The sequence below is a fragment of the Eutrigla gurnardus genome (assembly GCF_963514095.1).
Source record: "Eutrigla gurnardus genome assembly, chromosome: 19".
In the NCBI taxonomy this organism is placed as follows: domain Eukaryota; kingdom Metazoa; phylum Chordata; class Actinopteri; order Perciformes; family Triglidae; genus Eutrigla; species Eutrigla gurnardus.
The window spans coordinates 18,699,198-18,843,376 of record NC_139930.1 but is presented as its reverse complement, the minus strand read 5'-3'; the positions used below and the strand labels follow the sequence as shown (position 1 = coordinate 18,843,376).

Genomic DNA, 144,179 nt, shown 5'->3' with positions numbered 1-144,179 from the left:
TTTGCTTCTTTTTCATACATAAAAAAACCTTTATATAACCCTAAAACTAATAAACTCACTCAGAGCAAACCAATGAATTAATATGCAAACCTTAAAGATTAGTGCAACACTCTACTCCCACAGAGGGTGAGATTCAGCTCAGCAAACTCCCAGGACATCTGATGGTCAGCCAAAAAGGTGGGCGTAAAAGACCAACCACGCTCACTCCGACATTACAACCGGAAAACAGGTTCGACCCAATGAATGAATCTCCCTGAGCAGAAGTGGAGAAAAGTCTCGTGTGTCAGAAAGGTGGAGAAACTCATTTAAAGAGACGCTGCTCTCAGAAAGAAGCTGTAAAACATCCTGGGGCCTCAATCCTCAAACGATGAATAGACGAATCAAAATGAGTTGTATCATTTTACAGGTGGAGGCAAAGGTAAAACCTTTTTGAGATGAAACTGTCTGGACTGTATTTAAAAAGTGGACCACTGCCAACATTCATCAGAGGGATCAATAGGTTCAGCGGACCTTTATCACTGCCCACATGGCCTTGACAAAACCTGAGATCAGAGAAGGATCAACTTCATTGATACTTCCAATCTGTTCTGGGGTCGTAGCCATCTTTTCAGGGCAGGTGGCCTCCACCCAAGCAGATCTGGAATCAAAGTACTGATACACTGTTTCTGGTTCAGCCTCCAAGACAAAAAAAACATCACAGCCTCAATATCAGGGTTTCGACAATCAGCTCACGGATCAGTCTCTCGATTCCTCCACGCTTCACTTTCATCCTCCTCGCCCCCTTTCGGGATTCACTGATGCTGAATCCGTTTGTGTAATGATTTAAACATTAAGTGCAATCCTGATTTGATAGATTTTTATTTAATAATTTCCCCCCAGTGCGAGCAGATGTTTTCGGGGGGAAATTGGCTTCTTTTGAATGTGTTGCTTTTCAGCTGAATTCCTCATGTCCAGGTTTATTCTTAAAAAATCTACAGGACACCTTAATTTTGTGGAAACTTTTCGGATGACTTTGCTGAACTGTTGTCCATCACCGGAGACACCAGTGAATTATTCATTGCTCCCATTAAGGTCAAGGTATTCTGGTGAGAAAAAGGTTACCAAAAAAAAAAGCGAGTGTGTCAAAACGTATATATATATATGTTGAAGACTTCGACATTGCCTTTATAATTTAGAAGTGAGAAATGAAAGGCAGCCCTTCTTCTCCTACATACATGCCAAAAGCAATAAGAGTGCACATGCAACACTATCGTTGACTGGCTGACAAACCGTCTTGTATCGGGAGCCCGTGGACTTTTAAATAATGCAACGAATGCTTCCTTTACTAACAAAATTTCTGAAAATCTGTCAGATCCACCAGATCAGGTGACGGGTAGGTATCATCCTCCCATGCACTTAAAACAAATTCAATTAGAGTGACACAATTTGATCTTACCAACAATATACAGTTGGAGGGCATCGTGCCTTCAGCTTTATTCAATACAGTTTTTAATGTTTGGCATCAGATCTGCACATAATCAACACTTTTCTGCTCCCGGGCTATTTCCCACAGGCCCTGAAAATTGCAGTGATTTGGTCACTGTTGAAAAAACAGTCCATTCAAGTCACTAATGAACAATTATAGGCCCATATTAAACTCTTCCATTTGAAGTAAAATCATTACAAATGCTGTTATTCAACAGTGTAACACATTTGCTGGTACTAAGCAAGCGTTTTTGATGTTTTCCAGGCTGCATTCTGACACCACAGCACAGCACCAAGTCTGCTCTTGTTAACGTCTTGAATGACATCGATTTAACGACGCACAGTGGAAAAGTTAATTAATAGATCTCAGTGCTGCGTTCAACGAGGTTGACGACAACATATTACCAGGCACGGTGCTTAACTTAAACATGGATTAGTATACAGACAGTGATATGGCGTTCCCCAAGGCTCCATTCTTGGGCCTCTTATGTTCAACATCTGCATGTTCCCACTGGCAAAGATAATGGAAAACAACACAATGTCTTACCGTATGCAAAGACACACGTAATTACGATTTGAGCAGGTGATTAATTAAGCTTGTCCTGTTATATTGTCCCCCCCGCAGGTCTGTGCACCCCTATGCAAACCCAGAAGTCCTCAGCTTCCCGATAGAGGACGGCAGCCTGGCTTACATGAAGTGGATGGATGAAGCCGTACCGGACGACTGATACATAATTTAAATCCAAGCCAGTTCCCGCATGAGACTCCAGCCGAAAAAGGATACGGAGGCTGTTGTTTGAAAACTTTGGAATCGAAGGGGTCAGAAAGAACTGTTGAGTCAACATTCAATACGTGACATTGACATTGTGTTGAACTTTTTTATTGTCGATTTCAATTTGCGCTGTTGAGATTTGTCTTTTTGTTTTTTATATATATTGTTAAAGATGCACAATCTGATCTATCATTTCAGCTTTACTATAAACTGACCTCAAACAAACTTTGAAATATGAACAACATAAACAGCCCGTGGAGAGTAGTTTTGTGATATTACAGTCCAAAGTGTCCAGATTTGGACATTAATGAACAAGTATGTCAGAAAAGTGTATTAAAATAGCACCTTTAAAAAGCACTACCCAAGCTTTACAACAGAAGAAAATAGTGCAATGCAGGAAAAAAAATAGCAACTCAAAGTCGAGTGCACGACTCCAGCACAAAGGCAGTGAGAAAAAGAAAGGTCATCGGCTGTACTTTGTAAAACTCCAGTGCAGTAGAGGAATCATGACTCGTTATCATGCAGTCTTTGTCTGCTCCTCGTTTATTCATTCCTGCGTATCTCTGCACCTCTTTACCGATAACATCCTCTAATAACAGTAATCTTTCAGTATTTGCATTTGATGAAATGAACCCTTTTTATTCATGTATTCATTTAAGATGACATCGCTCTTGTAGGCGGGTTTAACATAATAGTTTGTGCTTGGCTCAGATTGATGGCTGTGCTGATAACTATAGTAATAGGGTACATTATTTATTGTCGTGCATTCCAAAGTCAGAAGATTATTTATTCTGTTCTAAAAAAAAAACACTCACAAGGAGTTTCCAAAAAGAGAAAGCTGATCGGCAGCACAGAAGGACGGGATGCCAGATGAATCGATTATGGATCTGTCAGGCTGGAGAAGACGACACACATGCCCTTATTTTTAAGTAAAAAGCAGTGCTTGTACTAATAATACATTTATTTCCACCTCGTATGAACTCAAATTAAGCTACAAAGCACCGCTGAGGATAAATTAACAAGCGGATACAACTGACAGCACTTGACGTTACTTTATATCTTGACCCCCCTTGCCTCTCCTTTGTTTTTCTGAGGACTAATTATAAAAAATCATCTTCATTATTTTGTTTGTGCCTTGACGAGCTGATGCTGATCTGAGCAGGTCTCCCTTGGATACCACATCCTTGATCTCCACAGGAGTACTCTCGCCAAAGTAAAACTTCAATTAAATCCGAAAAACAAACCAATTTGTTAATCAGCTCTCGGCTCCATTTGCACTTCTTGAGACCATCGGAGGTCATGTTATGTGGATTTTTGCTTTTTTATTATTTTGAAATATGCATTGGAGTTATGGCACCTGACCCCAGGAGGTCAAACTAACATTTTTAAAAAGTAACTAAATTAGAACAAATCTGCCAGTTATACAATGCCTTGTTTGTGGTTGTACAGGTCAGACGTGCACGCTTACCTAGTTAAACAAAAATGCGCACTCGGTCTGCAGAAAGTGTTTCCGGCGTGAGGCCCGACAACAAAGAGCTGCAGGCGCGGTTTAGTCGGCCGTTGTGTCTCTGGAGCCCAAATAATCCTCTCCATCAGACCAAGAGATCAGCAGGCCATGTGGTGCCAGTGTGTGTGTGTGTGTGTGTGTGTGTGTGTGTGTGTGTGTGTGTGTGTGTGTGTGTGTGTGTGTGTGTGTGTGTGTGTGTGTGAGTGTTTGTTACTTCAATATAATGTACCCATTCTCATGTGTGTGCAAGACATGTGTGAACCATACGTTTGCACTGATGCTTCTGTTATGGCCGACTAGTAAACAACAACACTGTGTGAAATCAATATTGCAAAAAAATAAAAAATGTATCCTGCAATGTGGTTAAATGAACACTAGATGGTGGTGTTTCAATACACATGACAACATTCCCAGACATTCACAGGTGGATGCTGTTGAAATGAGATTGCTCATTGTTAGATATTGTATTAAATATATAAAAAGAAAACACACAATCTGCTAATATCCCCAACCAATTGGATGCTTCCTGGTGTGGATCCAGTCAGTCATTTAAAAGAGTTACAAACGAGCACTGGTTGCTAGTTTTCACTTCTCTAAATAATAAGAAGACACTTTAGAGAATCTCACTCAGACTTAATTATTATTAACTTCTCTCTAAAGACCTTCTAACCAGCACGTTCAGTCAAACCCTTAAAAGTCTCAGAAGTCAGGGGGAGGCAATTAAAGAAATACCATACATGCCTGAACATTATCTAACACAGAGACATATGGCTGTTTTTTTTTCTTCTTCTCCCTGTGTGTCATCAAATTCTCCCTGGGATGCAGGATAATTAAGAATAAGCTGTAAGAAACAGACGCTGATAACATGCTCCCACTGAGAAATTCAATAAACTGAGAACACACACACACACACACACACATCTGATCTAGCAAGTGCAGTGATGCCAATGTGTATACCGGTACACACACTTTGAAAATAATATTAATCAAAAAACGCAGACGATCGCTCACATGAATGCAATTTCTCACACCAGCACACCGCTTGATACGTGTTGCTTTTACAGAAGTTGCCTGTAGTTTTGTGTCGTGGGCAGCTCAAACACATAAAACCAATTATATCCCTTCTTTTGACTCTTTTTTTTACTTCACATGTCTAATAAAATGAATTCAGCTTTATCAAAAAAGAAACTTCAGCTACAGACATGCTATGCTTTTATCATGTCGTATGCAGCATATTCATCAATCATGTCAATATTGATTTCTGTGAGTGATCCATTTTGCCATTTTTCTCTTGCAGAAATTCGATGATCCCTATAACCTTGTGAACAAGAACAACACAATATTGTGTGCAACCCCCGACAGTAATACGACGCTTACAAAGGTACATCAGATTATTCTAATATTGGGGAATCCGTTTATACCCTCCCAAGGCCAGATGTGGGGATGACAGAGTGGGAAACCGACGTGTAATGACACCTATACAGTCAATCTACTCTACTTGTGTTTGGTGCAGATTTCTGGGGGCTGCAGTTGCAGTTCAATGGTGCAAGTGCAACCTTTGCTAGGAGGGATATTTTAGCAGCAGACGTGGGGCTGGGAGGAGCTACTAGAGAGAGAAAACTGCTCTTTCCCAGAGAGGTGCATCATGATACGTTGCAGTCCTACTTCCACGGGCACTTTTAAAAAAAATCTGAATGCATATTTTAGAATAAAATTATATCTTCCCTGCATACTTAAGACTTTAACTTTTTATGAAAAATGAATTGTGTCTTAATATGTCCTCAGAGTAGACCAAGGTGGCAGCTAACTGCAGGGTAAATCACTACATTCATGCATTAGTCATTGAGACCAAGATGTTTCACTTTAGTTGTTTTTCAGGGTGAAGAGGGACCCTTTGTGAATGAGTTAATGTTCCTTAACACAATGCATTATGGGATGTGTAGGGGAGTGTAATGACACTGTTTTGGAAACTCAAACTGCAGATTAAATATGCAAAACGTGCCTTAAACCTGCACTATTTTAATGGCCAGCAGGGGGAGATTTCTCTGGTCTGATTGTATAGAAATCTATGAGAAAAGGACTCACTTAGTTTAAAATGTAGTAAAAATAGACGATAAAGCAGCATACGCGTGGTTACATTATATATTTATTTAAGTTTATGTTTTCATCTTTGAACTTCAACACTTTCAGTGTGTTTTCAGTTCATGAAAATAACATTTTGTTTCCCTAAATTTATATATATATAGCCTATATTCAGTGTTTGACTTTCCTTAGCTCCATCCTCACGTTTCACCAAAAAAAACAAAAACCAGATGGCAGATGGTTGAGCTGTCTGAATGGTTAGTGAGAATTATTTCACCCTATAGTGGACTCAAAGTACTCCACGCTTCATCTTGAAAAGTAGCTAACGAGCATTATATCCCACAATGCATTGCGCTGAAGAAAAAATAACAGACGGTCGAGAGTAGAGAGAAAAGCATGATCGACACAAATCCATAAAAAGAACATATTTAATTGAAGTAGAGGCTGCATCCCAACACAGATGGTCACAAAGTACTTGGAATTGATTTACTAATGTTTAATTAATATGGTGAAATCGGCTAATTGCCTCCACATTGGAAATGGCAGCGTCTTTCATTCGTACTTTTTTCCACAATAAAAGCCCCAAACATGCAGCATCACTGCTTACCAGGGGGATTAAATAGCAACAAATTATCTTAGTTTGTTTTTATTAAAAAAATAAATATATCAGCATTTGTTATGGATAATCCAACAGCAGGCGTTAATCTGGCATGCTTTAATTGTGTCGCCAGTGAAGTAATTAACGTCCCAAAGTGTTTTTTTATTATTAATTTTACAGATGATCTCACTATATCGTGTTCTACATAGAGTAGGGAGGATTGAATGAACCTCTACTTCACACAAAGTCCATAATGTCATCTTATAGTTATGTTTCATCAAGTGAAAGGAAGACTTTTATTCTTACAAGCAGTAGAGTACGGCTTTATTAAGACTCTCTGACTCGAGATTTCTCGGATTTCTGGGATTTCTGCTCTGCTCTGATGTTCGACACGATAAGAACCGATGTCGCGGTTCATGTAAGCTGTGAATTGGCCGAGCGCTCTGCGTTGCGAGGTTACGTGGAAGGGAGGGTTACGAGTGAGTAGAGCCTTTACACTCCACTGTGATTGCTTCCTCCCTCTCCTCTCCTCGGCACCTCCTCTTCTCCAACCCCTCCCTCCCTCCCTCCCCCACGCTCCTCCCACCTCCCTTCCTCCTGTGTGTGTACCTCATAAATCACCATCTGCAGTACATGTGTTTTGTGCGAGACACTCACAGAGAACGAGAGAGCATTGAGGAACGAGATTGGAGACACTTGGCGCGGTAATGAAGGAGCCAATTTCTTCAGCCCCATACCTTCCTTGCTCGCTCGCTCCACTCCCTCCCTGAGCAGCTACGTGGACTCCGTCATCAAAACACACAGTGAGGCGTGCTGACTTGCTCACACTCTGTAGCTGGTGGACACACACACACATACACACACACTCACACACACATTCTCAGACTGGAACCAACATCCAAGATGCAGCAGCAGGAGAGAATGTCTTCTGATTCCTTATCAGGTAAACGCAAAACTCGACTCTGTCATCCCTCCCTTCCCCTCCATCGTTATCCATCCCCTCCTCTCACTGTTCATTAAAATGACACATTCTTATTTTCTCCCTCTTGTTTGCCTGGCTTTCTCTCTCTCCCCCCCCATTATCTCTTTCTCTGCCTGTTTCCAATCTGTCCACGTTCCTTTCTCTCTCCTCTTATGTCCGCCCATGTAATGCATGTGTTGTCCTATAAGAGGTGATAAATGTTGATGATTGTTATTGTAGAAAAACAGCAGGTGTACTTTCTCCCATATGGCAGCGCTGGAAGGAGTGCATTAAGGTGGAGTAGCTGCTTTTACTAGGAGCTGCCTCGTAGCCAACTAGCACAGCTGTGCGAGTACACATATTTATGGACGGGAGAATATTGCATTTTTCTGACCTAGATACAATGACAAAGCTTGTGCTACTTTAGCTGGGATCCTTTAGACTTTTACGCCGTTTGTGTTGATTGTCGTCGTTGTTTTAATGCTGGAAATTCAATTTGTTTAAGAAAGTGAGAGGGGTTGAAATGGAGTTTGTTGTGGAATAGTGGAAGAGCGTGTTCTGATGTGTTTCCGAGCTTCACAGTTGTCCTCGGTCACGAGGACGGTGGTCCTGCTGGGTATTTAGCTGGCAACTCCACACATCTTTCATTAGTTATGTAATCCGATTGGATAGCAGCCTGTTAACCCAGAAGTGGAAATTAATTTTTTTTCATCAGGTTTTACATTGATTTACATCAGGTGGAGGCAAAGTGAAGCCAAGGCTGAAGTGCCTTGAACTTGCATTCTCTCTACTGGCCATCAGGGGGCGCCACCTCTGGTTGCAAAAAGAAGTCAGATTGCATGGAAGTCAATGAGAAATGACCCTACTTCTTACTTTATTACCTCAGTAAACATCGTAAACATGACTTTATAGTTTCAAGTCTTCTTCAATCCTGCATTTCGTAAATTATGTTCCATTTAGAGTCAAGTAGACCGTAACGCAGGGTATGCTTTAGGGCGGGGCTACCTTGTGATTGACAGGTCACTACCTTGTCCCCACTACCGTCACTTCCAATGCAATTAGCTAATAAGATGACTTTAACTCTTAGGTGTAAAACCCATGAATTATGAAGCTAACTTTGCTAACAGCTTTGCAAAGTGAATTTGCGACTTCAAAACCATAGTCCACAAACCTGTGTGTGGCATCACCATGACTACGTCCACTTCTTATATCCAGTCTATTGTTACACCGTTGTGTTGAGCCGTTTTAAATCAGGCTCATGAAAAGAACTTGTTTTATTCCCTCGTTGCACATCGTCCACATTCATTAAGTCTACTCAGCTTCAAAAACCTGAGAACAGCAAATAATGACACTTTAGTACGTAGAGGAGAAAAAATGGAACAAACCTGCATTTCAACTCTGAATGACTCCGAAGATTAAAAGCTAAAATGATGTTTGAGACTTCTCTTGAGCAGGCTTTTCATTATTCAGAAAGTAAACGAGCTGATTTGCCGTTGAAGTGAATATGCATTTATTCATGAAGATGTAGTGTTTTTTTTGTGGTAGGGTCAGTGAGATGATATCCCAGAATGCTTTTGGGCAGAAGGCGATGGAAATCATCATTATAACGAGTAGAATTGAGATGCACAGTATTCGTTCTTGCATGGCTTTGGTTTGTGGGAGGAAACTGACAACCACCGTATTACCGTGTTACAGCGCCAGTAACACCAGTGAAATGTTGATGGAGACTTTGGTGATATTTTCTCTGCAAAGTTCAATTGAAACTGTCATCTGATGACTCTTACACCTTTTTCAATTTGTTTTTTGAAATCTCTGCCACAACCAGTTTGTGTGAGTGCATCCTGTGTGAGTGAGTGATTGAGCACCTCTGTGTCCGTCCAAGGCTAATCTCACATTCTGCTGCAGCAAGCTGCATAATATTGGGGTGGAAAAGTTATGGCTGCACCCTCAAGGACCTCTCATGGTTCGCATTTCTTCCAAAACAGGTTTTATTGCATGGTTTATGCTGCCACCGATGGCTTGTTCACTCCATCTCTGACCCCACAGCTGCACGAAACGAGCAGTACGCAGCTTCTTGTACCTCACCGCTATTCAACCAGTACTCCACGATGAGCGGTGGAAGTGAAAATGGCCGAGCCAATCGAGGATCAATACAAAGGTGTAAGGGGCCAGCCAGTGTGATGGTGTCTGAGGCTGCCAAGGCCAGGCGGACCCATTTCTAACATCAGAAATTGAAGAAATAACTTAATGAAAAGCATTTAGTTCATCATCCTGAACTCACCAAGACCGTTCCTGCTCCCACTCCTGTGTATTATTTAGCGCTTTTCTAGTCGTATTCATACCTGAAGTGAACACGACGACATCGCCCAGAAATGGAGGATGCAAGGTGATACTTTTTCCATATTGGCAGGTGACCAAAATGAAAAAAAAAGGATCCAGTACAGAACCCTTTCTGGGTCATGTTGTTATGTTCACTCCAGGTAGGAATAAGATTGAAATAGCAGCAGTGATTATCTTCAAATGTGTTCTGAAAAAGCAGAAACCCTGTGCTCCACTTTTTCCTCGTCGGAGTTGGTTACAACGACAAAAACACTGAGTTTTCTGCTGCGACTTCGAGTTGGAGGAATTAAGAGGAAGACGAAAGCCCTAATGTTGTTGTGGCTTCCGCCGTTGTCGATGATTTACACTTGAAACAGCGCTCCGCGCTCCGCCTGTCACCCATCATCGGTTTCCATGCGAGTCCCCCAGGTGAAATCATTATCGGTGTAGCCTTCAGTTCAGGTTGATTCACGTCACCTCCGCTGCACTTAGTCTGTGCACAAGCCAGCGGTGCAACAACACGGCAGCAGCATTAACAGCAGCAGCATTAACAGCAGCAGCAGCATTAACAGCAGCAGCAGCAGCAGCAGCAGCAGCAGCAGCATTAACAGCAGCAGCATTAACAGCAGCAGCAGCAGCATTAACAGCAGCAGCATTAACAGCAGCAGCAGCAGCATTAACAGCAGCAGCAGCATTAACAGTAGCATTAACAGCAGTGCAGCATTAACAGCAGCAGCAGCAGCATTAACAGCAGCAGCATTAACAGTAGCATTAACAGCAGCAGCAGCATTAACAGCAGCAGCAGCATTAACAGCAGCAACATTAACAGCAGCAGCAGCATTAACAGTAGCATTAACAGCAGCAGCAGCATTAACAGCAGCAGCAGCAGCAGCAGCATTAACAGCAGCAGCATTAACAGCAGCAGCAGCATTAACAGCAGCATCATTAACAGCAGCAGCAGCAGCAGCTCTGAGGTGATTGTGGTACAGATGCGCTCCTTTCTTCGCGGCCTTCCTGGGACAGATGGGCGTTGTGGGGTTGTTCAGTCCCAGCGTGTGAGAGGAAGGCATAATTTCACCCTTAAGTGTGTTGTGTTGGCCTGCGGCGACAATAGCAGGTGGTGAGCAGGATTATATAAAGTGTGTGAGGGCAGGAAGAAGTGTAAAAGCTCCGATAAAAGGACTCAATGATTTAATGCATCAGAGACGTAAACAACACTCACTCTCAGACTCTTAGTTATGCATTTATGCTGCTGCTACTCCAGTTCCTTCCTGATGACATTAGCTTTTTTTTTTACGTTTGCCTTGGCAGTTTCCTACGATAGTTTGAATGTGCAAAATTCTTAATCAAAAGAACCTGCAACAAAACATTTCCCGAAATACGCTGCATGAAACAAAAAGAGAATAAAATATGACAAAAATATGAGTCGGAGAAGCAAACACAGACCATGTTTACTCCACCATACCAGCAACAACAAAACAAAACAAAAATGTATCAGCAATCCACATAAGCACATCCTTCTCACGCATTTTATGATGAAATATGAAACACAATGAAGCCAATCAGTTGTCCCTTGTGTGCATGCAAAACCTGAAACAATACACAACTAATCAGAAAGAAAACTATTCAAATACCTTATTAAAAGATGTACACCAATATTTGGTTTTGCATAAAACATGGAGGTTAAATGTCAGGGAGTGTTAGAAATACACATTTCCTGCAGGTTGCTGGTACACTTAGTGTAAATGTTTCTTTTCACTTCACATATCCCATAAAAAAATCCAGAAACCATAAGATAAAGAGAGGAAGTTAGGAGTTAGAAGGGTGCAACATTGTCCGTTAAAATAACCAAACGTTCCAGGGAGAAGCAGGAATGGACCCGAGTGAATCACGATGGGCTAAATAAAAACAAAAAGATCATGGAGGGCAAAACAGCAGCAGGAGTCCTGGGACTGCCGGATATAAATCCTCACAAAACCACAGAACCCTCGAACACAACTTCCTCGCAGTAAAACCGAAAGTCTGAACTTTATTTAAAAAAAAAAAGGCTTGAGCCCACCAAATGCTCACATCTCACCGTGTTATAAAATAAAACTATAGCAGCACACATTAGTCAGATATAGGTTTATATTGGAGATACAGGCGGCAGTAAAATAGTCCGATTGCCTGAGAAGGCAACCTGAGCCAGATTTTCAAAAAAAAGAAAGGGAGAAATGGATTATAATTATAAACACATTGGAGCCATTTGGAGAGAATAGATTGCCTATTTAAAAAACAACAACTCGTTCCTTTAGCAGTTTTCAGATAATCAGAAAAAAGGGAGATTATCCTTTATCGCCTCCCCGAGGAGACATTCGACTTCGAGCAAAGTCAACCGCTGCACTATTTGCTCGACGTGAAAGTCCATACATTCGGGGGAAAATAGGTTCTGTGACAATCACAGTGTGGAAACAATATTATTCACGTTGTCTCTCCCATGAATTTAAATTCCTCTCAAACGTATTGCTTGCTTTCCCTTCGAGACTCTATTGGATCACCCAAGAAATTGTACAATTATAACTCAAAGGAAATCAAAGCTGGATTATCTTCTTTTTTTTTTATTTTTGCAATCCCACTGCACATCATTTGTCTGCATTATGTAATATGATATTCATTTCTTCCTAAGGAGGGTCTGAGAACATTAGAGTTAGAGTTTTTATGTTTTTCAACCATATTTTCCCATGTTTTTTTTTTCGTTCCCACTGAACAAAAACGCCCACTAACACCATGAACATCTGTTTTTTTTTCCTTAAGTGGGACATTTACAATCAGCATTCATTCTGACAAACAACTCTGAGTGTTTATTGGCTCTAGCAGCTGCAATGGGCAGCGATGGAAACATGACACCCAGCTGGAGATGCAATGTGATGCATGTAAACAGGGACGGACCGGGACCAAAAATCAGCCCTGGTATTTTGGCCCAGACCGGCCCACCACATAACATCACAAATAGCCAGAAAAATGTCAGAAAAAAAAAAAAAAAAAAGTGAAATTCCAATATAGAATTAAAATCTGAATCTGTCAACAACTGCTTATCATGACAAAGTACTGTTATACATGGCACTATAGGCTGCACTACACATTAGTATTGGCTCGGTTTATTTCATACGACATGTAATAAGGGGTCTCTATAAGCCTCGGGGGTCCTGGAAAACGTTGAAGACCTCTGATCTAGATTATCAATCGGAAACAAACTTCATTCAAAAACCAAATCAAACTCATGAAAGCCATGAACATCCCCCCCGTGTGAAGTGAAGCTCTGCCTACGTGCCTACGAGCCTCCCACTCAGCAGCTGAGAGTTATGACTGAACATCTACTATGATTACTGCAAAGGAAAGAGAAGGTGAAAGGAGTTCACAGCCACAAACGGGATATTAAATCTTTCTCTTATTAAACCCAATCGATTGTTCTGTGTTGGTATTCGGGCACCGGCCTGGTATTTCGCCCTTGGCTTTTGAGTTTTTTGGTTCAGTTTAATAATTTTTTTTTAGTTTTTGTCGTTTCATGGGATTCTTTTTAATCACAGAAACACGGGGACACATTGGTTCTTGCAGACGGTCCTTTTTCACATTTAGTTTTCACAGTCCAGCTGTTATTCAGAGAACTTAACAAACTAATTGTTGGTATGTGTGTGTGTGTGTGTGTGTGTGTGTGTGTGTGTGTGTGTGTGTGTGTGTGTGTGTGTGTGTGTGTGTGTGTGTGAGTGAGAGAGAGAGAATGAGTTTCCCAGTTGACACAGTAGAAATGAATCTTTTCAGCCTCCAAACCAATTTTAACATCATATTTGTTTCATAACAACACTGAGGAAATCCACATACAATGTTTTGCTACATAGTTTCTACCTTGCTGCATTTATGATAACAAAATTGATGTTGTACCAGTAGAGACCTTGCGTTGATTATTTCCCAGAATCCCTTAGTGTACGCTCCTGGAGCTTCATAACATGTCCCTGAATGCTGCTCAGATAAAACCATAATAAGGAGGAGATGAAGGATTGTGTATGTCCTTCTATCACCGTTGTTTGCTCTGTAACCTCCTCATGTTGTCAGTCGCCTGGGGTTGTTATCTGCACCAGCGTCGCCACGACAACCTCCAAGTATACTCACTTGAGTTTGAACACATTTGGATCGTATCCTCACCTGACTGAATGCTGTAGACCCAGATTTTATTATTTTAAAGGATGGCCAGAAGCTACAATTCAGTTTCTTATTGATACTGCGGTTGTCAACGGCGACAGAGACCGTTTCTTCTATTTCCAGCTTGCTTCATTGTGCCACTTTTTCACAGAGCACATCTGGTCTTCATGCTTCTGGAGAGCATTTAATACTGGAGCCTTTTACTCCACAGCCATGGGTCACAGACAGAGTTTGAGTGAGAGGTAACATTGGCAGTATGACATCATCCAGACATTCAGATACGTGCTTGCTAAGTTGTGATGTCAGTGCCATGGCAACCTCTTGGCATTTTATTTGGCATTTCCAGAAAAAAAGAAGAAGCTCAGAGCCAGAAGTTGAGGCAGCGTCCCGGCATGTGGGCTTTTACACCGCGTGGCCTTTTTGCGGCGCTGCTTTGAGCGAGCACGACGAAGATGGAGCTTTCCATCAGCGACGCAGCGACGCAATCCCCGGGGCTCTAAATCTCTCAGAGCTGCACCGGAGCATGCTGGTGGAGCTGGCGGCATGTGGACAGGCAGGATTTATAACTTTACTGCTTTACATGGATGCATCCCATCCTAAGTGCTGCTTCAGTGGGTTATGATGGGTGCATCGCCGATCGCCGATATTGGACCACAAAAAAAATGACAGTTGCATTCAACCTTATTTGCCTTGTATCAATCGACATACCGCCCGCAAGAAAGAAAACGGAATATATGGGGAAAAGAGTGTTAATACATATTCCATATATTCCAAACCTCTAAATCCGACTGGTAGGTGAGCAGGGAGGCTGGGATCCATATTATGTGGGAGTCGTAGGTGCAGAGACTGTTACGTGATGGCAGGTCTCTTTATTTTCATAGCGTTTGTGATACCCATGAGCAAAACCTAAAATATATTCTGAGGTGGAAAAAAAGTACTTTATTGAATGTATCACCTCGCTAACATCTGTTTTCTTTAGATGAGGCTCCAAACGCAGTCGTCTTAGTCCATCAACCCGACACCTTTCACATCTTCCGTGCTTTTGCGTCATCCTCCCTGAAAATTATTTTTTGTTCCTCACTCACTATATTTTCCTCTGTTGCTGGATCTCGAAAGCGTCAACTTTAAAATATTGATCTAATACCATTATGGCCTTTAAAAAAAAAGAAAAAAAAGTGCTCTATCAATACCTGACAAAAGGACTCTGACTTTGCTATAGCAACCGTTGAAAGATGAGGTTTATTGTCATATTGCCGAGGTCAGCCATCGGGGAGGCTGAAATGCTAATATTGTGCACTTATTGATCCCACTTGGCCACTCATCTGTAAAACACAGGAGGCAGCAGCACGGCGAGTATCTACAAGTATCTACAAGTATATGCAAATACAGCGTTGTCCCGGTTAGATTAGAGCGTGTAGCTGCTATCGGATTGGAACGCGGCCTATCTTTTACACGCAGAGTGGAACGCTCTTACCCGTGACACAACAAAATCACAATCTGTTGTCTTTCTCCTCTGCTAGTCATTGGGCCTAATTAAAATGTGCTCGATTACACAACTGCCTCCTCAATCAAAGGGGAACGATACAACAAGAGCCTGACTGGATCTGAAGCCTAATCATGCTCTTATTTGGTTCAAATGAAACAAGGACCTTGTTGCTTCGAGATAAAAATTCGAGCAAACCTTTCTTCGCTGTTTCTTATGAGCAAAATATGTGAAGTGGAAAGTGAAAGGGACGTCAGGGTGTGTTGTTAATGGATTTGAGTGCAGGAGAGGGATTGTTGAATGTCCTTAAAGTGGAGCAGAAATGACTACATTTTTTTTGTTTTTTTACCATTTCCCCAGGGATGTTGCACACATATTTAAAAATATGCATAAAAAAAGAACAAAATCAAGATCTGACAGACACAGTACAGAAGCTATTCTCCTGAAATGCCGTTTGAGCTCGCCTCTAATACTGAAATGATTTGCAACGTGGCAACAATGGCTCTTCCATCTCGTATCTACCTCCTGTGTTAGTTTAATCAGTTAACAGCCGAAGGGCCAGTTGGGTGTGTTGCTTGAGTGAGGATGATTGATGTGCACAGTATATCACCACCTAGTGACTTAGAATGGCTACTGCAGGCGCTATGCACTCTCATCCAAGTATTTAATAATACAATAAAGCCTTTGGTCACATTATAGCTCATCTACCTGCTAGTTATCAGGGGTGGAAATAATAAAATCACATTTGATACTCTTCAAGGCTACTGTAACAAAGTTGCTTTTATTGAGAATTTTATCAGTAATTTTGCTTTTCTTTATTTATTTTTTTAATTATGTGTATAAGTTGCATTGCATACAGAAATATAGAAAAAATTGCATTAGTGGCATTACATTCGTGAACACTAGGCTAAAAAAATATGCGAATGAAGCATTACGTCACTTAATGTTTTTTTTGCGTGGCCAACGGTTGGAGGCGGGACCTAGCTAAAATGCTACAATGCCAGAAGACTCGCGCTGTCTCGTCTTGCGTCGTTTCTTCAGTCTCAGTTGTTACACCGCAGTCACCGGAGTAATTATCGGAGTTACCGGAGTAATTATCGGAGTAATTATCGGAGTAGTTACCTTAGTAGTTATCGGAGTTACCGGAGTAATTATCGGAGTAGTTATCGGAGTAGTTACCTTAGTAGTTATCAGAGTTACCGGAGTAGTTATCGGAGTAGTTATCGGAGTAGCTACCTACCTTAGTAGTTATCAGAGTTACCGGAGTTACCGGAGCCTCGTTATTGATCATCGACATGTTTGAAAACCCGAACGGGGACCGACGGCGTCCCGGTGCACGAGGACTCGTGACGTTTTCCGACAGGTGAGCGAATTGCGACAAAACAAACAACAACAACAACAAAAACTGCACAACCCTTGTTTATTTTGCTTTTACTTTGTTGTTGTATTGTTCATAGTGTGTTGCCTTGGTGACGTTTACGCGTCTGAAAGGAAGCGGCAGGTTGTTTAGTGTTTACAAAACAAACAACATTATTTATTGTCAAAGTGACGTCATCTTTTCCGGTTACTTACCTCGAGGCTCCGTCGAGGGGGGCGATTATGTAATTGACAGTTAATTAATGCAGAAGCTGCAGAGCCCTCCACGCAAAATGCATATTGTTTGAACGTCAGATGCTCTGGTGTGTGATGTGAAAAGGCTATAAAGATATATTATGGTCTGGACTGTCAAAGAGCACTATCATCCACTTTTTCTCCTGATGTGTGATTGAAAAAGCTACATTTTGCTCAATTAATTTGTTGTGTTGCCTCTGTGGGAAAATGTCTCCAGTGTGTTTCCAAGGAGGGAATGTATTCAAAATATGCAAAACATATCGATTCACCAGGATATGTAGGCTACCTGTCATCAACCTGATCAATAAATCAGCATGGGAAAAAAAATCTATATAATCACATCAGCTTGTCCTTCATTCTGTCTGTCAACCAGAATCAATGCGTTCTGCCACAGAACAACTTGACTTTCTATTGTTGTAGATGCAGAGCAGCTTGTTTGGTGAGGAGATTTATGAGAAAACAAGACTCATCTGTGATGCACACGAATCTCACTTCACTGCTGTCGCTTTACTGAAGGCGATGAAGTCTCACATCCCAAAGCAGAAAAAAAAACAAAAAAAGCAAACTTGAAGTCAAAGGGCTTCCTTCATCCCTTGTCGCCCTGGCCTCGCCCGTCTCTCCTCTCGTGTCTCACCCTTCTGCTTCTAAAGCGTGCAGATAATTTAATAAACGCCCGGATGAAAAAGCTGTCTCCGCTAAATGGAAAGCTCTTGACCTGCTCCCGTTCCACGGCGTGACTGTAAGCTGATCAGACGGATGCAGTATAGCAGTGTGTGTGTGTGTGCATTAATATATGTGTGACTTAGTCTAATGGCACCTGGGAGATGAAGCTAATCACAACTGACAGGGTTGTGACGAGCCCAAACTTTAGCTTGTGCATTTTTGCACACTCACGTCCCTCTAATTACATCATATGGTAAAAAATTTGATTCTTTAAAAAAAAAAAAATACACAAAATTGTCTCTGTGCAACGTATGAATGATCTGCGTCTCATTAGGTTGAATATTCACTGTGAGGTCGTCGAATCTCTCGAAGCTCGGAGATACTTTGATATTCTGTTTCTCAATTCCACATCTCCAGGAACGGAGATGAGAAGCACCGATGTTCAAAGTTAGGACCAGACGCACAAACACTTTGCAGTGAACTCGTTAAAACAAACAGGGATTTGCTTCTTTTTGTGGTGCGCCCCATCCCTTTCTATCTATCTCTATCTCTCTCTCTCTGTCAATTCAATTCAATTCAATTGGACTCTCTCTTTCTCTGTAAAGACAGAATAGCAGAGATGCCAATAAGTGTTTGCTTGTCAAAGCAGATCTGTAATGAAGCTTCCTTGCATTACGCCGTGTTGTTGATTGATGCGGTCGCGGCGTCTCTGCAACAGTAACCCATGTGTGAGAATTGATGGAATTGCATTTCCTGTGTGGAAAAAAAGAGGAAAAAGAGGGGGGAAAAAGCACTTATATTGCTGTTCTGAGATTTATGTCACCTCATCACCGGAGACGCAGGAGAATCCAATTTGTGGCTGTCTCGGCTGTGTAATATTTATCCTTTCTTCACCTGACATCCGCAGCGTGATTGAAGTTGGGGAAAAAAAGCCGAGAGCATGCGGTAGTCATTAACCTCGGTGGCATTCCTAATTCAGGACGAGAGTTTTTATGTTCGCTGAGCAACAACGGATATTTACACGAGCTGTAAAGCACAAGCTGTAAAGCACATGGAGGGCCCAGGGCTTTTTTTTTTGTTGCCTACTTCATCTACTTTTGAGGATGTTACTTAAAGGCAGATTAGGACATTTGAACCAAAAAAAACAACAACAAAAAAAACCAAAAGTCCATGAAAATGGAATCACCTGTAAAACGTGGAATTTCATGGAATTTTTTCCAAATCTGGGTACGATTTATAAAAAAAATTATATTATAAGTGCTCAAAGTACTGATTTTAAAATGTGGGTGGTATATTGTGTATTGTAAATGTATTATTTTACATACATTTTCATGGTCTCGGAATGACAAGGAATTAGAATTAGAACTACTAGAATGTTTCTTCAATAAATTGATTCTTGAATTTTGATTCATCAACCACATGATAAGACATTTGATGGAAGATAGTAAAACACAGAATTTAGAAAAATTTCAACAGAATCTGGAAAAAAATTCATAGGACCCTACGTTTTTTATATGTCGGAGCATTTATTGTATTAATTGCTATCGGTACGTTAAGAGGATTTTAAGTAATATTACAGAAAGTGTTTCTGAATAGAATCGCCTTCTCAACCTTTAAAACTGTGATATTCTTTTCTTTTTCTAGATGCGCGGCGTCCGTCGAGACATTGGATGTCGCGCGGTCACTCCTACGAAGATCAGACGGCGTGGAACCCGAAGTACTGCGTGGTCGGCGACAGTCAGATGCTGCTTCTTAACGAGGAGGAGGTGGTGAGACAGCCGTCTGTCACGTCCTTCTGTGTCACTATTGTGCTTCTCGTCTGTTCCTGTTCTTTGTTTTTTTTTATGTCCTTGTCAATTTCCATTCATTTGCTTCAACATTGTTTTTTCTTTTAGAGCAGAGAAAGGGGGGCAATATTTCTAGAAAATAGTGTCAAATTTGCGACTTTACAAAGTCATATATTTACAATGAACAACCAGCATCTATGCTATGGCTGTTAACGGTTATTGTTGTTTTTTTTCTACGAGGCTAAATTGTCATCTTATGGGTGTTTATTGATCGGGCGGTTTGGCTAAGATGCTAGCGGTAGTGTTCACTTGTTGTCATAGCAACGGCAATGGAACCAAGCAACTTTATAAACCTGTAAATATATGACTTTTTTCTCTGAATATTTCCCACCTCTCTCAGCTGTGTTTTTTTTCCCCTACAGTGGCCCTAATACACTAATTTATGTAAAAAAAAAAAAAAAACATAAAACTATATCAAAAATATCATGACAAATATTTAAAAATTGTAAAGACTGGACATTGTGTGCATCACTGTCCTGTTAGTTCGGAGATGGACAACTTACACAAGGTGACCTGACTCTGTCTAATTCCTGGCATAGCTCTGCCTGACTTTAGCCTGATCCCATTCATTTCAGTGAGAGCTGCTCACCCAGAAGTTACTCCTGCTCCTGTTTGCCAAGGTCTCATGCAAATTACTGTCTGTGGCTGAGCCATGAATGGCACAAAAATAACATTTAATATTCCATTGCAAAAGCCATTTCTTTTATCTAATGCCACATCGAAGAACCATCAGCAGAAAAGGAAATTTCACAAAGTCTCAGCACAACGAGGACAGAAGAATGCTTAAAGGCTAAATCTGGTGTTTGTCAACATGGATCTTTTCCTCATGTTTGTGTGTCTAAGTGACTTATCGGGACTACAATTTTTTGATACGAGTGCAGGATTTAGTGAGAAGCGATCACTAACCATGCAGGCTCAGTCCTTTTCCAACCAACAGTTACCCTTTAAATTGGGCGAAAGGCTAAAAACGCCGACACAATCCGCTGTTTTGTAACAAAAGCACCCGGACAAGCCATCGTTAAAAGTGTGGCTCTAGTTTCTCTTTGCCTGCGAGTGCTGAGGTATGTCATGCTGAAATGGAGCAATAATTGCAGGGAGGGATTATTTGAATCGACTCGTCGGCCGCCTTCTCGCTACAGTGCTTTTTGTTCCACCGCGGCGAACAACAACAGCCTTTTTTATTTATTTATTTTAAATGCATCCATCAACAGAGCCGAGCTCCGAAAAGGTCGTCTGTAACACCTGCTGGATATCTGTGCTTGTGAGCAGACTGCAGGTCACTTTTATAATGGCTCTCTGCAGATGAAGGGGTGTTTTAGTAGCGTGGGTCATCGCAAGCATCACACAGTGGAGGTCGGAGGTCAGCACTTCTTTGAGACATGTTCGTCACGGCAGCATTAGGGTTCTCGGCTGTGTGTGTGTGACTTTCATCATAACTTATTTGACGCTCCTCTTCACACCACGTTGCTATGGATGTTCTTCCGTGTTCCTCCTTCTGGTTATTGATGATGCCACACTTCACACAAGTCCTCTTTGTTCTTGTTGTTGATGCAATATTTCTCCAAACATACGATTCATAATTAAACTGTTTTTTTAAATACACTTAAATAATTGAGATTCATGTCTCAAACTGAAATATGAGACATATGAGATCAGATTTCTTTGCACACGGACCTTATTAGTGATAAACGAATGAATGTATTAAAGGTGAAATAAACTGTATATGGGATTAAGAGCATTTCATGTAGCAGCTAACAAGAAATGAAGCTCTGCACTCGCACATACGGAAGTTACAGCTGTGTGCGTGGAAACGTAGACCCCACCCTCCAGGTTCATAACCAGTAAAATTATTCCCCATAGTAACTTTAAAGTGAAACTGAAGTTAGAGCCTCTGTACTGTCGGAATGCCCCAATGAATCTAAAAGAATTGAAAAAGACATATTTATTTTCACCTTGACTTTAATCATAATACATTTTGCATGTATATTTCATGGTTTTGTACCACCGTGAGTAAACACTGGAGCGAATGAATATATAAGGTTGGAAATTGAGAGCAAAGAACAATCAAAGTGCCTGGAAAGACTTTCAGAGTACCTGCATGGAAGTTTGGTTTGATTGGCTGAGTTTCTTTTTTAGAACGCAGTCATTTCTTTGTTTCTGTCTTTTATTGTGTATTTGTCTTACTCTCTCTCTCTCCAGTCCAGTTTCTGTTGCGTTATGGAAAACACAGAACATATCTCCGAACTCTGGATGCTTGTATTGTCATCTGTAATGTTTGCTTAATGAATGATTGCGGCCTTGTTTGCAAAAGGCGATGTTTGAACAGCCAACGTGACATTCCCGGAATCGGAAGACAAACAAGGTTTCCCACGAATGCAGAGAGAGACAATAAGGAGGAATTCAGAGATTCACTGCACGTTCAGCTTCTCTCATTCTCACTTCTTCTCTATCTTCAGTCGTTCCTCAGACCCATGAAGCACACGGTGTGTGAAACTAGTGATCAAGTTCCATCTAGTGGCCTGAGGAGGTATTGCCAAAATGTTAGATTCATTTAAACTGTAATTTACAACGCTAGTTATTCAAAGTAATCCAAACAAAGCATAATCCCAACGACCATTTACATTTGAATGTCCCTACAGACAAACATGCTTTTTTTTTAATTAAAAAGTGATGTGGTAGACAATCCTCCAAAATAAAAGCTCCAAAGAGTGTGGAAGAATCTACATTTCTAAAGATGCACATAACTGCCAGGAGAGGGCGCTCATGATCAAAACAAAGAGGTTTTTTTTTTATTCCTGCTGAATTGAGGGCACCTGAAGGGGCCACACAAGTGTTTGGATTCATCCTCAATTCAAGTGCTGTTTGCTTAACTGTTGAAATGAAATCAGTTATCAGTCATTACGGCTCAGACCACCAGACAGGGTCTTCAGGTCAGAGGTCAGTGTCCTTTCAGTCCAGGTCCCATGAGACCAGTAAAGAGGATCAGGGAGACACCGAGATAAACGGAGAGAAAGCATTGAGCTGAGAGGTGTGAGGATGTCCGATAAGCCATTATCACTCCTTTTATTTTGGAGGACATCAGTCCTCACTTTCTCAGCGCGGCCGTCCTTCTTTTGTCTGCTTAATCTTTGAGAGCCAAACGTGTTATGCAAGCTGTAGAAACGATACTGGGCCGACACAGACTGATGCGCCGCTAATGTCTGCTTTGTTTTATCCGACGACTCGTCATTTATCAGGAGCTCTCTGGCTCTTTTGTGCACCGTTGGCCCCCGAACGCGGCATTAAACACGGAGACCAGAATAACCACGAGAACTCAGATAAGGAGGCTCTTGGCCATGTGCATTTCTTACATTTTCAAGCAGCGTTGCTGCCATTCTTCTTCTCTACGCTATCTACTCGTAGCCTCTTTGTATCTGTGCCTTTTTGTTGCATTTCCTCAGCCTTTTTTATCTGTCTTGAATTCCTTTCTATATATCTCTGTCTCCTTCTTTCTCTCTCCTTTCTCTCTCTCTGTCTCAGCAGATCCGTTCCTTGTTTTTGCAGGAGAGGCGCTCTGCAGCATGCAAGGTCCATCTTCTGCGGCGCACCATCAGCGTTCCAGTGGAAACCCAGTTCCCAGAATTCCACAGCCAGCTGTCCACCGAGAGCGGTGAGTAGCCCGAGGACGTTCCTCTGCACTAATCAGGACACAAACACTGGAAAATACTCCAAAAAGTATGATTAATAACCTAGAAATCAAATATTTAACACTTGTTGTTGTTTGATGTTACATATAAAACATTCTGTATTATTAACACTCTGGAGCCTGAGGAGAAGTTGGTGTTTTTTTTTATGGTTTTGACTTTTTAAAATCTTCCGTGTCCGAGGCGACCACATATCATCTTAAGTGCACATTTAAGCACTCGTGTGCAAATGCTTGTTCTGTAAAAAAAAGATCAAATGCAACTCAAGAGAAGCACTTCTTTCTGCACCTCGGTGACATAGCGGCCAAACACTCACACATGCATTGCTCACATGCCTGGTCAAGCTTTTTAAAAATGACTGATAGGCTGTCCTTCTACCTTATCGCCACTAGATGGAGATAGAGAGCTTGCTGCTTCTTAGCATTGAGAACATGTTTTGGTTTATATTTTCAAACGAGATGGCAGATGGTGTGTTGAGTTTTCCTTGTTGCTTTTATTGTAGTTTCTTGTGATATAACACCAGTGGGGGAAGGAGGACCCATATATTTTATTTTAGTAAAAGTAGCAGTACTACAGCGTAAAAATAAGAAGTAGAATTTACTTATACATTTTCTTGTATTTTTTTCTTCTTCTAAAAGTCCAGCATTGGTAGAAAAATATACTTAAGGTGCCAAAAGTAAACTTACTCATTGAGCAGAATGGCACATCTCACAAAAATATAATTATTGATTTATCGCAATAATGTCATCACTTTGATGTTGCAGCTGGTAAAGGTGGGGTGATTTTAATGATTTATATACTCCCACATCTAAACATATAATAATAATAATAATAATATTGGTACATATTAGTTGGTTTATATTTGTACTAATAAGCTAAATCTGCAAAGTAACGTATATCTAAAACTGTGAAGTACATGAATATATTTCCAACCAAAATGTAGTAGAAGTAGAAAGTATCATGTAATGAAATACTCAAGTGAAGTACAAGTCCCTTAAAGATTGTACTTGTACAGGACTTGAGCAGATGTACTTAGTACCACTTTGTAGTAGTATTTCTGGAGGCGCGGTTGTGTCCGCGGACGAGAAGATCACACAGAATCCGCCGAGATGAGACACTAGGTGGCTCTGAGGTTTGACATTCATGTAATCGTATCCCACGGTTACTGTTGCTGGGATATCAGCTGGCATGCAACCTAATATAACCCACCTTTTAAATCAGTGTGCACAATGGTTGTTTAGTTGAAGTGCTTTTTTATGATGTCATTACATTATTTTCTTCAGTACAGTACGGAGCATTAAGTTTAGGTTTTATTAAGTGAAGTCATTTCCTGTTGTGAGCTGTTGTTGCCCCCCCCCCCCTATCCCTCCAATCCCCCTGAGGCCGTTTTATTGGACAGCATGCAGATTGTATAATTTCTGGTGAACGTTGTGTAAGCAGGATTTTTTGGTGCATGGTTCTTTGTTACCACGGTGATTTTACTAATGCTTTGTGCTGGGCTCAGAATCTTTCTGCAGACGTATGAACAGTGATTTTTTCCCCCCTACTACCAACTGTGAAGGGAGTCGTTTATTTCAGTGTTAAAGGAATACTTCACCCACAACATGTTCCCACAATAACCCTGAGTGACATGCAGCAAAGGGCCGCGGGGCGGATTCGAACCCCGGGGCTGCTGCTGTGAGAACTCACCCCTCAGTACACGGGGCGCCAGCTCTACCGAGTGCACCCCGTTACTTTGAATTCCTAAAGTAAACTTTGTTTTTCTCGGCTGCCTCGACGGTGAACTAGGGATCAAAAGACAGATTCAAGTCAATTGAATTCATCAAACTTTTCTTTGGCTTTTTTTGATGATCTGTTCACCGTGGAGGAATGTGAGGAAAAACAGTTTTTCTTGACGAAAACAAAAAGTTTTCTTCGAGAGTTCAAGGTAACACGGTGCTGGTGGAAGTATTTATTCACAATAAAATTAAAAGAAAGAAAGAAAGAAAGTACTTGCAAATGTGTTAATAAAACCTTAGTTAATACGATGCTATATATTTAGAAGATTTTCATATATCTGAGGTTATAGGTCTTTTTATTTAAAGGTGCTATTTAAAATCCAAAGCCTATCTTTTGCTTCCACACAACTCTCAACGTGGAAACAGCTGAGCCGGCTGCTCGCAGCTAACAGCGCAAACAACGGCAACAGTGCTCATGAAGTGAAGTGAGTAACGGTGTTAACCTAATTCCGCTCTACTTTACATAGGAAGTATTTGCTTGCTGCTGTATTAAAGCTCTGAATATGATCATAGAGAACGTGTTGAGTGATGTCATCGCCATGTTTTACTTAATTGCATTTGCATCCCAAAGACCAGTTTTCTTCTTTCTTGCACTTTGTATCTTTCTATCGCATTTATCTTCCAGTCGAGGTCGCATTGTTGTCGAGAGTACGCTGAGGGTCGGATGATGAAACGAGCAGAGACGTCCTTCTCTCTCGTTGCCATACGTTATGGCAGTTACCCAGAATTCTTTGACTCGAAAACACAAGGGCACATTTTTGCTGCAATTGTTCAGCGCTGAATGGCACGCACGTTTTGTAGCGGGTGATGTCATTGGTGAGAGTATTGCATGGAGGCGCATCGCTGCACTGGGTTCTGTGACTGGATTGTTGTTTGTCTGAGAAGAGACGGAGGCTAAAAGAATACACAGGCTGCCAGCGAGTTCACTAATTGCAGGGTACCTTCGCTACTCTGCCAGTGACTTTCTGAAACTTTTTCCGTGCCGATGATGGAAGATAATTTCTGCGCTGCTGATTCAGATGATTCAGCCACACTTTTCCACGCGTTATTACGGTCGTGGTTATTATGTCAGCCGTCTAAACATCATGTCAAATACTAGCTGTCAAATTTACATTTCACAAATGAATCACACTTCATGACACTTTCCGTCAGCTGCATATATGCTGCAGATTAAGTCAATATTTTTAGAATCTTTCATTTTGTTATACAAGCACCAAATTTGGCATGCATAATGCCTAGGGACTACTTTTTTTTTTAGAAAAGCCCAGTAGCAACCTGAAAATCTCTTTTTCAAGATGGCCGTTGCATCAAATGTAAAAAAGTTGTTTTCTGTGTAGAACTTCAATGGCTGCATATATTTTAATGATCTAGGCATCAACTTTTTCCATCTCAAATTCAATGGTGCCAATAGGTCAATATTTCATTTTTTTATTTATTTATTTTTTTGCATGGCTACCGGGTAGGCTTTGACCGGTTTTAAAAACGTTCAAACCGGTCTGATATTAAGCCAAACACCGGAACGGACCGGTTTACCGACCTTTACCACTAGGTGTCACACTTGCCAGAGCAGCCCCTCTCGACTGAAACATAAAAATATGTTGCGACCGCACTGTTTATAAAAAATTTTAAAATGTGATGCCATCAGCATAGGTTGCTTATGTTTTTAATTTTCCTGAACGCGTCGTAAGGAGAAATGCTGGTTCAACCAGTTTGCATAAATCAAACCGGTTTTACACCGAACCGGACCGGTAAAACGGGAAATCGGCCCAACTCCACTACAGGGCTCTTTGGAGAAAGTAGGTCCAGAAGAACATTTTGCATTTTGAACAGAATGTTTGTAATGTGTCTAACCTTTTTTAAAGTTGTAGATGTGTGCCCACCTCACGCTAGCAAACACTTTCACGCTCTTACGTTTCGCTCAATATTTCCTCGGCCCCACCTGCTCTTGTCCTCGTGTGACACATCGGCTCCAAATAAGCATGATGAATAAATTCTACAGCAAGATGAATAGGAATCCGCAGCAAATCACAGAGCGCTCTCATCTCGTCTCATCCTTCTGACTGAATGGCGAGCGGCTGCCTCCCTCTATTCTTTTGAACTCTTGGAGGTTTTGGCACAAACATGGTAAAGACGGAGAGGAGCGCTGTTATGCCGCTCCCATCTGAACAGCGAAACTTAATTTTACTGAGGTGAACGTTTTTTTTTGCGTTTTCTGTATTTTTGCTTTTTGGAGAAAGTTCTCCCCTCTTGGTTCTTTAAAGAGGCTAGGGCATATGCTGCCCTATTTTCCTTCTTTTCTTTTTTTTTTTTTTTTTTACTTTCTCCATAAATATTTTCACTGAAGCTGCACCACTTTAGATGGGATTAAATAGAACTGGATAACTGACCGAAGGCTGTTGAATGATTTGTACTATGCCTCGTAGCTGAAATGCTGCCTCGCGTGTATTTTTAAGCATCTTAACATTCCCTGTGATGTTTAATTTAACAAAGTCCTGCTCGCCGCCGTCTCTCTCTGCTCACAGTTTATCATTACAATTAGCTCTCGTTAGCCAGAATACTGTTTGTTGACTTTGTGCCAGTCGCTTTCCTGTCAGCACACCAAGAAAAATAGATATCGTTTTTAGATTTATATAATATCATTTATCAGTAGGTGCCATTCATTTCAGCTGCTATTTATGCACATTTGCAATTTGCATGTAAGAAAATCTGCTTGCGGAAAATACAGAACAATGGAAACAGATTTAGTGAATAAATGGTGATGTACTGAAGAGATGAACAATAAGCAGATTAAAACGGTCGCCTCATTGCTTCCCACATGCCGATGTTACCTCCTCACATTAATATGTGAAATGCCATATTTCCATAGACTTACATTGTTTTTCACCCTTTCAGATTCAAATCGCACTCTTAATTTCGTCATCTTGTTGCACCCTCTTTGTGTACAGTGGCTTTTCCGATTTTTTGCGCCACCTGCAGCATTCATTCGCATAATAATCAGTAACCTGTGATAGTTGAGAAAATAGTTGGTCATGTTTGGTAGCTGAAAGGACAGAAGAGGGACATCAGCAGCATGATCGGCTGATAATCTGACAGTATAAGTCTGTATAGATGCTGTGGTTGCTCTTATTTTTGAGGATGAGATGTACAACTGCTTGTAAAATAATTCCTTTCAATCGATTAACCATCCATCCATCCATTTTCTACCGCTTATCCTGTATTCAGGGTCGCGGGGGGGCTGGAGCCGATCCCAGCTGTCATTGGGCGAAGGCAGGGTACACCCTGGACAGGTCGCCAGTCTATCACAGGGCCAACATGTAGAGACAAACAACCATTATCGATTAACCAGCAGCAGAAAATTAATTGGCAACGTATCTGATAAACGATAAATCCTTTCAGTCAAAAATCCCAAACATAGTCTGTGTCCAGCATCTGAAATTCTATCATTTTTGGACTACATATGTTTGGATTTGGGGGGTTTGATAGATAGATTTTCCACTATATTTGACATTTCATACACGGAACAATTGATTTTGAACCATTGTCAGCAGCTCCACTGTTCAGTTTCCGCACGAGCCGTCAATTAATGTCGACAAAAGCGGGCGTGTGCGGAATGGAAATGAAAGTAGGGAACCGTGGAGAGCCTGGTCAGAGTCCAGCCGCTGTCAATATCCATAATACATAACATATCCATATATCTATACACATACACACGTCTCTAACTTCTCCTTACAATGTTGAGGCTTTCCAAACTCATGTTTCTAAGTTCTCCTTTATGATGAGGAAAAAACATGCTGAGGGTGTAAAATCAGATCAAAGTGGAAGCATTCAGCACCGCCACAACCTTCTCCACCCATCTCTCTCTCTCTCTCTCCCTCTCTCTCTCCCCACCACAATGTGGAAACTGCTCCCTGCTCTCTCTCTCTCTCCTCCCATTCTGTGCTCTGTTATACTCTCTCTCTCTCCACACTCTCCAGAGAGGGACTCAGTCAGACAGATGTAAGGCAGCAGTGGAAGCCTTGAGCAGAGCTGGCAGGCTGCAGGGGCCCAGACCGGAGCCAGCAGCTCTGACCGGAGAGAGACCAGCGGAGGGGCTGAGGCCGCGGCGGCGCCGCCGCGAAGCAGCAAAACAGTAGTTGCGGTCGCAGCAGTTTTTTTTAACAAGTAGCCGCAGTTCAGTTGCGGGGAGAGCCGGGCCGACGTTTCGCCTCCAGGACACATGGGTGTGTGTTGACCCACTGTGAAGTTAACATGGAGCCTGACACCAGCGCTCATCCGGAGGCGCAGCATGGTGAGTGAGATTTTTTGAAGCAGAGGGACATTGGAAACGATGAGGGTGGGAGAAAAGTTTAACAAGGGAGCCGGATCACATGGTCCTCCCCCCCCCCCTCCGCTAGCTCGCCACTATGACTAGACTCTCCATTTGAAAGCTGTTGACTGGGGCCTCTGTGGTCAGATGAATAGGACTTCAGTCTCTTGTGTTGGGGAAGGTTGCTACATGACAATGTGATGAAATGGACCACTTTTGCCTGCGTGACCTTTTTAACGTCGCTGTAAAGTTTTGCCGGTGGATCGGAAAGTTCAGGATCTTCCATTGAGTGATGTTTCGGAGGCTCTTAACGGCGGCGTGTATGCGAGGGCCGTGGGTGTATCCGTTCCTGCTCAAAAGCAGCGTGATAATTTGATGGAAATGTGAGTCTGTATGTGTGTAATGGTTACACCGTGTGGGTGTTTGTGCACAAAAGAATGAAAGTGGGAGAGAGAGAGAGAGAGAGAGAGGGTGAGTTATGTACACAAATAAATCCAGGGGGATCTCGACTGCACTGTAGGCCAGTGAGAGTGCTCACTCTTTCTCTTCCCCCTCATTTTCCGCTGCCTCATTTTTATTTTATTTTTTTTCTCTCACTCCAAATGTGGAGGAGCCTAAACTAGATGGTTAATAAAAGGCATACATTTCTTCTTTTTTTTTTATTATAAACTGGGCCAGAGAAAGCGACGGTGTTTTGTCTTCATGGCCGACGGGGAGGACTCTGCTGCTGCTGCTGCTGCTGCTGCTGCTGCTGATGATGAAGAATGTGGTTTGCAGAATGAGTCAACAGAGAACATATTTCCAAGAGACTGAAAGTTTGTCTCCGCCAGCGCTCTAAAGCCACATTGCTTTATGCGCTGGGCCGTCTGCCACGGCGGAGAAGGCGAGACGGCAGAGAAAAAGGGGAAAGAACGCCGCTTTTTTTTTAATATCCTCCTCCTGAGACTTTCGACTTCTGCTAACAATCTAGTCCAAATAAGAGCGTGGTCTACATGGTGAGGTTTCCCCCCAAAACATTAAACGCCAAGCGATGGACCGGCGTCTCCTCTCGACCAATCGGCCGGCTTCTCTCCACGCACGCCGCCTCAGAAGATTCCTCTTCAAGGTTCAATATAAATAGAAGCAGAAAGGGCAATTATCTGATATGTCATCCCATTACATTCTCACTCCGGGCGAAGCCTCGGGACGGGTTCACACTTCCTCACTCTCGCTCACACGTGTGTGCACACAGACGTTAGATATCCACGAGCATCGCTGTGCATTTTCATATGCAAACCCGTTTTTTTTTTCCTGTTGCATGTAAAGCAGATGGCGATCACTATAGTAACGCTGGAACTGCGTCTAGACACTTCCTCTTTCCGTCGACAGAAAACAGATGGTTGCTGATGCTAGTCCTCTCCTACTGTGCAGTACTTTTCTGTGATGTAGTAATAGTGTATATATGTGTATATATAGCGTAGCGGTGTTGCTACCAGACAGACTAATAGGAAAGCGGCCGCTTGAATGACTCAAACAATAGTCAGACATGTGAACTCAGTCCGCGTCTGTAGTTTTACGAGTCTGGAGTTGTGGTACACCAGTGCACCCAGCAGTCGGCTCAGAATCCCACTACAAGTAGTCACTTTAAAGGCAGCCATGCAAATGTGTCTACTAGCTTATAGGGACACACAGAGAGGAGGGAAAGTCCTGATCCATGGCCTTCAATGACGTCGTCCTCGTTGAGAAAGATGCATTTTATTATTTTGTATCTGTGTGTTTTGTACAGACGTTTTATTGGACTGGGTTTAAACCAGCTGCCATGCCTTCCCTTTTCCCCATATAGCATTTTTTTGGTGGAAAAACAGTGGGGCTTTTTCCCCTCATTTTTCCATTTAGGTGAATTAGGGTTTGTGACTACACTTCTAAAATTCCCAGATTTGATCCAGATGAAAGTGCGGTTTTGTGGGTGAACGCGCTGCAGGGCTTTTGTCTTAAAGAATGCTCAGCTTTTAATAAAAGATTTATTCTGTCTTGTGTTGTCATGTGTTTAAATCCTAGCCGGGGCTGGGTGGTACAGGGGGTGTAAATTTAGGAACGGGGGTGCCGTCAGCTTATAAATTTTAATCTACTTTTAAGAGCGGAAACGCACTCTTGGTCAAGATGAGTTCATTCTGTTGTACACAAGACTTTTTTTTCTCTTCCCTCTGTGAGGTTGCAGCCTTGTCTAAAGGGTTCGGGGAGTGATAAAAACATGGCGTTTTCCAGCTGGAAACATGTTCGTGTAGAGGCTGATGTGGGTGTGTTTCTTCTTCTTGTATCTTGGAATCCATATTTTATACCGTTTTGGTCGTCCCACATCTTCTATTTCAGGGTTTCAGGGACTTGACGTTTGGGATTAGAATGGCCACAACGTGGGCCGATCACCGTGAGTGACCCCGTTCACATGCAATTTGATTCAATGCTGATATCAAAACGGTTATTTTTGCAGTTTCAAAGCTGCAATAACATTTTTTTTATGCCACTTGGGAGCAGCAACACGTATTGAACGAAACACAAAGTAGTTAAACTTGACCTTTATTTTAAGTCACATATTGGACTTCTACATTTGACCAATCCTAATCATTTAGGATCCTTTGGGGGTGCTGTTCAACCCCCGCTAGGTTCGGTGTCTCACTGAAGGACCATGTGACATTCAACATCATGAGTCCGGTGATGGCGTCGCCAACCTTGAAGCTACGTTTCTGGCCGAATGTGGGTCCTTTTTTCACTTCCTTTTAGCTCTGTTTTTGGTCTCCACCAACTCCTGAGGACACTTTCGCTGCCAAATGCATATATGTTCACCAGTAGTTTACATTGATTCTTTTTTTAGAAACAGCTGCCTGCTGCAGCCAAAAATAACGCTACAAAAGCGGTGAGAAAAACCCAAACTGTAAAATTGTTGGGCCACAGAGCCAAACGATCGCTGCAAAGCTCTGCAAAGCCGAGGGGAACGGCGGAGTCAGGTGATAATTCTCTACTCTAGCATTACTGGGAGCACTTAGAATAACTGTGAATACAAAAAGGCATGCTTCTATTCATGCTCCTGCAGAGGTCAAGGCCAGTGGCATCGGCTTAGTTGGGCTGCAGAAGAATGTCTGTGGCTGGCTGCGTATTGTGATACAGGCTTTTCTTAACCAAACCGGCTCTGATGACTTCTGATTCGTGCTTTAGAGGCTATTTCTATAAGAAACCCAGTGTCATCGGGGTATGCTAACGATTTCAGCCAAGTCCAACTCTATGTAACATTAAGGTGGAGAAATGATTTAGAAACGCACGACAGCAGCTTAATATAGAACACATACGTTCTTTTTTTTACCATGGATTTGGTGCTTTAGTGCTTACATGTTTGCATGAAAACGGTTCTCCTTTAGAGGCGGATCGCTTGCAATATGATTTTTGCCTGCATTCCTATATTTACCTTTATCTGACTAATAGTTGATAATATAATACAAAATCACACCACACAAGAGGATTGCTGTGTGTACGACACACAATTCTCGAAGTTGAAAAAGAAACAGCTGGATGCTCGCTGGTCTATGTTTGGTTGATGGTTAGAGCTGCATATATTTACTACAAACTCCCCTAGGTGGTCCTGGTATAGGAGGTCAAGGACACAGCAGTGTTGACACTGCACCGCATATTTGGATGGATTTGTATCCCCGACCCGACCCCTGTCCAAATGTGGCCGAGGAACAATCAGGGTCTTCATTCATTCCCAGTGCATTATGGGATGCTTGAACTCCTCGATTTTGAGGCCGTCAGTGATCCGTGATATTTGTTCTGCAACTTAAAAGCCCTTGACTAGTAATGCTGGAACTATTCAGGGAGCTTTTGCCATATAATGCCAGGAACTCAAACCATTCCCACCAGTGGTGCGAGACCACTGTGTGTGTGTGTGTGTGTGTGTGTGTGTGTCTGTGTGTGTGTGTGTGTGTGTGTGTGCGCAGACAAAACACGTAAAAATACCCTAATGAGTGTGAAGTCATGGTGTCGTTCTTTGTCATTTTACCATTGTGTTGTCTTAAATAGAAGTCGTAAAGGAGATGATTGCGTCCAGAGTGACAATCTGCTGAGTGTGAAGTTCTGTGTTTGTGTGCCGTAGTACGTAATTTGTCTGTTTATGGTACGCGGCCACAACAAATGGAAAATGAAACTTGCTTAACCCATCGCTCTTGAGCTCGCACTTTTTAGGCAGTCGAGGTTTTTAGCCGTAAATGTCTGAATCTCCATCCCGAATCCTAAAAGTGAAACTACAACAAGTACTTGTTTGAAATCTGGATTAGGGGTGGGGTACTACTAGAATCATCATTCTGGTGTTATTGTATGCTTCAAAGGGTTAAATCGTGCATCTGAATAATAAAAAAATAATAATAATAAAATAATAATAAAAGTTTATGTTACCGGCCCATTAAAAATTGCTTCCTCTCATCCAAATGGAGGTAAAGTTTTCGGGCTCTATAACAAGGCCATTACTCACTCCAGTACTCTCACGCATACTTCCTGACCAGCTCTATTTTGGATTTACACAGTAGTAAAAAAAAAATAGTAAACCCTAAAAGTTCAAGAGCATCTCTTCACGTTTTCACAATAAAACTGCCAAAGTGGATTAAATTGAGGGGGAGGGGGAAAAAAGTGAAGTCTAATTCAGCGTTTAGACACTGAAATATGGAGCTGCTTTTTATTTTATTACACTGCAGGTGACGGTGAGAAAACAGGGCAGATTACTAACGCACTGCTGCGAAGGTCCACGCAGGAGATGACACATGAAAAGTTAATCAAACTCTGCAAACTAGTCTGGGCGATGGCGGATATAAATAACGGCGTAAGAGCAGAGCTAAGCAGTAACCTCCGAGGAGCTGACTCGCGGCCAGCAGCAACAGTGGCACGACTCCATTTGGCCCCATTTGTCAGAAAGCCTCCCTGATGGGAGACTGTCAGTCAACAGCACTGGTGAGGGTGGGGGGGGGGGATTAGTATGCACAAATGTAAATCGAGCCTTTTGCCGTGCTTACTGTGTGCATGGTGCATTCGTGTCCGTGGTACGTTTGCACTCCGACTGTGAGATGTGTGTTGAAGTCGAGGGGGCAGAAACTGAGCCAAGCACAGTTGTGAGCTTGTTACACGCTGTAAATCTTATGCAAATGCTGAGCAAAGAGTACCGGCGAGGGCGAGGAGTGCTGAGGGAACGGACCGTGGAAAGGCAGTTTTGAAAATATTGACTAATGTGAAAGGAAAAAAGAGAGCACGAATCCTTCTTTTTTCTCTCCTGGGAGATTCTAATCAAAGGAGGATCAGGAGAGAAAGTGATCTTAATCAGTGTTGTGTTTATCCTTCCTCATTGTTTACGTTACCCAGTTACAGATCTGCGTTGATCCGCTGGAGTATTTATTTCACTGCCAACACACAATTTGATAAAACTTCCAGAAGTTTAATTTCACAAATTATACACAAGTATACAAGTACAAGTATATATATATATATATTTTTATATATATATATATAAAAATATATACACACAAATATTTAGAGGTTTTTTTTTGCACTCAACAGAGCATGGAATTACACGTGGAGGCAGATGATTAGGATCCTGCAGTTACACTTCGACTGTTTCCTGTGTTTGCCAGCTCTCTTGTCACACTGTCACTTTGCCTTCTGCTTACAGCTGCTTCACCGCTCCGTCTTTTCTTCATCCATCCTGTATTTCCAGTCGGGTTCTCCATCTCCGCTGTCATCCTCTTAACTCCGTCTCAGCAGCGACACTAGTGCCGTTTTCCCCGAGGGGAGATCCGCATGGAAAAAAACCTCCATCCTCGCTGTGGATTTTACTGCCAAGAATCTGACTTTCACACACACACACAAACATGAATAAACACGAGGTTTGACGCATATTGTTAACTTCTTCACACCTTCTCGGATAGAAACACACACATGTCGAGTCAGGAAAATAAACAAGGGGTTGAGGGATTAGTGAGACAGAATGGGAGACAAACGGAGGGAGATAAAAGGAGGGGAGGTCCGAGGAGTCTATAGGAGTGGACTTCACTGCTTTACTTTTTTGGTCTTTTGTGTAACTCAATAGCCCGCATACCAAAGTACTCTCTCATGATATCACTTCGGCCTTCGGGTTTCTGTCTCTGCCAGGTTTTTCTTTCACTCCCTGTTTTTTTTTTTTCATCCTCACGATTGTTTGCTGAAGGTGGAATTAGGCTTTAGCCAAACTTTGGCCTAAACAAGCATTGTAGTCTTACTGGCTTAACCTCAATCTGCTCTAAACCCACCAGGCCGCCGCATGCTAATGTTGCCAGTGTGCAGCACTAGTACAGTGTGAGTAATGAGCTATATAACTGTACGGATATACTAGAATCAGGAGCCAATGTGGTGGTTAACTGTTACCAAATAGAAGCACGTGGCACTGCTGGACGTTTAAAGGCAGGGATTCAACTTTAAGGCGGACTACAACAATATAACTGAAGGTAAACAAACAAACAAACGAGCACAATGTTCAGATAGAACTTGGTGGTTTGTTCATATTCACCCGTTTTCATTGGGGTTTTAAGGTTATTCAGTTTCACTTTTTCACAATTTCAAAATTAAAATAGAAACAAAGTGGATCAAGCAACTTACAGCATATACGTTTCATACAAATTCCCATCAATGATTATTCATTTTTCAGCACTTTTAACTGGCATAGAAAGTGGTTGATTTTCAGCAACAACAACAAAAAAAACACACTGGAGAAAAAAAGCCTAAAAAAAAACTGTTTTGGAAATTTGCAAATGATCAAGCCAAGCCAAAAAAAAAAAAAATAGGACTAAGGAAGGCATGCCAAAACGTGTCAAATAACTCTCATCACCAAGCTTTGGTGCACACAAAACAAAGACGGCTCTCAACAAGATGTTTAACAGAGAGTTTTATAGCCGAATGCCTCCGAAGCAAAGAACATGTGAAAGTAATGGATCGACATATTTATCCCGCCGTCACTGATGTCACAGCCTGGAACAATCTGTATGATTTCATGTTTACTGGGTTTGGTTTTTGAAAGCCGGGACTCGGAGGAAACATGGCGCTGTCATTCATCACTTTTATTCGAAGCTGTGGCCTTTCTTAATGTGCTTAATTGTCGACTCAAAAGAAGGTAAAGGAAACATGCTTTCATCACATTATCTGTCAGATCAGTAAGTCCAATTTGTTTAACCTCGAACAAAAAGTTGCTCATGCAAGGATTGAATGGCCTTAAAGGCTGAATAAATGTCAATGCAAGAGCGCTGGAATAGTAAGAGTAGTCTAACAGTTTCTGGTCTGGTAAATGTTCAGAGCACATGTTCCTACCACACCTATTTTCTCTGAACATCTTCTCCATTTTTAGTCACAGTAGCTGCCTGACTCTCTGATCTGTCGGCCGATCGACCACTTTGATCCAGACTGAAATATGTCAACAACAAATGTGGTACAAACATTCATGGTTCAAATGATGATCCTGTTTTTCCTCTTGTGCCACTATGATGTTGACATTTGTGGTTTCTTACTGAATGTCCTGATAAATATTGTTCAAATTTCTGGAACTATAGTTCGGTTTATTTTCAATTTCAGTGGATTGGTTTATGAGCAAACACTCGCAAAATGTAACGACATTCCCATCAGCCACAGCTCTGCTTTGTTTTTAGCAGAGCTAGCTAGCATGCTAACGCGCTAAACTAAGATGTTGAACATGTTAGCATCGTCACTGTTAACCTGCTAGCTTCCTGACTGCGTGATGCACCACTAGGCTGGCGTACGGAATAACTAGTGTAGAATAACTAGTGTTAAACAATTAAAACATATTCAAACGTTTTAAAGAAATGGCTGAAAAGTCCACCTTAAATGTCAGCCCACCTTACGTGAGCCGTAGCTGGAGTTATTGCTAACTTTGGTGCTAACCACCTTAGCTTTAAATGATAGTGGGGAAGCAAGACACAGGAACTTGGCTTGCATCTTGAGGAGTTGTCGCATTTATGTAGCATCGCTGACATCGGACAGAGTGCGCCTCGCAGCTAGCCTAACTGATGCGGTGGAGACTTCCTGGGAAAAGTGGCTGCACCCAACATCGTATTTGCTAACTCTTCCAGGATGGTGAACTTGGGACTCGGTTGCCTGTTAATAGCAGTATATGGTTGATTTAACCTGTTGCTTGAGGCACTTCACCCACAGCAGTCTGTTGGTTAACGGCTAGTTAACGAAGTATCAGTCAGGGGGATACAAGCATCTCTAGTGATACCATCTGTACAGACTTTTCAATAAAAAAAATGTCAATTTACAAGCGATAATAAATAAATTGTGGTGATGAATGACAGCCCATTGTATTAGTTTACTAAAAGGACAGTTCATCATACGATGTCACTCTTATTAAGGCGTTAAGTGTGTCGAGGAAACGTTGAAGTGGAGGGAGCAGTAAACTGGTGTGAATAACAGGAGGAGGGGGAGATCCGCTGTCACTTCTGTGGACAAATGCCTGGCTTGACAAATGTCCGGCGGAGGACAGTGGAAACCCGAGAGGACTGTCCTGTGGCAGGAAGGAGGGAGGGGCGTGGGAAGACCTCCTTCTTACTCAACCTACCTGTAACCTTGTTGTAGTCTTAAACGCAGCTCGGAAACTTGCGTGGGTCGATTTTTTTCTTTGTAAGATATGTTGGAGAATAGACATATGTTATAAAGATGACATAACTGTGACACGCATAGAGTGTGTTTATCACTATTTAAAGTCAGGCAAATTGCCATTGTATGCAAAGCCAAGTGAATTCCCCGGGGTTAAAAACAGTGATGGTCATCCACAACGCCGCTGCAGAATGTAGGCTGAGTGCACGGCAAACTCCGGCTAATGCTTTAAAGCTGGTAGTGTGGTAGTGAGGCCCGGCCTGGCCCGGCGGTTTTTTGGTCAACCGCAACACGGCTTCCGATTGGCTGGATGCGAGGCAGGAATTCGGCTCTCTGAGAACTCAAGTCCGCCTCCTCCTCTGCCTCCTCTGCCTCCTCCTCCTCCTCCCGGCCCCGGGCGCTGAAGCACGACAGCATTCCCTGTGCACATGCATACACAGTCTCTCTCTCTCTCTCTCTCTCTCTCTCTCTCTCTCTCTCTCTCTCTCTCTCTCTCTCTCTCTCTCTCTCTCTGTCTCTCTATCTGTCTCTCTGTCTCTCATTCACTTTCTCACATTAAAGGGGCTGTAGAGAGAGAGAGAGAGAGAGAGAGAGAGAGAGAGAGAGAGAGAGAGAGAGTTCTCCTGCCCTCTGTGTGTGTGTGTGTGTGTGTGTGTGTGTGTGTGGTTGAGCTTTTTCTTTTTTTCTCTCTCTCACTATGTGATCCTAAGAAGGGGGAGGACCTGAACCCTGCTAAGAGTCAATACCCCTGCAGGAGTCCACAGGATCACACACACTCTCTCACACACACACCCACACACACACACACACACACACACACTGCAGCTACTGCTGCCTGAATGAGTGCAAAGCAGAAGGGAGAAACAGAGCAAGGAAGCAGGAGTGCGAGAGAGAGAGAGGGGAGGAGGATTCTCTGGAGTTACTACTTGTTGCTCTTGGGTTTTTTGTTTTTTTCCTGTGCGGATTGAGGATGATATTCCTTCAGCTTTCCTTGCGGCAGCGGGACTGAGGTGAGCGCTAGCTTTCCTGTCTTCTTCTCTTTTCAAATGATTCCGTGAGCGGGGGAAAAAGGAGGTTCCAACACTTTGCGATCTTTTCTTGTGGGGCTGCTTCTCTCGGTGGAATGGCGGAGGGGGGGTTGTGAGGAGAGTAGGAGGTGTGGAGGGACGCTTCTTCACGTGCCGTGGAAGCGACGCTATCACACCGATCTGTCAGGGAAAAGAAGCAATGTGGGACGTGGAAGAAACGTGATTCAGAAAGCTCTCTACAAGTGGGACAGCAGGAGAAACTCTGTCCGTTCTTCTTCTTCTTCTTCTTCTTCTTCTTCTTCTTCTTCTTCTTCTTCTTCTTCTTCTTCTTCTTCTTCTTCTTCTGTGTTTGTGTTTGCACATCTATTCATAAAGGAGGAGCTAGTGCCGAATCCAAAGGTGGCGATTAACTACTTTAGCCGGCGTGTAGCCTTCATTTATCAGCTCCTGCGTGATTGCAGTGTTTTTCTCTCTGTGAGTGTGTGCACCCTCGACATCATTCCTCCACCAACATGTGTTTACACGCTGCCGTCTATTAGCTGCACACAGGAGGACTAAACGTTGGTCTTAATGCGGGTCGTTTGGAGCCAGACGTCGGTAATTGTCCTGACATTGAACTTTTATGTTGATTGTGGGTTGTGTGTGGGAAACACAAATATTTCAAATGCCATGAAAAGAGTCCCCCCCCCTCCCAGTAGTAGTGTAGTGTGTCCGGGCGTGGGGTGGGCATTGTTGTCCTATTATTAGAGCCGGCCGGGCCCAGCCAGCAGCTGCCTGGAAGGAAGTGAGGCTCGGAGCAGCCGGAGAACAGGGATTACTGGGGAACACTGAGCGGGAATCATGGAGCGACTGAAATGGCATTCCTAAGGTGGCAGAGTGGACTGGAGAGGAAGATGAGAGAGCCAGAGCATCAGGCTCAGAGCAGGGGTCAGAGGTTAACAGTGATCTGGACTCATAACACCTCATGCTGTGATCGCAGATTACAGCAGGATACGCTGGTGGTTGATTTATTGACGTGGAGTCGTTTTTTCTGATGATGGTGAAAAATGCTAGGCACAATTTCTGGTGAAACCTTCAAGTTGCTGGTTTTCGTCATCAAACATGTTCACTTTACATAAAATGAAAAGCAGCAAATCTTCACATTTTATGAAGCTGAAGCCGGTGAAAGTCTAGTTTCAGTCTAGTTTCAGTCTAGTTTTCTAGACTAATCTGCTGAGTGTTTTCGACGATTATATTAGCATCGGTGTAATGGATGGCTACATTTTAGTTTCGAACAAAAGGAGGCTCAATCAATGAAATCCAACCTGATATACGATCTGTCGCTCCGCAGCGGTTTTATCTGCGGCGGCCCGGCCTCAACGGAAGCTGATCAAGTGTTCTCAGGCGGTGAAAGCGGACGGAGCTCCTTGCAGATAGCGATTCCTCGCGTGATTGACTGCTGTGATAAACTGCTGCCACGGCGACTAAAGAGATAATAGCATCCCAGCATTACTCACACATCTCTGTTATCTCTCTCCCCCCCCTCCGTTGTAAATCTCTGGTGTGTATTCCACCGACATGTGCTTAATTTCATGAGATAAATGCAGAAACAAAGACCTTGTCATCTGTAACTTTTATTTAGCATTCTTTTGTTTTTTTATGTCAGTCGGTCACTTCCTGTGAGGCTAATTAAATGATGAGCAGGGAAAAAACAGCGATTGTGAAAGATTCGACATGAACATCTCTTGTCTTGAGCATACTTGTTGAGGTATTTCTTCTTAAATGATTGTGAAATCAAAGACCACACTCTAGCTAATTATTTCCACACAGGGGAACGTAGACTATAGAGACTGTGATTTGATGACCCTTTACTTATACTAGATAAACACTGTGTGTTAAGTGTGTACACTTTACAAACATCACGAGAAAATGAGCTTTTTTCGGATTTCTAAACTCGTTAATGCTGTTTATGTTTGTGTCGGGTTTTTGTCCGTATGATATCAGACTGTTTTAGGGTCTTTAAGTAGCACAGGACCTGCCCTCATTTCCCCCACTCGCTCTCCAGCCCCCCCTCCCCCCTCCCACCCAGCTCTCTGAAGAACAGCTATGTAATTAGTCAGAGCTGTAAATCACAGACAACAGAGGGGGTTTTTGATATATGTTTGACAGCAATATAAAGGGGGGTGGTTTCTCTCTGTGTGTGTGTGTGGATTTGGGGTCTTGAGGAGGGTGGAGGGGTGTTTTCTTGCCGTACCGTACTGTTATACACATGTGTGTGGCAGGTCATGTGATCATGCCTGCTGTGTTTCATCAGGTGTGAGATGAAGGCTTCTCGGAGATGGCATGTTAGGGCATGTGGCTGCGGCTGGAGCCTTTTGTGCGCTGGCACTGATTGCATATTAATATCCTAATCAACTAACTGATTCATTGTTTTTAATGCTGCAGACCACTCATAAGGACCGTGGGATGTTATTCATGGTGTCTTTGTTGCAGCAAGTCAGTGCTTATCGTCATGATTTAGGACCTCAGGAACTTAAGGTTGTCTAAATTCTTTGTTTTGTTTTCCCAAAACGCTCCTTAAACATCCAATTACTCACGACCAGGGAGAGCGTTCACTCTCACATAGAGATGCACAACAATCACACTTAAAGATGAAATTGCTGCATACAGAATGTGAATTCTTTACTTCATTTAATCACATATTTGAATAAACAAGTTGGGAGTTTTTCTTTCTGCAAAGGAGGGAAGGTTGCGATTATCTTCATCCGTCATTCTTTTCCTTTGTTTGTTTTGTGTTTGATGAAAACTACTCTTCAAGCAGTACAACTACTCTTGAAGGAGTAGTTTGGATGTTTTGAAGTGCGGGTGTATGATGTTCTAATCCATACTTGGTGTATACAGTAGATGACAATCAGCGCAGCCCCCCAGTTTGGAGAAGCAGACGGGAGCAAAGCAATGTGTGTGAATGTATTTTAGCCACCTAAAAGAAAGACGCACCAAAGTAAATCATATCTCTAACACATGGTATTTCTAATATTTTCACTGCTTAACCATAATTTAGCAATTTCCCTCCTCTCCAAAGCCACCAGACTCCATTGAAAAAAAACTGTATTTTCACAACACGACACTGGATTTGCAGGTCTAGTTTGTTAGTTTGTTTGTGTTATCGTGTGATGTTGTGAGTTCACCTTCACCATTCTGAAGTTTTCCCCCATCTGCATAGTTTTCTCATGTCTAAAGCTGTGAAACTATCCTTAATACAGCGCATGCTTAAATTGATTTTTGTTTTATAGGTGGGCCTTTTTTCCCTGCTTTACTTCTGTCTTGTGTTGATACTTCAAAACATCCAGAGTATCCCTTTAAATGTGCCTTGATTTCTGTGAAATCTGCTGCTCTCCCAAGAGGAGGAAAGCTGTTAATTGTGCATCTGATTCTGGCAAATGATTACCTTTCAGAAGTTTATTTTGTTGTAAATATTACAGCATACTAGTGTGCACTCTCTATGTACTGTAGATGTGTACATGAGTGAAGGAAGTGTTGGCTGTTGAGCTCTTCGAATAAGATAATACGATAATCATGTGTTGATATATTGACCGTCCAGCTGGAGTCCATATGTAGTCGGTAATAACTGAATTTCGTGGCCCCTCTCGTGGCTTCAACCCCGACCCTCGGCTGTAGCTGCGGAGTCAGACGGATGTGCCGACTCGCTGTGTGTCTGGTTTTGTTCATATAGGCTTTAGAATTTGAATAGGCACAATGCAGCGTCAGCGTTTCTGCCGTACGCCTTCGTGCTGCATGCAGATGTAGATGTGTCCGTGTTCTCAGTGCGTTGATGGTTTCATGGACGGCTGTTTTTGGAGTTTGTCCTTGACGTTTAGGTCACGCGTCAAATAAACTTAGATTTATTTGAATGTAACCATTCACAATATTCTCTCATATCAGCTCTCATTAATGTCCCAGCAGCATCCATTCTCTCATTATTAATTAAGGCAAGGCAAGGCAACTTTATTTGTATAGCACCTTTCAGATTCAAATTGCTTCACATCATAACATGTCATACAATAAATTGAAAATAATAGAATTAAAAGAAAATAAAGGCTAAATTAAAATGCAATTAAGTCACACTCCCTCTGTGTGTGTTGTTATCTGAGACTCTCTCTCTCTTTTTTTTACATAGTCCAAAATAAAAACAAATACGTTGAAGGTACAATGCAAGAAAGTGCATTTAAAATGTTGGTAGTAGTGATGGTGTAGCGACGCGGTGGAGTTGAAATAAAACGGCATGTAAATGAATCGCTAAGACAACGATGTCACCAAAAGTCATCTCCACTTTCACACCGCCGCGGGCTTTTTACAGCTGTGCCCTGTCATTTCCGAAAGACAATCCTAGTATGCAAATGGGGTTGATGTTTTGTGGGATTGCATGCATTTATTTGCATACGCAATGTTATTTATGTTGTGTTTTATGTAAATCTGTGACATTTTTTATTTTTTCCGCTGCATTCATTCACACGGAGCGGGACCACCCAATGAGTTTTCAGCGAGCTGACAGATAACAGAACAAATCTTTCAGGTCTCTGGTCTTGAGGGTCTCCGGCAGTTGTTTACTCTAGTTTTACAGTTTAGAATACCGCAGCGTCGCTGTTTTAGTCTTTTACAGATAGTTTTTAGGTTCAGATTGATTCCAGGTGTTGTGTGTGTGGTGTCTTTGCCATCGCACCTCTTCTTTTTCTGTCAACAGAGTCTGATGTATTTGAGGCAAGGCAATTTTATTTGTATAGCACCTTTTAACAACAGGTCTGCTGAGTCCTTTAATCCTTGATATATTCTTTAGGTGATAGTAGGCTGACTTTGTAACTGATTTAATGTGGCTGTTGAAGTTCAGGTCTGAGTCCATGACTACACCTAAGTTTCTGGCTTTGTTTGTGGTTTTCAGCATTACCGCTTGAAGCTGGGTGCTAACTTTTGACCGTTCTTCCTTGGCTCCAATAACAATGATTTCAGTTTTGTCTTTGCTTATTTTGAGAAAATTCTGCTCCATCCAATTATTGATTTGCTCAATGCATGTAATCAGTACTGGTATTGGACTATAGTCCCCTGGTGATATTGTTATGTAAACTTGTGTATCGTCTGCGTAGTTATAGTAACATATTTTGTTGTTTTTCATGATCTGAGCCAGTGGAAGCATATAGATATTGAACAGAAGTGGCCCCAGAATGGAGCCTTGGGGAACTCCACATGTAATGTTTGCCCGCTCAGATGTGTAATTACCTATAGACACAAAGTAGCCCCTGTCCTTCAAGTAGGATTCAAACCATTTTTGAGGGGAGCATACAATGTTTCTTTTCGCAGATAATTCTGCGATGTAAAAGGTTTGTTTTCAACCGAACCAGATTTGGCGATTGTTGGAACACTAGAACCAAGTAGATGAGTTTTATTTAGTTTCTGTCAAGTTTGAATGAAACGTGTTACGACGATGAGCGAAGGGAAAATGCTGTTATCTGACCGGAGTCTGATGGCTTTGAGGAATGTGGATTTATTGCATTATTTATACGTTAATACATTATATTATTTTTCCCGAATTTCTGTTTATTCTAATTATTGACATGCATCGCATATCATTGCAGAAAAGGGAAAATTAGTGCATCTGCCTGGATTTACCTGTACCTACTGTAGAGTAATTTGTAGTATTTTCCATTGAAGACAAATGCCAGATGTTAGCGGGTGTTAATGGGTTGCGTTAGTGGGGAAGTTTGTCTGCTTGTGTTTCTTGGTTTGTCTGATTTCTTTTTGGAGATGTTTGTCTTGTCCCTGAAACTTGGTAGTTAATTATATATTATAAATGTTATTATGACAGAATGAATTCATGACCAAAAACATAAAAAATATCACCCGAGTTGTAATAAAAGTCTGTTATTTTTATGCTAGACTGCAAGAAAATGTGCCACAACAATGCAAATGAGGGATCTGTACTGTTTTGCGTCTCGCTCCTTTTATATGTTTCTCCTATTTTCAAATCTGCCTGCCGGCATTGATGTCTAAGCAGGCTTTTCTTCACAGACAGACTGGTGACCAGTAAAATCTGTGGAGACAAAAGCCCGGCACATCAGCCGGCCCCCCTGGCTGTCGAAACAAAATGAAACTGCAGACTCGCTCTCCGCATGTATCAGTCCTTCTGCTGCACACTCCGAGAAGATGCAACTCCAGTTTTTAACCCTAGAAAACTCCGGCCTTGGCGATATAACGGACATGGTCGTCTTAAGTGTTTCTCACACTGCAACGCTATAGTTCCTGTGATGCCTAAGTGCACATTTGACTGCTCGATAATTTTTGATGCACAAACGAAAAAAGAAGACAAAAAAGAGCTCTTTGAACTTGAGATCAAAGTATTTTTTTCCGAATCGTCTCGTGTCACTCAGCTTTTTTCCGAGACGCCCGTGAAACAAATATCAACTTTATAAATATTCTCCCGAAGGCTGGTGGGGGGGGGGGGGGGGGTTCATCTGGAAGGATCTGAGGCCAGCAGTAGCGATGAATTATTAAATGAAGCCCAAAGTGTTGTTGCATTGTTGACGTACAGAAATCATGACCTCTCTTATCGCTTAATGTACATTCAAGCATCGCAAGGCTCTCACGGTTACCATGGTTACCTGTAAAGAGGACCAGTAGGTGGTGAGATGAGCTGAAAGAGAGAATAATATGAATAATATGCGTACATGGACACATAAAGAACACATTTACATTACTTTATATTATATTTCACTATGTTATATATTATAACGGCATTGTTCAAGATGCATTCATGACAACTTTTACTCTTGTTACTCTTCTCTGATAGCTAAATATCTTTGTCCTCTTGGATTTTTGGGAAAAGCTCATCGTCATTTTTCACCATTTGCAAGACCAAACAGTTGATTATTCGGGAAATGAACCAACAGTTTAATCGACATTGAAAATAATCATCCTCCATTGCAGACCTACACCTTGAAGTGATGGATTAGTGTACTTTACGAATGAACACATTCAAGTTCTTTCTCCGTTTCCCAGCCGGTGGGAGAAATCGCGTTGGCGATGTAAGAAGTCGGCCTAACGTGCTGAGACAAAACAGAAAACAGGAAAGAGGGGGGGAAATGAACTCCACTTCCAAATGTTCTCCTTTCCCTCCCAACTTACCTCACTTCCTGTCGCATAACTCTCCACTTCCATCATTCTCACAGACACACACACACACACACACTCAACAAAGCTGCACAGATTCGTGTAAAACAAACCAACGATCATACATGATTTGTGGGCAAATATGCAGATCTAAAATCTGTTTTTAAAGGATTCTCTGTGGTTATAATGCCGATTTAAATCCAGTTGCTTGTCAGTGTGTTTGTCCCAGATCCTTGTGCTCCTCCTGTGTCCTGCCCTCGATCTCTCTCTGAATAGCAACACACACACACACACACACACACACACACACACACACACACACACAGCAGTCCTTGTACCTTTTTGTCATTGGGGTTGAACCACTTTGAGAAGTCTATAAAAGCGTTAAAAAAATAGAGAGAAATCTGCCCGTTTCCTCCCTCCGGCCTCACCGGCTTCTTCCATGTGATCCGAGGAAGGACGCAGACATGCACACAATCTCACCCACGATGTGTGTGTGCATGTGAGCCGGAGAGAGAGAGACTGTGTGATCTCTTTTATAGCTCGGATGTTGATTCCCACGCTGGATGCACGATCGGCTACATTTACAGGCCTCTTTGATTAGTAAATAGAGTTTCCATGAAGTGAACCGTCTCGTTGTCTTTTCTTCTTGTTTGAGTGTAGATTTGTTAGCGGCTGACTGACTCTACCTCTGTGCCATGCTGAAGGCAACCCATATCAGAAGGCAGGTCCATTTGTTGCCATAACAGATAATAAAACTTTTTCAAACTGAAATAAGCAGCTCTTTGTCTTTCCAGCCCACATTTTTTGTGTGGTACAAAATACCAAACAAGCATCTAAGTAGAGCGAAGGCATTTTTTGTGGTGCTGGGAATGAATAATATTATTATAATAAAGTCTTGCTAGCTAAGAGTGATGGTGTAGTAAACACGTCCTGCTTCTGTTTCAAAATAAACTCATGGAATATAATCTACTGTTTTGGCAAATCTTTATCTGAATATGAATCTAGTGCGTACATTGATGTGTTGTAAAATACGAGTGAAACTAAATGTTCTTGGAAGGCTTTTATTGTGAAGGAACTACAAGACAATAAAATCTGCCTTTGTGTGAGCGCAGTCGGATTCTCATAGGACCACGCTTGTCTTTTCCCTTTTGAACTCTTATGAAGTCTCCTTCACGCCTTTCCTTGACCTTACGACCTTTTCCATTGAGGTCGAGGTAAAGCAGATGCCATTTTTTTGACTGTTCGACTGCAGCCTAATAAAAGTCTGCAGCCATGCAAACAGTGCTTAGATCTCGCTCACATGCTGATGTGAAGCATGTAGTGACAGAATATTTTGGGGGGAAACAAGTACAAGTGTTCAGCAGGGAACATCAACGTCAAAATAACAGTATCTTCTCTTATTATGTCATCCTTCCGATGAAGTCGGTCTCATGTTGGCCCTGCAGGGCGACCCAGGAACTCCCCTGCTGTGACTTTTGCGTTGAACACATATCAAAAGGCTAAAATGAGTGCATGCAAGGCACCCTGCGGCGCGCAATCATGGGTTGAAATGAGCCGCAGCCCACCGGGGCTGAGCTCCGCCTCTTGACATCTCAATCGCACCCTGTCGGAGCTCTCAGCATCTCCAAACATCTGCTTTCACACGCTGTCTCGCTCTCACACAAGCGACTCCAGGGCGTCTGATGGGGGGGGGGGGGGGGGCTGTGCACAATTGATGCACGTGGCACAGCGGTGGTAACGCTATTAATGATTTAAATGTTCTCGTGGTGAACGGATTAACCTTAAAAGCTCTTGGAGCTGTTCGACACGGATTCCACGTTCATACGCTGCAATCATTGTTTTATTGCAAAACAGCTGTTCAGAAAGTCCAAATAGTGTTCCCACTGGAGAATCTCAAGAGATTACAGCTGAGTGTCTTTTTATTTCGGATGTACAAATTCATTCAAAAGGTCCCAAATGACCCAATAATCCACAGATGAATAAATTCAAAAATATAAATCTTCTCCCTATTTTGGCTATGTTGAGATGTCTGTCGCTCTAATACAATGGAGTCTATGAAGGTCATGTATATAATGCATCATAAGCACATTTTTAAAACACATTATAATGTATTTTAAAGGCTTTATTAAAGTCTTTATAAATGCTTATAATCATGCTTGACACCTTTTATAACAAGGTTTATCAAGTATTATAAGTGGTGGACATAATGTATTATAAGTTCAGCATTCATAACGCTTTATACCTCCATGCCCAGGTGACCCCGGTGTTCGATTCCAGGGTTACGCAGCACAAAGTGTGTCATGCATGATCATCAACATTTATAACGACTTTTATAAAGCCTTATAAATGCATTATAATGTGTTATAAATGTGCTTATGATGCATTATATACCTGACCTTCATAGAAACCTCTTTCCAGAAACGGTGCCGTTGTTAGTCGGGACAATCCACATCCACACCAGTTACCGTTTTTGGAACGGCCCTTCAGCCCAGAAATCATGTTAAAACTGCAAACTGTAATCTGTGGAGTCATCCTCATTGTACGGCAGTGAATGTTTGCATTTGTTTCAAGAGGACCACCTCTATAAGATCCAGGCTCTCTGTGTGTGTGTTTGCTCATTCATGTGGAGTCCATTCGATTTTAAGCGGCCGCTGCTGCTTTCTGTGCCAGACTGTGTACGTACAGGCGTGAGCTCAATAAACAGTCAGCACATTCTCACATATCAAAGGTCAGCGGTTGACGGATAAAGGAGTTTTTTTTTTTTTTACGGTTCCATTAATTGCCGGCCTCAGTATTTTCCCGTTTCGCTGCCAAAATCGCCCTCGTTCCGCCCCCTCCTCAGAGCGTCACTCTGCGGGCCACTTAAATTTCACATGGCCGTTTAACAAATTATTGCCTGTTGTTGGTATGACAATGGGGTCTCTGTGGCTGCATGGGAAGTAGCGACCCTCATGTGGGCTGCGACCCGAATTCCTTAGATTCCAACGTGAATAACCATCACGTATATCCAGAATAAAACAGGAAACGAGTTATTGGTCATGTGTATTTATGGTACATTTTGGCGTAGTGTTTAAGTGTGAATGAGCAAAGAAAAGTGAGTGAGAAAGTGGAGTTTTCCCTCCACGTATAAAGTGAGGGGGATGTTATAAGGAGCAGCAATAAAAAAGGCTCAGGAATGAACTTAAGAGGAGGATAATTGAAGTGCTACAGTCTCACTTCTGTAATGACATGTTTCGTTACCTATAAAACCGGCTTCCTGGCTCTCTCTGTCCTCTCATTTTTTTTTATCTGCATTTATAGCCCATCCTTATGACTACGTATTATTAAAAAAAAAAAAAATACAGAGCTGAGAGAGGGGGGCAATATTCAGAGAAAAAAAAATAGCAAATTTGCGGGTTTATTACAATGCTAGCAACCGGCATTTATGCTAACTTCCCATGAATGTACGCATTTATTTTTCTAATGAATCCATCACAACGCGTGACAACGCCTCGTTAAGGGTGATGTTGATTATTATTGTTGCTTTTATTTATATGAGGCCAAATTGTCATCTTATGGGTGTTTTATTGATTGTTGGGCTAAGATGCGAGCTGAACTTTTGACTTGTTGTCATAGCAACGGCAACATCCAATGTTAGCGGAACCAAGCAACTTGTTTATATCGGCTATATATATTTATAAACCTGCAAATTTGCCTTTTTTCTCGGAATATTGCCCCCCTCTCTCAGACCCGTTTTTTTTTTTAATACGCCGTTGTACGTCCTCTCTATTATTACGCCATACAAAATAAAAAGTTTGGATTAGTTATGGCTGCAATATTTCAGCACCTTGCATAAAGTCTTAAAGCAGGATCGATCATCAAACAAAAAACAAGCACATTGAGAAAGATGTCTGACGTAGCAGTTCTGTTCAAGTTTAGTTTTGTAGCCTCGGTCATGGAGCAGCAAACTGCTCGGCATGCTGGGAAGTTTGTGAAAAGCCTGTTCCTCTGGTCTCTCTCTCCCTAAGCGTGTTGTTTGACCTGGGATTTAAAAGAGGAGATGCAGCGTGGATTAAATAAGAACGGGATTACCCAAAGGAGACGGACAGAGCAAACCAGAGCAGAGCTCCCACCACGTGCACGCCTTTTTTGAACGCATGTGCACGTGCAAACATGTGCAAAGGAATCGATGGAGCCTCCGCCCGTCCATCTTCAGCAGAGATAGGAACCAGTCAGCCCATAGTGTTGTGCCGTTCTGCTGGTCCAGGTGTGTTTTTGCTTTGTTTGATCCACAGAGGAGTGATTTCCTCGACTAAGCATTTCACTTAAATCTTCACTTAAAGCGAGAGAATGAGGCCGTAGTCCCGACATTGTCTGTTGGATGAGTGTGTGTTTCAGCCTGGGTGTGAGAGAGAGAGAGAGACGGATAAAAGCATTACTGTCTAAAGTCATTAAGATGATCAACAGGTAATTAATCACCGTGGTGATCGAGCCGTTAATCAGGCACCAATGAATACAAGACGTTCTTTAGTTCCAGCTGTGATGATGATTTCAGGTCGGATTCAAGACGATTTGAAGATTTAACCCTCGGCTCTGGGGAATTGTCTTCCACAAAACGCTCAATTCATCAACACAAATGTATAAAAATGTCTTGACAGGTTGATTAAGTTTCAGCTGCAGCTTTTGTTTGATGTTTAAATAGTTTCAGAGTGAGCTTTACATGCCTATATCTCTGTTTCTATGTACACTTTACTATCCAAACACTGCGTGGGGGACATTGATTTTGCAAATGAAGTATAATGAATATATAATCTTGCTTATTGGGTTGTAACAATTCATTTAAATGTTTTTACACACACTAGAACTACGGGCTTTGGTCGACAATTTTAGATCCAGGAGTTGTCTGTATTATTGGGTGCTACAGATATATATAATAGGAAGTGAATAAGAGTCAGACCTTTGAGTTTGGGCAAGTATGTATTTAGGGGTTATATTAACATATATGGATGTTAATATTAATACAAAATGTTATCGTTTCGAGTTAGCCGTTTATGTCCTCTTTAATGAGTCCGCTGTTGCACCGCCATGTTCCTACGGTAGCCCAGAGCTAACAAACCAAACACGGGCTCCAAGTAAGGTCGTTCACGTTTTTTTGTTTAAATGGTAGAAGTTTTAGTTGGTTGCAGTCTGCAATCTCACCACTAGGTGTCACCAGTTACCAGTTGGCTCTGTTGGATGTCCTATTCACTGCTTTTTTGTTTGTTTGCTTGTTTATATTTTTCTTGCTGTTCAGCTGATCTGTGTGGGCATGAGACGATATGAAAATGATATGCCATGATTATACCGGCCAGAATAATTGCAATTCACAATATTATCCTGATAATCATCCTGGAATCTCTTTATTTATTTTTTTATTACCTCACAGATTATCTTTAGTGAACATCTTTTTCAGTGAAAAATAATCTTGAATAAGATCATACATCATTACAATGTCCCTGCATCAATAAAGGATAAATAATTTCTTTTGTATCTTGTATTTTTTAATCAGGCTATATTTTTCACTTATGACAGCGAACTAGACGGTTACTTCAAGTGACTCGTGATGATATTTATGATTATCCCGATAATTCGCCACAATTGATCCATTGTGAGTGTTTTTAGTGCGATTTGTGATTTAAATCCTGTATCGTTACATCCCTGGTCTGCGTTTCAGAATTGTGGATTTTTTTCTTGCATTTTGAAGAGAATCCCTTCATATATTTATCACAGACTGCGAATCCCCGTTGGATAGAATTTTTTGTTACAGGGGACAGCATCAGGTTGCAGTGCAGCGTTGCAGATTATTTGAATAAATATGAGACCTTTCAGACATTCCGTCTTTAGTTTTCTCTAACTTACTGCACCAATTCTCCACAAATCCCGTTTTTCTTTGGTGCTATCCAGAATCTGTATACACGTTCCCTGTGGTGGATGCGTTTGTGTGCCTTTGTTCGATATTCAATTGGAAAACAACACTGCCAGAGGTCTATCTCTGCTCATCTCGAGGGTTTGCTTCATTAGCGAGACCTCTCTCATCTCCTCCCTCTCCTACTACTTATTTGTGCTCTTTATTCCTTTAATCATTGCTAAAAAAAAGAAGAAGAAAATAGAAAATATCAGCCCCTCCATCTTGCATATCTCTTTGTGTCTGGCCAACAGTGTCACACAGACTCCTCTGTTCTCTGTCCGTCTCTTGTCTTGTATAATGAGTTCTGCTTGGGATGGTACATGCTGAATATTTGGCCTTTTACTCCGGGGCCAAGAGGGAGTGGGAAGCATGAATACGAGCATGGATCGAAGGCACCAGTGTGTCACCATAGCAGCCGGAGTATTGAGTTAGTTTGGTCAAACTTTTAGATGTTTATGTGGCAAACTTTAGTTGTAGGAGTTTCTTGAAACTAACAAAATATCTTGTGTGTGTATTTGTCAAATGTCACTTCCGATAACCACGGATGGGCTTCAGATGGGCTCTGACCTTCCTCCGTACATTCCCCTTTAATCCACTCAGAAACTCCAATTTCTTGGTGATGAAAGCAGACATGCCCTTCTATTATCTGATATCGGAGAGAGGTGGATGATTTCTCTCTCCATCTCCAGTTTGTCCTCTCTCCGCCAACTATTTGTGTGGATTAATTCAGATTTGATTGGACAGTTAATATTGGAATATTGGGATGTTATGCCGGAGCGGGCAGTCGGCCAGCGTGATACATCAGAGTGGAGCGTAATGTAGCTGCTATAAAACCGTGTGATTACCTCAATCTGTTTTTCGGACTCTTTTTACTGCGTGGCTGTACAAACGAAGCCAAAAAAGAAACAAAAAATTAATTTGTGTGCAGTTATTCATTTTGATTTTATAAGGGACCTACTTTTTTTTTACATTTTTTAGCGCCTTGTTGCAGTAAATTTTGGTTCCATGATGATCCACAGCCATTATCTGTTTTCTTCTGTTAACAGGACAGTTTGAAGTGTTACAAGTGTGTAGTTGCACATTACTTCATTCCCCACAAGGGGTCAGTAGTGATACAGTTTAGATGTGGCTCATTCTTAATACACATGTATGTTTACACATGTGACGTTAGCGTCTTGTTGCATAAGAAAGTTTCATATAAAAGTTTGCACAATCTATATTATAGGAGCTGAAACAGTAGATTAAAGTTATAGTTGATCAATAAATAGTTGTTTGCAAATATTTAGATAACCGATCAATGGTTATATATTATTAAAATACTGATTTTATTTTTCTTGACAGAACATGGAATAGTTGGACTGTTTGTTGGACAAAAAAAAAAGGAATTACTCATTTTCTTTTCGAAACCCTTTTCCTGCCGTATATAGAATAAATTAATCACTCTGAAAATAACCTGCATATCAACCAATAATACTAATAATAACCTCGCTAAAACTACTACTCCCACATGAATCCTGCCTTCAGCTTTAACGCAATGCTGTCCAAATGTGTTTCGAGGTGTTTTTGTTATTCGTCCACCCCGACTGTCAATGAGGTACAAGCTAAATAATAGAAACACCACTATATATATATAATGCAACACAGTTCAGCAGCACCTCCAGTTCAACTTTGCAGCATCGGGAACGAGAGGAGGAGGGAGAAAAAAAAACGCTCGCTCTCTCACAAGTTGTTCCTGTCTCCGCCGGTGTAGCACTCCTTATATTGTACATAATAAAGTCAAGTTGTCTTTTAGAGGGTAAAATATCATCCGCCCAAGGAGATCCAAGCAGCAGCAGCTATCAATCCCGCCCCCCCTCTACACTAATATACGTGTTGTCATTTCAAGACGAACACGTTCTTGCCCAGACTCCCGATCCTTGAATCTTTTTTCGGTTCCTTATCGCCCGCCGCTCCACTCCGTGACTCATTCTGAGCCATTTTGTTATAATTGCCTGCTATATTTTAGGTGTAATAGCCGGTATGTGCCACTTTCCACGCGAGGGCCCGCTATCCATTTTGAGACAATGGAGCCGACTCTGCTGAAGAATCGATGCTGTCCGTTTTTCTTTTTGTTCTGAAGATGGAATTAGTTCCATTTTCCCCTCAGCTGGATACTCCGGCAGCCTTTCTGAAGTAGCACTTCAGAGCTTAAAGAAAGACTTCAGGGACTTTCTTACTTTACTTTAATTGAAGAACAAGTAGAACTCCTAAAACATACACGCAGTAGACTAGATGCTGTTGTTTTCTAAAGCTGTGCCCATTGATTTCTTTAAAGACAACCTTAGATCATATATTCAACTGAGAGATTATTAAAACTCCGATATCAACAATATTTTACATCCAGCTGGTCTAATTTGCTTCTTTTTTCTTTTTTCTCTTTCCTGTCATGTGGATTCAACTCACCCCTCCGTTGGTTTCTTCAACAGGTAAGATATTTTTACTTCAACCTGTGATTCCTGGCCGATCTAATCACACCTCCTAGATTTTCTTTCTCTCTTCAGTCTTAGTCTTTCCTCCAGTTTCGAAAGCACAGAATCATTTAGCCTCATTTGCTGCAATGCACCTTTTGTCTTTGAGTCCTGGATGTTTCTGGTGAGATAGTTCCTTGTTGGAGTCCTGCTTTGTGATTCTGGACTCGGCACTCTCGGAGGCCCTTGCCGATCACAAAACTAATCTAAGCGCATCGGGCTCGATATAGTTATGTCGAAGTCATCAGTGTTGTTGTTTCCTAACCTTTTTCCACTCTGCTCTCGTAGTAACAATCAATGGGCCGTTAAATACCGAGTGGAGATGAAGTATTACCATTAAAGTGTGTAAACAAACCTACAAACCTGCAAACCTGCGTCGTCTTAGACCGAGTTAGACACAAAGGATGAGGCCGTTGATATTTTTGTCATCGTTGGTCGCCTCAGTGCCGTCCGTGTCCTGGTTTGGGTTGCAGGCCTATAATTTCATGTTCCCAAAAAAAAAAGCCAACATCATTGACTAAAACAGCTGGGCTGCTGTGGTTTTTTAGCAAAGTTCAAACAAAAGTAAATGGTGCATTTGTCGGGGGACTATTTTCAGCAGTGGACTTATACTTATACATTGAGTTGTTATTAATGGCAGCAGAGCAGTGTTTGTACGGCTCTACTGAATAAATCAAAATGTTCTTGTGCACGGAGAAACCATCAGAGATGTTGCAGAGCAACAATGTTGCTCACTTTTGTGTTTAATCGTACTTTTAACCAGACCATTTTGGAGGGGGTACCCCCTGGTGCTCGTTTGGGCCCACACTGCAAGAGTTCAGAACTTGCATTCACATCCAAACAAAAGCCTGTGGTTTAACTTTACCTTCTGTCTTGACCTGTTATTAGCCCCAGAGGAGGCCAGCAGCAGCACACAAACTCTGCGTGACCCTGATCCTCCGGTCTACCTGTCTAGAGGCGCTGGTCTTATAAGAACTCGTAGTAGGCAGCTATTCCCACAGTGACTAGTTTACAGGCAAGACAAATCACTTGGCTTCGTAAAACAAAACAAAAAAAAAAGTATTCTGGCCTCACCCAGCCACAAGAGGTCAGTTGTATTTGTGTATATATCTGTGACAACACAGACCAGGTCTACATCACCTCTCCACGAGATCGACACAACGTGTTCACAGTGTCTTCAGGGTGTTTCACGAGCCTGCAGGTCTTTACGTTCCCTCGGCTAACCCGGCATACGGCTCCAGAGCAACCATACCCACTAATGGCCCCCGCCGACTACCCTCCGAGGGCCCGGAGGAACAGCCGAGTCTGTGTTAGAGGCATACTGCATGCTGTCGTTGTGAGTTTATGGGCCAGAGTAATGACGAAAACTCCACGCGGCGCGTAGCGTTATCGTCCCCAGCGCTCCCACTAACACCAAACGGCATCACGGTGAACAATCAAGCCGCTATAGAGGGAAGGAAAAGGTAACGCAGGAGGGAGGAAGACTTAAATTCAGTCCTCTCTGGGCCGCGGGAGATGTTGATTACAAAGAGGCTGAAATGCGCATTTTTATTTTCTCAGGTCCCTGGTGGGGTGGTTATGACTATGAATATGTATGGTTTTCTTTAAGTTCAGCACTTTTTTTCGGTTATCATTATTTTTTATTCCTTTCTGAACTGGTCTGTACTTCCTAAAAGTTACTTGTCAGTAGGATGCTCATGTTCTGGGACTTTTTAAAATAGAAAGGGGGAGGGAAATATAATGATGTATTTATGTGTTTTACAGAAGTTTTACAGCCACATATCATGTTCTCCATCAGTGGATTGAGTTCTTATTCATTTCAATTCAGTTAGGAAGTATAACATGTACTCTCATTCAATGGTGTCCCATTTCTTGGCTGCTGAGACAACGAGGTTCGGGTGTAGAAGAGTCTCTGGTAGGGACTCGGATGTTGCATAAGAATCGGTATCAGACAGGAAAACCCAACTCGGATGGGAGTCAGAAGGAATCACATGACTGTGACTTTGATAAACAATTCATCACAGTTTCTGTTATCTGCTCAATATTCGTCCATGCGATTATAACTCTTGGTTTTCCACATCGGACACAAAGTCACCCGCTGGTTTTTACTTTGCCTCCGAGTGGATTTCTGTCTGTTTTAAGCCGTGAGACTTATAGAAGAAATAAATACTGTCCTCAGGTTGCATCACAATGGTGTTCTTACCAAACATGCGAGTTTTAATATTTCATTTTAAAGACACGATGGCGTGCACATGCCTACATTTGTGCACGTGTGTCATCCTGTCTAGTCATGGACTGTGGTCCCATCTGCCCGAGCCTCTCCTCCTCTGATTGGCTGTTTGAAGTTGTTTAACAGCCTATTTACATCTGCAGCTGATTGGCTGTCACTCCCCCTGCCTTTCTTGCCCAGGGAGGCAAATTAAAGTGGTAAAGTTGTAAAACCAGGACCATGACTGAGACGCTGAGACTGGAACAGGAGTCTCAACCAGTGGGAAGTTTTTTTTTTTCCTTCCCCCCTTTTACGTGTCAGACTTGTTCATTGCACCATATGCGGTCTCATTAAGCGAGTCTGTGACAGATTAGTTTGGTTGATGGAGGGAAGTAGAAAACCTTCTGTCATCTGATAGCTGTCTCGTTAACTCCGTTCCACTGGAGACTCTTATCTCGGCACGTTTTCCACGCAGCTCCTCCAACTTTCCTCCTGTTGTTCTCAATCACAAAACACACACTCTCAGTGACTCTCAGTCACAGTTTGAAGACAGTTGTTTTTAGGATTCACAAGAGACTCCTTTTACTGCTTTATGAAACAGAGGTAGTGGCTTTTCTGCCCGTAAAATTCCCTTAGTGTACTCCGGCACAAACAGAAAGCAGCTTTCCTGTCATTCAGGATACACACTGTACTCCGGACATCATGCCTCTGGGATCTTGCAGTGGGAAACTTTGAGAGGGGGGGGGGGGGGGGGGGGGGGAGTGTTCGTAGGTGGAGCTTAAGAAGTGTGAGCTTGTGGGACAGGACACCACATACTGAGCAGAGGTGGATGTTTGATGTTTTAATCTTCTCCGTCTCCGATTGGGGGGAAACGCTTTTCGGTGCATTTGATCACGACACAATCCACCAGAACTTTGCGGGTGTTTGATGGTTTAATTTTCTCCTCCTCTCCAATGGGACATGCCTTCACAATGGAGTGGATTTGTTCACAATCCGTGAGGACTTTTAACTCGAGTAGTGTCTGAGAGAGGACTCGTAAGTGTAAGTTTGCAGGTAAACAAGAGTTGCCGGAGTTTTATCTACACCAGATAAGAGAGGACCTGTTGTTTTTTTGTTTTTTTGTTTTTTTTGCTGTCTGTGGAAAACCAGCACCATGGCCGGGGTCACCAGGAAGGGATCTGGGAGACCCTCGTACTACTACAGATTCCTGGGCAAGTCCCGACTGCAGCGTCAGCGGAGCCGGTCACGCAGCCGCACCAGGCCGGCTGCCAGCAGGGGTAATAAATACTACTACTACTGCTAAAGTTTACCATGCAGCGGTTTTACCTCGCACACACCACAAGACTCAAATACAGACTTTGTTGTTCATATGAGACCTCCATGTATAGACTCTCACTCTTGTTTGTAACCCATGGCAACGCTCGTGCTTGTGTGTTCATGAGAAACGAGAGTGAGATGACAGCTTGGCATCACTTCTCACGAGGTGATGCTACTCTCAAAATTGCGCCGGCAAGACTTGACAGCTCACAGCTCGGCGTCAACTCGCCCCGTCCCACCTCGCTCAAGGCAGAATATTTCACATCCTAGCAATAAAAAAAACCAAAAAAAAAACCACTTTAAGGCGGTTAGTTTTTGCACGCCATCGCTACTTCTTTTTCTCTGTTCGCCCCGGTCCTTTAAGCTCTCTGTTGCTTCACTTTGTTGCCTCTCGGTACTGCTGTACTCACTGCTCCAGGCAGTGTTTGAACTGCAAGGTTATAGTGATAAATCTGCCCCCGAGGCTTAGCTCGACTTCCTTGAATTGGGGAGAGAGAAGAAGTGTCTCTGAAATCTTCAGCCTATTGATTTTTATTCCAAGTGATCCGCTGTTAGTTTGCCAAGCGAGATCGTTAAGTAGGAGACTGTTGCATATCTGTTGCTGTCTGGAAAACATAAGGCAAAACTTTCGCTGAAACCGAACCTTGTTTGTAATATTCTTTTATTAAATTTTTTTTTTAAGCCAACTTTCATTCTGTTCATGAGAAAGCAGGTGTCTGTTTTGTCTTTACTTTGCTTCTCTATCTGATGAAAGAGTTGCTTTGAAGTCTCCTCTCATGTGTCATTCAGATCCCAAAACACACACACACACACACACACACACACACACACACACACACACACACACACACACACGCGTGCATTAGAGCTTATGTACAAAGACTCACACCACAACACACTCCGCCTTGATCTCTGTGGCTAAGTGCAAGCTCCGCTCACAAAAACCCTTTTACACACCACACCATAACACACTACACCATAACACACTACACATTAACACTCTACACGTTGACACACTACACATTAACACACTACACGTTGACACACTACACATTAACACAACGACACGCAGGCAGGCTGAGGTTGTTCCCAGATGATACGAAAGACCACTCTCAGACACGCACCCTTTGATTCTTGCCGTTGAAATAGTTAAAAGAAGTTGCGGTCGTGCTTTGTAGCTCCCTAAACTTGTAATTGTGCGTCTCTGTGAAGCTCGGCTTTCTAGTGGCTTCCTTTAGAAGACTTCATCAGATGGTCATTCAGTCATTTAACTGATCTCCTCACTCTGGAGGAATTATAATTATAATTTCATCAATAGGCAGCAAGTGATTATTGAAGCTGAAAAGGATATTTTTAATATGGAAGTAATTTTTCTTGTGAGCGTTTAATCCACATAAGGAGCCGGTTCTCTATGTTGCACAGCCGCGTTTCTACAGGAGCCCAGAAAGGACAAATCAAAGAGAAGTTTCGGTTGCAATCTGCACTCTCACTTAAAAAAGCTGCTGTTATTATTAATATTTGTATCAATATAGTAGATTAGTTGTATGTTATAGTGACGACCCCCATAGAGAATGATCACCCATTGATGTAGTTCCCCCTCTACGCTTTTGTTTTTTTACAACCTGAGCCAAAACAGAGCTGTTTCGGTTGAGTCTTCCAGCTCTCATCAGTCCTGTTTCCAGCAGATCCTGTTAGAAACCACTTTACATACAAGCATGGCCGCAGACGAAATCCTTTCCCTGCTTATTCAAACCAGGTCTCTTGACACTGATGTAAAAAAAATCAGGTTAGTGGAGAAAGCAGTAACCTGGTTATTTGGGCACTGCTTTAAGCTTTAGGCATTTTTTTCTAAAAATGTTAATTTGGAAGGTATTTAATTGGAAAAACTGGATTAGCAACAAAACAAAAACATCTGGGATGTCCAATTTTCAGAAATGTACTAAATCACTATTGCAATAATAATGAGTGAAAGACTTTATCCATGCAGCCCAGCCCCTGAATGTGTGTCTAGTTCCCTCTAATTTGTTGAGATAGGTGATCAGGTGAGCTCATATGTTTGTTGTCTTCTCAGCGTGTGCGAGCTCGTCACTCCCTCATTACTCACAGCGCGTTTTCCCTTCTTCTGTAGAAGGTCGGTGACATTGACATGCAAAATAACCGCTTATCTCAAAAGAGAGAGCGATAGAGAGAGGAAAAAGAGAGCATGTTGTCTGTTCTGACTCGCAGTGTTTCCAAACTCTTGATGCAATCGAACCTCTTTGTTCTGAAATGTCCTATATGGAGTGCTGCCATTTTGCACAACAGAATTCATAATCTGTCTCTCTCTATCTGCGTTCGCCGCGTCTTTGAAGAACACATAGCGGCTGCTGTGATAGAAAAGGTTGTCTCGGCTTCTGGTAAACTTCTTTATCTCCTCAGAGATGACACAACATTAAGCTCTCTGGAAAAAGTGGATCAAAGTTTAGTTCGTGCCTCGTCTTTCTTACTTAGCTGAGAGGAGAGACTGCCATCAGCAAACATGCTTTTTTTCTTCTTCTTTATGTTTACGACTCAAACCCTCAACTGGCAGAAAAATAACTTGCCCTTCTTGTTTTCTTTCCATTGATCTCGTTCTGATCTCACCGACCCATATTTTCACTAAAACGCTGACACCTCAGCTAAACACAGCTGTGTTGCCACTTACTGTACTGAAGACATCCATATAGATAACATTCACATCTGCGTGAATATATATATATTTATATATATATACTGTATATATATATATATATATATATATATGTATATATATATATATATAAATTAGGGGTGGGTAAAAATATCGATATGGCAATATATCGCAATACTTTGCCGCCCAATACAATATCGATTTTTCAACTCTTAAGATCAATTAAAAAAAAAAAAGATTCATGTTTAGACGTGTTGTACTTTATCCTTTTTCATTTAAAGGGACTTAGGGCAGGATCAAGAAATAAGACTCAACAGTGACACGACGGCCGTTAGGGTAACTGCAGCCATCTGCCAAGCCGGCGCGGTAGCGCGCACGAACTCTTCAGTGCAGCTGATGCTGTGACACGGTTATTTATTTACTCGCTGTTCACGTGACTGTTTACTACAAGCCCTCCGCACATGCCTCCGCGGAACTACGTTGGTAGCATACATCCGCGAACCGCATCATGTCAAGCGACGAAGTAAGTAAACAAGTGTTTATTTTAGTGTAACTTTAGGATGACGAATTGCCGCTGATAAAACCTTCGTTTTCTTCTTGGTATTACTTTTTAGTGGACTTTGTGTGGTGGTGGGTCGTTTTCCGGCCGAAGCAGAGTCCATTACTACACATACAGTACTTGAGTCCACCGCGCTTGTCTTCTTCTGGTCTCCAAGCCGTCGAGTACGCGCATTCAGCGTCATTTGACGTCACGTCCGCCGGACTGCGCGGGAAATTCGGACCACGAATTGCAGTACATCATGCAGCACACAGCCTGTTCAAGGCAATGGGGAGATATGTGTGTGGTCTCATTCTTTTTGGTTTTGAACGCTTCATCACCCATTAGCATTAAAAGACTTAAAGTGAATGTTTATTTTTTCACAAATCCTGCCCTAAGTCCCTTTAATTTTCAATATTTATTCCAGTGAATTTCATGGGAATTAATAAAATGGAGAGGCTGTTTTGAATGAAATAGTTTTGACTCAATTTGTCCTCTGATCAATACCATCTGATGTACATATACAAGTACTTGTGTTTTCATCTTTATTTATATTGTGATATCGTGATACATATGGTATCGTGACCAAAGTATCGTGATACGTATAGTATCGTGAGGTTCTTGCCAATACTCACCCCTAATATATATATATATGTTTCCCCTTGTTTCCACTCTTTATGCTAAGCTAAGCTAAGCTAACCCTGAATGGCATCAACTCTACACATTTAACTTTCTTCAAGACAGTTAATACGCATGTTTTCCTCCCAACATATTTAACTATTCCGTTTTAAAAAGTGCAACGCTTTGTGGCTCAGGTTTTTTCTCACATTAATAAAATATCAAACTGGAAACGTCGGAGGCGAGCAGCTCTACTTAGTCTCTGTTTGATTCGATATCACATCCAGTCTCTGGTGGGCTTCACAGGGTCCACGTCAACAATGAAAAAACAAGGAAAGACAAAACAAAGAAAAGGGGAAATGGCAGGAAAAGGGGAAAGGCAGAAAATGAAAGGAAGTTTCGTGGTGATGGGAAGTCAAATAAAAAATAGAACAGTACTACTGGTGTAATACGTCCAGTATGATATTTTCAAAGATGTAAAACTTCAGAAATCAAGTGCATGAAACAAGCTTTTTGTTAAATGTTGAATCCACACGCCGGACGGACGTCGGCTCCGACGGTTACGAGACGTTCCCGCGAGAGTGGCAAGTAGCAAAAATCATGAAATATCACAACAGTAAAGGAAGAGTTAGAGCCGGCAGCGTGCGAAGGAAGCGTTTGAACTGCTCGAGAACAACTCAATAATGCATTACCGCTGACAGTTATTGCGCATGATCGTATTCTCAATGGGTCATTATCCAGAAACACTTTTTGATCTGCGCTACTGCGTCATGCTTAGTTTCCGTCAGGCTGTTTATGATGTAGCCAGATTTCTTTTTGTTTGGCGTGTGTGTGCGTGTGGGTGTGTGTGTGTGTGTGTGTGTGTGTGTGTGTGTGTGTGTGTGTGTGTGTGTTCGTGTGTTCGTGTGTGTGCTGATGGGAAGTGAGGACATTACAAAAAAGGCTGTTGGATGGGAAACATGAGCAAAACAACACAGATTGTCGTAATGACTCAGCTTCCGTTGCCGAAGTCACATTTGTACACACAGGAACACGTCTGTGTTTATCATTTGTATCGCCTACTCTGAATATTAACATGAAGGAGAGAAATATAGAGACTGAGAGCTATAAGTAGGGCCAAGTTCAGACATGGACTCACTTTTCCTGTTTTCTCTAAAAAACAGATTAGCCCCTTTGATCCGGAGCATCCTCTCCAACATTAAGGTCGTGTTTTATTAAAAAACAAAGGCTTCTCTAATCAGCGTAGGCAATTTCCTTCTTTGATCCTTTTTTTTTGCCTTCATTTTCAGCATATGCAATCAGGCCAAGGGGGCAGGAGAATATAGAGAGAATATAGGAGATAAAACTGTAGAAATGAGCATAAAGCGGCGTATTTCCCATCGTGTCAGGTCTGGCGTGTAGGATCTATTGCCTCCGCCTCCGTAGGATGGGAATCAGAGACATGAGACAGTTGATATAGCGATCAGGCAGTGAAGTGAGACCGCCAGAACTCTCCTCGATCATCTCAATGTTTAACCTCGGGATTAGCGTCTGATCTCGGCCTCGTCTCTGGAGCCCGCGTCCTCTTCCCTCTCAGCCTGGCGAATGGTGGAGACGGGCCAGATGACGCAGCGTTCCTGAGCGCTCCAAAAGACTCCAATAACAGGGGGACAGGTGCAGGCTAATCCCTCCCTTAATCCACAGATATCAACTCGGAATACAAGAGCCAGAGTCGGGGGGACGATTTATGGGGGGGAAAATAGCTGTAGAAGTGTAGAAGATCATTGCCTGTCAACACCCTGCAGGCGGTTTGTGTATGTGCACACAGTGGAGGTTTGGAAATGAATGGGGGATGTAATGATGCTGCCTTTCTCTAGCGTGGATTTGCCATTCAATAGCAGTCCGGCTCACGTTTCAGTTGGAATTCCAGATTCTGTATATTATTAACTCCACATGCAATAAACACGAGGATAGCCCTCGGAAATACGAATCCATGAGCTGCGATATCAATACTGATGCACATAACTTGTCATTTCTAGGCTCACTCTGTGCAAATCTGTATCTCCCGGTGGGAAAACACCTCAAAGAGCCGTCATGTGTCATTTTGGCAACGTCATCACCCCGAGCCTGCGTGGGGGTGTTTGTTTCGTACATCTGCGCGTCTGCTGCTGGATGTTATTGAGGTCGGAGGGATCTCAGTCGGCAGTCGCAGGAATGTTGCTGCCGCGTCGCCCCCTCTGCACAAACACAAACTTCCTCCTTCTGCCCTCCTCCTCCTCCTCCTCCTCCTCCTCCTCCTCCTCTGCCTTCCCATAACACACTGCAGCAGACAAAGGCATGCATGTGCCAAACTAAACATGAAGCAGAGCCCCTCTCTCTGGATATATCGCTCAAACAGGGTCGAATATGTCATCTTGTGGGAAATCCAGCTTTTTCTATTGGGTGACTATGAGTCACAAACTTTTTGGGATTTGTTCCATAGTTAGTTTTGGGGGTTTAAATCCGAGTTCTGGTCTTAATCCAGTCTGCTGCGATGTTATCCCCCCATGGCAGCGCCATGTTAGCGGAGAGTTAAGTGACTGTTGACCGTCGGTCGCTGTAGGTTGAAATGATTCTCCTCTCCCCCCCGAGGAGCCGGAGCAGCACCTCTTTATCACCCCGCCGTCTCCTCGCTGTGTAAATACCACGTCTGGGAGGTCAAAAGTCCAGCGCTGTCCTCACAGCTCAGTGTTAACACATTAGAGTCTCACACACACACACACACACACACACACACTCTCTTATTCTCTCTCCTCTCTCTGTCACACACACAACATGTGGTTTTGAGTCCGACGGTTCAAAGCTGTGCCCGTGATACAGTATGAGCCTGGGTGGGCCTTCCCGCTGTGACCCCCGGTACATGCATCACCGTCCGACTAACGGGAGTCCTCTAACGAGACCACGGCTTCTGACGAGATAAACGAGACAATAAATCTTCTTTTACCGCAGATTGCTACGTGATTTGACATTAATTCACAGTTTATATTCCAGAGACAGACTTCTTCTATTCTTTTTTTCCTTTTCTATCAGCCAGTCGAGACGAGCTCCAGTCGTCATGTACTCGAGGAGAAAAAACCTGAAAAGTGATGTATTTGTGAAGGAGAGGAGGATGAGAGGAGATGGTCCTCCAGGTAGAGAGAAGACATTAAACTCAGCTGTGACAGCTTGTGACTTCTTCTTTTTTTTTTTTTTTCTGCTCACAGAGAATGTACTGTGTATATTTTCCCAGCAGCACTCTGGGGTTTATTGGCTCGTTGACCCTCCGATGCGTGCTGTTATTGATAACCGGATCCATGCACTCAAACTCTCATTAGCTCCGGGAGCACAGGTTGGATTATTAGTCTGCCCTTGTTCTAATACCCACACTTAAAGCGCCTATAATGAACATTTTATTATTAATAGTGGATCATACGACATTCATCATTTTTGAATATATTGCAATTTGAGTTCATAAGGGTAATTTCTTTGGGACCTCCAGCAGTTCGATGAAGTAGCTCATGAATTCATGTTTTTGGTTGCATAAATGGCATTAATGTAGATTGAATTACACATGTAATAGGAGACAGAACAACCACAACACATCTATGGGCAGTTTGTGAAAAAATCTATTATTTGTGTTTTATTCATTTCTATAATCTGTAATGTTGCCCAGCACGACTTTCAAACTAGCTGTTTTAATTGGGAATATTTTTCATAAAAAAACGAGGAATATTTGTGAACATGGACACAAATCACTAGATGTTGAAGCATTTCACCTCCTTCATCTCACCACAGCCGGCTTCTGGAGCGATAACAGATCACACAATACATCCCTGCAGGCTAAAAGTCCTCAGATAGTCAACCGTCATTAGAATTATTATTTTATGAGCCAACAAAAGTAATATGCAAAACCTTCCCGTTCCTGTTTTGAAGGTTAACTCGATGCTATCAGTCGCTTCCTAGTGACCCAACCGTTTTTATGACACATCGCAAACCGTCACCTGCTCTATTTCCCTGCACACGGCGGCTAACATGACTCAGCCGTTTATTATTGTCACCCTGTTTATCTCCCCTTCATAGCAACGCACAAAAAAAAGTTTAAATATGTTGAACATCAGTTTGTTTTCAGAGGGAGGAGAGAGGCTTTAATCATTTCTTCCCCCTCCTTTCGTCTACATTCGGAATATCCTGGTGAGGTCTGGCAGGAAGGGAAGGTTAGCCGCCGCCGGTCACATGACGGAGCGACACGACGGAAATATGTAGTCTGACCTATAGAACCCAATGTTAATCTAAGGATGGGAGATGGCTTTAGATTAGAGCCGTCACGCTGAAGGAATTTCTTCTGCAGTGATAATGAGTGCACTATTCATCAAATTATAATTAATTAATTAAGAGTTAATAGGTATATTGTGCTTTTTAAATACATTTTTTTAAATAATGAGATACTATTATATGCAGAACACAAAAGGGCAATGAGGTGCAGCGTTTGTTTTCAGCTGGATTTGATTGTGTCTGGTTGCTATGATACCGAATATTCAAAGAAGTAAAAATGTCGGCACAATATAAAGTATTATTGGGGGAGAGGGAGAGGACGGACCGGTTGTCTGTTTGTATTAATTTGTCTTTTATTTGCCGTTGTTATTCAACACTTACATGTAGGATGTGGTGTTCTTTGTCCCGCCCCTCCTCCTCTGTGATTGGAGGGCTGACGAGCAGCCTTTTACACACAGGGGAAAGTTTTTTGATTCTCAACTACCAGAAGAAAAAAAAAACACCATCACATCCTTCTAAGATTTCACCTTCCCCGAAAGAAAACAACCAATCAGAGCAGAGGAGTCTCTCAACGCAGCTGTCAATCACCTTGTGAATTAAAATTGTCAAGCTAAGCGTGATTTTTTTCTAGAAATAGGCAACGCAGTAACAGAATCTTGATTTCTGTTTGACGAGCGCCGCCTATAGTTTGACAGTTTTCACGACTTACAAGCTTCACGCTTGTGTTGCTGGGTGTTTCCCCTCGGGTCCGACACTCCTCGACGCCTTTACAACCACTAAACGGAGGCAGAGGAACCGGATTTTCATTTTTTTTCAGGTATATTATGTCTCGTGTTTCTACTGTCAGGATTAGTTACCGACGACAGCTTTAAACATTCAGTTAGTCATTTTGTTTTATGGTCATACAGGCATACTTTTCCTCCCAGACTGCACCGCCCCTTCCTCTGTCGACCAGACCGACACACACACACACACACACACACACACACTAAATGCAGGTGACTGGCTCTCACTGGCATTTTCAGGCTCCCATTAAACAACTGTGAGCAGAGCCTGGAGGCGGGTATGAGTGGAGGCAGAGAGACGGCTCTATTTGCGGGGCATATGGTGATGGAGGAGGAGGAGGGGTGTGAAGTTTGGGGGAAATGTGAAAGGGTAGAAAATGACAGCGAGGAGGTTTGGACAGATGGGAATTTGATTTAGGAGATGATGTGCTGATACAGTGAGGAGGTTTCAGAGATGATGGGAACATTCATCCTGGTGCAGACAGAGGGAAGGAAGTGGTGAGGGGAGAGCAAAAAGGAAGAACGGTGATGTGCAGGAAATGAGGTCGTAGTTCAAATCTATTTCACCTTTCGTGTTAAAATGTGTTTATTTAGGATAAACCCCTTGAGATGTGTCATCTGGTTTTCTACATATAACACAATCACTACATAATAACGGAGAAATTACAGAAAAAAGTACATATAAATATGCTTTTGACACACCAGCTGTTGTCTGGGGGCTCTCTGACCCTTTGATTGACCTCACATGCTGGATTCCCAACAATAGCTTATTCACCAGCCACAGACAGACAGACCCCTCTAAACAACAAGTGTTAACAGTCTGAAAGCAGCCGACACACACGCGGCTCTTTGATCCGTCTCTCGGGTCTGGAATTTGCACTTTAATTCACATTTTTTTGTTTTATTGGGTGCGAGTGTCTGTTTAGGGTTTACTGTTCGCTGCTGTGTGGATGTGGGGAAGGTTTCCGTTACGCCGTTTGAGGAGACTACGAAATAACCCAGTCCTCATCATAATTTACTCACGATTGATTTTTTTAGATTTCAAAAGGATTATTATGTACACATGTTGCCATGGCAGCAGACGTTTCAATGCCACCATTGTTTGTTATAATGACAGAAATGAGACAGATTGTTTTTTTTGTTTTTGTCGGTAAATGCAGTTTTATTACAGATAGTCATTTTGTGTGTGTGTGTGTGTGTGTGTCCAGAGGACCTTGTTACATTTTATTCACTGCCACTCAGTGAGACGAGTGAAGTTACACCGACGAAGAGTCGGATGTTGGACACATGATAAGTGATACCCTAAAAACTTGATTTGACACTTGGAAATAAGGTAATTTAAGCCTTAAGACTGGTAAACTTAAAAAAAAAAAAAAAAGTATGTATTACTTACATGACCTACCTATTTAATCAGATCACCGCTCAGAGGATCCAGATGGCTCCAATGTTCAATTATCAAGATTTGATTTTGCGACGTCTGCTTTGCATCAGAGCATGTTGTGCTCGTCTGCTGGGTGTTTTTTTTTCTTCTGCAGACTGTGTTTATGTTTGTGTAAAGCTGAGAATCATGGGGGTCGGGATGCCAGCTCGTGCTCGGCACAGCAGGAAGCTCGATTCCGCCGTTTGTTCTTCAATTACAGTGTGCTCTCATTCAGACGACCAGCCCGTTAAACAGCAGCTCATTTAGCTCCGCTCACTTTGATGCGCTTATAGAAAGGATCGCCTCACTCCGAGTGTGTGTTCTTGTGTGTGTGTGTGTGGCATATTATAGATCCTCTATATCACGTCACATGAATTTTGCCACAAAATCCAACGTGTGAGATTATAATTGCAGTCTTGAATCGCTCAATCCCCATTTAGCTGAAGCCAGCATTTATACATATTTAAATTCATCCAGCTTTCCTTTTGTTTAGTTGCATATTCTAGAGTGAAACGTTTAAATTGAGACTTCAGTTTGTGGTGTGCAACTTATCTTATCGCATTTTGATGTTGCAGATTAGTTTTGAGATTTATGACCGAACTTTGTGAAGATATCAAGGTTTCAGTGGTTACAGATCCTTATATTTCGACCAGGAGGCACAATGTTGATCAATAAGGCTCAGCCACGCTGTTTTCATAACTCCAGAGTCCAGAGATGTTGCATTCTAAATCTGGAGATGATTGGGTCGGCGGCACTCAGTGGGGAATTCCCCAAAAATAACGAGGAGTCCTCATATACTACAGTGTAGTGTGTGTGTGTGTGTGTGTGTGTGTGTGTGTGTGTGTGTGGAGGAGCATTCGCTTCATAATTTCATCCGTATTAAAGTCACACTGCCACACACACTTAACATTAATTTCATTAGTTGCCAGCGTTGCAGAGAGTCAAAGATCTCATTTAAATAATCCAACGCGGCCTCTGTGATGCAACGCGTTTCAAAAGATCATATCAATATTTCTGACCTCGTGTTTTTTTAATAAAGCCGCTGACCGAGCCGGGACCGAAGTCTTGCAGTTGCAGCTCACATGCAGAACGTAGAGCGAGCGTTTCCATCACGCCGCCGTGTGACGTGCTGATACTTTGCTGCATTCAGGGACGGCTGCGTGAGATGTGTGCAGACATGCACGGCCAACATCACTCACATTCCTCTCGGACATGTCCGGATCCGCTGCTGCCACACACCTGCACCTTTCATTCCCCCTGCACTGTGCTTTTAGTTGAGAGAAACACTTCAATACAAACACACGAGATAAAAAAAAAAAAAAGATAAGAGATAAGTTCAGTCAACAGGCGAAGGATGGGAAAAAGCTTCAGGCTTTTACTCCCTGAATGGACTCATTGATGTATTCATGGAGGAATGTAAGAGTCCAGCGATGCTCAGACAAACACATTTTTATTTTTTTATTTTTTCATGTTCTAAGGCAGCGTGTGTCTTTTCATCTGCACATGGTGGATGCTTTAAAAAAATGCTGGACTCACTTTGGGGTTTGTCACGGTTAGATGTGGTTCAGACGGATCAAAAGGTTTCACTTCCAGCAGTGAAGCCCAGCAGGTTCAATTCAAACGCTTTGGTTCTGATTTGACTTTGGAGTGAGTCTTTATAGCTGTTTCCCCTTGCTTACAGTCGCTAAGCTAAGCTAATTATCTCCGTGGCTAACAGAAATAGAAATCGTATCGATGTCAAGAACCGTTAATGTGAAAATGGTGTTTAAATTGTAAAAAAAATATTAAAAAATGCATTCAAATTCGTATTTAGATCGAAATTGAAGTACATTATACAGCACAACATATATACATCATTTTCTTTTTTTTTAAATAAACGAAGGAAAAAATTAATGAATAATAAAAAATGAATAATTTATTACTATGAAATTAAATTAAATAATTTTAATAATAATAAATGTTTAAATTTGAAAAAAATACAAGTTTAAAGATCTTTTTTTTCCATTTAAATTTTTATTGAAATCGAAATTGAAGTACATTATACAGCACAACATATATTACAAAATAAAATATATATATAATAAAAAAAATAGACACATGCACATGTATCTAAAGATCTTTTGTGTGTGTTTGCAGAGTCTCCTCCGGAGAGGACGGGACGCCGCCGCAGCATGCCAGGCAGCTCCTCGGACAAGAACACGCCCGCCATGGAGGCGACGTCCACCGCCGCCACGCCTTTCAGAGTCACCGTGAGTACTGTGAGTTCTAAACGTGTCGTCTCTTTGTCTCTCCGTCTCCTCCTTAGTCCTCCTGGAGGCTCCGAGCGGAACGTCGGAGCCTCCAGAGGGCCGGCCTGGTGTCCCGACGGACCCGTGCCAATCTGAAACTCATTGGCTTCAAATGTTGGAATGGGGCCTTTGATGTTTCTGCGTCTGTGCTTCACACATCTCTGGGTTCATGTTCGCCCTCCACCGGCTCTTTTTATTGCATATCACACTGAGTAACCTACACACCTGTGTGCACACACACACACACACTCTCTCTCACACACACACACACACTCTCTCTCTCTCACACACACACACACACACACAGAGCAGCCCTTTGTCTGTCATCTTTCTCTAATTCCAATCCGGTATGCCTTCACCACGTCGATAGATAAACAGACAGTTAATGAAGCAAAAAATTCCGCTGTGAGTCATCAATTTCAAGCTAATTAGCAATTAGCAGCGCATATTGCCTTTAATAAATAATGAGTGTGTGTGTGTTGGGGGGTGAGGACCCCGGAGGTGAAGTGTAAACAGTAGATGTCGGGCCAGCAGGGCCGAGAGCACCCACGCTCTGTCTCGTAAACACTTTGAGCCGGGACGCTAACGGGCCGAGTTAACGGCTGAAACACATCATATTCTGCAAAAAATAGAAAGGAGATTCTCATTTCTTATCAGCACTCCGAGTGGAACCGCAAAGGTACCGTTCAGTCTACTAAAAAAAAAGTAATTGGGACGCCTCTAAGGCTTAGTAAAAGCCCGAAGTAAATAATAAAATAATAGACTCGACTCGGTGGCGTTGGACCACCTGCGGAGTGAGAATAAAGTGTCTCATGAAACACTTTTAACTTTTTATTTTAGAAGTTTATTAAATCACCACGGCTTTATGAGTGGGAGATTTGCAGAACTCTCATCTGTTCACATAAAAAAAAGGGAAGAGAAAAAAAGAAAAGCGGAAATGGCTGTGCTCTTTTTGTGTCTCTTGAATGTGAATGGAGTCATTGAAGCGTTTTATTTTGTTATGAGCAGGAATCAATGGGTGGATATATATATATATATATATGGAGAGAGAGAGAGAGGAAAAGAAAGAATAAAAAGCTTGTGGGAGACAGAAAGGGTCAGAGAGAGGGGCTAAATATTGATTAAGTGTCTGTTATACAGCTCCTTGTAGAGACAGATAGACAGAAGGAGAGAGAGACATAGAGAGAGAGAGGGAGAGAGAGACATAGAGAGGGAGAGCACTGCAGCAAAGTCATGCTCTCTCAATCACACGACCACTTAACTTACTTCTGTGGGCTGATTGCTTAGCAGCAGGAACTTCTTCTTGCACAAAGAAAGCATCTCCACATAAAGTTTGACCTTTTGCTGCACTTTCCCTCCATGCTGCCCCCTTCTGGCCTCTTACGGCTTTTTCCATCAGCTTTTTTTGTAGGATGTAAACAAAATACAATTTGACAAAAACTGGTCGTACCCGGTAGGATTAGATGCACACACACACACACACACACACACACACACACACACACACACACATTTAGGAATGCAAACAGGAAGATTTGAGGCAGGCGGTCGTGTTCTTCTCTCCTGCATCTCCCGGTTTTTCAGCAATGACAAACCAGCCCTCGCCATCCTCCCCTCGGTGAAAAGAGCTGTGGCGACATCTAAAGTAGCGCTCCTAGGCCTTGAGCTAAATCTGTCAAAATGTTTTTCTCTCATGCTCTTCTCAGAGACGGCGGCTCAGAGGTAGAGCGGAGAAATCGGGACCGCGGGTCCGCGTGCCCGAGTGTCCTTGGGCAAGACACTGAACTGCAAATTGCCCCCTAGATGAGTGTATGAATGTGTGTGTGTGAATGGATTTGATGGAACCTTTCTCTATTTTGGATTTAAAATATAACAAGAATTTTTTCCTTCACATTTTCTACAGTACTTTTATAAAATGTGGAAATATTGGCCAAAATATATATTTTTAAAATAAATAAATAATAGATTATAGACTTTAACTCATCGATGCAGAATCGTACACCAAAGCTTATTCCTCCCACCTCAAACACGCGGTGCCGTAAAGCAGCTCGACTTGTCGTGAAGACTAGAAAAGGTCCGACGTCACACACACTAATGGACGCCACACGCCCTCACGAGCACGTCTCAAAAACAATTCCTCCCCCCGTAGTCGTTGGAAGAAAACTACAATCCCTCCCATGTCCTTATCTTTTCCAGAAAATACTAGACGTAGATTAAACATAAAAAAAATGCAATGAGGTCGTTTCTCTTATTCTGCACTTGTTTAAAGAGCAGACAAACAAGCCTTATCCAAGTCTGTCACGTCTACGTCCCACTGATTGCTCTCGCTGCCTGGATTGATTCTCAATTGTGACTTTAGCTCCTTATCCAATCTCTCCCCCCCCCCCCCCCCCCCTCCTCTCAGATAATGGCAGGGGGTCTAATTGGACAGGTGAGTCTCTTGTTTTCATCAGGTCGCTGCTAGAGGAAGGACCAGAGAGGTGGATGTAGCAGCAGGGAACACCCCGCTGATTGTCCAGGCACTGATTCTATCAGCTTCCATTAGGGCGGCCGGGAACCGCCACGCCGAGGGAATACAATTAAATTGTTTCAAGCATTTGCTTTAATTTCATGAAGGGAGGAGGAGGAGGGAGGAGGGGAGGGGGGGCAGACAACTATTTAAAAAAAAAGAAGCCTGGCGATAAAACTGAGCTGTCCTCTTAGTGGTGATTTAATGGGCTTGGACAGGCTGAGATTACAATCAAGTATGCGAGCCTGTTGCACACACACACACACACACACACACACACACACACACACACACACGGGTAAGCTAACACACATTTGCACTGTAAACAAGGTAGCGCTGTAAATATGGACATTCCTTCTATAACCATCAAACTCCCCTTGGAGCTCGGAGAATAAACCGAGGCTGGAGGTCTGGTGGAAACCCCCCCCCCCCACCAACCCCCCCATCGAGGATGCATGTTGAGTCAGATTAATCCATCCCCTCCTTCCACTAATTAGCTGTCAGCCGTAGAAATGTGGAATAATTAAAGAGCTGGTTGAAATGCACGCTACCATGTGACAGTGTAATCCTCCCCCCCCCCGTCAGGTTGGACCGGCTGTAACAGCCATATCATGTCGCCGTGGTGCCAGTTTGTGTTCGCAAAATGATGCGTTCAAAAGGTCAGACAGCGAAACCAATGATGCTGATGAACACAACGGATTAATTAATTAACGGAGGGGTTTTTCATGCTTCGATATTTAGAGGTATTATTGGATAATTCCCATGAGGCGATGTACACGTTTCTTTACCTCACAATAGAACAATGGTGTGATGGATGACGTCTCCGGGGGGGGCTTTAGGCTTTAGGGATTGATCACATGCAAGCAAACGTTAACGAGGACAGGAAATGTCAGAGATTATATACATAAACAAGAGGAGTGACTGGTCAGGAAATAAAAGAAATCCATAATTCTAATCGTTGTCCGCTGACGATTTGATCCTCTCTGCAGCCGATCCACCGGCAACCTTGTCACTCATTTGCTATTATTATTATTCACTCCTTCCCCCATATATATATATATATATATATATATATATATATATATATACTGTATATATCTACCCTCTCCTGCTCCGTCAATCATCTCGTTCGAGCCGAAGACGAATTAAAACGCTGAGGTTTTTGTGGCGCTCCAGTAGGGTTTTAATCCAGCGTTAAAACAGGCATCACTCATTCTTACTGACTGATTATAAGTGAGGAAACAGGCCGTTAATATCCGCTGACCTTTCAACCTGTAGAATGGCTCTAGTCGGCTGCGGTGTTATATAATCTCTCATCGCAGGGTGAACGGGGAGGAATAATCGGAGACCCCTCCCCTCCTTTTTTTTTTTATCCATTTCTCTTTTCTCCCTCCTTTCTCCAGAGTCCATCCATCAGGGGAAGCAGGGGGGAGTAAAAACAGAACAAGCAGCCACTAATCAATCCAGCTCGCCCACGGGGACAGGTTTCTCTTCCCTGACTTATTTCCTGCGGATGGAGGGACTCCATCCCCACTCCTTCTGCCTGCTTGACTTCCCACCACATATTTAATACTCCATGTCTAACTTCCTGTAACAGATTTGTAGTCTCGACGTGAGTGATTTCCCAGCATGCCTCAGAAGAACAAGCGTTTACACCGGCTGTGTGGTCCCGCTGAACCTCCGTGTGTTTACCAAACGTCCCTTTTTAATTCTACTCCAGATCTTCCTCAAGCTTTTTCTCCTCACCTTGCCCAATTTGTTTTAATGTTCACCAGCTGCGAGAAGCTCCTCTGTTTCCCTACGAGTGTTGCATTGTGGGACGTGCGGCGTACATCAACAGAACACTCTTTGAATACAGATTTCTTTTTTTTTTTTCTTTTTTTTTGTAAGTATGCTCGATTCTGTCAGTTTTATTCTGTTGTGGACACATTTTTAAATAAACTCCCAAATAATTCCGTAGCATTGAACTGGGACCGCCATTGTTTTCCGGACTCTTCCGGTGACGCCCGAGCTCGAATACGCCGACACCAGCGAGTCTTTGTTCCTCGCCCGGAGTGTGTAACTGATGACAGGTGTTGTTCATCAGGATGCTGTGTGTGTGCTGCTCTGTGATCAGCTAGCAGGCTGTCTGGAAGTCGCTCTCTAATTATCCCTATTCCATTGTTGCCGGGGGCGACCTGTTCATACTGTAGGTGGTAATTATCCAGGTGTGTTAATGGGCCGACTGGGACCGAGGGAGGGCTTTTCATGCTGGGTGTCTCCGTCTGGTGAAACGTGTGAGGTCACTGGAGGTCACACGGGTGTCTTGGCCACATGGGATCGGCCGCTGTGCCGTTTATCCATTACTATGAAAACCTCCGTGCTGTCCTCCTGAGCTCCTCCATCAACTCTCCATCCTCGTCTTCTTCCTCACCTCTTCTTCTCGGCAGCGAATTAAAATAAATAAATAAATGAAAACATTTTCTTCCCTCGCCTCTTGGAAAAAAAAACTTGCAACAGCCTGCCATTTCTGCACCACATCTCATTTGTTCATATTCTCTCGCTCTTATTGCCAGCTGTTGCCATGGAGACGGCGAGGTGCTTGGGGGGGGGGGTTGCGATTGCAGATGTTAGATGTTAGAAGAAGTAAACACACAGACTCCAGACAAAGAGAGGAGGGAAAGAGAGAACTAATAAAGGGGGGGGGGGGGGGGGATTAGTCGGTGGTGAACGGTGACATCATTACCGCGGCGGGAAAACAATCTCTTAATTTCTGCATGAATATTACCTCCCGGTTTTTTTTATAGCTGTGTGAATCCTTCGTCAAGGTCCTGTCTGGAAATGTGTTTCTGGTCTTTTAGGGAATGGTTTCTGCCTTCGACCTTGTCCTCCCGTCTCCCGCTGTGAACATCGCTCCCACTGATGTGAAGATCCATACTCATGGATTATAAATGCACCGCGTTTCAGGACGTGGAGCGCAAATATCGGTTTTAATATGTTTTATTAACTCTCTCTCTCTCCCTCCGTCAGGGCTTTCTGAGTCGGCGGCTGAAGGGATCCATCAAACGCACCAAGAGTCAACCCAAACTGGACCGCAACTCCAGCTTCAGGCACATCCTCCCCGGCTTCAGGAGCGTCGACAACGACAGGTACGTAGGTGTGTGTGTGTGTGTGTGTGTGTGTGCCGGATCGGTTCACATGTCCGTTCTGTTCTGGTGCCTCTCTCTCTCTCTCTGTGTTTGCCCGACGGCGGGTTATTCGGGTCACTGTTGACATTTGCGTGTGGTGAAGTGGGGAAGTGAATCCTGAACCCTCCGATCTGTCACTTCTAATACGTCTCGCTGTTTGGCGTCGTAACGCGGGGCGATCCTCCCTCCTCTTGTTGTGGCACGTTTTGGTTTTTGGTAAAGTTGTGGCAAAAAAAGGTTGTACAGTATATAGATGCTGAAATGTGATTTATTTTCAAAAACAGAGACGGTGCCTGACTATGTAATGGAGTGAGACCCAAGATCATATAAGTCCACCTTTCATGCTTTATACCAGACCGTTGGACCAGATCGCATATTTATAGAACATATTTTATCTCCTTATTGGCATTTCTACTTCAAAACATAAGTATATAATATTTACATTTTTATGTATTATTCAGTTATACAGGTAAAAGCCAGTAAATTAGAATATTTTGAAAAACTTGATTTATTTCAGTAATTGCATTCAAAAGGTGTAACTTGTACATTATATTTATTCATTGCACACAGACTGATGCATTCAAATGTTTATTTCATTTAATTTTGATGATTTGAAGTGGCAACAAATGAAAATCCAAAATTCCGTGTGTCACAAAATTAGAATATTGTGTTAGGGTTAAATTTTGAAGATACCTGGTGCCACAAACTAATCAGCTGATTAACTCAAAACACCTGCAAAGGGCTTTAAATGGTCTCTCAGTCCAGTTCTGAAGCCTACACAAACATGGGGAAGACTTCAGATTTGACAGCTGTCCAAAAGGCGACCATCGACACATTGCACAAGGAGGGAAAGACACAAAAGGTTATTGCTGAAGAGGCTGGCTGTTCTCAGAGCTCTGTGTCCAAACACATTAATGGAGAGGCAAAGGGAAGGGAAAACTGTGGTCAGAAAAAGTGTACAAGCAATAGGGATCACCGCGCCCTGGTCAAGATTGTGAAAAAAAACCCATTCAAAAATGTGGGGGAGATTCACAAGGAGTGGACAGCTGCTGGAGTCAGTGCTTCAAGATCCACCACCAAGAGACGCTTGAAAGACATGGGTTTCAACTGCCGCATACCTCGTGTCAAGCCACTGTTGACCAAGAAACAGCGCGAAAAGCGTCTCACCTGGGCTAAGGAAAAAAAGAGCTGGACTGCTGCTGAGTGGTCCAAAGTCATGTTTTCTGACGAAAGCAAATTTTGCATTTCCTTTGGAAATCGAGGTCCCAGAGTCTGGAGGAGGACAGGAGAGGCACAGGATCCACGTTGCCTGAAGTCTAGTGTAAAGTTTCCACCATCAGTGATGGTTTGGGGTGCCATGTCATCTGCTGGTGTCGGTCCACTCTGTTTCCTGAGATCCAGGGTCAACGCAGCCGTATACCAGCAAGTTTTAGAGCACTTCATGCTTCCTGCTGCTGACCTGCTCTATGGAGATGGAGATTTCAAGTTCCAACAGGACTTGGCGCCTGCACACAGCGCAAAATCTACCCGTGCCTGGTTTACGGACCATGGTATTTCTTTTCTAAATTGGCCAGCCAACTCCCCTGACCTTAGCCCCATAGAAAATCTGTGGGGTATTGTGAAAAGGAAGATGCAGAATGCCAGACCCAAAAACGCAGAAGAGTTGAAGGCCACTATCAGAGCAACCTGGGCTCTCATAACACCTGAGCAGTGCCAGAAACTCATCGACTCCATGCCACGCCGCATTAACGCAGTAATTGAGGCAAAAGGAGCTCCAACCAAGTATTGAGTATTGTACATGCTCATATTTTTCATTTTCATACTTTTCAGTTGGCCAACATTTCTAAAAATCCCTTTTTTGTATTAGCCTTAAGTAATATTCTAATTTTGTGACACACGGAATTTTGGATTTTCATTTGTTGCCACTTCAAATCATCAAAATTAAATGAAATAAACATTTGAATGCATCAGTCTGTGTGCAATGAATAAATATAATGTACAAGTTACACCTTTTGAATGCAATTACTGAAATAAATCAAGTTTTTCAAAATATTCTAATTTACTGGCTTTTACCTGTATATGTATTTATTTAACATTTATATTGACATTTTAAATTATTAAAATTTAAATATATCATAGATTTGCTTATTATAGGTTGTATTCATGTTAAAGTGTATTTTAGTGCTTACTTATAAAGCCTCTTTCAAGGAACCCAGGGACATTTTTTATTTATTTTTTTTAGAAGGAAAAGCGTTTGGGTTGAAATAATGTTGCGGTCCTCCTGCAGTATCTCTGCGGACCCCCTAGGGATCTCTGCTTTATACAAAATTTAAGATTTATTTATTGAAATTAGCTGTTCTGTTTTTCAGGTTTGAATCTACTGCAAGGGAAGATTAAAAACTGATACCGTTATATATTGATAATGATGTATTTTTGGATGTAGCGGCAGTCCTCGCCATCTCTGGCCTCAGTCTAATACAGATGTATGATAATGTCATGTGATGGCGTTTCTCTCCAGTTCGTGATGATTGCCAGTTCCCCGACTCCTCAGGAGTTCGTCCACTTGGCAAACATTCGCCCGCTTCCTAACGACGTCAATTAGGACTCCGGACCGCGTTGACCTGCGATGGCACTCTGGATTATGTGACGGTCTCTCTCGCTGCGTGCGAGCACAAATAACAGCCCGTAATTCCCCGGCGCCTATCCTTTCTATCATTTCCCACGTCTGGAAAAAGGCCAAGGTGTCCATCTGTGCAGATTAATTAACGGAGGTGCTGCTTTTTTTTTGAAGAAGAAGTGTGCTGCGACTGCTCTGCGTTTGGAAAAACTCCGAGACGAGTTCGCTCGCCTCCTCGTCGCACTTTTAATGAGGCATTAACGTCACTGTCAGGCCATCACAAGGGAACACTAGCAATTGTCCAGGGTGGAACATGGTGAAATGTTCCCCCGGTGCAGTCGGACAAAACGAGCTCATACGTCGCCTCAGCGTTGTCCCGCTGTCTTTTCTCATTCTCTTTCCCACTTTTTTTTTCTTTTTTATGCCGCCTACTTTTCGAACCTCACTCCTTTTCGATCCATTTCAAACTCATCACCCTTCAATTTCCTTCTCATCGCCCTCCTCCTCCTCCTCTCTTTCTCTATTTCTTTCAACAGCAGTGATGTTTCCCGTGAGCATTTATGTGTCTCCCTCTTGATAAAGCGGCGAAGACAAAGCAAATATCGGACGCAAAATTGAGGCATCCTTATCTCCCCTTGTTTAACACGCTGGGATGTAACGATGGCTCTCCGTTCACCTCTCCTCGCGTCGTAGAGGGGGAGTGACAGCGGCGTCCATGACACCCACCGTCAGCCCGGGAGCAGCCTCGGGGCAGGGAGCGCTGCAGAAGAAGGCAGACTTGGGGATTGGCAGAAGAGGGAAGAGAGATGATGAGAGGGAGGGGAGACGGAGGGAGGGAGGGAGGGAGGGAGGGAGGGAGTCCTGTACGAACTCCCGGGTGTGCAGAATCGAGCCTTGAATGTATGAGATGGATGCAGGGAACATTTAGTATGCAAGTATGCATCTCCAACGTTGGCCCACCAGAGGATAACAACTCATTTTATATGAGTTTGATTCCTTAAATAGCAGTAATTTGAATATGAACTCGTTCTCATGCACACATTCTCATCGCCGCGATGACGTCGTTGGGCCTTGTAGGTCCGAGGCGGTCTCAGGGGAGAAGACCTGCAGATGAGGAGCAGCTGGACTAGAGAAATGAAATTTTCATCTGTGCTAATCAGAGCCTGGACCGCCATGAACACTCATAATAACATGGCAACGTGTGGAAACTAATTACGGGATTAAGGAAATACATCTATTTATATTTTAGTGCACCCTGCAGTAGTTTTCAGGTGTTCTGTGTCCTGATAGAAACAGAGTTATTTCAAAACGTTTGGCATGTACTTCTAATACATAATCATAAGTTTAGTATGTACTTCTAATACATAATCATAATTTAGTGTATGCACCATTAATTCTGTATATAATCACGCGGTGGTGGTTTTGCGTGCTGACCTGATGTCACCGTACCACCGCATGTCTCATATTGCTCTCCACACGTTGAGCTTGTATCAGAGATGATCTGACCCTCGCTAGCTTCTGCGCCCTCAGCTGATCTACGCCGACCTCTCCTGGTCTCCGTGGAGACGCCGGTGAATATCACAGTTTGTGCAACACGTTGGCCCGTGAGATCCCTTAGCAACAGCGGCGGAGGAGCGCCTCGCTCAACCGTCAAAGAAGTTCTCCAAACTATTAAATATTGATCAGAGCAAGAGAAACGGTAGAACGACAATAAAATATCAATAAATAAATATAAATTAGAATTCTGTTAGAAATAGAAATTAAAAACATAAAAAAGGCGACATCACATAAAAGCAAGTCTATAAGAAGCAATTTAAAAGAAGTCACTGATTCAGCAAGCAATAAGTTCTGTGTGTGTGTGTGTGTGTGTGTGTGTGTGTGTGTGTGTGTGTGTGTGTGTGTGTGTGTGTGTGTGTGTGTGTGTGTGTGTGTGTGTGTGATCTTGACTGACAGTACTGCACTGAGTTCATAACACGCTGCTACACCTACAGCATCTTGTCCTCTCCAAGTCTTCCCGTCTCTCTTTTACTATGTGATGGAAACACTCTGTGGATTGTGTTGCCACGGTGACGATCGGATGCAACTGATTTGTGATTGTGTCTGTAATCATATGCGTACCTCTCGTGTGTGTGTGTGTGTGTGTGTGTGTGTGTGTGTGTGTGTGTGTGTGTGTGTGTGTGTGTGTGTGTGTGTGTGTGTGTGTGTGTGTATGTGTGTGTGTGTGTGTGTGTGTTTGGATAACTGCACTGTGGGCACAAGTGTGACTCACATATTTTTATGTAAGGATGTTTTTGTTTTTTTTCTCACAGACTGAATATTAGCAGATGGATAAAAATGGCCGAACCGGTTTATTACATCCATTTGTCTCTTCCTGTTTAAGTCCCCCGCCTCGCTTGTCTCACACAGTCTGCTCAGCGTATGCTCTGATTGTGATGGCGTTGCATGGAATACTGTATACTGTATGCAGAGAGATCTTATAGATGCATGCTGGGAGAGGCTGCGAGATAAATAAAAAAAAGAGCTTATAGAATATGGATGGACAGGAAAAAAAGGAAAATAGATAAGAAAGATTTTAAAGGACTTAATGTATTGTCAGAAGTGAGCTTCCTTCTGTGGATTTCCATGTTCACTTTGAAGTGTGGCGTTTGAAAAGCTGCATGGAAGCGGTAATATCTGGGAATGATTTCTGCCAAATGACCACATTTCATGACTTTTTCCACCAAAGCAAGTTCTGTAAACTTTCTTTGGATTCGGTATTTTATTCTTCCTCTTTATGTAAATTGTATCTCCTCACACGGTCGTCTCAATGCACTTCCAAAGTTATATTCTCACTGCAAGGGAAACAATTATCTGCTCTCCCCTCATTAGGGTTCATTTGATTTAATCGCCGTCTAATTGAAAAGTAGGAACGTTTTAAGAGTTGTAATTGTGTGTGTGTGTGTGTGTGTGTGTGTGATTGCAAAGCCCTCCTCGCCGAGGAAGTAGACTCAGTCTGTATCCTCAAAGCCCCTTATTTGGACAATGAAATCGCCGTGACAACCACTTTTTGCACTTTTTGCACATTTTGCATTGCTTTTTGAGATAATAAGACACGTTTCAAATGTGATAATTTGTTGAATTTGGTGTTTGTTCATCCTTCAAAAGAACAAGAATCATACCTGGACTCTTTATCGGGGATTTGTTTTGCGTATTGTGGATTGACAGGCATGATATTACAGCAGTGACCATATAAGGCTGTGAAGTGTGAGAGGATCCAGGAGCCCTTGATACCAGCCCCCCCCCCCCCCCCTCCCCCCTGTCATTTTTCATAAACCTGCACCAATGGGTGCCACGGTAATTGTTGCAGGTGGGGGTTGTGTCTATGAGAGCGTAGCAACACAGTGAGGGAGTGAGAGACACATCCATCCATAAATCCAATAAAGTGATGCCATTTAGAGTTATTAAATTCTGTAAACATTCCCCAGGTGGTTCAACTGTAATATCCAACCTTTTCTATTGCTCTCCCCCCCCCCCCTCCTCCCCCGATCTCTCTCCTCATCTCACCCACTTACTTACTGACATTCCCCTTTTTGCTCCGCCAGCATGCCAGCGTCTATTAACCCCTTCATGTGCTGCGTTTCGCTCGCCTCTCGTGTTCGTTTTCTTTCTGGCTTCGCCGCCGTTTGTCACTTTGCTCGCCTCCGTTCACGCCGGCGGGTTCACGTTCGGAGCCGCGGTGCACCGGTGGGGTTTTTTCTCCGCTACATTAAACCCAATCCGGAGCTCTCACACTCGTCCCCAGATCCTCTTCGCTCCACGCTCTGCGCCCCTCGTCTTCGTTTTCGTGCCGCCCTCCTCTCACGTCTCCTCCTCTCATATTTGTCTTCATTTTGTCTTTGTCCCAACCTGCTTGTCTCCTTCAACCTCCTGTTTTATTTGTTTTCTCCACTCATCCCAACATCTGTTGCTGAAGGTCACACGCCTCACATGAAGACATTTTATTATCAATTCCTTCTGGTGTGGCCTTATTCATTCATTCATGTATTCATTCATTAAGCGATCTACTCAAATGCTGATTATTTATTATTATATTATTTATTATTTCATTATTATATTATTTATTTTATTATTATATTATTTATTATTATATTATTTATCATTATTTTATTTTATTATTTATTATTGTATTATTTATTATTATTTTATTATTATTTTATTTTATTATTATATTATTCATTATTATATTATGTTATTATAATATTATTTATTATTATATTATTTATCATTATTTTATTTATCATTATTTTATTTTATTATTTGTTTTTGTATTATTAATTATATTATTTATTATTGTATTATTTATTATTATTTTATTATTATTTTATTTTATTATTATATTATTCATTATTATATTATGTTATTATAATATTATTTATTATTATATTATTTATTATTTATCATTATTTTATTTATCATTATTTTATTTTATTATTTGTTTTTGTATTATTAATTATATTATTTATTATTGTATTATTTATTATTATTTTATTTTATTCTTATATTTTTCATTATTATATTATGTTATTATTATTATATTATTTATTATTTTATTATTATATTATTTATGATTATATTATTTATCATTATTTTATTTATCATTATTTTATTTTATTATTTGTTATTGTATTATTTATTATGTTATTTTATTATTTATTATTGTATTATTTTATTTTATTCATTATTACATTATGTTATTATATGTATGTATTTATTGGTGGTGACTACTAGCTGGACGTATGCACACACACAGTAAGGTCGTGGACTCTGCTCTTACATGCCCCCGTTCCCAGAGTTTTTCCTCCTTTTTTGCAGAAATAAAACAAACGGTAATCTGTTCATTGCAGCAATATAATTAGGTAGACGAGGACTGCATCCTTCTCCTCCTCTCTTTGGCATCCTTCCCCTCTCGCCGTCTCATTTGCAATGCATCAGCATGACTCGCTGTAGATGAAACGGAGCTCTCGGGGTAATAATGTGTCGTACAGAGTCGGCTTCACCTACCCAGTGTGCATTATTCAGCTCCGTCCCCACACACGACGATAGCAACGGCATAAAAAAAACCCCGTAATGACTCTAATTTGGTGATAAGTGTGAGGCGTTATCCCTCTCGTTATCCCCGATTAAAACGAGGACTTGAAGAGAATTTTGAGAGAAATGCGGCTTTGTTTTGGCGCTTAAACGTCTAGGTGGGTGTTGTTGTGAAAAGGTTAATGTGTCCTGCTTTCATACACAGAGGGCTCTTCATTTGCTTCAAGGACAGAGATGGCTATTCAGTTTTGAAGTTCTAGCATCCACGCTAAGCAAGTGTTTTCTGTTTCTGTTTTCAATGTCCCCGTCAAACAGAACAAGTTCTTACTTTTCCAAGGTTATTCAGTGTGTTACACAAAGCTTAAGTACGTTAACGAAGGTAAACTTTTCTGTGGTTGCTTGTTTTGGTCCAAACACTCTTACAGACAAAGCACCAAATGGTTGAAAATGCTCGTCTCAAACAATCAGGAAGGAGGGGGAGGTGTTTGTGAGTGTTTGAGGGTCAGAGAGAGAAAACAAAGTAGAGAAATTGGTTTTGTTTTTCAGAAGAAAAATAAAGTTCTGATTTTAAAGTTGGCAGCTTGAGAAGCCGGAGGCAACGTATCAATGTGAATATTATGTACCAAGTGTTGTTTGAACAAGAGGAAGTGATGCAGACCGACAGACAGACAGACAGACAGACAGACAGACAGACAGACAGACAGACAGACAGACAGACAGACAGAAACACAGACAGACAGAAACACAGACAGACAGACAGACAGACAGAAAAACAGACAGACAGACAGAAACTCAGACGGACAGACAGACAGAAAAACAGACAGAAACACAGACACACACACACACACACACACACACACACACACACACACACAGACAGACAGAAAAACAGAGAGATACACAGACAGACAGACAGACAGACAGACAGACAGACAGACAGACAGACAGAAACACAGACAGAAACACAGACACACACACACACACACACACACACACACACACACACACACAGACAGACAGAAAAACAGAGAGATACACAGACAGACAGACAGACAGACAGACAGACAGACAGACAGAAACACAGACACACAGACAGAAAAACAGACAGAACCACAGACACACAGACAGAAAAACAGACAGAAACACAGACAGACAGACAGACAGAAACACAGACAGACAGAAACACAGACAGAAACACAGACAGACAGAAACACAGACAGACAGAAACACAGACAGACAGACAGAAACACAGACAGACAGACAGACAGGACGATATTGTCATTGCAGGTTATACAACCAAACTTTGTTGGGAGCCGTCTCTAGTCTATAGTTCACAGCTTGATAAATAAATAAACACAATTTAAATTCAAAATAAATAAGTGTAAAGAATCTGAATGTAAAAACACAGCAGGTATTGCACAAGTACAGTTGTAGAGTCATTCTCTCCACTGGTTTGAGACCCTCCTGCTTGTTTCCTTTAGGTCCCTCTAGTTAACGGAGGATGGATGATTTACATAAAGGTTTTTATTCTAGGGAGTCGTGCTCACTTTCCTCTCCCCGTCCTCCGTGGCAGCAGCATCATCCCCTCCGCGGTCCGAGCGGTGCTGACACCTGCCCAGCTGGTCCGGCCCTCGTGGCCCCGGGTTGATGTTTAACCCTGCCGGGCCCTTCTGTGAGCCGGGGAGAGCTTGGCCATGGGTCTCCTCTCTTTCATTCTGTCCCCGGGTAATGAGCTGTAATGGATAGGGCCTCGGGCGTGACGGGAATACCGAGGAGCCCATCAAAGCAGCATCCCGGTTTTAAAGGGGCTGCTTTGGAAGCATGCAAACACTCATTTATTCATTCATTCCTCCCTTTAATCCGCTCTCATCACTGGCTTTCCAGTCAGTTTTCATTCACTCCTATTAGAAATATCACCAGCATCTGTATCTGAACTTAACAAATACATTTACTCTGAAAACTTCCTGATTACATGTTGAATGGTAAAATATGTATTTATTTTTATGTCGTGATAGCGGAGTCATGATGAGAACCTCCGTCACATCCAAAACTTGATAGATTACTTTTTAATCCACACACAAAATGAAATAAATGCATAAATAGCTTTTTGGCCAGAAAAACAATCTGTTTGGATTTTTGTTTTAATATTGAGTATATGCACGCACACACACACACACACACACACACACACACACACATGAATGCACATAAGAGGTCATTGGAAGTGACAGTCCCGATGGTACTCTGTGACTCTTATACAGAGACACTAAATTACCATGGCGATGACTCTAGATGGGTTTTCACCACTTTCCCTTCACTAACAGGCCTCTCTGCCACTTTAGTGCTCACACTCCCTTTCACTCGTTTTTGTTGTGTGTGTGTGTGTGTGTGTGTGTGTGTGTGTGTGTGTGTGTGTGTGTGTGTGTGTGTGTGTGTGTGTGTGTGTGTGTGTGTGTGTGTGTGTGTGTGTGTGTGGTGTAGTCTTTGTGACAGGAGTCCTCCAGGGTTTTTATTCGGCCGTGGACTCATAACAACATGTATTACAAACGTCAGGCTTCTACCTGTGTGCGTCTGACATACTGTGGAGTTGAAAAATAGTCTGATTTTTAAAGAATACAGGAAGTAGCATTCCAAAATAAAAGCATGTGTCCTATCTGTGATGCAGTAAAACATTTTGTTTCTGAACAACCTTTCGGGGTAAAGTGATTCCAGTATGTTTTAGTGCCATTTTTAAGAGTTGTTAAGCATATTTAGATATTTATGGGGGTTATTGTGAATATTATTCGTTGGATTTAGCCAACGTTCGTTGGGATACATTCATACATACGCCAGCTTTAACCTTCGTTCCTCTGCACGATGCAAACATCATTACGTCCACCCAGTCGAGCCGCTCACATTCATTGAATAATGCGGTCGCTGTTATTTACCATTCTTTTTGATAAATACCCATTTGTATGCTGGGTTTTAATAAAACACCATGGCTGTTAATATTCATCTCATCCAGCGTGGACTGAACTGAACTGAAGCAGAGAAGAGAGAGACTGGCAGATGTGGTGAAACGGCAGCACAGCTCCGCTGCAACCAAAGTCAAACATGCATTACATTTCACACAATTCTCTCCAAAAACGGCCGTTGTGAAATCAGATTTTTTTTGGGGGGGAATTGAGGAGAATCTGGTCTCCCACTGCATGCAAACACCGAAGCAAGGAGAGATTAGACGCCACCAGACAGATCTCAGTATCGCTTTGAATAGAAAAAAAGGCCACCAGTGTATTCTTTGGAGTGGCGTCCTTGTTAGCTGGATTATGTCTGGGTCAGACATTCAGCGTTTCATTGTGTTTTCACAAACCCTCTCGAATAACTCCGACTGCACTCAGACTGCACTCCTGCTGTCCTTCCTATCAGAAACACTCATTTCCCACTGATTCAAGATATTATGTTTATTGCAAATGTTTTGTAAGGCTGGCTCTGTATTTTAGAAAACCTCAACGAAATTTGGAAAACTTTCATAAGAATACACTCTACAAATCTGATTTCAGAGCAGCGGTTTGCAGCGCAACTACTTTTTACTTTCTGTCCTCTGCATGACAGGTTTGGATGTTCAAAAGCACTCACACTTGTATTTAAGTATGGAGTAAACCAACCAAAGGAAGTACTTTTTCTTTGATTATTTAATGCAATTTGCATTCAGAATGTACCTCCGAGTTTAATCACCCGCCGTGTCGTTGCAGGGCAGTTGCACAGGATTGCACCTAACGTGTAACAATAAGGATAATCCACAACAGGCCGTGCTGAGATTTTTTTTGGGGGGGGGGAGGGGGTAGGAATGATGTAACCGTTCTTCATCAAATCATCAAATAATCATCAAATACCTTCTGAATTTATAACGTTTAAAAGTGGGATTTAAAAAAAGATTCTGACCAAAAATAGAGTGTAATTATAATCCGTTATCACTAGAATCTTTAAGGGAGACGAATTCATCGGCTTCTGGAGGAAACAGGTGGTCATTTTAATCCGAACAATGTGCCTTCTGCCCTTTTTGTGTAGAGCGGGTGTTAACTCACTCTCCTCCACGCCCCATTGTGTGGTCATTTGGTTCCATGTGTGTGTCACGTTGTCTGGGAAAGTAAAGGGGGTGAGGGGTGATGTCATGTTGGATGACATCACCGCAGACGTGCAGGGAGTGCAGATTAGCGGGCCCTGCCTTATCGGTGCCCGTCCTACCCCCCCTTTCATCCCACCTTCTGCCAGCTCTAGAAATAGCCTCCAACTCGGCCCGGTATCCTCCTCTTGCCAGTCTAACCGATCCCAGCTCTAATGGAGCGTGGCAGAACCCCCTCCCACCCACATTCCAGTCTCGCCACCAGCCAACCAGCCAACCAACCAAACCTTTGGCTGGCCCCCAGTCAGCCAAGTCACTTTGCCAAAGCTGAGCTCCAGGCTCATGTGTTTTTTAATGTTAAACGCCAGCGTGAGTCCTGTAGTCTCCCAGCTGAACCGAGTCCTCCCCCCCCCCCCCAGTCCCAGTCCCAAGCAGAGAGCACAGAGGCAGCAGCAGCAGTAGTAGTGGCTGACAGGAAAGGCAGCACACCTCGCACCAGGGTTGACAGGACAAAGAGCACACACACTCCCACTGGAGCCACACAAGGGGGGGGCAGGGCCAAAGTAGGCTGCACCACACACACATAAATGTCAACCCCCCCCCCCTTTCGCACACAATATGCAGGCTCCTCCCTGCGCAAGGAGACAGAAATGGGAGGTGCAGTCAATCACTGACAGTGAGAGGGAGTGGGTCTATCTGGAGATAGTACGAGAGGGAACCCGCTCTTCATCGTTCCCAAATCCGAAGTCGATTCCACGGGGGGGGAGAAAATTCATTCATGCTGGATGAAGGAAAACGGCGAGAGGAGGAGAGAGAGTGTGTCCCATTCCAGAGGCAACACAGGAAGTAGGGCATGCTCGAGAGAGGAGGGTGGGAGAACGAGAGGAGGAGAGGGAGCAGCAGCAGCGAGAGAGAGGGAGAGCATTGTAGCGCCGATTCTCCACCCCTCGTCTTAAAGCAGCAGCGGGAGGACCGGGCGGCGGAAAGCAGGAAGAGAAAGCACAAGTAAAGGAGGTGAGCAGCAGTCTGCGTCGTCGGCAGCAGCAGCAGGAGCAGCAGGAGGAGGAGGAGGAGGGGTGACCAAGATGGAGCTTTAAAAGATTACCTCTACCCCTCATCCATCCATCCCTCTTCTTTTTTCCTCTCCTCTTATTCCGGCTCAGCCTCGGCTTCTCTCTCGGCCGCCTCCTTGGTTGTTCTGTGGAATTCTGACAATGCCTGGTGAGTCTCTACGTTTTCACGCTCCGTCCTTTGTGTGTGTCGGGGTTTCATGCATTCGGAGGTTATTCATTTATTTGTTTTCTGTGTGGGGCGAGGAATGGGAAATGTGGACGAAGCGAGGATGCTTCATTGAGAATGTTTACGCTCCTCTGCCTCTGTGTTGCCGTCCAGCTGTGCCGCTCCTCCTCCTCCTCCTCTTTTTTTGCTTCTCTCCATCGGTGACAATGCAAAGGAGAGCACACACTCTCTCTACTACATCCTGCGTACATTCAGGTTGCTCTGTCATTATTATGTAATTGCTTTTTAACTCTCATGGGGCTTTCATTCAGAGCGGTGGGATATATATAAATATATATATATATGAATGCATGTGTGTACATATATGAACCTGCAGATACGGTGTTTTTTTATTTATTTAAACGTAGCAACATTCACACAAAGCTGGCCTTTGTGACGGAGGGCAGCCAGCTAACACAAATCAGATGACCGGTCCAAGCTGTGAGGTCAGCCGGCTCATTCTTTTTTTTTTTTTTTTTTTGGCTGCTGCAAGTGGATGTTGGAGGCAATTAGTGGCTAAAAAAGGAGAACAGGAGAGTTGTGTGTCTCGTGGATGGGAGAGTTTGTGAGAGCAACAGCTCATTTTTTGGTTGTAGATGCGTTGTAACGTCTGACAGGAGCGGAGGAGGCTAATCTCTGGTGGTTAGTCATCATTTCCTTCAGGCTTCGGGGAGTTTATTAGTCCTATATTCATCATCCATTTATTTACATTTTTACGCATGGATTGTATCAATCTGCTTCCCGACGATGATGTGATTGATTTATTTCCCCCTACAAACATCCGCGGTCCAGTTAATGCACCATATCCAGTTTAACAGTCGGGCGTGAAACACTACGTACACGGCTCTTACATGCATTAAAGCAGTCTGCAAACACCCATCGACTATAAGTTATTCCAGTTAGTTGAGTTATGCCCCTTTAACGCGTCTTATTAAGAGGCTGTCAGCGACACATAAACGTCCTTGACACATTAAGGAGGCAGAGTTGAGTTGCAGCATTCAAGCAAACATTTATTTTTTCCCCCCGTGAAGCCGTCGAGCTCATCTGTGGCTTCGTAAACACGTAGATAATGGCTCGATGGCTCTGCACGGCTTGTTTACTGCAGTATGCAGATGGGGGGGTTCGGTGTGAGAGCTCAGCTGGTGGTCCTCTTGATCGGAGCCTGAGCCCTCGAGAACGAAACCGACGTTTACTTCTACATGTAAGGCTCCGAGCGTGATGGTTTGTTTTTTTCCCCCCTCATGATCAAATGTGGGTTTATGTGCACATAATCCATGCAGATATGTTTTCCAGCGCGTGTTTTATTTAGTCCAGTTTTAGCTGACCATAAAACCCCCGACACGGCCAGAAATAAGAGTTGTTAGTCATTTCCACAGCTTTTAAACCATGAGGGAGCGATGAGTGTGAGGTGGAGATATGACAAAGAAAGGGAAGCAAAGTTTCCATTCATTTGTGTGTACTAGTTTATTCTGAGTGGCTGAACCTCTTATGCAATATTGATAGGACTCCGGCTCTCGGACAGGACTTATGTAACGCACTGTACGGAATGAAACCCCGGCGTGTTATGATATAAATATCTAATAATGTACTTGATGTATCTGTGCGGCAGGGAATAATCGATGGTGGAGCTTAGCTTTGTGCAGTATCTTTCCACCACTTCCTCCCCGTCTCTTCATTGTTCTGTCTGGGTGTAATTACTCTGTCATAGATCATCACCGCGTTGTCCATTGATTTTGCAGAGAGCCGGTGAAGTGGAGCAGGGCATTTGATCAGACACATGGGCGGGGGGGGAGGAGCGGGTCAATGCCGCACCCATGGAATGCTCCACTGGGGGGGTCAAGAGGTCCGAACCATTGGTAGTTCACGGGGGGGAGGGGGAGGGGGTGGAGGGACAGCCACAGTTAATCAACAACAACTCAGTCATGACCACACAGATACACATCCGAGCAAGCACAGGTGTTTGTTCGGGACTATTCTGTCTATTATTGTCCATAAATAGTCATCTTTTTTCATGCATTTGTCATTTTTGAATGTGTTGTTGAAGTCCAGATAATCATTTTCTCCAAATTTGGTGATTTTTTTCAGAAACGTAAAGGATGGAGTTGATTAATAGCTTGATAAAAGTCTTATAGTTACAGTTCATCGTTTTTCAGTTTTCCCTCACATGTGCCCTGATTTCCTGTTTTTAGCTTATTTATTGTGGAGGATGTAGTTTGCAGCTGCCATCAGATCGACTAAACGCTTAGTTGCAATCCACTAATTGCATCCAATGTGCAGGATTTGCAACATTAGAATAGAATATTATGAACATTCGATTTGTTTTAGTCGGAGTGATGATGTGAACAAAGGATTCAGAGAATGACGTTCGCCTTCAACGGTCTGAGATTCCAAGGACTTGTCTTCAATGAGTTCTTTGAAATGTTGTGACGTCTGTAAATTGGGCGCTTTTTGAATCCCGACTCCGACCTCGCTTGGCTTCTGCGACTGCGAGGCGGCTGGAGGAGGAAGCACATTGGGATGCATTATTCTGGAGCTCCTGGACTCCGGCCTGGGAGAGGATGAAAGAGGAGCATATGCACACGATGGGCCGGCGTTCTGCATTGTCAATAATTGAATCGCTTATTCACTCTCTCCCTGCCTCTCTCTCTGTGTCTCTCTCTGTCTCTCTCCCCGCTGCCCTGAAGGCCGTGCTGCAGAGTCAGTAGGAACGACATGAGAGCCTCTCCAGCGTCGTTCCTAAAGGTCTCTTTCAGTACTTCCTCTTTTATCTCCGTCTATATATATATTTCTTCAACACAAACAAACAGAGAAGAGCCGATGCCACTCGTGCGCCTGTCTCTCTCTCTCTCTCTCTCTCTCACTCTGTCTCTCTGTCTGTCTCTCTCTACATTTAAGCTGCTTTGCAGAAATGAACTGAAATGGAGGGCAGGCTACGGAGAGATGGTAGGGAGGGATCTAATGCATCTATTGCTTACCATTTCCTCTCCGGCTGCCAGACAGAGAGACGCCGTCGAGGTTGTTGACACTTTGAAACGTTGCCAGCGATGACCGAGTACGACCAGACGTGTTAAAGGGATATAGATATATATATATAAATATTATATCATCTTGTCGCCCAGCTCTACACGGCAGAGATTAGCGTTCACATTTAGCATCTGAATGGCAGCGGCATTAACGCGTCTTATTCTTGGACCGCCCTCCTCGTCACCGCGGTGATATCTGAATCCTTCCTACTTGAGTCGCCGGATTGTTGACGTGAGTTCACTTTGCTCCGTCAGTGTTTCGCTCCATCCTTCTCTGCCCTCGATCAACACCTACTTGTCTCTCTCTCTCTCTCTCTCTCTCCATCCGCCACCCACCGCCCTGCAATGCAGACTTGTGGAGGCCTGCCAGGAATGGCCTGCATCCACCTGATCATCCTCCCTCGCTCTCTTTACCTCCGTGCAGACGGGTGGTGCTCTCAGGGATTGCCTGCAGACAGACAGGCAGACAGACAGACAGACAGTCGAGGGAGCCGTGTTCCCTCCCACCTCCTCCCGTGACCCCGTCTGTCTGCTGCTGTACACTTGGCTCATGACCGTATACTCCACCCACACACACACACACACTCCTTGGCGAGATTGGACATGCACAATCACTACAAATACAGTGTGTGTGTGTGTGTGTGTGTGTGTGTGTGTGTGTGTGTGTGTGTGTGTGTGTGTGTGTGTGTGTGTGTGTGTGTGTGTGTGTGTGTGTGTGTGTGTGTGTGTGCATGGATACTGTCTCTGCAGATACACACATGCCAAACGTAATCACATGCAGTCAGGTGACTCGTGTTAATTATTCATGGGGAATAAATATGGTTTCCTGCGTTCCTCTCCCGCCACAGTGATTAACCGACAGACTTCCACAGATAGCCGAGCTTGGCTAGCTCCGGTAGCGGTGGCACTCCAAAACAACCCTGTGAGGTATGATATTATCGCGACCCAGACCAGAGGAATGAGGAAATCCCCCCTGAGTGTTTAGTCTCTGAGCTTTTTCGCCTCGGCTTTGTAGTTAACCTTTACCCAGCCATTCTCCAGAAACAGCAAGGCGTGCAGGTCTGTTTACCCGCGATAAGAGCAAGCAACCGTAATCCATTGCATCGGGGAGAACGAGTACATTAAACCTCCTCCGGTTTTCACCTCCCCCAAATGATCCTTAAATTGTTTCGGGGCTGGAGGAACGGTCCGTCTGTAATGGGGTGCGCAGACCTTTTCTTTTTTTTTCTTTGCGGCGTACGGTTCACAATGAACTCCATTGTTGAGGTAGACGGTCCTCGGCTGCCGGCTCCGGTACAGTTCCCATTTTTAATAATGCTCAACTGGACCTGTTTCCATGTCATTATTTCACAGGAGATGCTATTTTTTTTATTATTATCGTGTTGGAGCTGAAACAGCAGCATGTCTGAGCTGTGACATCAGTCTTCCCTCGCTGGGTCGCCAGCTATGTGAAAACATTCAATCCATCTGGCAGCGAGTCTCCTCCTTTAAACCTGGCTGGCCTCATTTTCTCCTTTTTTTTTTTTTTTCTCCTCGCCTTCCTCCCCTCGTTTCTTTTCTTTTCTTCTTTTTTTTTCCTGGAGTCCATCTCTCCGGCCAAGGGCTCTAGCATTTTCCCACAGAGTGTGTTGCTGAAGGCCGAGCCTTTGTTTTCTGCTACAGGGACACATGGTGGGAGGAGGAGGAGGAGGAGGAGGAGGAGGAGGAGGGAGGCTGACTTCCTGGCTGCCAACTCGGGGTCTATGTCAGTGTGAGAAAAAGCAGGGGAGACAGATCTGATGATGATAGAAGAACTGTGTATCCTAGGGACTGAAAAAAAAGGCTCAGCACCTAAATAACTTCATAACAGGCTGTCAGCTCTTTCACCTCTTTTTTTAGTGTAATTCGTCGTCCTTCTGTTAAAAACACAGATAGTGGGAGTCAGCACTGTCCTTTATTGTACCTTAGACCTTATTCTGGCAGCGTTTCTTATCTGGAAAACAACTTTGTGATGATTATTATGCAAATACCACAGCAGAACGATAAGCTACATATACAGTTATGGAGATTTAGTATGGTGGTGTCCAAGGGGACTAAAAAATAACATTAAATGAGCACTAATGTGCCCCCTGGATGTGATACTTTATCAGCTTTACATGCTAGTAGTGGATACACGGGAGATGTAACAACACAACGTTGACTCTGGACTGTGGGCGTGCTGCTTTTGTGAAATAGCTGCGCTGTCTTTTTAAATGGGATGCAGAGCGAGGGGTGTGTTTGCAGCTACAGACATCCTTTGGGAGCGGTGTGGTGTAACTCAGAGGGCAGAGGCTGGAGCCACGTTCCCAGAGACTCCAAAATAGTCCGGAAAAAACGCTCTGCCGTGAGCCGCTGGTAAAGGAATGCGACCCAAAGCGAGAGCGGTGCGTTCCGAGGATCCAGCTCGGAGAGGTTCTGCTGGACCATGTTTCACATATTCAGTAGATCGTAAGTCTTTCCTTTTTCATACTTTATTTACGGGTGTGTGCTAGTTTACCGGGGATTGTTACAGCACAGCTGCTTTTTTGGAAAATCTCTGGTTGTGCATCCGCCCAGGGCTCTACATGGCTTCAACTTTTCTGTTTCTGGATATAAGGAAAGGTTAGTTCAGAAAGGAGAGAAGGCATCTAGTCAGGGAGAGGGAAAGGTGCTGGGAGGAAACACAAGGACACGTTGAGACTTGAAACATGGAAACTATTCGGCGCCAAAGGCGACTCTCGGCTTCAGAGCCCAAATGAGATCTCGGTATTCACAATTTAGAGCCAATTATGTGCTTCTTCACCTGTCTGAAGCTGGTGTAACTCCAATGTAACTTAAACAACACACACACAGTGGAGTAGGGAAGTGTTTGCAGAGAAGCAGGTTAGGTTGTTTTCCAGTGTTGCGTGGGAAGAAAAGCCTCTGCCCTCTTTTCTTTTTCTTTTTTCACCCCCCTCTTCGTGAACTTGAGCGTTTGACTCTTTCTTTGTCCAGTGCCACAGGGGGCGTTGGGATATTCAGGTCCAGAAGTGAAAACACACACACACACACACACACACATACTTCCTCATCGCCTCTGTTATCACTTCCCTCAGCACTTAACAGTTATGCAAGAGTTCAAAAGAAAAAGCTTTCTGGCGTGTAACTAATTTATATTTTCTCAGTTCGTGCTAAAAATATGCTTTTGTCTTTTAATGCGGTTTTTGCCACACAAACACACACAAATACAGCTGTATCATGATCACACACACACACACACACACCATGACCTTGGCATGCTTTAAGTAAGGCTGAGACATAGTGAACATCTGTGATTAAAGCATAATAATATCGTTGCAATGAAATGACAAATCAATAATGGCTAATGAGGAATAACAAGTGGGAGATGTTAACCTCTGAGTGCAACGCGTGTGTGTGTGTGTGTGTGTGTGTGTGTGTGTGTGTGTGTGTGTGTGTGTGTGAGACTCCTAACATAGTGTGCTAATGAGTAATGGTGTTTTATAGCCTGATAGCTAACGGACTCTGAGGAAATCTCCTTCTCCGCCGTCGTGGAGTGAAGTCAGGTCCTCTCTCTGGCAGCTCGCCGCCCGCAGGGTTCAACATTAAGGATCGCTGGCCTGAAGCCAAATGAGAAGTCAGTTAATTGGGCAGACGTTGACTCAATTAGGGGCCAACGTTTTCACTCTCCCCTGTCTTTTTGGTGATAACTACATCACCACACTTGGCGTGTTTTAGTGCAGAATTAATGAGTGTGCTAAGCAGGAACGGTGGTCATATGTAATTTGAATCATAAAGAAAAAAGGTGTTTCTTTTGTCGGGAGTGGGTTGTTTTTTTTTTCGGAGGTTTTAAAAATAATGAATCAGCCCCCGAAACTGTCAAGGTTATTTTATCGGCAAAGTTGGCTGGTTTTTCTAACAAAATAGAGCCTATAATTATCACAAACAGGAATATCTCAGCAAATCTGATTCATTCGGAGGTGATTCATTTCCTCGTCGTTTGGATGAATGCAGAGATTGAACCGGAGCGCTGCTGGCACTTAAAAGAAGCCGCTATAACAAACACAACACATTTGATGACATTTTTTTTTTTACGTTTATCTACAGCCAATTATTCACATTCGAAAATATTGTTTTGTCATTAATTTCGCCCCTGTGCATTCTGAAATGCGGTTTCTGGCACACATTTTTTAATAATGATTAATACAGAATACTCGTAATGAGAACGATAAATAATCCATTAGGCTGTATTGATTTCAGCTTATGAGAAAATCCATTGCGAGCACATAACTTCACACTTGAGTTATTGATATAAAAAAAGTTAAACAAAAACATTTATTATGCCACAAACTCCATTCATTTAACCATTGATCTGGTTTTCTATAAATATATAGATCGCTGACCTACTGGTCCAGATCAATCAGTCCAGAGTAATCAATCAGAAGGGGGGAGGGGGGGAGGGGGGGGCATGAAGTCATGTGACACAGTATTCCACAAGGCTGCATGACTAAAGAACAAATTGTGTGCATTTTTGTTACAGTCATATTCATACCTCACGTCCCGTAAAGTGCTTTTGTTCAAATCAATATAGCGATCATATCTCACTGGTGGTGAGTTTCCAGATGGCCATTAGTCATTAGTATGACTGTAGACCCTCCCCGCCCCTCCCCCCCCTCCTCTGAGCATAGCCGCTACTTAAGCAGTTACTCATTAGTGCGACCTTTGACCTCATTATGCATTCTCTGTCATTGCAGATGTCATGTTTGTGGCTGTCCCCCTCTCTCCGTGAATGGAAACAAACATTCCTATCGCTGTAACAGAGCCTCGTTGTTCTAGAAGCTACATAATAATAATAATAATAAAACTCTCTGATGACCTTTTGGCCTTTACAACAGAGGACAGACCGCACGCGTCACGGTCGAGTCCAAAAATGTTTGTTAAAATTAAAAAGTGACCGATGACGGTGGGTAGCTGGCGTGCGGCGCAGCTGCAGCTGCTGGTGAGATCTCGTACGGCGGCTTGTATTTGCGGCCAGCTGTTCTAGACGATGACCTCAGAGCCGAACCTCCAAACTGGGTTTTTTTGGAGCGGCGTAGCAGATGTTACCCTGAATTACCCCTCGTAGCATAGCGGGGGGGGGGGGGGGTTCCCAAAGCAGTTGTCTTCATAAAACCACCTGATCTCAGTTTCCAGCCAACCTGTCTGAGCTCTGAGTCACCCCCCCCCCCCCCTCCCCCCACTCCTAAAACAGACTCCAGGAGGATTTCATCATTCAGATACTAAAAACAGCCTCCTTCCTCTCTGCAGATGAAAGGCCCTCCTCCTCTACATCTCCAGCTCTGCTTCTTGTTTGTCTTCACAAAGGTGGTCACACCATCGTTTTTATAGCCCCTCTCGCTTGGTGCAGCGATGCCCCCCCAGGGGAGGAGGGGGAGGCGGGGGATGTGACTCCCTTCTTTCCACCATAATCTCCCTTTTGTCTTGTGTGCATTAGACCTGCTGGCTCTCTTAAGGTACACTATGTATGTGGACCGATGTGGACCGATGTGGACTGTGCCCGCTCATGTATGACACCCATCTGGTTAAATGCACATTTTCTTTTTCATCTGTCTGCCTTAATGGTCGGAGGAGGCAGCCAATCAGGACGCACAGGAGCTCACGGGTGGATGAGTTCAAAGGGGGGGGGGGGGGGGGGGGGTCATTCAATGTGATGTGTAGAACTTTCCCCTCCAGGGGTTATTAGCAAAGGGAACATTGGTGGTGGTGGTGGTGGTGGGAGGGGGGGGGGGCTGTCACATTAGCTGCTGCATCTCCAGTTCACTTCACTCACTTCTTCGTCCCCAGTGGTCATCTCCTCTTCCTCTTCCTCCGCCCGACTTGACAGTGAAGCGAGGTTCTGTTGACCGGATCTTCCCTGATTGGTGTGTTTTTTTTTGTGCTCGAGGTCTGTAGCCACATGTCAGCGGGTTCAGCTCCCACGCCCCGTTCTGCACCAGCAGCATCTGACAGGACACCCCCCCCCCCCCCATCTCGTTCCATTGCCTCCTCTTCCTCCTCTTCCTCCTGCCTCTCGCCGTCTTTTTGCTTGTCTTGTTTTCTCCCGCTACCCATCATGCAACTGTACACTCCGGTGCAGATGAAAATTGACAGATGGCAGGTTGCGAAAACACACAAAACACCATCGGTTTACCGGAAAAACGGAAGCATGAATCGGCATAAAAAAAAGCATTCTGACGCCGCGGTAAGACTTCAGCATCCTCCCGCCGAGCGGCGAGAAGAGACCTTACCACATCCGCTCGGATCAAGCGAGCGCTCAGACCCCGCGACCGGGCGTCCTGCGGCGTGACAGGCGTCGTTTCGTCACAGCCTGCGGCCCTTTTCCGCTGACTCAGCGAAACAAAGCAGTGGGAATAATGGTCGCTTTATTGTGTGAGGCTCGGTTGCATGAATAATGGCCCATTTGTCCGGCCGCCGCAGCGTGTTTCCTAATCAAGGTTGGGACAATTACGAGTGTGTGTGTGTGTGTGTGTGTGTGTGTGTGTGTGTGTGTGTGTGTGTGTGTGTGTGTGTGTGTGTGTGTGTGTGTGTGTGTGTGTGTGTGTGTGTGTGTGTGTGTGTGTGTGTGTGTGTCGTTAATGGTTTACCCAGCTTTGATGTCCGGGGTTCAGGGAGCCCAGGTGCTCACGGAGTGGTTGCATGTCGCTGGCCGGCTCCATGGTTTTTCGAGCCGAGCCAGCTGTGAGAAGGTAATGAATTTCACAAGCATACAGGGATATAAATATGATGAAAGCTGTGCGTATTGCAAGCTCATCTTAAGTACATGATTACAAGCCACTCGTCTAACCGGCGCGCTGCAATAACGTGACAAGCCTTCTCAGCTGGTTTCACATCCAGAGGGTTGCCGAGCGTCGACGATTCCACTTCACGTGTACTTTTATATTTTCATATCACTTTTCTATGTGTGGTGATGTAAGAGAGGCAGAGCCAGCATTTTCATCCCCCCAGCCATCGATGCTCTGCATGGATTTGCATTTATTTGTTATGTAATACGTTTTACACCCAATTTATTGATCTGACACTTTTATGTAAAAAATGTTCATCCTCTATAGTAGAGTTGTTTATTGGTAGGAATCTGGCAAAGCAGTTACCATTCAATATATTGTGATATTGGCACTATAAGGGAGGTGATATATTGTGATTTTTTTTCTCATTTTTGGAAAACTGGCATCGTATAAAGGACACATCAGATATTATCCATGAAAAATGTGAAAAAGTATGAGTTTCAGTACAGTGGGAAAGGCATTTCCATTTACAATCATGTCTGATCTTTGCATGTAAACTTTTAACTACAAATTGATAGCGTATAATATTATAGTACCTCACGTGTATCAATGTTTTTCTTCCAGCCTACTACCTCAGGTGCACATCGTAAAGAAAATGTGAGCAGAGTGCTTTCACCTGCGTCTACCTGCTAATATGCACGCCTACTTGCACACACGCTTCTCCTGTGTCTGTTTGCTAGAGAGCATTATTAACGAGCGATCGCCAGTGGAAAGCAGTATTGATCGTCGTAAATGCCGGTCTAACAGCAAAGCAGGAAAAAAAACACAGGAAACACTCTTAGCAAGGAGAGCTAACATCAGGCTTTAAATGGAGGCTTCGCTTGAGAAAAGTACTCCGAGGTTAAGCGTTGGGATTTCTCATGATATCTTATGATTCCTCAAGTGAATATTAACACCGTTTCACATGACGACTGCAGTGAAATAGCTGGTAGTGTTGCAGGAGCCCAGTAGGATGTGGATACTCAGAGCTGCAGTTACATCAGCTCAGCCTATCTTGAGCTATCGGCCACGAAAACCCTGGCAGCGCACGCCAGCTCGCCATCAGGTCACTGTGTTAGAAGCCTTAAGTGCTCCGACGCCTATATGGGCCGGAGGTTTTCAGACCATATCAGATCCCAGACAGGCTATCAGATGAACTCTCCTTTTTACAGGATGCAGTGGGTGCAGCCCAGACACACACTCACAGAATCCATTACTACCGAGTCCTACTCTGCTCTTACTCCTAACTGGGTTTCTATTGAACGCCAGCAGGGCCGAGTGCATGTGTCAGACACGGCGGCCTGACACAGTGACATCAATTCTCCAGTCGGGAATGGAAACGTCAGCAGGCAAAGGAGGTGTTCAGATTAAAAAGATATACAGTATGTAACGGGTAAATAGGCTTTTCACCCGTCATCCTTTCTCATTTCAGACTTTACGTTTCTATTATTTGTGCATAAAAACCTGAGCATAAATGCCCCCAAAAATCTATATATTTCTACAAAAAATGTTCTACGCTCGACTGAGCTGGAGAAGTTGGCGTATCAAAAAAGAAAGAGCAGACAGAAACAGATTTTTTAATACTAATATTGTGTGGTGCCTCATTCTGTTTCCCTGCTGTGCTGCCATTTGCTGTTTGAGTCTAGACTGGGGCGACTTTGATTCGTGCCAGCCCTGCTTTATCACTAGAGCACCTGATTAAAACACCACGGGGGGGGGAGGGAGGGATCAGAAGAAAGGGGGAAAAAAAATCATTCATAAAAAAAAAATAATAAAAAACCTAAATGCCATCGAGATGGGAACCAGCGAGGAGATGCCATCGTGTGCAGAGCCGCTGGAGCTCGATCGATGATGAAACCCCGTCGAGTCACATTTAAAAAAAAAAAAGTCTTGTGCAAACTTTATTTTTTTTGTATCAAAGTGTCTCTCAGCATTTCACACAGTTATGTATACGAGGTACAGTACAGTACGGCCTCCTGTAGTCCTGACACGCTCTCACAAAGGCTGGGTTTTTTATGGCACGACCTTTTCAATTATGTATTTTACTACAGGGCTTTATAGAGTTGTGTCTGCGTAGGAGAACTACTGCGAGTTCCTGAACCATCACAGCCTCCGAGTGTCTCCTGCACACCGTCTGAAATATTTAAGTCGCCCACGCGACCAAGAGGTGGACGTATTGATCGTTGGCCGCGAAACGGGAGAAGGCCGATAAACACAGTGAGATGGATAAACAGAAGAGCCAGCGTGATGGAAAGATTTGTCTGAAGGACTCCTTCAAACATAACACACACACACACTTCAGGTAAACACTGGATGAGAGAAAGACATGATGGGAGGAAAAATGGAGGCGGAGTGTTGGAGGATTATCAAGGACAAACAAGGACGTTTTGCTGAGAATAGATGACGTTGCGGAGGGAGAGAAAGGAGGATACCGTTGCTTTTTAAATAAAAAAACAAGCTGTTATTTGTAAAATGTATAGATCTAGAAGTTACAAGCAGATCTCACACGCCAGACACTTTTTTCCCCGTGTCATTATTACAAAGCGGCCTACAAAAGGGCTCTAAATTACACGTTACAGTACAATTTAATAGAGATGACAGGCGGCTTTATTATTCACCAATGCTGTCGCAGTCTCCCACCATTTCCTCTGACACTAATGTGCTAATATGATATGCTGAGAGAGAAAAGAAAAACATAATGGCAGCATAAAATCCATAATATCCTCTTTTTTTTTTCATGCATTCCTCTCTTTGCTGCAAACATGCAGATTATTACTCTCTTCTTATTGGTCTAAATGTTCCACGTTTATGCTACCAGGGATCTTTCCGGTCTCCTGCAGGTTTTTTGGGGACGGTCAACATGAGTTTCACCTGTCCCTTAAAGGCACATCCCACCACCAAACTCCCTCCCCCCCGTTTCTCCCTCCTCTCCGCTCACTTGACTCGCTCCCTGTTCTGCCCGGTACCCAGACAGCCAATCACAACGCAGAGCTAGGTGCAAAACACACTTCCTCTGCAGCTGTGCTTTGAAAAGAAAAAGAAAAAAAGACTCGCAGCTCCTAAAACAAGATTCTCACATTCAAAGCTATCCTTGAGGCATTTGTAGTTTTTATTGTGTTTTTTTTAAATGCCGATGAAATGTGTCTTTCTGTGTGTGTGTGTGAGGAAGGGATGAAAAAAAAGAGATGGAGAGAGAGTTCAGATAATTATCCACTTCACATTGGACAGTGGATTTGACAACAAAGCTGGCCGACTGTACAAAGGGCCACTAAGCTGTCATTACGGCTGCTGCTTTTTCCCCCAGAATGCCCCCTTTCTGATTTTGTAGTCCACAGAAGAGTCGCACACATACGTGGGATTAGCGTGTAAGCTCTCCACAGAGGGCACTATTACCAGAATGTTCTCACTCATTACACAAGCAGGGGGGGGGGGGATGTTTGTGTCGCTCGCCCCTGTCTCACCAGCACATTTAGCTCTTCATCCTCTTATCGCTGTGAGGCCGACGGGAACATGAGTCAGGTTTGATGGTTAGTAGAACAAAATAACACGAGATACATATTCATGATGCTTTATGGGCGATCACAACACACACAAGGTCAAGTATGCTAATGCTTCATAATTGTAATACACCGTGTGTGTTATGATTCCCATTGTAAATTATTATGATCATTATTATGGTGCGATTAAAAGTGAATCTCTGTGGACGTTTTATAGCTTCAAATAAAGTGCAAAAATCTCAATACATCCATCTATTTATTTATATAAATGCAAGAACAAAGCTAAAACGCCCACATAGAGTAACTTATCATCATTATAATCTTGATTATATACCATTACATATTACACAATACATTAATATCAGCAATTATAAAGAAGGATTGATGTGATTAATCATTATGACATACTGTGATTGTTGTATAACTTTAATTACACTGTAAACAGATGATAACAAGCATGTTTATTATGGGGACGGGGCATCATGGGAAGTGTTACTTCACTTTCTGACACGTTGGACGAAAGCATACTTGAACAAAACGGGTTTTAATTGAATGTTAGGGGGGCTAAATGTGCGGTTAAATAACGAGCTTGATGATGTGGCTGATATACACTGGAGGAGACACACATTCGCTCCCCGCCCCCCCCCCCCGGTGACAGCCGTTCACTAACTAACTCTTATAAAAACAGCAGAAAGTAGGGCGACATCAAACGGCAAACAGTGGAAAGCTCTTTACTTTGTCTGCTAATCTTCTCCGGCTGGGAAACGGCCGTGAAAAGGGCTTGGAGGGTCGTCGCTGTCAGAATATCGAGCACTTTGTAAAGCGCTCTCTGAGCTCCTGTCAGTTTGTGTGGGACGTGTGTGTTGGGTAAATTCAGCCCCCCCCCCCCCCCCCCCCCACCCACACCCATTAATGATAATCAATAACGTGAATTGCTTCCTATTTCTAGCGGGTCGTTTGCGACGTTCACGCTCATCCGTCGCCGTTTTGAAGTCGTAAACGAGGAGTCGCCGAGCGTCCGAGGCCGAGTATCCTCTCGCCGTCATCCTCTCGCTCTCTCCATTCACACTCGCCACGAACGCCCGCTAACACATATGCTCCCTCTCTCTCTCTCTCCGTCTCGGCACGGTGACTCAGTTCTCTCTTCCTGTCTCCCTCCCTCTCTTAGATCTCATCTGATGCCAAGGCTGAAGGAGTCTCGCTCCCATGAGTCATTGCTCAGCCCCAGTAGCGCTGTGGAAGCCCTGGACCTAAGTATGGAGGACGAGGTGGTCATCAAGCCCGTTCACAGCAGCATCCTGGGGCAGGACTACTGCTTCGAGGTAACACCACACACTACTGTACCGGCCCTGTGGGGTTCCTACTGTACCGAGGTGTTTCAGGCATCCGTGAAAAGCTCGTTTTCTGCATCGGTGGTGTTTGTTGAGTGGCATTTGGAGCACTTCTAAATCACTAGTACACAAAAAACTACAAGAAAGGACATGAAATTCTGGTTCAAAATCATAAAACCCCCAGAGAATTATCACCAAACTGTAAGATTTAACTCAATTTTGATTATCGGGATAATCGTGAATATCATCATGAGTGAAAAAGCTGTCTAGCTCACTATCAAAAAATACAGGAAGCATCATGTGATTAAAAGGAAACTGTGTCGCTATTGGTTAAAATGTAGTTTTTTTAAGAATGTTAATTTGTTTTTCACTTAAATAGTCTAATGTGTCTAATCTGTTATGTTAAAATATGATATAATCTTAAGTAAAGTACTTCCTTATGTACATTACTTATGTTTTAGCGCCATTTTAAGAATTTCAAGTATATTTTTTGATCATTATCGGGATAATATCGTGAATCTCATTCATTTCGGGCCAGGATAATCGTGACCTGATATCTTCATATCGTCCCATGTCGACTCTGCAGTTCCCGTCATCTCCACAGGCTGATTTAGTGACTTTGAGCTCATTGTTTTGGTTTTACAGCTAATGTTTCGCTGCTCTCGCTGCAGCAGGAAGCTTTTTTTTAGATAGAAAAATCTGAGCCAGTGGATGAAATGGAGCAGTCAGCTGCTAAAAGGAGAGATGATATCGGGTCAGGGTCACACAGCATCTTAATAAAGGTGGAATATGTTAATGCTGTGTTCCCGGCTGCCGTACAAATACCCAGCAGAAGCTAAAGATGCTGCTCTGTAGACGCCTGATAAACACTCCGCAGTGTTAATCAGCTTGCTTTCCAAATATTTGGGTCAACTCGAGCGATGATGCTGTTTGGTATTATTCCCAGTTATAACAGAGTTTGCTACGATTCTGATTTGCACCTTTTTCTCCACGGCAACAACGGCCCTTTATTTGTATTATCCATTATTTTTATAATGATTGTTTTTGCCATTTAGAAAAAGCAGATATGAAAAAGAAGGCAGGAATATGACATTTATAACCATGGGTTCCCTCTATTTAAAAAAAACAACAAAGCGAGGGACCGTGGTTCCAATTAGCTGGTTTGTGAGAATAAAAGGAATAATTACATTCCCTCTCATTACTGTGGATTCACATGTGCGCCAACACATACATGCTGCAGCGAGGGAGCGTTCAGGTTCAATCATGGATTCCCATCCTACACTGTCTACCACAATGGAGACCAGAAATCTCCACCAATCTTTATTATCCGGCTCATTACATAATCCTGTCCCCATCCCCTACTGTTCATTTTTAATGATGCAGTCATCATGCAGCCTGCCAGGCAGCCATCTCTCTCTCCTCTGTCCATTCACACCCTTCAGTCATCCCTCCACAATGCCGAGTCATCCTCAGCCCCTCCATAAGCTTCTTCACCGTCGGCGACAAAGCCGTGTTTTAGAACTAAGTTTAGCAAAAATAACATTCTGTGTGCTGTTTGATTGTACACTCATTTTTCTCCCTGTCTCTGTGATGCGACGGCAGGTCACCACCTCCACGGGAAGCAAATGTTTTTCCTGCCGCTCATCAGCCGAGAGAGACAAATGGATGGAGAACCTGAGGAGAGCGGTGCAACCCAACAAGGTAAACACACAGGAGGCGGGACTAGACGGCGTAACTCTGTGTCCCAATCCCAAACCGCACGTTGCCACGGCGACCGCTCTAAAGCCGAGCTGAGCTCCGCGCTGCGGCGACGCCGTGTCGTAACCCGCGCAAAACAATGCGATCCGATATGTCGACATCCAGCTGTGCCCTTCCTGCCCCGGCACAAAGCAGGAGGACGAAGAGGTGGGGGGGGGGAACACAGAGACCCCCCATCTGCAGGCCTGATACACACAGCTGTGGTCGCAGACACACAATCCATTATTTCATTATTTAGTGAATCACTCGCTATTTAAAAGTTTGGAGTAAAAACAAAAGTTCCCTAATAACGCTGCAGTCATATTGTTATTTCTGTCCCTCAGTGTCTTTGCTCTGCGTTTTTAAGTATTCCATCATTTAGAGATTAGAATGTGGGCTTTTTTGGCAGATATATAAAAGCTGCAGCCAGATACCGATATTCTTTGGAACTAGATGAGGAAGTCTCCGGAGTTGTATTAATTCGATTTTCACTTAAAACGCCTACTACTGGCTGACTAATACAGACTAGACTCACCAAACTCAGTTTATCCAACATATGGAGGACAAGCATCACGATAAATAATAAATATGTTTGAAGCCAGTCATTGTATTTATTGGAAACATATTCTGACTCCTAAAGAACGAAAACTCTGTAATGAGCTACGATGAGGAGAAGAAGAAGAAGAATAACTTTATTTATATAGCATCTTTAAAAACAACAGTTTACAAAGTACTTTTGACAGCAGGATATAATATAATAATATTAATAATAATAATATAAATATGGTCAGGTACACAAACAAAATAAATAAAAAGTTAAAAAGGGCAACACATACATATACATCGTTGCCACATACCTGTCTGCCAGAGATGCAGTCAATGTAAATGAAATGAGGTGGTCTAAATGCTAAAACCCCACACAAGTCAGCATCACGTAGAAGCAGAGTAATTATGGATAATTATGATAATAGGCCATTTACAGAGGTATCATCTTTCCAGGCTGGTGTTTGATTGTAAATACACTTCCGTGTGACATAACACCACGGTTAATTCCTAATTGAAGGGGTAGATAACCTTGATTTACAGTAGGGGAGTCATTTCGCTGTCAACTGAGGGGGGATTTGGAAAATTGATAACGGCGGTGAAAAGGTGTTATTTAACTGAGCTCTAAATCTCCAGGAGGAAGAACTTCTACTGTGAAGGTTTCAGGCATCACGCTTGCAAAAAGGAAAAAAGAAAATGTGGAGATATAGATGTTACGTGCAGGCGTTTGTAGTGCAGTCTGTAGAGAATAAGTTTTCTTTCTGCCTAAAAATGGGGGAAATCCTCATATATGATCCTCGTGACCCACAAAAATACCATCAGATCAGGATCGTGATGAATTTAGAGCCACGGAATGATGTAAAAATATGAATTTCATGTGTGAAAAGCATCCAGATACTGTTGAACTTTTCTAAAACACTGATAATCCAGACGTCCATGCTGTCCTTGTGATTATGAGCAGCTCCGTGTATTCTCTCTGATAACGTAATTATTAGCTCTCCGTTCCCTCTCTTCATCTTCAGAAGGTAGTTTTCAAGGCAATCTGAATAATGGGCCAAAAATATGCCCCGCTCTCGGCAACTAAAAATCAATTGATGACATAAGAATGGGTTAGCACTTTGTGAAATAATGTAGGAGTGAGATTTCTTAGCTCTTAAAAAAAAAAGGGAAAAAAAGAGCAAACTGCAGGAGAGGAAAAAAGGCTTTTAAATCGCCTCCGTGACGTGATTGAAGTGCTGTCAAGAATGTTTTTGGCATTTAAAATGGAGGAACTTCAAAACCAGGGTTTGAGGCGTTTGAATGGTCGTCAGTATATTTCCGCAGACGTTTGATTTATTTTTGGTTTTACTGGATTTTTACTGGATTAGTAAAAAAAAAACAGAGCCGAGAGAGGAGGGGCAATATTCTGAGAAAAAAAAGTCCCTAATTTGCAAGTTTATCAAGTAGCTGTCACTTGTTGTCATAGCAACGGCAAACATTCGGTCTTAGCGAAATCAAGCAACTTGTTTTTTATCAATATATGACAAGTGAAAGCTACCGCTAGCATCTTAGCCCGACCGCCCGATCAATAAACACCCATAAGATGACACTTTGGCCTCATATAAATAAAACCAACAGTAACCTCAACATCCATCACCCTAAGGACCTTAACGAGGCGTTGTCACACATTGTGATGTATTAATTAGAAAAATAAACAAACGTACATTCATGGGAAGTTAGCTAGCATAAATGCCGGTTGTTAGCATCGTAACAAACTCACAAAATTTGTGAGTTTATAAAGTGGCGAATTCGTGACTTAGTGGCAGGTTAGTTACTTTGTCCTCCCGCTGAAATTATCACTTTTAACGTTGATGTTCCTCACTAAAACCACTTCCTGTCCTCGTCTCCAGGACAACAGTCGCCGGGTGGAGAACCTGCTGAGGCTCTGGATCATCGAGGCCAAGGACCTGCCGGCCAAAAAGAAATACTTCTGCGAGCTGTGCCTGGATGACTCGCTCTACGCCCGCACCACCTGCAAGCTCAAGACCGACAACGTCTTCTGGGGCGAGCACTTCGAGTTCAACAACCTGCCGGCCGTCAAGAGCGTCACGGCCCACCTCTACAAGGACTCGGACAAGAAGAAGAAGAAGGACAAGAACAATTACATCGGGCTCGTCAACATCCCCGTCGCCGCGGTGACCGGGCGGCAGTTCGTGGAGAAGTGGTACCCGGTCAGCACGCCCAACCCTCCCAAGGGCAAGACCTCCGGGCCCATGATCCGGATCAAGGCGCGCTACCAGAGCATGAACATCCTCCCAATGGAGATGTACAAGGAGTTCGCCGAGTACACCACCAACAACTACATGCTGCTGTGCTCGGTGCTCGAGCCCGGGATTAGCGTCAAGAACAAGGAGGAGATGGCGTGCGCGCTGGTCCACATCCTGCAGAGCACCGGCAAGGCCAAGGTGAGCACCGGCGTCCTCCTCCTGTTTGTTGTCTCCACGGTAACCAAACAATATGTAGACCATCATGTTGCTGAGACATTAGGTTAGCTGTTCCTCCGCTGCCTTGAACTGTTGACCCCCCCACAGCTGCAGACAAAGAGCAGACAGAGAGGTGATTTCCTCTCGCTGCACCGAGCCTGTATTACATTTTTAACTCGAGCTAATCCCTTACATGTATCCCCCCGCAGTGCTGCACGGCATACCGATGCAGCACAGAGGCCTGGTATATCCACGGCCGTCTGCAGCGCTGCAGGCGCACCCAGATTAGTCTACCACAGTAGGAGCTAAGTCTACCATGACAGCGGGGGCCGCTGGACTCAAATCATCTCCCGTCCGTCCGGGAAAGTCTGGATTTCACTTTTACTTTGACAGAAAATCAAACGTTGGCATTCTGACCCCCGTGTAACGTCAGAGTGGGAGACGTGGGATTGGGGGGGTGTAAAGAAGCTTAGAGCTTCTATCTATCTGCAAACATTTACATAACAGGCTAGTTTTCATTTTTTCAATCATGACAATAATGAGAAGATATGCTGTTTTTGCTGTTCAATATAATAGTAAATCTAATATCTTTGGGTTTTGGTCTGTTGGCTGGCTGGACAAATTTTTTTAAACACATTTAAATATGTGACTTTTTTCTTTTACTGTTTTCTGCTATTTTATAGACTGATTAATTGAGGAAACTCAAAATCAATAAGCAGGCTATAAGGTTCTTTTTTTTTAAAGCATAAATGACAAGAATGGGAGGATTTGCTGCTTTTCGTTAAATTTAATATCTTTGAGTTTTGGTCTGTTTTTTTTTTTTATAGACCAAACTGATTAACTGAGGAAATGAAATGTCCATGACTCAATAATGAAAGAAGTTTGACAATACTGATGAATCTAACTCAAGCTCCAAAAAAATCTCATGAACAAGCGGTATATTTTGTCAGGAAGTCGACGTCTTGTCATCCTTGTGAAGTCAGAAATAACTGTTTGCTTTGAAAGCACGACGTCGTCGTCGTCGTTCTGCCGCAACACTGCGTGCCTCAATTTAGTTTTTCTTGCTGGAATCTCATCAAGCGGAGCTCCGAAAACTCTCTTTGACTTTATCTCGTCCCGGCGGAGTGATGAATGATCGGTGCTTAAGAAGTGATGTCTATCCACACTGTACTGCCGCTCTGCCAGTTAAGTCTCGGGACTGATAGCTGCTGATTGATGGAGGGGGGGGGGGGGCTCTCCTCTGCTCCCCGGAGAGATGGCCACCTCCTTAATTACCTTCAATTAATTAATCCTCGCTAAAACTTTTTTTTTTTTGCTTTCGCTCTCACCTCTTGGTCTCTCTTTCTGGCTGCTTTTCTGCTCGCCGGCACTGGGGATGATTTTTCAAGCTTGCTTATCATGAGCCATCATAAGAGAGAGAGAGACAGAGAGAGAGAGAGACCCTGCGTTCAAGAAAAGCAAACAACATGAAAAATTCCTTTGAATTTCATCTTGGCAGGGCTGTAAATACGGAATATAGTTCTTGTTGCCTTTTGAAGGAGAGGCTAACATGAGCTTTTGGACCGTCGTAAACAGGAGGAATTAATGCTATCTATCTATCTATCTATCTATCTATCTATCTATCTATCTATCTATCTATCTATCTATCTATCTATCTATCTATCTATCTATCTATCTATCTATCTATCTATCTATCTACCATCTTCTGCTGCTGCTGCACAGATACTTTATATACACATGGCCCACGGATGCATGCTTTATTGATTTTCAATACAAGTTTTTTATTCATGCATTGTCATCTTGGGCGTGGTCTCCGCTGACAGCGGTGGGTTATATTTAGGAGCACATTTACTCAAGCAGTGGAAAATCCTGTAACGTGGTCCTTATTGTCTCCCTGCTCGTTTTTTTAATAGAGTAATAGAGATATAAATCCATGAGTCAGAATCAAATTGTGTCGGCGCCACGGTGGATTTCTGCAGTTGAGAGAATCTGCATCGCCGCCGCCGCTTTGGAAAGTAACGATAAGAGCTCGGGCGCCCTCTCCTCCGCCGAGCCGGGGTGAACGGGAGGTGAACGTCTCCCTTCCCGGAGACGCAGCCGTGACTTTGCCGTCCCAGAGGTTCTCCTGATGTGCGTCGTGTTTAATCGGCCGTGTGCAGGTGGGCGACGGCCTCTTAATTGCAGCTGGCTGTTGTTAAAAAGTTGCAGATTGCGGCGTTTGGGATGGGCATTAGTATGCAACACCTCCTCGACTTCCCGTGTCATTTTTATCACCCATCACCGGATAATTACACCCGCCAATATTGTGCTCCGTTGCACACTCGCTCCCTCTCCCTTGTTTCCGTCCCGTCTTTGTTCTTGCTTCATCTCTGCGTCACGCTTCGTCGCTTCTCGAGGGCCAAAAAGCTCTCTGGAGGGATGTCGTTACGGTCGCGGCGTTGGCGAGCGAGGCGGGCCACGCCCTGCGTCGCCGCACAAACCATAACATTATACACGCAAACACCTGGTCACAGGTCAGTTATTCACTTAGAAGCAGCAGCAACGGGGGCGCCAGGATGGCTCAGTGGTGGAGTTGGTGCCCCGTGTGAGGCTGAGTGGGCCTTTCTGCATGTACGCCTAAGTTATATGTAGCGTTAGCATAGTGTTAGCTCAGAAGTGGTGGTGCTTTGAAATACAAACAAATAAATAGTAATAATAATAATACATTTTACTCAACGACACCGTACTGTGAATACAAAACAACCAATAGAATACAAAACAAACAATAAGTAAGAATAGACAGTTAAGATAGGACAATTAGACAATGACAGATATTCTCTGTCACCTGCCGGACAAACTTGAAATGAAAAGTCCGATCATAGCATTTCCTGCTGGAAGGTCATGACCTCACACCGTCTCCCCCCCTCCCCCGCTGGGACATGCTGTTCAGTCCACACACCCAAACAGCACGATCAGAAGCTCCAAGGTAACAATAACAAAACAGAAAAACCCTGCCTGGAGAAAGTTCACCTTTCTGTCATGGAAAGAAAGCGACTCCTTCGGGAAGATTGCGCTCTAATTCGGAGGATTATTCTTATGATAACCGGCCAGAGGAGGGCGGTGTTTGTTTTTTTAATACTGCTCCTCCAGGTGAACTTACAGAGCGGCGTAAGGCGGTGAAATATGTGTCTCTGCATCCTCGGTGGCAGATCGGCGTCTTATTCATCATCGGTGGGCAGCGATGCTCATCACCACAGCTGTGGCGAACAGGCGAACATAATATGATGTGATGATTTACTAACATGACACGAAGGGTCCTTCTGTATTCCTCTGGGCTTTTTTTTTTCTTTCTGACGTGACGTTGTCGGAATCAGTTGTCTCCTTTCATAACATGCTAGCCGCTTGTCAATACCCTTCACATTAAACAGGGATCAGTATTATTTTATTTTTTTAATTTGACAAGATATTGCTCTCCGGTATGTTTTTTCTTTCGTATATGGCGCTCGGCTGCAAAGATAATCATCCAGCTCGACACTGGACGTCTCTGTTGGCTCTGAGATTACATCATCTCCGTCTCTCACTTTCAGTCTCACTTTCATGGGATTCATTCGCCTTCATATGCGTCGAGATGCCCGTGGCAAAGAAATAAAGTATTTAAACAGGAAAAAAGAATAAATAATGATTCTCCGCATTTTATCAAATGGAATGATAAACCAACACACTCGTCATTGGATTAATACAGTCTGGTAATAATGATGTTACGCAACACAAAACAATTATTTCCTTCTATTGTCTCGTAGCTCTGGAAGAGTCTCACCTCAGGTTGAGTTCACGATGGCGAGCTTTTCCATCCCAGTTTTGTGGTCACGTTTCCTGTTTCCCCCCCGGAGGAGTCCATCTCAGTGAGACCCCCAGGGGTGCCACATCCCACCTGCAGCACTTTAGGTTTATGACAAAATACCTGCAGATATAATGACCTCAGCTTCAGCCTCAGCATGCAACACCCTCATAATGTTAGCATTTAGCTCCAAGCATCGCTGTGCTGAAAAAAAACATGATTATTGTGTCATGTGACCTTGTAAAAAGTGAGTTTGTGAGACTTTCTATCATGTTAAAGTGGGCAAAATTAAATAATCAAAGATGCGTTATAGGGCTGTGAGGATGGAACGTAGCTTTTAACTGAAAAACAAGTCAGACAGAACACAACAGGGAATAATGCAGAAGTCTGCAAACATGATGTTTGCATGCTGATGACACTCTGCTGCAAGACGCCCTCCGGTCAGACCCATCGCTTCTTCACGATGAGCACGAGCACTTGGCAGCAGAACGAGGAGAGCTGCAGCCTCTTTTTTTTCCTGTCGATGTGTTGAATGACGAGCCTCTGTGCCGTCGTGAGGAAAAAAAAAAAGCTTTTCATTTCCTCTCGGCCCTCCGGTCGTCTCCGTGGAGCCCGATGTGACCCACGTAGGAAGAGCTGCAGGCTGTAAGCTCGGTAATACCAGCCGGCCAGCCTCCAGGGAAGAGAGACCACGGGGGGGAGGCAGAAAGATGAGGAGGGGGAAGGATGGAGAGTTTGCCTCCCCCCTTCTCAGCCCCGAGGATGAAACAACTCATCGATCAGGGAAATTACTAATGTTGTAGACTCACCTCACATTCTATCATTTTCCCCCCTAACAATACTCAAATTATTGAGCCCAAACTTTAAATGATCCAAAACGTGTATTAGCTGCCTTGTGCACACACACACACACACACACACACACACACACACACACACGCTCCAACATCAACAGGTAATTTCCATTTTGTTTTTCTAATGAATCCCATTTGTTCCACAATCCGTGACTTCTCCAGTAATGATGTTTTTTTTATTATTAGTTTGTATCCATTCATAACAACAATACGTGAGCTAAAGTATAAACATTTATGCCAAAATGAAAATCTTTATTCATGCTCTGTTGGAATGCAATATAAACACCCCCCCCCCCCCCCCCCCAAAGAACAGATACTAGTTAAACAGCAGGATGCCCAGAAGGAAAAGTAAGCATTAGTGTGAATATATTTCAATAATTTACGGCATTTTTTTACATTCAAACGTAACATGAAGTCATTGATTCTCGTGCACGTTCCACGTGGCACCGCTGGGTGAAGGCATCTATGGCTGTGTGATATTTGAGCTCCATGGAGACGTCCGTTTACTCCCCAGGTTTGAAGACAATGTTCTGTAACTTCATCTTCTGCTCCAGTATTTCCCTTTTAAGGCCGTCGGTTGCTCTCCCTCCTGTGTTGCTCTGCCGTCGGTTCCATAGAAACAAACATCTCAGTGTGTTTAAAGCATAAACTCTTTTTCTCCCATACTTGATGTGATTGAAAACATCTCCTGGCCTGATCTGTGTTTGCAGGTTTCTCTCGTTTTGTGATGTTTCCAGATTTGCATACTCAGATTTCAGTTTCAAAACTTGCACATTTTTGTAGTTGAATATCATGGAATAGAGATGTAAGGACGGCAGTGATTAGATTGTTGTTTGTACAGCAGCACAATGGACAAGACTTTATGAGTTTTTTGGTGGCGAGTATCTACAGGGGGACTTCTCATCTCAGCTATTTATTAGATGTGATCAGCCGTGCTGCACCATCTACCCTCCACGCCGACCCTTTCTTCATATCACCCTCCTCGCTCCGTGCACAGTGTGTTGGGGTTTTTCTTTTTTTCCTTTGAGGCATGGTTTGGCTGATGAGATGTGGCAGCGATACAGAGATCGTTCTACTTCTCCTTATTAGCACTGAAGCAGAGGGATGATGATGGTGGAGGGGGGAGGATTGAGGGCGTCAGGGAAAAAAGGCTGAGAGATGACGGGGGGAAGGAAGGAAAGAAGGAAGGAAGGAGCTCCTCTTAAGGCTGATCAGCACCTTTTATAATACCGGTGGTTTTCCGTGAATTCACCTTTTAATTAATCATACTTACCATTTTCCAAAGCCTATTTTTACATTGATTCTTTTACCTTCCAGGCATTCGTTTGGTTTTCACAGATTTATAAAAAAACAAACACTTGAAGAGACTTGGAAGTGATTTTGAAGGAAGCAAACCGTTCTAGGGAACAAAGTGTTGGATTTACTTCTGACAGTTGTGGCGAGCTTTTTAGCGACGATGTCGGTTCCACACTTGGGTCCAGATAAATATACAACTATGGGATCGAATGGCTTGAAATCTTGACATGCATGGTCCCCATGGGATGAATCCTGACTGGTGACCTCCCGATTTGATGAGGCGTTGATGGTTTCTGGTTTAGTTCCTGTGTTTTTTTTGTTTTTTTACAACATATTCATATATTTTTTAGGGACAAAGAATCTGCTTTTGTCAACTATTCTTTGTTATTATTGTCCTGGGTGTTAGGAAAATGCTAACATTTGCTAGTCAGAATCCCGATTATAGCATTTAACTCAAAAGAGCGCTACGTAGCCGTTAGCGTGGTTAGACTCTCAAGCTTTATTAATGTTTGTTGCCCTAAAGGTATATATATATATATATATATATATATATATATATATATATATACTCAACTTTTTTTTAACACAAGAATCATATTCTTCCTGATTTGAATTTCCGACAGCGAAGCTTGTCATTGCAGCAGAGAGTCTCACATTCGGGAGATCGACGTGTCTTTGAACACAACACAAGTTGTGCGACTGCATTACCGTTAACTTTGCAAGAAAAATAAAAATCCAGGAAATGGCCAAGTCATTTAGTAACATACTGAAATGAGAACCAGCTAACACCTGCAAGGTAAAAAAAAATCTTAAGAACATATGGTGCGTCTTGAAAAACGGTCGTCATAATGTGTGCTGTCTGTACTTCAGGCAGAGACGGGACGCCGTTATGGACCCTCTAATTGTCTTCTATCCATGTGTTGTATTTAAGTCCCATTACATGAAAGTCCTGCAGGCGAACCTAAACGGTGTCCTCCACCTGTGAGTCGGTGGGCCAAACCAAGTCATGTTAATGGAAGAGACTATCAGCGGCGGTCGGGTCTCCTTTTTTTGTTTTAGGCTACCGGCAGGAATTATTCCATCTCCCTTTTGATGTCTCTCTCTCGGTTCCTCGGTGTAATTCTTCTGGGCTCCGGCCTCTCTCCTCCTCTATTTCATACAGCCATCCTCTCTAATCAGGCCTGGCTTCTCCTCGCCTCGGTGGAGAGCTGAGAGGAGTCGAAGAGAGAGAGAGAGAAAGCCGTAGAGGGCTAGAGGTTACAGGAAAGATCATAATTGGGATGACATTTTCTTTTCTATAATGTGTTACCTAAATTGTAATGCTGTCGGCGTAAATGGGATTCCTGGACTAGAAAATATCATTAGAAAGTGTAGTCGTGATTTACGGTGCATTAAAGTTCACCGTTTTTGTCTCGTGACATGGAGATATATTTAATGAGGCTGTTCTTGACTCTGATCAACAGGGAAGAAAACCCGTTAGTGTCAAAGTGAAATAGATTGTTAGAAAGTGAAGAAAATTAATTAGATACTGTTTCACTTCCTTCCAGTAGGCATTAAGGAGACTAATGCAGCGCCTGTTCAGAATGAAACTCATACCAACAGACTAGGAAGGCCCCAAACAGCTATATATTTATTATGATGTTTAGATATTAATATTATATAATATATGTTACTATCCTGGCTCATTCTATCCTGAAATAACTTATAAAAACGCCTCCAAAAGCTTTTAGTATTCGATTTACCAGAGATACGTTACTGGTTACCATGGTGATTCAGATTTACCTCACAAAACATAACAAATGTAATACATAATTATTCATTAAGCTCTCCGGCGTCATAGCAGAGGTATAAGCTCAAACTTTTAGATTTTAAGGACATTGTGGCTCTTTTCATGCCAAGTAAAACATTTGAATTTTTATTGTTCAAAAGGTTTTTTGACAAAGCTCTCCCTTGGGTTCCCTAGCAACACGCCGGCCGAGTAGATGGGAGGAGCTTTTCTCCAGATAAACTTACAGACAACACAAAGATTCTTCTCTTTCCAGTTAGAAGCACCTGCAAGTGGAGGCAATCTCTTCCTTGAGCCGTCGCAGGTTTTCTTGATGTTTTTTTTTTTCTCTCCAGGATTTCTCTGTATTCCCCGAATTAATTTGCCCCCCTCCCTCCCCACGAGCATTGTGGAGAAGCAGCTTCGCAGCGGGGCGCTGCCCACCGACTGTGCCGCGCGGTGGGGGATGCTGTGTTTACCACGATGTGCCCCGTTAACATAGTATTTAGTCAAATGGCCAAAAAAAAAAAAAAAAAAAAAAAACGTTCAATTGCCGTCTCATCAGACTGTAGAGTCTCCCGTTGTGGCTTCTGGCAAACTATAGCTGGAGACGTCTTCAAGGTTTTTTTCTTTTTTTTGCTCTCGTCTCGCCCATGAAACTGTGACTGGTGAAGCATCCTGCCAAATGTTGTTGTATGTGCAGACGCTTCCCATCTCAGCCTCCAACGCTTGGATCTCCTTCAGAGGTGTCACAGATCCCTCGCCGCTCTCCTCACTCCTTTTCATCCATTTCTTATACCTCTCATAATTGATTTAACTTTAGTCCCAGGCATGTTTACCGACTTAGGAAATGTTCTCGCATCCATCTCCTGACCTGTCCTTTTTTTTGCCTGAAGTGACCTCTTAAATCTTCACGGTGAAGGTTTTGCCAAAATACTGAGCCACCTAAGCATGATCCTGCACTTTTCCTATGAATAATAGGGATGGGACGATATATCGGAATATCGATATATCGTGATACTCCCTGCTGTGATACGTTATCGATACACTCGCACCAAATATCAATATGACATTTTTAAAAATTGTCACTTCTTCATGACTCCTTTGACGCCTTTTGCCAGTTTATGGCTATATTGGAATGATGTCACACGTAGACATGTTCAGTCAGTGTCTTAAAGACAATGTGGTGAATAAACACAGTATATCATTAATTCCTGCTTTTTGCATTTTCACTGGTATTTTCCTCCTTCAAGTAAACACATATTGTGATGCATATTGTAGGTGATTTCTTTCAATATATCGCAGTATCGCGATATCATCGTTATCGTCGGCACAATATATTATCGTATCGTGAGTTCCCAACTGTAACAAATACTCAGAACATGTTTGTACATCCATTTAGATTTGTTTTGTAGACATTCACATGTGAGTTCAAAGTAACTTATTTGTGTGTATGTGTGTTGAATGTGCAAATGTCATCAAGCCCCCCAAAAAAAAAAAGCGCCCTCGTTTCGCTGCACATCAGCGGATGATTGGCTCCCCGTGGTGTATCTTTGATTAGCTGGATAACAGGTTTCCTGCAGTAGCTATAGGAATAAACCCGTCTGAGAGGCTCCGTGGCTTTCTTCCCGCCTCCTCCTCTGTTCTTTAAAAGACCACCGCTCCGTCTCTTCTTCCTCTCTGTACATCTGTCACTCGCCTCCCGTTCTCCCTCGCCGCCACGCTGGTTCCCCTAGTTTAACAAGCTGCCGGGGGACTCGCATGAGAGTACACCCAGAAATTTTTGTTGAAGGGATCCGAACCAGCGATGATTCATCCCCCCAGATGGCTCCATTTCCATGTCGCCCTTTCAGACTTTTGAATTTATTTGCAGGGGGAACTTTAATGCTGATATCCAGCTGTTATTTTTCTTCACCTGATGAATACGATACGGTCCTTTTTATGGATTTCACTTTTAAACACAAACTACAAATGAATAACAGCATTCAATCCAAATAATTTGCACTAAAGAAAGATATAAAAAATTGTAGATTTGAGGTCATTTTAAAGTGATCGTAACTTTAGCAGAAACTGTAATGCGCTCCTACGTTTTTCTCTGTTGCTTCTCTACATTTTTATCAGCAGGAAACTTTCTCTCTTCTGTCAGATTTGAATATGAAGTAAATTTTTGCCGCCATTATGTATGAATATGAGTCCCGTCACTATTTGTCATCCTTTCTTTCAGCTCTGGTAGCCGTCAAATTCAAAGATACGAATAGAGCCGTCGTGTTTCTCCTCCATTTATTCTAATGACAGGATTACGCCTTGTTCACATTCACTGCTCATAAAAATGGGATTTGAAAACCTTGATGAATCATCGCAGCGTGGAAAATTGAGACGGTGTTATTTATTTTTTGCACGCGGGCAGAACTTGTAAAGGTGATTAGTGATAATTGGACTTGGTGGTGGCCACCTGTGTTGATGTATCCGTTAACGAAGGCCTGCTGCTTACTTCTACCAAGACATAGTCGCAGAGATAATGTGGAGAAGAAAACAGCCTTCATACAGGGTTGGTGCTGGAGATCCTTGAATTTTAGTTTGAAAAAGTGCTTGGATTTAGAATTAAGTGCTTGGAAGTGCTTGAAATGTGATATAACTCAGAGAAAAGAAGATCTCCATATTTGAGGGACTAAAAACAGCATTTTCTGACATTTCTGCATGAAAATGATTTTTGATGATTAAAGCTGCAGTTAATTTTTTTTTTTTTTTGTAATTGAAATTGTATTAATTTTAACATTATACACAACACAGGACTCACAAACACAGACATAATTACAACAAACCAAAGAACAAACCCACAACACAACAACGTATTAAAAAATTTATTAATTCATTCATAAAGAAAAAGACACATATAGATGCAGCTGTATACATTTTTTTTTCATGGCCGTTCAAATTAATTCCTGTTCTACTTCTTACATCAGTTTTAATTTTCCAAATGGAAAACATTCAAGATCACAATACAGTAAATGGACATTGTGAGCTAATTCCTTCGAGATCCCCTCTAGATATATGCATATATTTAAATTGACGTCTGATATCCCCATATTAAAATCCTTAAAGAGTCATTCACTGCTTCTGCCTCATTAGAAATTCCAGAATATGTGATTATGCACATCTGTTCTAGTAGGACACGAGATGTTTTTTCTTCATTCTCAGTGTGAAAACTAGCCTTCTAGTGTGGAACTCATAAATCACCCTTTAAGTCTGGATGATCTCACACGATTGGATGACTTCGCAGTCGTTAACCCCGGCGCTCGTCTTCCTGTCTTTCCCTGCAGGACTTCCTCACGGACCTGATGATGTCGGAGGTGGATCGCTGCGGGGAGAACGAGCACCTCATCTTCAGAGAGAACACGCTAGCGACGAAGGCCATCGAGGAATACCTCAAACTGGTGGGACAGAAGTACCTGCAGGACGCCCTCGGTGAGTGGGAGGCGGAGGAAAAAGGGCTGGAATAGTTTTGAAAAAGCTGCTGGATGTTCCTCTTCGTCTCGTCTTCACATTCTCCTTCGAATGTACTATTTCACACAAAAATATTTAAGTAACTGCGGCGCCAGTGAATTAAATGAAGTGGCTACGCTCAATTAAGCAAAATAGCACTCACTTTAGAGCTCCTCTCCTCCCGAGAATCATTTCGACAACCGAAGCAACTCTTCCGTCATCATATATATATTTATTTTTTATTCCGGAGGCTCAAACAATTCAGACTGTGAATATAAAAAAAAAAAAAAAAACACAATTCAGACTGTGACAGGGACTATTTTTAACGTCTGCCTTTTAAAAGAAAACACTTACAGAATCCACTTTTTACGGAAAACGATGCCGTTTGTTTGACAGCCGTTCTCCCGCTTCGCCAATGTTAGTCCAAGGTTAGAAAATGTTTGTCCGTCTGCAGTCGTAACAATAAGCACTCTGTATTCACTGTGTGCTCTCCTCCCCTCCCCCCTCCCTCGTTTCCACAAATGTACACAGGCGACGTTTAATCTACAAGCGGCACACATCCTTCCTGGCGTCGTCACGTCTTCCCCTGTGTGTGCTGCTAATATTAATGCCCGTCGTGTGTGTTCATGTCGCTGTTTTCATGCATATCTCGGTTGATTCAGGAAAACATGGAGGGCTGGGAATTAATGCGTCACCGTTTTTGGTGTTTTTTATGGTTTAACTGTAGAAATTAAGGAAACGGTTACTGGGGCAATACGAGGACACATGAGGCTGTTTTTATGGGCTTTTTACTCTTTAAGCGCGCCACAGTAACGGTCCGTCTTTCATCCCGATGGAGGTAACAAAAAGGACATTGTCATCGTTTCTCAATTTCATCGTCACGTTGTTGGGTTTTTACGAATCCGCTCCACTTTTCAGTTTGTATTTATTGTCGCGGGTCAAAGTCAAGTGACTCATCTGAAAAAAGTCAAAGGAAAATCTTCTTTTATTCCTTTTCGGGTATGAGAATCTAAAAGGACGATATGAAACTTGTAGCTTTGACATCGTATTCTTCGACAATAGCACAGCGGGATTTTACGAGCGCTTCAATAATATCAGAAGATCGTCAGAAAACAACATGTATTCTAATTTTTTTTCCTTTTCCAGGTGAGTTCATTAAGGCTCTGTATGAGTCAGATGAGAACTGTGAGGTGGATCCGTCCAAGTGTTCCTCGAGCGACCTGCAGGAACACCAGAGTAACCTGAAGATGTGCTGCGAGCTGGCCTTCTGCAAAATCATCAACTCATACTGGTGAATACACACCTTCCACATTTACATTTACATTAATACAGCACTATTCCAGGCCAGGAGAACGGCAAACACTGTTTCCTCTTTGGAGAAGGAAGAATTAATAGCATCAAAATCTCTTCTTTCACTTTCCATCCTGAAGGAATCGCAATGAAAACAATTGAAGGATTTTGATCAGGTTGCCCGTTAGTAGCAGTTTTCACTTTTAAAATAAGCCTTATGTTCAGAACTTAGACATGTGAGATTTTAAACGCTCCCTCGAGACAAACTCACAGTAAATCTTCACTTTATCCAGCGACTCACTCCCACTTCCAGCAGGGTGAAGGAGTTTCAGAGCATTGGATCACAATCACACTCCAGACTAACAATCAGAGACCAGGATTTCACTCCAAAAAAGGTTCTTTTGTTCGTCTAACATCTTAAATATCTCCAGTATTGTGTATTTATTTATGAGTGGGGATAAAATGATGCTGAAATGGAAGCACAATGAACCGTAATTGAGGTGCATGGAAATGTAGTGGAACAAGATGTATAGAAAGCGATTGCAATCAGCCTCCGTCTTGACGTCTGCTCCCCTGATAAATGCAAAGGTAAAAGGAAGCAAATGTTCAAATCAGATGCAAATAATGTGCTTAAACCACGCTGATTGCTTCTGCAAGTGTTATTCATCATGACCTCTCCTGTTTTTCTGCACTGCAGTCCTCCAGCATATGTTCCAAAGCAATTTATCTGGGAATTGGAAATATATAAAGGATAAATACCTAAAAAAGGACTAAAATGAGGCACCTTTTGTAAACTTAAAGTTAAAGAATTCTCTCTATTTCACACACTATCATTTCCATTCATGTGGAATGAGGTAAAGATCATTTTGGGGGTTAAAAAGCGACTTCCCTCCTGTTTTCCTCTGCAGCGTCTTTCCACGAGAGCTGAAGGAGGTGTTTGCGTCGTGGCGACAGGAATGCAGCAACCGCGGCCGGCCGGAGATCAGCGAGCGTCTGATCAGCGCGTCCTTGTTCCTGCGGTTCCTCTGTCCCGCCATCATGTCTCCATCGCTGTTCAATCTGATGCAGGAGTATCCGGACGACCGCACGGCGCGGACGCTCACGCTCATCGCCAAAGTCACCCAGAACCTGGCCAACTTCACCAAGTGGGTGATGGAGGTTTTTTTTTATTTGAATTATTCATATTCTCAAATAACATTTATGCTCTTTTCCTGCCCGTGATCTCCTTCCAGGTTTGGTAACAAGGAAGAGTACATGTCCTTCATGAACCAGTTCCTGGAGCACGAGTGGACCAACATGCAGCGCTTCCTGCTGGAAATCTCCAACCCGGAGACGATCTCCAACACGGCGGGCTTCGAGGGCTACATAGACCTCGGCAGGGAACTCTCCACCCTGCACTCCCTCCTGTCGGAGGTGGTGTCCCAGATGGACCAGGTACTGAACATCCTGTAATCCAATCTAGAAAATAATATGAATATATTGATAACGCACCGTTCTTTGCAGGATGCAGTTTTCCGCCTTCAAATGTATGTTCTGTAGATTTCATAAAGGATAGGATTCAGATTGAGGATTTTAATCATGCTTGGACTACATGAGGATGCTTATCAATCAATAATTCATGATTGCATTACATAAACAGGGCGCAAAGGGAGAACGCCGAAGCGTCAGCGGCTGCGTGAGGCATATTAATGGATTTACAAGGACGTTTACATTAGCTCTGCTAGCAGATGGGAGGCTGATAATAATTAGATAAAGGGCAGATTCGTGTTTTTTTGGGGGGGTGTTTTTGTAGAGCATCCAGCGCTTGTCTTTCAATAATTCAGGAATCACAGTGAGTCTGGTTTGAGTCCATCAGACGGACCGGGTCTCATGCATTATTTAGCATGTTGTCTGGATAAGAGAGTTGATTGCACGGCATAAAGGAAAATAACTAGGTCTAAAAAATATGCAAATGTCTAATTCAGCATAACAGCAAGGAAATGAAATCCAATTAATGCCCCCAAACTGAAGTGGTCCAGAGTCATATTTAATTTGGCGTAATTGTTTTTCTTCTTCTTCCTTCACAGACTGCAGCCTCGAAGCTGGGTCCTCTGCCCCGGATCCTGCGGGAGGTGAACTCGGCTCTGGCCAACCCGTCCTGCGTCCAGATGACACCCGGTCAGTCCTCGGAGCACATGGGCTCGCCGCCCGCCGAGGCCGGCTGCAGCATCTCCACCGGCCTGCAGAAGATGGTCATAGACAACGACCTCTCAGGGTACGAAGCGTTACGGATGTTTTTATGTAGACGACACCGTTCTGGATGTTGTTGCAGAATCATGAATACACCATCGGAAGATGATTTGATGCAGTGTGTAACAGGCAAAGTAAAGATTGAGCTTAGTATTTTCTATTTATCTATATTGGAAAGTTTATTTCCAAAAGTGTGAAATTGAGAAGTGAATGGGCTGCTGGGAACGATAATCGCGATACGATAAACCCCAAAAATAGGATAATTCATAGATTTAAATGATGTGTTTCTGCATTTAAAGGGGACATATTTAGCTGTTCCCCTTTCATTTTAGTGTGTTCTATTTTTATTTTATTTTTCATGTAAAAGGGCTCCACAGTTGCAAAGCCTAAAATCTGGGCTTTTTGGGAGGGAGGGGCAGGAGGTCAAACAGAGCTGATGGTAAAATTAAATGTAAACGTGTTCTGGTAGTGACCTGAAATACAAGTACGCACCAGAAAAAGAGCTGTTTTTAAAAAAGTAAGTTAGTCTTTGAGGTGCAATAAATATAAATGAGTCCATATAGAAACTTTATATTACAATAACAACTATTAAAAGGCATAAACTTGCAACGTCTGCAACATGACACCAGTTTGTCGAAGCTTCAGTCACCCATGAATCCCGATGCCTCGTGAAAACATGGCGGTGGCCCTTTTTTGACTCCGTACAGATTACTTTGTCAAACCTCCATTGCTGCTGAGTGTTCATGTTCGTGGGCGGAGGCCGTGACACGGCGAGAGTGTCACCCCTGCTTGTTTACATCAACCAGACGAAACCTCGTTCACTCTCCCGCGGATGAATACACACCGTGACAGCACCTTATCTCGCTTATCTCCCGTCCTCTCGCTCCCTGGCAGAACAATGGCAAGGTGACACTTATAGAGATTAACATGAAGGGAGGGGGGGGGGGGGCAGAGATATGAGTAACAGCGGCAAACACAACACCAGAACACAAGCCAGATGAGATCACGCTGTACAGCACGGGATGGGAGTCAGACAGCTGGTATCATAATGGCAATAAGGCGATCAGGATCAATAGAGCTGATTAAGTGATGTCCCTATATGACCTGACGTCGGAGCCCACCCTCGACTCTATCGGTCTGCTCCCGTATTGACTTGTGGTCGTCTTCATCAGCTTGAAAACAACGTTTTTTCGACTCTCTCACCTAATTGTTTCTCATCTGCCAACCGGTGACATGAAAAGTGGGAGAACGATAAGGAGACGGTGCCCAGATTGAGAGAGAGAGAGAGAGAAATTGAGCAGAATGAAGAGGAGAGAAGGAGTTAGGAAGGGGAAGGGTAATGGAAGAGAGGGAGAAGGACACGGGGAAAGGAGGAGGAGATGAGCGTGATGTGAATGATGGCGATTATTGGAAGATAAATCACGTCTGTCAAGGTAATTGTCGTCTGGCAATAAAGCCTCCGTCTGCCGGCTGAAGGGAACGGGAAGGAAAGGGAAGGTGAGGGGGACGAGGGACGGAGCCAAAACACTGGTCTCCTGAGTCTGTTGCACTAGCTTAGCATTTAGCTACAAATGTGTTTTCCTATCAGTTCATTTTGGCAAATTACTACAGTTGTCATGGAGGAAGTAAACTAGTTGCTTGACCGGATGTTTGCCGTTGCTATGACAACAAGTAAAACGCTACCGCTAGCATCTTAGCCCCAACCGACCCTGATCAATAAACACCCATAAGATGACGATTTGGCCTCATATGAATAAAACCAACAATAACCATCAACATCACCATCCTAACGAGGCGTTGTCACACGTTGTGATGGATTAATTAGAAAAATAAATGCCTGCATTCATGGGAAGTTAGCGAGCATAATTGCCGGTTGTTAGCATCGTAATAAAGTTGCAAATTTACGACTTTTTTTTCCCTAGGAATATTGCCTCCCTCTCTCAGCTCTGTTTCTTTCCCTGCAGTGGCCCTATTACATTTCTGATACAATTTAACTGAGAACTCTAATATTGATTTTATTGGTTATTTTATGCGTTTGTCTATTTTGGATGTAATGACATATTTTGTTACACTTTGCTGCCTTTTTTTGTGAGGACGCAGATTTTAACGCTCAGTGAGGCTCACTTAAAAAACAAGTTCAGATCCAGGTTTTACACTCAACTCCAGATTGACTGTTTTTCATTCTCTCTTCCAGATTAGTAGACTTCACTCGGTTGCCCTCCCCTACCCCCGAAAATAAGGACCTATTCTTTGTGACAAGGAGCTCAGGGATCCAGCCCTCCCCGGCACGTAGCTCAAGCTACTCTGAGACCAATGAACCCGACCTGGGCATGGCCAACGGCAGCAAGAGTCTCTCTATGGTGGACCTCCAGGACCCCCGCAGTCTGGAAGGTGGCCAGGATCCGAGCCCTTCCTCGGATGTCCTGGGTGAGGTCCCGGCCCCTGGGCTAGGCTGGTCAGCCAGAGTCCCACAGGGCAACATCCCCGGAGGTCCCACTCTGAGGAGGCCGGGCCAGACGCTCACCACCCTGGGCCCGGAAACGACCCCGGGCCGACCCGCCCAGCTACTCGCCCCCCTGTCCTTCCAGAACCCGGTCTACCAGATGGCGGCCTGCCTGCCCGTGTCCCCTCGCGGTATGACCGACTCGGGCTCCGAGTGCCACAGCTCTGTCAGTTCCCATAGCAACAACGAGGACGGACCAGCAGGGGGGAAGCACACCTTCTTGAACCATGGCGGAGGAGGCGGAGGAGGCGGAGGAGGCGGCGGCGGCGGCGGAGGGAGCAGCGGCGACGAGTACACCCGGCGTTCGGGCGAGTTCAACCGCCGACAGCTGTCTCTCACGGAGACGCAGCACCAGCCCACCGTCCCCCGGCAGAACAGCGCCGGCCCCCAGCGGAGGATCGACCAGCCTCCGCCGCAGAGCATCACCCGGGGCCGCACGCCCCCCAACCTGCTCAACAGCGGACCCTACCCCCGGCCCTCCTCTGGCAACATGATGACGTCATCGCCCGACTGGCCCGGCAGCAGCGCCAGGTTGCGGCAGCAGTCCTCTTCCTCCAAAGGGGACAGTCCCGAGACCAAGCAGAGGGCTCAGCACAAACAGGTACGGGGAGTCCAGCATCCAAGACCACCAATGGGATCACCTGAAATGAAAAGTTCCTGTTGTAAAAATGTGTCTCGTAGCATGTGGGGACCAGACCCGTGTGGGTGGACTCGGCACAGACACCCTAATGAACTACAGTGCTTGTAATAACTTCACCACTGTTTTACTGGTCAGGTTTAATGGGCTGAGAAGGAGGGCGGCGGCGGCACAATTAGCAGCTGATTAACTAGCAATATGTGTCCAACGGGCTCAGGAGGCAAAACAAAAAGGAAACGGACCTCACAGACAGATATTGTGTATTAGTGTTTTGGTAGAGAGTGTGTGTGTGTGTGTGTGTGTGTGTGTGTGTGTGTGTGTGTGTGTGTGTGTGTGTGTGTGTGTGTGTGTGTGTGTGTGTGTGTGTGTATGTGTGTATGTATGTGTGGGTGGGTGTCGCTGGGGTTTTTATTCCTGCATTGCCTTCGCTGGTAAGTCCATGTTCAATACTGGCAGTTCAGGAATAGACTGTAATTAAAACAGCTGGTCAATGGTTGCCCTTGGTAACTGGCTGAAGGAGAATTCATCTCCATATGAACAATAATGCTTTGCTCTCTACAGGATTGTCTTTCAGAGTGACTGGCTTACTGATCTAAACCTTCATTTATTTCTCAGCACACACATTTATTATCGCTCTCACTGAAGCAGCGACGCTTTCCAGCAGGAACTTAAAGCCACTGTGTGATTATAGGACCTTTTAAAACGATTTGTTGCTCCATTATTTAATGGAATATCTCAACACACGTCGATGGAATGCTATGAGTTTTACACATGCATGGTCCCCAGAGGATGAATCCAAACGACTTTCATGATCCAGTGACTTTCTCTCTCTCTCTAGCACCATCAGCAGGTCAGAGTCTTCATTAAAGACATGGAATGGTTAACATTCATGGTCCCCAGGTGATGAATCACACTGACTTTTCCTTTGATGGTCAATATTTTGGTTTATCACCAAATACCTGCAAACTAATGGCGTTAGCATCGGAGGACTTTGTGTTTACTGATAATTAGCCAACGTTGCAAAGGGCAAACATGGTGTACATTAAACCTGCTTTTATTTGTGTACTACCACTGGGGAAAGCCAGAGTATTCAAGTATTGAAGTTCTGCATAGTGGCTTTAAGTTGAACAGCTGTGTCTTCATCTTAAAGTACCTTTTTATTGCTTAATTAAATCTCTCTGGATTAAAATGAACTTTTCCCAACCTGATGTAAATGACATCAGTCCACGACCAAAGCCAACAGCGTAGTTAAATACTGATATGCTCACACCAAAGTTAATTTATTTAATTTAATTTTGTTCAGACATTTTTATTTTTCATAACACGTTTCGTAATGCCGTTCCTTCCTCCTTCAGATTATCTGGCGGATAGAAAAACACACACATACACACACCTCCAGCGCTGGTATCTCTACCTGCAGTCCTCCCATTTGTTCCTACAGTATCTATACCTTCATTGCTGCTGGTGTGTCACTGTAGGTGTGTGTCCTCCGGTGTGTGCGTGGGCTTGAAGACACAGGCGTGTGTGTCCATTCCACCTGCTGCTGACGATTTGATGCATTTCAAGCTTATTTCTGTTGTTTCTGTGCTCTTATTGCGACCCTCCCTCCCTCCCTCCCCCCCCCCTTTCCCCTCCCTCTCACTTGCACTTGGCTCATGTACGTATGTATGTGTGTGTGTGCGCGTGTGTGTGTTGTGTTGTGTTCACTAGGCCCCCTCCCCAGTGAACCCCAGTGCGCTGGACCGCACAGCAGCCTGGCTATTGAATATGAATGTGCAGTATTTAGACCATGAGGGGATGGAGCCCGAGTCACTGAGAAACAGAGAGGATCTGACTAAGGTGGAGAAGGTAACCTGCCTCCTCATCCCAACCTCTGACCTTTACAACCCCTCCTTTCACAACCCACCTCAACCTTCAGCCCTGATGCTCCCACTGAACTCTCCTTCCTTCCTTTACCCATCATTAGCTCCCCCACATGCACCTCCCTCCTTATAACACCCCCTTCCACACCTAATCGCCTGCTGGATTTATTCCCACTCTTTTCTGGAAACCCCGAGGTCACTTCGACGTTGTCACTCAAAGTCATAATATGCACATTTATGTGAAAAAATATAGGCTATATTATGCTTCTGTCTGGCTCCTCATCTGACCTCATAATATGGTAATATTTTCCTGAAATTGGCTTCCCAGTGATGTTTTATTCTGGGATATTTTATTTTTTTTGTTTGTTTTTTTTACATTTTCATCAGTCATAGCAACGGCAATAATGGCAGGACGTGGCTATTACAGTCAAAATAATTAAATACATAGAGTAGATGAGAATATCCTGGTGGTTTTCTGCAAACATCAGGACAAGGAATATTTTCATTAGTGATTAATCTGCTTATTTTCTCTGTAATTGTTGGTCAATAGAATGTCAGATAATTATTATATCCATAGTGATTATTTACCAAGCTCCAAGCTGATTGTATGCAGATATTTAGTTTTATTTGACGGTCCAAAACCCAAATATTTCTAATTTTTTTTTAAGCATATATGACATGAAAAGCATCCAATTCTCACCTTCTGGAATATTAAAAATAACAATTTTCAATCGATAATGAAAAATAATTGCAGCTGTCTAATGACTAATCATTTTAAAGACTTACAACATACTTCTTGTTTTGCTAAAAATAAAAAAAATCTCATATATATATATATATATATATATATATATATATATATATATATATATATAAACAGACTTGATGTCTTTTACTTTTATGCTTCTTCCTTAATTAAAAAAAAAGTCCTCACCCTCCCGACTTCCCCGTCTCTCTCACCACCTTTGAATGAACTTAAAAGCCCTAAAGCAGGTGTGTGTGTGTGTGTGTGTGTGTGTGTGTGTGTGTGTGTGTGTGTGTGTGTGTGTGTGTATGGAGTAGCATGTTGGAGCTTGTGTGCGCTTGCATCTTATGTGAGACAGAGAGTTTTTTTGTTTGTATTTTTTTCCTCTGCCCCTGTGTTCCTGCTGCTTCAACCATTCACCCTCCGCTTCGCTTCCATGCTTTGATTGGCTGCCACACGCTTCCCCCCATTTTTTTGTATTTTTTCCCCCATCCATAATGAATACAAACCTGTCATCCTAACATAGCTCATACTTTATGGAAGCCAAGCAGCTCAGGCAGGGAGAGCAACCAAAGAAGGCAATAACTTCAGTCTTAACAAAGAAACCGCAGCCGCCTTAAAATAGCAGAGCAGCAACAAGAGAAGGACTGGAAAACAGTAGATGTTCCCCGGCAGCTCAGAAACCGGCTGCAGCTAATGGTCCAACAGTGTGAACAACACAAGCCGCTCTAAGCTTTCCATCACACCCCGTATACACTCGCTGATCTGTCACAGAACTGTCTCGTACACATCAACAACTTGGACGAACACTGAGTGCAAAGTGCAATAATAAGGTACCATTTACTTTTTATGAATTAAAAAAAAAAAAATTATTTGACATGCAATTTTCCAATCAAAAGCCTCGGAATATATATGTAAGATTTTCAAATATAAAAAAAAAAAAAAAACAGGAACTGAATTTTTTTTTTTTCATCTCAATGTCTGATTCTGCAGGAAGTCAAAGATTAACGTCGCTGTTTTTTTTCATACTTTATTGCAAGATATACACGATTTCCTATTGGATAACAACAAAAGGAAATAAAAAATACATTGCCAAAGAGCAGACCAACAATCATTTAGCCTTTTCTTAGTGTTGGCGATAATTCAAGTCAGTGATTCAAAGACGTGATTATTATTTCAGCAAAACCTCGATTAAATATTCAGACAAAATAGACAATCAAAGAGGTTAATGTTAGAAAATGGTTTCAGTGTGAAGTTAAATAGAAGAAGAGGAAAACATTCCTTCATTTCAACAGTAGTCGATCTTATGTTTATAATTTATATATATATATGGATGAAGGTAAGAGAGCAATCAAGTTAAACCGTGGGCCTTTTTTCTCAGCATTGATCGAATCACAGGTATTTTTGTTTGTTCATTTATTTCTATACAGTATTTAAACGTTTCATTTCTGCACAGAATGAATAATAAAATAAGGCTTGCATTTACATGAAGTTCTTTTTAAAAGAAAACATATTTTAACCGCTGGCGTTTCCGGATTGACATCCGACCTTTGAGAGAGCCGTGCAGGACAAAAACGGTAGATGTCACGTCATTCCCAGGGGATCATGTGACAAGAGGAGAGGGACGTCAGAGAAAGACGGAGGAGGGGAGGGAAGGGTAGAGCAGCCGATAACATCGATCTCTTCGAGGTCACCGTTCCTCCTGGGAAGAGCTGCTGATGCGAGGGTGACTTCAGTGTTCATCATACATTATTGTTGAAGAACCAGCTGATAAAGATAAAGATGTGGTTGTATTTTGGGGTCTAAAACTATATATGATTCATCATTTTATTGTGATTTGTTTTAGGGCTTTTAATAGAAGAGGCTTCTGATATTATCAGCCAGACGGACCGAGAAACGTCAGTCAGGATGAAGCTTATCAAGATTCCCGGCAGCTAGAGAAGACCAGGATCTAATCAAGCAATACCCAAATATAATGATCTGATTATTCCTTTCAGTCACGCTGCCTGGCTCCTGGGAGGGGAATGGTTTGGGAAGTGTAGTCCAGACAAACTTTAAAACTTCAATGTGTTGTCATGAGGTTCAAATCTCTGCCACACTTTGTTTCCTGCGATGACATTTTCATTTAGTGCTAATTAGCGTGCATTTTGACATCACAGTCACTGTGAACATGCTGATGCTGTTAGCATTTAGCTTCTAGTGCAGCCTCACGGAGCTGCTGGGACGGTTGCAGGTTACTCTTATAAGAAATGTGCTTTTATACCCAGAATAGGTTTGATTTCTTCGTTAGTGCACAAAGAAAAGCCCCTCTGAAGGTCCAGCGAGAGATTCTCAGGGCTTATTTCACGACATCCCTCCCTTTCTCACCTCTTCTTTAACTTTATCCATCCTCAACTTCCTTTCTTTTCTTCCTCTTCAGTGTTTTTTTTTTGACAGGTGATTGATTTGGGAAACAAACCGGAGGTCTGACTGAGGAAACAGCTGAATTTGATTTATGTGTTGTTGTTATTGGAAGCTTCACCGTTGATGTTTTTTGGTTGTTTTTTTTTAGGGCAGCTATACAGGTCTATTATGAAAGTGCAATAATGAGCTTGTAAACGAACCGTGTGATTCCCGTTTCCATCCAAGACTGAAATCATACTCTCAGAGACGACGGGACATAATTCGGGGCCTGATGGAGAGATTTCTATTTCGCTCTTGTCGGCTATGCTAATGAAGAAGGGACCCTGCTGATAGGGTTGATGATCATTATGATGATGATGATGATGATGGCGATGATGAGACTCTCCTCATCTCCCCTCGTCTTTGCTCTAGTATCAGCAGGAGATCGCCGTGCTGCAGGAGAAGCTGCGGGCGTCGGTGCAGAAGCTGGAGGAGTACGAGGCCCGTCTGAAGGGCCAAGACGAGCAGGCCCAGAAGGTCCTGATGGAGTACCAGGCCCGGCTGGAGGAGTCGGAGGAGCGCCTGCGCCGCCAGCAGGACGACAAGGACCTCCAGATGAAGGGCATCATCAGCCGGTAGGGCGGGAGGCGACGCCGTCACGTCAAGAGAGGCCATCTTTGTGTCCCGCTGTTTGAATGAAACGTGTCCCCGTTTGCAGGTTAATGTCGGTGGAGGAGGAGCTGAAGAAGGATCACTCAGACATGCAGGCGGTGGTCGACTCTAAACAGAAGATAATCGACGCACAGGTCAGTTTGCTCTCCCGCATGTATAATTCATCAGGAAAAAAAGATATCCAGCGCCAACTCTGCAGTTTACATAGCTTCTCCGTCTGCGCGTTTAAATTTTGTATTTGCTGTCGCCGGCGTCCTCTGCTTGAGGAAACAAAGGGTCAAAGGGATGTTTAATTCATAGACGGCTCGGCTGCGGCGTCGACAAGCTCCAATGGCTGAGCAGAGTTCTCTTCCCACTCTCGCTTTCGTACGACATACATTTTTACAACAATTTCACATCTGGTAACATGTAGCTCTCCTCTAATCCGCCTGGTTCTTATTCATATAAAACCGGGATTTAAATCTGTCTTAGAAAACAAAATAATGTCGAGTTCTCGGCTGAAAAGAACGTTTTTGTGGAGATGCGTTATGAACGGGTCGTAGTATTCGTTACAGTCGCCCATGGAAACCGTTTCTTCTACATGCAAACGCACAATTAAGCAAAAATGATTCCAGTTTTACAACAGAATAGGAATAAAAACCACACATCTCTGCTGCTTTATGACATCTGCAGAAACACGGACATCCATAGGTGATTAATCTCCATCAGGCCTGAAGTGATGAGACTTCTGCAAACAAACAGATGCCACAGAGAGGCGGGCGGATCGTCTCTCTCGGTAAACAGGCAGAGAATGAGAATAAGAAATCTCATTACGGAGACGGCGAAGGGAAGCTGGCTTCCTGTGGCTCGGTGCAGCCGACGTTATATAATTAACACTGCGAGCCTCGTGCAAGAACAACTCGCATGAAGAGGCTTCGAGTGGCTCATAATTTGTTGCGTTTTTCTCTCGCACTTGGAATTTTTCTGCAAAAATGTGTCAAACTTCACATACAAGTCGTGTACGTCGTCGTCTGAAGTCTTTTAAATGTGGGACAGAAAGCAATCAACGTGAAAATGAAAAACACATTCCTAACAGCTGCTTGAGGGTCTTTCTTTTATTATTTTTGATTTGATCTTTCCTTGAATACAAAGTACAATATTTACATGCCATAAAATATAAATATGGAAACAAATAAACGTCAATGCACAAGAAAATGTGAGCATTTCAGGTTGAAACTAGAGATGTTCGATACCATTTTTCCTGCAGTTGAAGTTACAGTTTTTAAGGAGGATCTTATGTTTAGATTGCACGTAATGTTCCTTTAACTGTGTTTACGCATCGGTGTGTGCAGGAGAAGCGCATCGCGTCACTGGACGCCGCCAACGCCCGCCTGATGAGCGCCCTGACGCAGCTGAAGGAGCGCTACAGCATGCAGACCCGCAACGGCATCTCGCCCACCAACCCCACCAAGCTGCAGATCACCGAGAACGGAGAGTTCAGGAACAGCAGCAACTGTTAGACGGACTGGTTGCCTGCCCCCCCCTCCCCCCCCCCCCCCCAGAGTGAGTGTTGAGTGCCTGAGTGTGTACAGCGATGCAACGAGAGGACGTCCACATGCGTGCGTGGCTGCATGCGGGTTGGAAAGACGTTTTTTTTTTAAAGCGGATGTAGTACTTTTTGGAAGACATTTCAACTTCAGTGAGGACATCATTCTTTTAGAGGCCGAAGAGGCGGGACTTCAGCGTGACGGACAGATCCCTAAGAGAACGAGATCACATGACGGCCTTCGCGACGAGGGTGACGGGCCAGAGGAGGCGGGGCTTGTACATATAGAACTCAAAGCTGTCCATCAGTCCAAACACTTTGCCAGTGGATGTACGCGGTCGCCGGGACGATCGGAGACCCCGCCTACATCCTGGGACAAACCACTATGAACCACACACGGGGTCCACCGCCAAGACACCGTCGCCCTAGCAACCCTCCTCTCCCTCTAGTGGACCCACTAAAGAAAAACAATAACACGCATTGAGGATGATCATATTTGCTTTATTTTCATTGTTTATAAAGAACCAAATAGGAGCTAAAAGAATAGATATTTTTAGTCCCAAATTATCTTTACGCCCCTCTTCACTCCTTGGGTGTGTTCCCAACGACCCCCCCCCCCCCCTCCCTTTTCCTCCCTCCATCCCTATGTAGTGCACTTTGTGAGAAGCTATTGGTACATGAAACGCCTTAAGTAAGGAACACACTGCGACTTTATGCCACAGCTCCCCCGATTTCTGCAAAAAAAAACAAAACACATAAAAAAGGCACAACTTATACTGTGGAATTTGTAAAGGATACAGAAATTGTACACACGTAAATGTATTATGAACACTAAAGTAAAATTCTATGTGATACTATATTAATGAAATTTAATATAGATGTATGCATTTCCTTTCTTCTATAGAGTATACACACATATCTATATTTGATAATCTCAAATATTCAAAAGCAGCCCTTTATTTAGGAGTGAGATCTAGTGTTATTTTTCCTTCTCTTACGATGAAAGACTGTAAGTGTGTAGCGTTTTTCTTTCTTTTTTTTTTTTTTTTTTTAGCCCCCGGAGGGGAATCGATCACACCCGAGAGCAGTGATCAGCACCATCGCCTTCAGTCCCCGCCCCCTCCCTTCAAATATCTCCCATGATGCTTCACCCTTTTTATGCACTCCCATTCCAGATGAAATGTCTGTACAGCGGCTCCGGCGAAGCTTGCACAACTTGCACGGTCAAGTGATCGGTGGATCTTCTTTGGTGCTCATCATTGCTCCCAAAACACACGATTCAGAACCCCGATTGGTTTTTGGGGGGTCCGAGTCGTGTGTGTGTGTGTGTGTGCGTGTGTGTGTGATCTTCTCACTCTTGGTAGCACAAATAGTTATTGAGAGACTTTTGTGTTTCGACGCGCTCACTCATACTATACACTGGACTGGTGAGCCGTTGTGGCGATGGCCTCCTTAAGTTACGACATTTTCTCTCTAACTGCTTTGTTTGTCCGTGGTAATGAAGTATGCTGCATCTAAACTGTGACTATTAATCCTAGTGGCATCATCTCTTTCCTCCGTCTCTCTCTCTCTCTCTCTCTCTCTCTCTCGCCTTCATCCCTCGTTCTTCTGAATGTGAAGATGCTAACTCACGGTTGGTCTTAACACGGAGGGGGTCCTTCTTAACTTCCCTCGCGTCGCTCCATCTCAGCAGTTTTTGTATATTTTTTTTTGTCTCTACATCCAGTGTGAGGCTCTGCATGATCCATCCTCGCTCTAGAGCCAACGGTAGCGTCATTATCACCATTTTGTTCTCCTCTTCAGTTGCTTGTTTGTTTTGCCGATTCCGAAGGTGATGAAGACTACGATGAATGCTTTTGCTGCAGACATATATACGGTGAATATATGATAACCGAGTGCATCGAGAAAGGCTGGACAGCCTGGGAATGTGTAAATATTAAAATGCTCACACTATTTTTACCTAATGTTAAACAGAGCTTTTTTTGTAAATGTATCTTGTGCTCCAAACTCTGCTGTATCATTATGGATATTGTAAATACAAAAATAGCTCAGTCGGTCATCTGTCCTCACTGGGTAGAACTATACGATTTAACCTGTCAGTGTTCTCCCTGTTAAAGCTATCGTTTCTTTTTGTATTTAGAGTTGTAAGATCACTAGCCAAAAAAAGGAGGAGTCGGGCTCTTGGGAAGTGGAGGAGGATCCGCCGTCCTGTAGTTCTCATCGGTCTAGCTCGTTGCACTTTTACGTTCAATGGTCGGTGTTTATAATTCGCTTTTCTTTCGTTTTTTTGTTTTTTTTACAGCTTAAAAACGTGGCAAATTTCAAAATCAAAGAAAGGGATTTTTTATTTTTATTTTATTTGGTAAAGCTAATTCACAAATTAACACAACTATTAAGCTCTCGGACCGTAGACTGTATGCAGTCTAATAAACCCTCCTTATAATATCTTACCTGGCATTCAGTCCTAAAAACAATATGATATGACTGCAGAGATTAAAGCGAGACTATGTTACTTTTCATAGAAGAAATAATGCATTCAGTTTCTTACAAAAAGGTGAATTCATAAGCAATAAAACACACGATTGCTCAATTCAATAGCCTCAACGCTACAGGGTCTTTTAAAACCAGTAAATTCAGTAAATTCTTCTCTAAAAGGCACTTTACTGATTCAGTTCTTCACTTACGCTACTGTTATGATAGCTTAGCATTTTAGCTAAATGCTAAGAATTTACATGCTAAACAGTGGAAACAGTAATGCTAAAGTTACAACCTTACTTGGTCTGTTGTGACAACTAGCTTGTGCTGTTTTAGCCCCTTTTAGACTGACTTTACGTCGCGGGAGTATTCTACATCGCGGGAGTATTCTGCCGTTATTCCGCCCCGTCGTCAGTTTAAACGCTCACTGAGGCGGAATGGCGTGACGTAGTGAAGATGTGTTACCATGGCAACATGACGCCTGCGGATTTAAGGAGCTCAAAGCAGATCCGAAGAAGATGAAACGCCGTTAGTTGCTCGTACGAGGCCGCCGTCGTGTAAATATGCGAAACGAGCAAAAGTTCACCTTTTTGTAGTTGTTTTGATGCGATCGAGCTAATCAGATTTCCCACGCTCATTGAATGCATCGTGTGACGTCACATAAACGCAAACAAAGTTCTATCTAAACGCTCCGGTTCACGGCATATTTTGACTCGCCTTTCCCGCCATTACCGTCTGTGTAAAAGGGGCTAATGATTTAGCATTTAGCTAAAGTTGAGTATTGACGTAACAGTAGTTGAGGATTTAGCCGTTCATTTTGCTTTAAACTGCAGCGTATTCAAAGTGAACTGATCCAGGGCCTACAAGTCAAGAAGACACACTCTTATGTTGGTTTCAAATTTGACTTCTACCGCTTTATGAGTTTATTTATCCCATCCATGCTCCCACCTCAGTTTCTAATTCTACGAGTCAGAAAAAAACCACAAGCTCACTCTCTCCCAAACAACTTTACAGTCTGACAGAAAGGATCAATCAAAAATATATAAAGCTATAAATAAAGTAAAAGATGTTGTATGTTTTCTATTATCTTGTAGAAGATACTTTTGTAAGTATGTTGAAAGTATAAAGTATTTGCTGGATTCTGCTTCCTTTGACGACAGTGACAAAAACAATAATGTACAGAGGAATTTGTGTTGACAAAATGTGGCTGTGCAATTTATGTACATTTGCAACTAGACCTATTAAAGTTTTATTTAGCTATTTTAAAAAAAAATCTCGTCACCTTGTCTGTATCTCGTGGCCTCGCTGGCGTTTTTCTTGTTATGAAATGTAAATGAAGCTTGATTTGAATGTGTTGCAGGATGGATCACATGTTCATTAAATACTCAAGCAGGCCTAGATAGATGACAAGCAGCTAGAGAGACCATATGCTCAGACTGGAGGTCCAAAGGCAGAGTGGAGGGTGTGATGGAGAGATGTGACAGCCTGGTTTGAGCAGTGCCTTCTCCTCAGCAAGCCTGACCTACATACTGCCTGATTGTTATTCCCCGTGGGGGGGGAGGAGGTGGGGGATTTGGAGCAAAATGTCTCTCTCACAAAGCTGTTGCTGTAAATTGAGCTGATTGTTATATAAAAATGCTCACATTTTTGTTTCTAAGTATAGCTGAAACCAGGAGAAATGCAGTATTCTTATATAGTGTGATCAAATGGAGAAACTGGACCTCATTAACAGCAGATTCTCGTGTATTTTAAAGGAAAAGCTCCTGTGTTGTTAATGGCTCCCGATGAGGCATTCTTATTTCTTTGGCCAGGTGGAACTGGCTCCCTGGGGCTACCAAAGGTATTCATTTAGGACATCAAGGTAATAATACAGGCTACTCTCCAAAACTCCCACACGTAACTCAAAAGTATCAAAAACAACAACCAAAGCCACGTATTCAGCCACGTGTTGATGGTGACATGATTTCCAAATAGAACCAAAGACTTTATGAGATCAAAATGTTTTTAACTCTTAATCGGCGCTGCAGTGGGAATCAGGCAGTACTTACGCTCTCATGTAAGCAAAGAGCAGAAGCTAAAGTCATACTATATGTAAAAAAAAAAGTAATAATTATGTAAAAAAAAAAAAAAAGTCACAGTATATGTAAAAAAAAAAGTTATAGTATCTCTAAAAAAGTCATAATTATGTAAAAAAAAAGTTATAGTATATGTAAAAAAGTCATAATTATGTAAAAAAAAAAAAGCCACAGTATATGTAAAAAAAGTTATAGTATATGTAAAAAAGTCATAATTATGTAAAAAAAAAAAGTCACAGTATATGTAAAAAAAAGTCATAGTATCTCTAAAAAAAGTCATAATTATGTAAAAAAAAAGTCACAGTATATGTAAAAAAAAAAAGTTATAGTATATGTAAAAAAGTCATAATTATGTAAAAAAAAACACAGTATATGTAAAAAAAAGTTATAGTACCGTATATGTAAAAAAGTCAATTATGTAAAAAAAAAAAAAGGTCACAGTATATGTAAAAAAAAGTCACAGTATGTGTAAAAAAAAACAGTATATGTAAAAGAAAAATACTCTTCTTTTTCGACATGACTTTTCTTCAGGACTTGTTTCAACATACAATACAATGACGTTTTTCGGGCAAAAAAGTAATGAAAAAAGTCAGTATAGTATGTCAAAAAAAATCATAGTATAGTTAGTCGAAAATAAGTCATGAAAAAAAGTCTGTTCCATAAAGTCTGTTCCTTTCGTATCTAATGCACAAGCACATAAAGTGTGTGGTTCCGTTGTCTTGCTGCTGAGTTATCAGGGAAAGAACTGAATTAACGATCTGTGGCTCCCATGAAGTGTTCTCCCTGCTCCTTGTAAATATCATTCCACGGTCAATCGCCTGCGAGTCACTGGCTTAATCCCAATATTCACACTCACAAGTCTGTGAGGGTTAAGGGCCGTCCCACTGTCAAATCATCGAGTGTTTGAGGGCTCTCTCACAGACATTTTCAGCCCTTTATGCACACTTTAGGAGGTTGTAAGTACTGTAAGTATTTTTTCTTTAAAATTCACTACATTTTAGAGGCAATTATTACCAACCAGAATTGGAAAACTACAGTTAAAATTAGAAATATGCACCATGTGAGCACTATACAGTGTTTCCCCTAGAATTTTTTCAGGCCCGGTGGTACCCACCGAAAAAACCCTAAACAGACGAGACGCGTGGGATGGTGTATTGGTGCAGTTGGATTAAGTCAGGTGGCACAGCAAGCAGTCTGCAATTCTGCAATTATTATATTTGCATTCAACATTTTTGTTCAACCAGAGTGTATTCAAGGTTTTCAAGGATTCAAGGAGAGAGTGACTTATTAAGGTGCCGGTTGATGGAAATGATCCAAAATTAGGGGCTGGAAAAATATGGCTGGAAAATGAGGAGCATCACATTAATAGCTACAGATACTGTAACACTAAAACGACATATGAGTGCATATCTTATTTTATCAAGTAAAATATAAGTTATAGGTTTACTCAACAGCCTAATAGTTCATAGAAATTCAGGGAGAAATAGGTTAACTCAGAGTTCCACAGCTTATCAATAAACAAAGCTCATTTTATTAACATAGGCTGCCTAAGGGCGCAATCAGTAGCGTGCCTCAGCACGATTGCCCCAGGGGGGTCGCCCGCGGCTTGCATTCACACTGCTCCAGCCCAAACGGGCTTTGGCCCGTTAGCCGGTTGTACATACGTCATTACGTCCTAATACTACACACGCATGGGTGGATGTTGTTTTTAAGGAGCGCCGTCTCTGCATATATTTCTCGACAACACTCGACCTGCATCAGCGAATGTGCGCACGAGCGGATCTGTGCGAGCAGGCAGCGCGAGGAAAGCGGATTTTGGACCGAGACACACAGCGGCATTTTTCTTATAAATGCATGTCCTGTTCTGCTCACACAAAATACAGTGTAAACTTTCCGTGTTTTCAAAGTAAAAAGCGACATCGTGGTGGTTTAACGAGGCAGAGCGGCATCAGAACAACATCAAGCGCGTAAAGTACACGAAGAAGAACGTAGCGGGAGCACGCGGCGAGGATTGTTGCGGCCGCGCGTCTTGCGGAGCAAGTCTACTGTGCTGCGCGCAGTGGCGGCGCCAGGGAGGGGCTTGGTTGGGCTATAGCCCCATCAAGAATTGTGTCAGCCCTACCGTTAGCCCTACCATAAAACCACCAAGAAAAATAAACAACAAAATAACGAAGAAAAGTGCAGAGTTCAAGTGCGGATATATTCATAAAAAAATATTTAAAATTGTTAAAAAGGCATAAAAATCGCTCATCTCGCTTCACGCGCCTAGTCTCAGTGTAGTGAGTCCAAAACAGCCATAAAAAGCCATGGTCAACTTTTTCAGGGAAAAAAAAAGTCATACTATTGCATGTCGAAAATTCACGAAAAAGTCAGTCAGGATATATTCATAAAAAAATATTTAAAATTGTTAAAAAGGCATAAAAATCGCTCATCTCGCTTGACGCGCCTAGTCTCAGTGTAGTGAGTCCAAAACAGCCATAAAAAGCCATGGTCAACTTTTTCAGGGAAAAAAAAAAGTCATACTATAGCATGTCGGAAAAAAAGTGAAAAATCGACAAAATTCATAAAATGTTGTAAAAATGATGTAAAAGTCCTAACATATGCTTCTATATCGCGTGTCAATCAAAATCTGAGTGTAGTGAGTCCAAAACAGTCATAAAAAGGCTTATTCATGGCAGGCAGGCAGGTGGTTGAGTGGTTAGAGTGCATGCCATTTACCCATGTCTGCATATATGCAGCAGCCTCAGGTTCGAATCCCGGCTGGAGATCCTTTGATACATGTCACATCCCCCTCTCTCTCCCATGTTTCCTCTCTATCCACCGCTAAATACAAAGGTGTCTATGCAAGAAAATAATCTTTAAAAAAAAAAGCCTTGATCATATTGTTAAAAAAAGGTCATGCTATATCATGTCGAAAATTCACGAAAAAGTCAGTCAGAATATATTCATAAAAAAATATTTAAAATTGTTAAAGAGTCATAAAAATCGCTCATATCGCTTGATGCACCAAGTCTCAGTGTAGTGAGTCCAAAACAGCCATAAAAAGCCATGATCAATTTTTTCAGGAAAAAAAAAAAAGTCATACTATAGCATGTCGGAAAAAAAGTGAAAAATCGACAAAATTCATAAAATGTTGTAAAAATGATGTAAAAGTCCTAACATATGCTTCTATATTGCGTGTCAATCAAAATCGGAGTGTAGTGAGTGCAAAATAGTATAAAAAGGCTTAGTCATATTCCCCCCCCCCCCCCCCCCCCCCCCCCCCCCCAAAAAAATGTCATACTATAGCACGTCGAAAATTCACAAAAAAGTCAGTCAGAATATATTCATAAAAAAATATTTAAAATTGTTAAAAAGGCATAAAAATCGCTCATCTCGCTTGACGCGCCTAGTCTCAGTGTAGTGAGTCCAAAACAGCCATAAAAAGCCATGGTCAACTTTTTCAGGGAAAAAAAAAGTCATACTATAGCATGTCGGAAAAAAAGTGAAAAATCGACAAAATTCGAATCCCGGCTGGAGATCCTTTGATACATGTCACATCCCCCTCTCTCCCATGTGAAAAGTGCGGAGTTCAACAGCACCACCACGTCACGTCGTAACGGCATTCAGGCAGCTGCGATGACAACTGTCACTGATCTGGGTTCATTAACAGACTGTACTGTCCGTACGTCAACGTCACTCATGTGAGCCCGCTTTTAGTGTATGCTCGACACAGAGACAGCAGGCTACTAGTTTGTAAGCTACCTGGCTCTAGCAGTTCGCGTTAGCGGCTTATAGTCACTCACGTTAAGTTAACGTTAGTAAGCTGGTCGTCTCTGTCTCTCTCTCTCACTGTGTGCGTGATTATAGCTGTGGGAGGGTGTTGTCAGCGCCGCCGCCAGGATTCAATTTCAATGTACGCACAGAAACGGCAAATACAACAACAAATGGAAAAATACTTTTTTAAGACAAAATCTAATGTTTTCAGTATCAGTGAAATCAGTAGTGTATATCATGGTGATAGGCCCCGGTGCAAATAGTTTTTTGTGCCCTCCATCCCCGACCTAAACTCAAGCGCACGCTTGTGAGCACTCCACGCACGCACACACACGCTTGGACACGCACGCACAGTACGGTATGATAACTCTGCCGGCCCGGGGAGAGAGACATGCATCGGCTCGGCCCACAGTGCTCAGCAGCAGAGAGGTGACGAGACTAGAGCCGAGCTGTATTGTGTAGTGGAGAGGGGCCAACACACGCTATGCGTAATTGCGCACACACGCGCGATCGTCCTCTCAAATGCGGCTGCATCCGGCCCGGTTCAGCAGCATCAATTTTTTTTTTCCACCTTCAAAAAAAGTCCTCCCAGTGCGTACTGGATTCCGGCTGGCAGCGCCACTGGGTGTTGTTATATATTCACATTGAAATTCTGACATTGATTTGAGCCCCACCGTCGTATGAGTTAGCCCCACCGTAGTTGAACCAGAAAAAATACTCTGGCGCCGCCACTGGCTGCGCGGAGGCGCTCCTAATGTAAATGATTATTGATTTATGAATGAATTGATAGGTGGCTTATTTTTTTTGGCCTGGCGGCAGGTCTCCTTGTACAATGGTAGGGGAAACACTGCTATATAAACTACAATAAATACATGTTTCTTCAGACGATTCTTTCATTTGCACCACAGAACAAAGTCAAGGACGAGCTATTAAATATGTAGCCGACGTGTGGAACCAGTTTAACATTTCAATGGAAGCTAAAGAGGTAAAATATATCTTTGACTGGTGAAGGACACCTCAGCTGTTGACCTACGGGCCAAAAAAAAATACCTCAAAACCATAAAGATTAAAAATACTAGAGCTCAAACATCAGAAACAGAAGACTGAAGGTTACATCTCAAATATATTCATGAAAAACATCAACACACACACACACACCTTCAATTCAAAGAGCAAAAGGACTTTTATTTTTGCAGTGCTACCAATACATTTCATTCAAATGATCAATCACTGTTTAATAGCCTAATAAATCTACTTCATGTTGACAAATACATACCGCAGAGATTATGTGAGTCCTACAGCACATATAGCAGAAATCTTTTAACGTTCACTGCGTTGAACAGCTGCCGTGGAGCCGTTAAGTGGTCATTGGTCTGCATGTGACAAATTCATTGAATAGTCTCGGTGTAAAAACGAAAACATACAAATGAAAAATATTAACGTTCAGCGAGGAAAGTGTAGTGTTAGCAAATTAAAACAGCGACGATCTACGACCGGTCTTGTGTGTAGTCATGTGACACATTGGATGAGGTTTTATTAAAAAAACGATGCATCCGATCAAATTGTGCCATGCAAATTATTCCGAAAAAGTTCAAATCCCGATGACAATTGAGTGGCTACAAAGTAATCGTCCAAAAAAAAAGTGCTGACGGCTGCCTGGCTGGAATAGCTGCAGAACTGAGAGGAGGATATGTGGCCTTTTTTTCCCCCTTTCAACACTTATTCACTTAACTCATCTGCTAATGGGCTCATGGAGCGAGGATTCACAGCCGAGCCGCTGGCTGCATGTGGGCTTCCACCGTTGAGCTAAATATAAATAAAATACAGTACACGCACTCAAACGTACACAACATGCCCACCACGCAAATGCTCCGTCAGCCCTCGCATCCATTTCTGTGCAAACGCAATAGATCAAAGAGTTGTGCAAATTCAAGAATAGACAGGAAGGACGCCCGTTAACCTGCGTGTGATGTGTCAAACTGGAGAGTCTAATTTTATCCCTGAAGAGAAAGTTTGTTTCAGTGTAGGTGTTTGCGAGAGACAGGTGAAAGGG

General features: G+C 43.0%; 3 protein-coding genes across 13 annotated transcripts in view; 2 read left to right on the top strand and 1 right to left on the bottom strand.

Moving 5' to 3' along the window:
• Positions 1-2,222, top strand: part of LOC311029474 (protein CutA homolog) — a 5,454-nt gene extending 3,232 nt beyond the window's left edge. The window contains exon 7 of the mRNA XM_084034614.1: positions 2,090-2,222. Coding sequence (XP_083890740.1) covers positions 2,090-2,192 — 103 coding nt within the window. The 3' untranslated portion in view covers positions 2,193-2,222. The remainder of the gene's footprint in view (positions 1-2,089) is intronic.
• Positions 2,223-23,021: 20,799 nt separating this feature from the next.
• On the top strand, positions 23,022-137,568 carry dab2ipb (DAB2 interacting protein b). 11 transcript variants are annotated; one of them, XM_084035169.1, is made up of 16 exons: positions 23,022-23,132; positions 70,461-70,573; positions 76,131-76,249; positions 103,856-104,009; positions 105,621-105,719; positions 108,188-108,742; positions 119,813-119,957; positions 121,122-121,266; positions 122,174-122,410; positions 122,498-122,699; positions 123,332-123,519; positions 125,689-126,598; positions 128,345-128,482; positions 132,056-132,258; positions 132,342-132,429; positions 133,627-137,568. In XM_084035169.1, the coding sequence occupies exons 2-16, from the start codon at positions 70,496-70,498 to the stop codon at positions 133,792-133,794; spliced, it is 3,429 nt and encodes a 1,142-aa protein (XP_083891295.1). In that variant the 5' UTR covers positions 23,022-23,132; positions 70,461-70,495; the 3' UTR covers positions 133,795-137,568. The 11 variants fall into 11 exon arrangements, with proteins under 11 accessions (XP_083891295.1, XP_083891292.1, XP_083891300.1 ...); XM_084035166.1 differs by having other exon boundaries at positions 70,461-70,582; XM_084035173.1 differs by lacking the exon at positions 23,022-23,132 and adding an exon at positions 29,096-29,232.
• Positions 137,569-143,680: 6,112 nt separating this feature from the next.
• The window catches only part of ttll11 (tubulin tyrosine ligase-like family, member 11), a 17,218-nt gene continuing 16,719 nt past the window's right edge, over positions 143,681-144,179 (bottom strand). The window contains exon 10 of the mRNA XM_084035178.1: positions 143,681-144,179. This exon is cut by the window's right edge and continues 611 nt beyond it. The gene's annotated coding sequence lies outside the window, so the exon portion shown is untranslated.

Coding starts and splice junctions, on each gene's coding strand:
- dab2ipb (XM_084035170.1), top strand. CDS start 57,863: ATGGCCGGGGTCACCAGGAAGGGATCTGGGAGACCCTCGTACTACTAC. Junction 119,958..121,121: donor GTACCTGCAGGACGCCCTCG/GTGAGTGGGAGG, acceptor TTCCTTTTCCAG/GTGAGTTCATTAAGGCTCTG. Junction 132,259..132,341: donor ATGAAGGGCATCATCAGCCG/GTAGGGCGGGAG, acceptor CCCCGTTTGCAG/GTTAATGTCGGTGGAGGAGG.